Consider the following 144,179-nt stretch of genomic DNA (forward strand, 5'->3'; position numbering starts at 1 on the left):
GCAGATCAGGCAGAGGCAGCACTGGAGTTCAGACGCAGCTTGAATGTGTGTGTGGGGGAGCCTCGTGGTTACGACGCAGCAGCAGCGCCTCGATCAAAGTTGCCACACTGCAGAGATTCACTCACAAGCCCCTAGTTTATAAATAACACGCCAGTGAATGGCGTCTACGCCTTTTTACTACGCTCCGCTCCTCAACCTAGCCTGGGCACCTCCCCCCGAGGAGGAGTTGAGGGACAGACCGCGTTGCCAATAGGAAGGCGGCCCCCCAGGGCGCCGAGCGGCTCAGGGCCCGAAGGTAATTGCAGCCGCAGCGGCACTGAATGAAAGGAGCGGCGGGCGGGGAGGAGGGGGCGGATTGGAATGCCGCGGCACCAGGCTAGGTTGGAGCCTCCCTCGGCTGCTGCTGGGATGGTCCACGCACTGGCGCCGTCACGTGTTTCTCTCCTTGGAGTGAGACTGAGTCTCGGTGGCGGCTGGAGGGGGCTGGACTCATAAACACAGACACCGCCGCTTGTTTGGGTTTGGGGCGCTCCGAAACTCCGAGAAGCAGCCGGAGGAAGAGAAGTCAGCCAGGCAGCCCCAGACCCGCCTTCAGCCTGGGGCACGGGAGGGGGCTTTGCTGTTGGCCTCGGCGCCTTTCCCGACTGGAATGAGGAGGAGGAGGAGGAGGAAGAGAGGATGTTCCTTCCCCACTTGGGCTGCTTTCCCTCCTGCTGCTGTCTGGTTGTATTTTGTGTTGAAATGGCACTTTCTCTTCCTAACGAGATGGGACTGAATGGGGTCGCCAGCCTCCTCACGCATAAGCAGAAGCAGCAGCTTCGGCGCTGATTTTGGGGCTGGGCTGTGTTTTTGGCGGGGGGAGAAGAGGCGTGTGTTTTGGGGTGTAAGCCCCGGACTTTGCAAAACAAACCGCTACCCAGAGGATCTTTAATCTGCTCCAGAGATTGCGCTCGCTGAGGCGAAGTTGTGAAGGGGAGGGGTGTTTTCGAGCGAAACAAGGGGGACCCCTTCCTGCTCCTCTCTACAGAGGAATCCGACCCATACGACTGAAAGATGCGTTTCTTCTCCTCCCCGGCGGCGGCTGCTGGGAGAACTAGACTTTAATCTGGACTGACTGAGACTGGACTCTTTACGGATATATTGACCCTCCTGAGGGTGATTTGGGCATAAACAGCCATATAAACGCTGCTGTGGTGCTGGAAGCTGCCTCTGCCACTGAACAGCTGCTCTCACCCTGCCAGTATCCCCTCCCCCCTATCCCGTTTTGGAGAGGGGATTCCGAGTTAGTTTGCTTTTTTTATTATGATTGTTGTTGCATGAATTGTATTTTTAGAGGTGTTTTTTTTTCCCTGCCTTGCTTGGCAGTTTTGGGGGCCCGTGGGCTGATAGTTGCAGTAAAAACACCACCACCTCTCCTTCCACCATGGCTAGCCCCACGGATAATAATGAGGGCTTTTTCTCGGATGTCAGGAAGGTTGGTTACTTGCGCAAACCCAAGAGCATGCATAAACGCTTCTTCGTGCTGAGGGCAGCCAGCGAGTCAGGACCTGCCCGGCTGGAGTACTATGAGAATGAGAAGAAATGGAGACATAAGTCAGGAGCCCCCAAGCGTTCCATCCCACTGGAGAGCTGCTTCAACATCAACAAACGGGCAGACTCCAAGAACAAGCACCTGGTGGCCCTCTATACGAAGGATGAGCACTTTGCCATTGCAGCTGACAGCGAGCCTGAGCAGGAGAGCTGGTACCAAGCCTTGCTGCAGTTGCACAATCGGGCCAAGGGCCACCACCACCTCCATCACCGTCACCACCACCACCACAGCGATGTCTCCTTTGGGGGTGGCAGTGCAGGGCTGGGGGAGGCAGGTGACGATAGCTATGGTGAAGTGGTCCCTGGCCCGGCTTTCAAGGAGGTTTGGCAAGTGATCCTGAAACCTAAGGGTCTGGGCCAGACCAAGAACCTGATCGGCATCTACCGCCTGTGCCTGACCAACAAAACCATCAGCTTTGTGAAGCTGAACTCGGATGCAGCTGCTGTGGTACTGCAGCTGCTCAACATCCGCCGCTGTGGCCACTCAGAGAACTTCTTTTTCATAGAGGTTGGGCGTTCAGCTGTGACTGGGCCTGGTGAGTTCTGGATGCAGGTGGATGATTCAGTGGTGGCACAGAACATGCATGAGACTATCCTGGAAGCCATGCGGGCCATGAGTGAGGAATTCCGGCCCCGTAGCAAGAGCCAGTCCTCTTCCAACTGCTCCAATCCCATCTCTGTGCCCCTCCGTAGCAGACACCATGTCAACAACCCCCCACCCAGCCAGGTGGGGCTCAGTCGCAGGTCCAGGACTGAGAGCGTGACTGCTACCTCCCCTGCTGGGGGTGGTGGTGGTGGAACAGGAACCGGGGGCAAACCCAGCTCTTTCCGAGTCCGAGCCTCTAGTGATGGAGAAGGGACTATGTCCAGGCCTGCCTCTGTGGATGGCAGTCCAGTAAGTCCCAGTGCCAACCGGACCCACTCACATCGGCACCGTGGCAACTCCAGGCTTCACCCTCCTCTCAACCACAGTCGCTCCATCCCAATGCCTTCTTCACGCTGTTCCCCTTCAGCCACCAGCCCAGTCAGCCTGTCATCCAGCAGCACCAGCGGCCATGGCTCCACCTCAGACTGCCTCTTCCCACGCAGGTCGAGTGCTTCGGTATCAGGCTCCCCCAGCGATGGTGGTTTCATCTCCTCCGATGAATATGGCTCCAGCCCCTGTGATTTCCGTAGCTCTTTTCGCAGTGTGACTCCAGACTCTCTTGGTCACACCCCGCCAGCACGGGGGGATGAGGAGCTCAACAACTACATCTGTATGGGGGGCAAGGCTGCCTCATCCTGCAGCTTGGCAGCTCCCAATGGCCACTTCATCCCTCGCAGTTGCCACCCACAGTATCAGCAGTGCCGCTATCCTGGCACCCCATGCTGCCCCCGGAGTGGTGGAGAGGAGGTGACTGACCTGGAGAAGAGCTTCAGGAAGCGGACTCACTCTGCAGGCACCTCACCCACCATCTCCCACCAGAAGACACCCTCACAGTCTTCAGTGGCCTCCATTGAGGAGTACACAGAAATGCTGCCTTCCTACCCTTGTGGTGGCAACCGGCTGCTCTCCTACCGGCACTCTGCCTTTGTGCCCACTCACTCCTACCCTGAGGAGCATTTGGAGATGCACCACTTGGACGGCAGCCACCACCGGACCAACTCCACCCCACACACGGATGATGGCTACATGCCAATGTCACCTGGGGTGGCCCCTGTGCCCAGCACTGGTGGCACTCCCAAAGGTGGTGACTATATGCCCATGAGCCCCAAGAGTGTGTCAGCCCCACAGCAGATCATCAACCCTGGCAGAGGGGGTCGCCACGCCCAAGCCATGGTGGACTCCAATGGGTACATGATGATGTCCCCTAGTGGCAGCTGTTCGCCTGACGGTGGTCCCACCGGCTATGGAAAAATGTGGACTAATGGGGCTGCCCACCACCTAAAGCTTTCCGTAGAGAGCAGCGAAGGGAAGCTCCCCTGCAGCGGCGGTGACTACATCAACATGTCCCCAGCCAGCGGCTCCGCCACCAGCACCCCCCCGGACTGCTACTTCGCCAGCTCGGGGCCGCCGGGTCCAGAGGAGGCCTCGGCGCAGGGCCCGGCCGAGCCCCCCCACAAGCCCATCTACTCCTACTTCTCCCTGCCGCGCTCCTTCAAACACGTGCAGCGCAGGGCGGCCGAGGAGAGCGGCCCCCAGCTGCGCATCTCCCTCAGCTCCGGCCGCTTGCTCTACGCGGCGGAGGACTCGTCCTCTTCCACCAGCAGCGACAGCCTCGGGGGAGGCGGGGGCCAGGAGGGCGCCGGAGGTGGCTACCAGGCGCAGCCCCCGCCGCAGCAGCAGCAGCAGCAGCCTCCTACCCGTCAGGCGGCCGCGCAGAGCAGGAGCCGCCTGACCAGACCCACCCGCTTGTCTCTGGATGGCCCCAAGGCCAGCACCCTGCCGCGGGCGCGGGAGCAGCCCCCGCTGCTGCTGCCGCCGGAGCCCAAGAGTCCCGGCGAGTACGTGAACATTGAGTTCGGGGCCAGTGACAAGCCGGCGGCCGCGCGGCCCCGAGGGGACGAAGGCTCCGAGTACATGAACATGGAGCTGGGGCCGCCGCGGGCAGCCTGCCAAACCGGCTTCGCAGCCGTACGGGCGGCAGCTGCGGCCCGGCCAGGCCGAGGAGCTGCTGCCCTCAGCAGCCGGGACTATGTGACTATGGAACAGGGGGGCGGTGTCGGGGGGCCCTGCCCGGGCTGCGCCGATCCCCCGTCCCCCGCTCTCTTGCTCAAGTACGCCGACAGGCGGACGGGCCGCGCTGTCCCGGAGAACCCCACAGCTGCCCCTGCCTCCGCCCAGGCGCAGCCGCTGGCCGAGCTGCCCGCGGCGCCACCGCGCTCCTCCTCCCTGATGGGAGGCCCGGGGGTGAACAGCGCCTTCACCCGCGTCAGCCTCAGCCCCGGCCCCGGCCGCAATCAGAGCGCCAAAGTGATCCGCGCCGATCCGCAGGGGGGCCGCCGGCGGCACAGCTCCGAGACCTTCTCCTCCACCCCCAGCAACGCCCGCGGCACGGCGGGCAGCGGCGGCCTCAACGCGCCCTTGCTCTACGGGGCGGGGGGCTCCGAGGAGGTGAAACGCCACAGCTCGGCCTCCTTCGAGAACGTCTGGCTCCGGCCTGCCTCGGGGGAGTTGGGGGCGGCTGCCAGGAGGGAGCAGCAGCCCCTCGGCGCCGGGGGTGGCTTTGAGAACGGACTTAACTACATCGACCTGGACTTAGTGAAGGATTTTAATCAGCGTCGCCAACATCCCCACCACCCCCAGGAGGGCACCTCTGTGCTTGGGGGGAGGCAGCCTCCGCCCAAAGCCCCGAATCAGCCTTGTGGGAGTAGCCACTCTAGCGACGATTTGAGTGCATATGCTAGCATCAGCTTCCAGAGACGGGAGGACGTCTAATAGCTGGGCAAGAGCCAGAGAGAAGGTGAGTGCAGAGAGAGAGGGGAGGGGAAAAGGCGTTTAAACGAGTAGAAACGCCCACTTAAAACTGAGCCCGGAAGACCAGGAAAAATCAGGCACCTAGGTTTTGGAGGTTGTTCAGACCACTGAACTGTGTCCTAAAGGGATAGCTTAAGGTGCGGTCTGTACTGTTCTCTTGTTTTATTGGAACGTTGTTTTTCTCTTGTTTCTTTGCACGTTCACATCCTGCTCTCAAATAGAGCCCTTAAAGTGTGTGGAGTGCTTGTTGAGGCGTGGGAAGAAGATCCAGGTTCACTCACTGAGTTAATCTCTTGATAGCTGCAGTTGCAAATATTGCACAGTTAAGGGTCTGTGGTGGAAAAATAGACCTAAGCATGGTCCCTGCTTACCTGATAACAAAAATATATTGGATAAACTCTGGAACAGTGATTAATCCGTTGAAGCTTATTTCTTATAGAGGAGATTTCTGTAATTAGATTGGTGTGGTGATTTTTGTAAGCTAGACAGTATGTTCTTAGATCTGAAAATATTTTTTCCACGTGGGAAGTGTTTTGGAAAATAATGCAGCCACTTTAAGTCTTAACTCAGAAGTGTTTGAACGTTTTGGTTCATTTTGATTTTAAATATGCTGTTGCTTCCAGTAGCAAAATTAGCATTTGACACTGCCTCCTTGAGTCATGGATGCTTTTCAGACTTGACACACTGCAAGCTTGTCTAAGCAACTGGGACTGGGGTCTCATGTTTTGTGAACATTTATGGTGAGGTGGTTCACTCTGTGAAATCTGCTTGAATATTGTTGCTGAGACTAAAGTGCTTTTTAGTGGCACTTTTACCTCACTCCTTTAATCTTTAAGAATACATAGTTCAAAGGACCCAGTAAGTGGAGGGAGAGGGTGTGGGGGAGGGGATGTAAAACATGGGAGTGGGGATCAGATTCAGAAGCTCCTACATCCTAAGTTTAGTTGTGGCCAGTTATGACTCCTGTATCCATAGGCAAATGAATTAACCTTTCTAACTCATTTTGCCCATGTGTAAAATGTGGGTATCTACTTGACAGGGTTGCTGTGAGGATTAATTAGATAATGTTTGCAAAGTGCTTTAAAGGGACTCGATGATCGTGTGTAAAGAAAACAAAACACACCCCCCCCAAAAAAAACCCCAACAACTTGTGTTTTTAGACTGATATTGATACTAAATATAATTTAGCAAAGGACGATTTTATAAGTATCTGCAAACTGCAGAAGAAGCAAATAGTGTAGAATGGACTCTGTGATTATAAACTTAAAATGTTTAAAAATGAACAAGTTAAAAATGTATGCAAAATTTGTCAGCCTGTTGTGTTAAGGCAACATTACAAGATTTGCCTAGGACAAAGAATACAGTACTTTTGCAACCAATGTGATGGATCTGCCAAATAGAAACTGAATACAGAGTATACACTGAAGAAATACAAAGTGTTTTTTTTTTAATAAAACATTTTCTCCTCTAAGTATATATTCCTGTATAATATTGATATTTTATACCACTGAGTTTTGCTTCAAGGTCTCTGTTATGAATAGACAACTCCAATCTAATTGTTAACACCCTTCCTGATCTCTGCAGTTTTTCATGTATTTACAACATAATTGGATAAATTCATACTAATTTATTTGACTGTATCTGTGGTTACACACTTATTCAGTGTATATTTTTATTGCTACTTTACTTGGTGTAAGTACTAACACCACTTGGAGTGGATGTGATAGAAGATTTAACAATCGTATGTAGGATTTTCCTTTTACCTGAACTGGTGAGCCTAGCATCAAAGTGTGAATTGCAAATACCTGGAAGAAAAACCCTTTCCCATATTTGTTACTTTAACATTGTTCAAATAACTGATAATTGCAAATGTATTATTACGGTAGTCTTACTTTATCTCATCGGTATATGCTAGACTAGTCATGCCTTTGGGCAGGTCTTAAAATTTGGCCAGGGTATTGCCGCAGTGTCAAGAGGTGTGTGCCTTTTGCGTTCCCTGAAAAAATCTGCTCAACATTGGCTATGTTATAGGTTCCTGAAAAATCCGTTTACTACACACATAGTAGAGTTGTAGAGGCTGGCAGCTAAATGACTTCTCTGCAGATTCCATCTGCATGGCGCATACTCCTTTGCCACACAGATTCTGTGGGTTATCTGGTTGTGTATGCACCATTTCCACAGAGCCAAGGGAGCATGCTCCATCCTAGAACTAAGCTGGACTTCCCCTGAAATTCCTCCTTCTGGCTGCTAGGGCTGCACTGATCTGGCACTAGAAAGAATCGAAGGCAGGAAACTCTCCTGTGCTTTCAGTGCTCCCTTTGCTGGTGCCCCAGGCGCTGTGAAGGAGAAGGAGGAAGCAACCTGATGAGAATTCAGAGAGAGGATCAGATGGGTGAGAAGAGGTGTGGGGTCTAGACTGGAAGAGATATATCTGGGTGTGGCTCAGGGAGACGGAAAGGGGCAGGAATCAGGGCAGGGGATAGAAGTGAGTAGGAGCAGAGGAGGATAGAGACAAGCTTATGCAACCTTTATTTGGCTCCCTTGTTCATATGCGTTATGATTAAATCTTTAAGCCCAAAATTTGGTAAGGAGATATACATATGATCCCATTCTATAAAATATATTTATTTCATAGGACAGCTTTCGTCCCCAAAAGGTTTTAACTTCTTGGACAGATTTTATTTATCCCGACCAAAATATTTTGTTGTCCCAGGTTGTCAGATCAGGACTTTAAGCATTTTCCAGCTTCTCATTAGCAGATGAATAAACGTGTGCCACTTTGCCACAACTTCTCTCTCCCCAAGCCATCCATGTTATACACATTTAACTACATTGAAACATCTTCCATTGTGCATCTTCCTCAAAAATCAGTTATGCTCGCCCTAATAGATTTCTTCCAGAACAAATCACTTGTTTCCAAATCTATTCTGTTTCTCTGTCCTTCTTGCCCCCATCCATATTCTTGTCCCCATACCTCTTTGCTGCTGCTGTCCCAAGCCCTGCAGCTTTCCTAAGTTTACAGAGGGGCTCAAACTTCTAGCTGTTTCTCAATACCGGGGTCCTCTGCTTTTTGCTCCTCTCCCAGCCTGTTAAAGGATCAGCAGTTTAAATGCCACCCTGTTCCTTGAGTTCCTTTATAGTGGTTCCAGCTGCTCTAATCCTTCCTTCCTCAGAAAGAACGTCTAGTGCTCTGGCTACTCCCACCCCCCCTACCTTCTTTCTAGAGAAGGAGCCTGTAGCTCTGTGGTTGCACTTACTAGCAACTTTGGTGAGCTGACACAGTTTTTAAGACCTGTGCCAGACAACTGCATCTCCCTCCCCCCCACCCGACCCCCCCGTCTTTCCTCTTCTCTTCCTGGATTATGGGAAAAGAGAGTTCTTGCTCTCTCTCTGTGCTCTTGGCAAGGAACAGTAATCTACTTGTATATGTACCATTCTTAGTTTTTCTCTTTTCTGTGTCTTGCCTCTTCTGGAAGCTGTAAAGGCTAGTATAGTGAAACTGACAAGATTATTGTAAATTTCACTTGCTTCCTCCTGGGATTTCTCTGTGCAGAATTATCTGAGGCAACTTCTTCTTCCTGTGCTTCTGGTGTGGTATTGAGGAGCCTCTCACAGTTGGCAACAGTACGAAGATGAGCAATTGATAGTTGATGTTCTGAGTACTGAGTAACAAAGCATTTGAAGTATGAAGCCATCTTGAAATTCTTGTGTAATATATTAAGAAATTTTCAAATACCTCTTTTTTTCTCCAACTTGCAGTTAAAAATACTTTTATAGCTTTCTTCTAAGTTTAATTCATAATTTTAAAAAAGTTTGTGGACTTAAGGAGTTACTTTAAAAATGTAACACATTTATCTACATGCAATTAAAAAAACGGAAGCACTTCCAAAGACAAAAGGTTCAAAAGCCTCTGTACCTCTGGGGAAGCAGTAACTTGAACATCAGCAAGATACAAGTTATACATGGTACAGTATTATTATAGACTGAGTAGGGTGTTTCATACTGAATGTGCACATTGTTTCCCCCCCAACTAATCCATCTGCTAAAACCTAGCCTGTGTATCATCGTGTGCTTGCAGTTTGTTACATTATTAGTATATTCTGCACTCCTTAAATATTTTTTTCATTATTCAAACTGCAGACCTATTTGTTTAATGTAGTTACTGTAGATACATGTAACTGCTAGTTTGGACTTCTGACTTACATGGCAGTTTTAGGAAAATTGCTTTCAAATTTTTCTCCTTGGTTTATAGAGTCCTATAAATTGAGGCTATGTAATCAGAGACCAAGTAGGTAATAAAATAGCATCCCATGATGCACAAGTTTTATATTCAGTTAGTATTAAAATCATAGTTAGGATCATGTATAAATTAGAAAAACAAGAAATTCAAAGTTAAGGATGACACTCCTTTTTTTAGCTGATGATTCTAAAAAGAACATATGTATTCTGGATTGGTTTTAAACATTTAACAGCTGGAATGTAGAGCCCTAAAGAACGCATGAGACCAACACCTGTGGAGTTGGAATGTAATCTGACCAGACTCTTCAGTGTATTCTGTTACTTGTATAACTTAAGGGATGTAGCCTGGTGAACAGCTGAATTTGAAAATTTCAATTAGGAACATACAGTTTTATGATGGTTTTGCAAAAATTTGAATACAACAATGGAGGCTAATTGAATTTACATCTGATTATCTTTTTGATAAAGTTGCTGTGACTTTGTGTGTTTATGTGCATGCACATGTAAAGGAAAGGAATTATTTTTTTAGTTTTCAAAACGGATTAAGTTCGGTATTGATTGTAGAAACTATTTTTAAAAATGAAGTCTCAAGGGAACAGTCTTAAATTCAAATGCCTGTTTTTTCATGACATTCAGGTGAAATTTTTTTTTTCAAAACTAATTAGCTTTTGGACTTAGATTTTGTGTACCAAGTTTCATCCTAGAACAGATCTTTTGTATTTGAATTTGGAAATCAAGAAAAGTAGAGCTCAAAATAGGAAAACTGGCAGTCTGTAAGCTTTAGATGCCATGGATAATTTTGAAAAATGTTCACAGTAGAAATCATTACACTTTTGTAAATTCATTCATTTATATTTTTCTTTCCTCCTCCTTCATTTCTTAGGATAGCTTATTTTGGAAAACAGGCTCTCTTCCTTAGAGTTCGTGCTGTCTATTTATCACAGGATCCCATTCACATTGTTGTGCATCCTGTTGTCCTGAGTGAAGGGAGCAGGATTTTTCCACTTGCTCTTTTTTGTGCTGTACTCTTTGTCATTGCAGTTGAATGCTGTGATTATATAATACACAGAACCCTATTTGTTAACATTGGACTTTAAGTACAGAATAAGCATGAATGAATAACTCCTTAAGCAATAAGGATCTTGTTGTCATGTAAACATTCTCATAGTAAAAAGAGAATGATATTCACACTGATTTTTAAATTGCCTTTTTTCTTCCAGTTTTTCATTTTACCTTTTTTTTTCTTTACACTGTGCTACTACTGGGACTACTATAATAAACCTGCTAGATGAAAAATCTGCATACATGCTAATTTAATTATTCATATCCTGCATTTATAATTAAATCCCCTCTAAACTGTTTAATTTAAAGGGTAGTTCATACAAAGAAAAGCTCAAATTGCAAAATGATTGTGACTTACTATTAGAATAAATCTTCTCTTACATTTTATGGCAAGAGTTAAAATACAAATAACTCTGTCTACAATTCCAGGTTGTCAGAATGCTGAAAACTGGAACTTGGTCTCTGAAATATAGTCTGAAAGTGTACATCTTCAGTAAACTGTATAGCATTAATTCTGTTTTTACTTGTTCCATGTTTTGGTAAATGAAAGATTTGGATTATAAACAATTATAGCAGTTTGAATATTACAAAATAGTGGAGAAGAGGAGAGTCTTGTGTAACACCTCTTTTGATCTATTTAAATATGGTGGGAAATTGAACAAAAGCAGGTGTGAATAAAGGAGATTTAAATAATTCTGGCACTCTTAACTAAAAGATGACTTGATATGTATTCTCTCTGATTATGCTTGATATATCTATGTCACATTCTTTGAAGACTGTCATTAGAGATTTAAACAAGAGTAGTTGGAAAGTGCTATTTTCTTCACAATAATAGACTACGGGGTTGGGAGGATAGTGAAAAGTTTGTGTGTGTATATGGAACTGTTAATCATAATATGATATTTGACTAAAAAACTAATATTTTAGTATCTGAATTGTCATATTGATTAAATCTTCTTGCTAGTATACGTAATAGGTTTGCTGTTCAATAAATATTGTCAGCTACCTTTTAAAATTCTATTGTTGTATGCAGTGTAGTTGTAGCTGTGTCGGTTCCAGAGAGGCAAAGGGGTGAGATAATATCCCTCATTCAGAAATTAGGCACACAAACTCTGCACGCAAAAACTGATCTGCTTAATACAAGAATGGAAACACTTCTCATTTGCAGAAGTATTGTAGAAATGTCTCAGTCTTTGCAACCAAACTCCAAATATTTCTATTGGTTTCAGAAATCTATTCCTGGTGACTGTCTGCGCATATGTCAGAAGCTGGAAAGATACAATCTGTGAGCTCTTAAGATGGCATCTCCAATTTGATTTATGTCTTGTTTGTTTTTATCTAGATTTTTTTTTCAATTGCTGTGTGGGTGGATGTTTCTAAGTCATAGGAATTCTGAAATATGCAATCAGCATCACCAATGGTTTCTTTGAAACAGTGAATTTCAAGAAAAGAAGGGGAAAAAAGCTAGCTACTTCTTCAACCTCAGACATCCTCTTGGACTCCAGTGAGAAGCCTGATCACACATACTCAACAAGAGAGCTGCTCTGTTTAACTCAACTGCTTCTTGCAGCATGGGAGGTAAAAAAATGAACCAAAAAATGAGGTAGCAATTAGAAGTTCTAATAATCCTTTCTCCCAAAGCAAAGGGGAGGGGAATTGAGAGAGGCACCTGCATCATCAGAAATACTAATATTAATTTAGGATTTTTTTTTAAAGTCTGTTGACAGACTTACTATATATACTCGTTCATTAGCCCGTTCGTTTATAAGCCAACCCCCCAAGATGGTTAGGTAAATATAGCAAAACCTGTATGACCCTTTCATAAGCCGACCCTATATTTCAGGGGTTGATAAACTTGGCTCCTGGCCCATTAGGGTAAGGGCTTGGCTACACCCAAAACTCCAAAGCGCTGCTGCGGGAGCCCTTCCGCAGCAGCACTTTGAAGTGCGAGTGTGGTCGCGGTGCCAGCGCTGGGAGAGTGCTCTGCCAGCACTGCAGGTACTCCACCTCCCGATGGGGATTAGCTTGCAGCGTTGGGAGCCGTGCTCCCAGCGCTGAGGCACTGTTTACACTGGCGCTTTGCAGCGCTGTAACTTGCTGTGCTCAGGGGTGTGTTTTTTCACACCCTTGAGCGAGAAAGTTGCAGCGCTGTAAAGCGCCAGTGTAGCCAAGGCCTAAGCTGCTAGCGGGCATTGACATTTTGTTTACCTGGAGCATTCACAGGCATGGAGCCCCTTGGCTCCCAGTGTTCATGGCTTGCCTTTCCCAGCCAATGGGAGATGCGGGAAGTGGTGCTTCCCGCAACTTGCATTGGCTGGGAATGGCGAACTGCGGCCACAGAGAGCCAAGGGGCTCCATGCTTGCAGATACTTCAGTAAACAAAACGACAATGTATTAAATATTCAATTCAATGTTTCCATAAAGTTTAAAATCATCAAATTTTGGTGTAGATCTATCTGTTTGTCAGCCAACCCTCGCTCTTTGTTGTGTAATTTTTTTTTACCAAAAATATTCGGCTTTTGAAGGAGTATATACAGTATTTTGTTTCTAGCTCTGTAAGAGACATGTCCAGAAACAGCTTTGCAGATCAGCAGTTTTTGCATCTATGGCATGTGTTTTTGGAGAGTCTCCTTTTTTAGTCAATAATAAAAAGGAGTCCTGCATGCTATTGAGCATTTTTTTTTTTTTTAAAGATCCATAGTCTGTTTCAACGCAAACTTAACCTCCACAACCTTCTCTATTCAGGGAATGAAATAGTCCTCTGCTCTGTTTCTTGTTTTTGTTTTGTGTTTTGTTTTGTTTTGTTTTTTCCTTCTTCAGTAAAAAAGGTTCCTTATCTTTTGTTGTTCTGCTAGGGCTTGATCTGACTTGCTCTGAAGTCTCTTGGAGTCTTTCCATTGAAGTCAGTGGAAGTTGGATTGGGCCCTTAATGACAGTTGGTGTCACCTGAAAAAAGATTTTTGCATGCACTCTCCCTCTCTTCTGCCTCTGCCTCTTTAGAAATTAAATGTGATAGGGGAGTGTCTCAGTGGTTGTGGGTAAGTACTGGTAATACTTACCTAGGTTTTGTTTGTTTCAAAGGGGTACAATGAGTGACTCATCGGTAATAATTCTCAAGTCAAGCTCTCTCTAGAGAATATGAGAAAATGATATATTTTGTTCTGTGGTAGAATTGGGATGAATTGATCACTTTTTTTTTCCTTTTTAAATCAGCAAGTAGGTAACCTTGATTTAAATAATCGGTTTTGCATTTGTTTTTCAGTCATATTCCGTAAGGATAGTTGATTTCTCATTGGTTGGTAACCATTAAAACATATTGATTTGCAATTAAGCATTTACCTCTGCACCAATTTTGGTACTACTTGTTCACAAAGGGGATACACTGTATCTATATGCATCTAAGCAGTTATATAGCTTAAAAATATGTATTCATATTTGTGACTTACCTGTTCATTATGTTAGAAATGGTGAATGATGGATTTCTTACTACAATAACTTTTTACTTTCAATTTGTGTCATGCTGCATTTGGATGTAAATTTTAATTCTATTAAAAATGCACTAAAATAGCATTTTTAAATAACCTTATTTAACTAGTAAACAGTGTTAAATGTTCTGGATACAGTGTAGTTGTAGCTGTGTTAGTTCCAGGGTATTAGAGAGACAAGATGAGTGAGGGAATATCTTTTATTGGACCAACTTCTGTTGGTGAGAGACACAAGTTTTCTTAGCTACGGTGTGGATTTAATTTAAATCACTAGTCAGGAAGACTTTCTTTAATCATGGATTTCTACATAAAAGTGCATTCTTGTTGGTTGTTATAACCTTAATACATATTCTTCACAACTCAGAGATAAATGTAGGTTTCACTTTTAGAAGGTACATACTATACACTTTTAAAGTGATTTATTTTGAAAATTTCAGATTAGTTTTACAGCTATATCTGAAGATGAATGATTGTTTGTTTGGTTTATTTCATTTACCGCAGGTAATTGAAGCAGATAGTTTACCTTCCAATGATTTCATAAATATCTCCAATTCAACAGGTTAATCATTAATATTTGGAGGATTTTCTTGCCATGCTGTATTAGGAGAAGAACATCACCAGACAGACATTTAAATTGTTTTAGTTAAATAAAACAGCAATGTTATGTATTCTGGGTTTTTCTTCAACAGCAAACATATAACATTTTAACAAAACAAGATATGAATTTTTGAATTTAGTTAAACATTCAAGTTTTTTTTTAAATTAGGTTTGCTTTTGTTAAAATCGTTTTAAACTAAAATAGTTACATGAAATATTTTTTTAAAAAATTCAAAAATTAAATCGGCTATATCAGCCAGGTCAACATGAGAAACTTAAAATATTGGCTTCTGCAGCTAACTCATTCGTCTTCCCCTTCATTTTCCTGTTTGTTCATAATCTGGAAAAGAAAAAGAAGCTTTTCTAGGTCCCAAATGATTTTTCAGTTTTGAATGAATTAGTCCAAAGGAAGAAAATATTCTTTCCACATTGCCAGAAGAAGCTACTGCTGTTAAAAGTGAGATTATCACTACAACAGTCTCTGAATCCAGATGCTTAAGTGACTTCCACCGGTTCACTGTTGTTACTTTCTTTAAAACATCATCAGTAAACATATTTCTTGAATGGTTCTTATTCCCAAACTGGGTGTCTTTTACAGCCTATGCCATTTTAGGTTTTCCTTTCTACTGAGAGAATGGTATGGTAGATCTCAAATCAATGAAGGCTACGCTCAGAAAGACCTCAAGATGTCTGGAATATGCTGCTCAGACAGTTTCGCTTTTGTTTCTTCTGCCTGTCCCTCCCTTCTCACATTTTATCTCCAGACTTCTCCTTGTCCAGATCTATTCCTCCCCCAACAATCTTCTATTCTATTTTTTTGAAACTTTTCACTTTTAGAGAGAGGTAAAGGATTGACTCTGTGTACACAAATGTGCAGAAAGACAATACGGGTGAGGTCTGTTATTTCTCACCTCTATATATTATTTATTTAAAAACATTTTTGCTGTTAACAAGCATGTTATCTCTGGAGACACAAATCCACAGTTTGAGAACTGCAAAACTAATAATCTCTGATGGTATCTTCTAGACTGAGCACTGAGTACCATTGGATAGATAGAAAGATTCACCTAAATAATCTATACAGAAGCCCATGGAACCCTATAAATTTGGCTCCGTAATCCATGAACTATTGGAACTCATTTACAAAACTTTTCGTAAACATATGAATATATTGTCTCATACTGTAGAATTAGATTTTCTAATCCCTACTCCATGATGAGACATTATAGCTCAAAGATATATCTTAATTAAAACTATATTTAGATAGGTTTTTCCTCTCAAAGATTTTTTCTATGAAAAAAATCAGATTTAAATAAAATCAGATTTTTTTTACTTTATGTATTTATTTTATTTATTTATTTAAATCATTGAATTTTATCCTCCCTGTTGACAGAGAGTTCTTCTTTACATCTGGAGAAGGTACTTCCAGTGTCGCACCAAAATGCAAGGCAGAACAGATTGCTTAGCGTAAGTAGTTAGCACACGTTGCACAGCACCGTGCAGAGTGGCCTGATAGCATCTCAGCAGTCATAAGACAAAAAGAGGGAATTAGTAGGTTACAGGTAGTTGTAATAAGCCATCAATCCAGTGTCTCTGAATGGAAGCGGAAGCTCTGTGGCTCAGAAGCTATCTCTAACCATAAGAAGCTGGTCCAGTAAATGATACTACTACTCACCCACCTTGTCTCAAATGTACTGGATGAATTTATAAATGGTACATTTATCAAAACACACTTGTATTTAAAACTGATTCCTTAAACAAAGTAAGTATTGTCTGTTATTAATGAATGGAACTGATTATTTTTGGTTATCATATCCTTCAAGATTTTAGTACTAGTAGATCTCATCCTCACACTCCTTATTTTTATTCATAGCTTGGAAGCAGAAAACAAGCCTTCCTGCTCTTTTAGCTCTCCAGACAGTTTCTCAAATATTTGAATGAACCAGTAATTGAATTGAACTTGCTGAATAAAGTAAAAGAAAGAAAATACTGTCCGCACCTGCAGGAGAGAGAGTCTAAAGCTGGTTTAGGACTTTAAAAAACTCTGGATCCAGATGGATAGCCAGTGACTTCAATCAGTTTACTGATCTAACGTTGATAGCAAACACATACTTGTTGAATATGTTTTATTTAATGGCTGTAACAGATTATGATAAGTTTAGGCTTGAACATAGATTGTCAATTTCAAATTGATTTTTCAACATTTTTATTTTTAAAAAGAAAAATATGAATTTTATTTAAGGATGGATTTTTATCCACTTATTTTATAAAATTAAGGTTTTCTGTTTACATTTTAATTATTTTGTGTTTAAATATATTTTTTCTAACTACATTTTTATAATAGATTAAAATAATTCTGTGTTTAAAAAAAAAAAAAAAAGCCATGGCTTTACCACACAGAGCACAGCATGGGCTGTTATATATAAAATCAGATTAGATTATTATAATAGTTTCTTCTGGCCTTTATTTCACAGAATCATTGGTTGTTTTTTTTGTTTTTTTTGAGAGGTTCCCACGTTTCTTCACAAGCTATTGAACTTAGAGACATCCATGAAGCATTCAAGGGTGGATGGTGCCATCTCAGGAGTGTCATAAAGGACAAACATCCTAGTAGAAGAGGGGGGAGAACCAAAAAGCCTTCTCAGTAGGAAAGTTTGAGGCATTCCTGAAAAGATTTGAGTGTTTGATTCTGTTGGTTCAAGCTTCAGTTTATTCCACTCATGCCTCTTGTGCTGTATGTAGGTGTCTACAGACATTTAAATGATCTTCAGAGGCCAAGAATGAGGGCTGTGACCCCTCTGCACATGGAGTGTGTGTACTCTTTTGTTCATCTCTGATTCTACGTTCAGAATAATACAAATTACATCCAGAGCCATGGCCTCATTTTTGTCAGAGTGGGGATTCTTATGGCTAAAACAATATACAACAGACCAATCTTAGAGCTTTTTTTAGTTGCCTTTCCTTTAAAAGAGGCTACTCTATGGAGAAGAACCTTATCAATTCTATTTATTTAAATGGCTCGAACAAGAGCCTGCTGTAAGGGAAGCCCGTTGTCTCCGGCCTACTATCCTGGCAAAAGGAATCAAAACCTGCCGAATGAGAGAATAATCTTCAACTGATTTTAGTTCCTTTCATCCCTAGACAACAGGAAATAAGCCACAGGGAGCCCCCTTAGGTTTTAAGCAGGTGCCTGAAGGTCAGAAGGCGCATGTGCAGAGCTGCACAATCAGAGGAAGGCCAAGAAAAGTAATTCATGTGTAGGCACATGTGATGTCCAGTTAGGGGGTCCTGGAAATTACCTATTCAGGTATGCAGAAATACTTCAGCAACTCTTTTCATGCAACTCAGCCTGCTCCAAGATAAGCACAACACATCTGGGAAACCTAAACCATCCCCCTGAAATAGAGGCCATTCTCCCAGTCCATTTATGCCTTTCAATGTAGACTTTCACATTAGTATTTTACAGGCTGCAGTGTCCATAGAATATTACAGGTTTTTGGGGAGGAAAAAAAGAAAAGAAAAAAGAAAATGAAAACAAGGTTGGAATAATTTGGTACTGTCTTAATTCTCTCCTTCCCATGTATGTGTCTGTCTAGTCTTTAAAGTGTGGATTAATTGTTTGCTACTTCACCGCAACGTCCTTTGGACTGATAGGGTGACATTTTATGGAAAAATGAAGTCTTTTCTTATCTGAACCTTTTTCTCTGTTAGCTTCCACCAGTGCAGAGCACCCTATCTTAGGTTAGTTTAAACTGATTGTTTTGTTTTTAGTTTTGTAATTTAACTCTGAGGGTTTCCTTTAATACTGTGGTCAGAATTTATGGAAGTAGCTAACAGTGATTGGCCCAGCTGCTTCAGTAGTTGAATAGCATAGACGTGATCTTCAGCTTGTCATTAGAAAAAAACAAATCTTACAGTTTAGTGGGTTTTGTTTTTGTTTTCTTTGAGATGGGGTAGGGAGGGAGGGAAGTGGGTTCGCTGCCGGAACCTTGTCTCTACTAAGATTTTTTTGCACGAAGATGGCTAACAATGTAAAAATACACCCTCCTCCCCCCTTTTTTTTGTAGTGAAGACATAGCTACAGACTGTGAAATGGAACCATCTGGTAAAGGCACAATTCACTTTACTTTCAATCTCTGTATCTTGATTTTCATTTTGCTTAGGAACTGCTTTGTTGAAATGAGAATTTTATCTTCATCCTCTGATATATAAATAGAACTTTTTCTCTCTGCCTAGTTCACTTTTCCCCTACAAAGTCTGGGCGGAGTTGAATTCTTTCCCTTGTATTCCTGTATGCTCTATTACCTATTTTATCGAATGCTCCATTTATTGTTTCATGATGTGGATAATTAACAAAGCCAAGTTATAATTCTACAACTATTAATTAAACTAGGCTGGTGAATATCTGCTTTTCTTAGAAATAATAGGATGTGTGTGTATTTAATTGCTAGCATATGTATATATCAAAGCGATAATTTTTTTTAAATATAGGTAAGGGGACATTTTCCAACTTTTTAAAGCACATATTGTGGAAAAAAATGAGATTAAAAATCCCCTAGACTCCTAACAAATAGAGAGAAATTTTATCACTTCTGTTATTACAGTTCAAAAACAACCTCTAGTAGACCACCTTTAGTAGTCAAGTGTCTTAAGCAGTCTTGTTCCATAAGTGCAAAGTTATTTTGAGTAGGCTTATTTTCTTTTTAATAAATTTGTGGGTTTTTTCCTGACTTCACAACAATATTCAAACTTAGCAGAAAAGCAAATTGAAGAAGCCTATAAAAAAAACTACTTTGTTAGCAAGCAACTTGTTATAAACTTTAACGAGCAACATTTTAAAGTTTCTATTTATTCCAACCGTCATTATTTATGAAAAACAGTATTTTTAACTTTCATTGTTTAGGTTTGTAGATAAGTAATGAGCAATTAATAATTTATTAATTTTATATTAAATGAAAACTGAGGAGGAAGAAAGAGATGAAAATACATGCCAACCCTTCTGTCCTCCTTTTACAGCTGCTCCTCCTACCCCCATCCCCGATTTAATGAACAAAAGTTAAGAACACATCCTCTGTAATAATCAGCATATGCATTTCTAAGTTGTGACTTACACATGCAAATAATTAAATATTTAAGTCTTAAATGGGTTAATATTGGTGTTGGTGTTCTTAATATTTCATTTTGATTATAATTTGAAGCAGTTTAACAGTTCTGTTTTTTGTTTTTTGTTTTTTTTTTAAAAGCCACACAAACCCAAGAACCCCCAAACACCTTAAATATTTTTCATCATGCAACTTGATCACATAGCAAGTTGTTACAAGGGAAAAGCCTTTCAGAAGGTGTGCAGACAAGTAGCTAGGGCATGTTGTTTTTCAGGCCTTTGAACTAAGTTAGGAACGTGTTTCAAGATGGAAGAATGAATGGTTGTTTGCTGCCTTTAGCCTCAGGGCTTGAAAAACATGAGGCATGTTATTGTTCCTTCAAAGCCTGTTTTGCATAAGCAAGATTTTGGCTACAACTTTGTATTATCAAGAACACAACAGTAAAACATTGAACCACCCAGTGTCACTTAACTGGTTGGTGATGTTCAGAAATTACATGCACTTAAGGGCCCTGTAACCTAGGGTACAGCAATAAATGGATTTCAGTTGATCTGTTTATTAGGAAAAATCCTTCAGAACTAAGGTTTTGTCTATATGGATAAATTTCTCCAAATAGTTATATTGCTTTAGCTATACAGATATAACTCCCTGCAAAGACACTCTTATTCTGGAATAAAGGTTCTTTTCTCGGCTTGTCACTTCCAGAGGAGGATGAGATTTAAAAGGAAAAATATGAAACTTTGTCTTTTGTCCCTGTTTAGCTTGAGATGGCCATAGTATAAGGTGGGCTGAGTTGAAGGGGGCAGGCTAGGTATGGAGAAGTAGATTTGGGAATCATTGGCAGAGAGATGATAGTTGAATCCATGTGAACTAGATGCAGTCCTCTAGGGATAAGGTAAGAAAGTGAAAAGGTACAAGTCAAGGACCTAGCTCTATGGAAAGCAAGTGGCAAAAGGAGATGGGAATGAGAAAGTGCCACTATGAGAAATACCAAAAATGATTGGAAGGGAAAATAGAGGAACCAAGACTGGAAAGGACTGGGTAAACCAAGGGAAGATGGTGTACAGGAGGAGTGATCAGCTCTTATTGAAGGCTGCTTGGCAAACTGAAAGGTGAGAATAGAGAAGAGGCCCCATGACTTGCCCAGGCAAAGGTCCTTAGAAACCACTGTGAGAGCAGTTTGTCAGGAGTGGAAAGGACAGAAGCAAGGATAAAAGGAATCCAAGCAGAGAGTTAGCAGAGGAATTTTGGGCCTAGGAGCTTCTATTTTCAGTGGATGCAAATAGTATTAATGGTTTAGATTAAACATAACATTACATTCTACATTAAAAGTAGAAATAAATGGAGTACGTGGAGATAATATTTTAGGAAATGGAATAGTGAAAGGAATTAATGTGTAAAGAATAGTTAAAGAAGAAAACTGTACTGCAGTTATGCAATCAGAAATCCTGGTGGTCCTTAAATCTTAACCTTTCTGAGAAAATATTTCTTTGGAGAGAGCCATAAACAGTTTCCGCTCTGTGTAGGCCACTTAGGGCTATAAAAAAAAATTGCTCATCTTGGGCCAGATGTTGAACTTGCATGACTCATCATAGCCCAATTGAAGTCAGTGGAGCTAGGACAACTTTCACCACCCAGGATCTGTCCCTTTAAACTTACAGTTTTCCATCATTTGCTTTCAGGAAGCCATTACTAAAGCATTCTGTTTGAATTAATATTAAATCCCAGTTGAATTTAATTGCAACTATATCATTAATGTTACAAAATGATCTGATTCAGTGTTAAATTTATCTCATAGCCTTGGGTATTTTATATTTTTAGAAAACTGTTCTCTTGAAGATTGACAAGCTGTTTGCTTTGTTTTGATGCAAGTTTGTTTACTTCTATGCTTGCTACAGTAACATGTCAGGTTTTTATTCTCTAGTACTAGCAGATAGATCTTGTGATGCTAATTGCCTTTTACTGATTCAGGTCGTATCCTAGCATTTACATTTAGATTTAAAAAATCAAGAGCAAAACATGATTATTAGTAATATTGCTGTACACTTATTGTTTATCAGTAACTGTTAAAACACTAATTAAATAATAGCTTTTGTGCTGAACTCATAATTTTGCTTTGAATAGCTTTTCAATCAGAGATTTTTCTTTTTGGTGATTCATTGACTTTTCCCACCGCCCAAAAAAGCCTTTACAAGCTCATCAATAGTAGAGTTCATGCTCTGGAGTCTATTTCCAGGTCTATAAAAATCTTGTTTTAAATCTATGGATGGTAGAAACTTTTATCATTTAGCTTAATTTTGTGTGACTGACTGCTGTCTCTGATCCTGGTTCAGGAAAATATTTTAAGCATAGTTATCTCATTTCAGGATGGTATGTCATAGATTTTAAGGCCAGAAGGGATTATGATTTTCTGCATAACATAGGCTGTAGAACTTCACTGAGTAATTCCTCCATTTAAGCACATATTTAAGTGCTGTCCTGAATATGTTTTCCTGAGTCAGTATCTTACTGAACATTTAAGTACCACTTTTTAAAAGAAGGAATGTCTTGTACCATACTTTCTTTGAGATCAGATGGAACATTTTCTACAACTTACTATTACTTTCTTCTTCTGATCTGGGTACCTCTTCTTGCCAGCGCCAGAGACACCCCTGCATCAAGCTGACTGTTCCGTTTCCAGGAGAGTTTGCCTTTTTGCTAGAGGTAACCTTGTCTCACTAGGTTGCAGACAGATCGTTAGGGCCACAACTCAATCTTCTCTGTGTTTCCTCAGTCTGGAAGTACCTCTGAAGAGCTGAATTCCCTCATGCTCTCCCACCAGTAGTTCTTAACTCCTTGCTTTACTAAGGGCTTGTGTACACTAGGAAACTTTGCCACTTTAACTATACTACTGGTGTTAAAGCAGCAACTGCCAGCTGTCTCTCCTCCTCCTTCCCCCCGCCCTCCCCACAAGTGAGAGCACAGTTAGATTGGTACAAAGTGCTTATACCAGTATAGTTTAAGCCTTCTGTACACTAGGAAAGGTTTGCTGGTATAGTTATAGTGGCAAACCCTTGTAACGTACATGCAGCTTATACTGGCAAAAGAGTGCCTAGTGGCAAAATATCTAGTACAGACTTGATTTTATTCTGCTCTAGAAAGCAAAATAAGCTGCGCTGGTATAAGGCCTCTTTGTACTTTTATAACTGCATCCACACTAGTATGTATTTATTTTAAAGAAAGCCTACCTACCGTAGTTACACGGTAAACCCTTGCTGTAACACCCTTCATAATGACTAATCTTCAGCTATAATGAATCTGGTCCTCGGATCCCATCTCCAGCCCTGCTGCTGTGATTGGGCTCTTTCGCTAAAACTACCAAATGGCTTGAATCCCAATGGGTTTGTCATGGTATAAACCCCTACTCTGAACCTTAGCGTCCAAAAGATGGGGTACCAGCTTGAATTCCTCTAAGCTTAATTACCAGCTTAGAACTTGTAGCACTGCCACCAACCAGGAATTCCAGTGCCTGGTACACTCTGGTCCCCCCAAAACCTTGCCCGGGAACCCCCAAGACCCAGTCCCTCTGGATCTTAACACAAGGGAAGTAAACCCTTTCCCTCACCATTGTCTCTCCCAGGCTTCCCCTCCCTGGGTTACCCTGGAACATTACTGTGATTCAAACTCCTTGAATCTTAAAACAGAGAGGAAAATCCACCTTCCCCCCCTCCTTCTCTCGCCCCCTCCCAGACTCTCCCTGAGAGAGAAAGTAATCCTAACATAGAGAGAAAATTAACCTCTCTCTCCCCCTTCCCTCCTTTCTCCCCACCAATTCCCTGGTGAATCCAGACCCAGTCCCCTGGGGTCTCACCAGAATAAAAAAATAATCAGGTTTTTAAACAAGATAAGATTTTAATTAAAGAAAGAAAAAACAGTAAACATTATCTTTGTAAATTTAAGATGGAATATGTTACGGGGTCTTTCAGCTATAGACACTGGGAATACCCTCCCAGCTTAAGTATTCAAGTACAAATTAAAATCCTTCCAGCCAAATACACATTTGAACTCCTTCCAGCCAAATACACATTTGCAAATAAAGAAAACAACCATAAGCCTAACTCGCCTTATCTACCTAGTACTCACTATTCTGAACTTATAAGAGCCTATATCGGAGAGATTGGAGAGAAACCTGGTTGCACGTCTGATCCTTCTCAGAACCCAGAGAGAACAACCACCAAACACTAACAGCACACACACAAACTTCCCTCCCTCAAGATTTGAAAGTATCCTGTCCCCTGATTCGTCCTCTGGTCAGGTGACAGCCAGGCTCACTGATTTTGTTAACCCTTTATAGGCAAAAGAGATATGAAGTACTTCTGTTCTATTAACTCTTACTTAAATGTTTATGACAGGGTTAGTTATAGTGAGGGTGTACTTTACTGGTATAACTTTTCTTGTGGAGAGCAGAACTCACATTTGGGAGAATCCTTGAAGTCTGACATTTTGCCTGTAAAATCCTTTTCACAAACAAAACAGCACAAATCTAATGGACTAGACAGTGTCTTCTACATCTCCAAATATAGATACTGAAGAGGTGAGATCAAAAATAAGAGCACCCATATCTACCAGCCCCCACTGTTGAGTTAGACTTAGTGACCATGGAAAATCTCAAATCTGATTTTAGTTACTCAATCTCTGCTTCCCTCAGACTTGTTTCCTTCTGCTTGGCAAGATAGCGATAGATCAGATGTCAGTGGGTGATAGATAAACTTTGAACCTGTTTTTGTATTAAGATTACATTCTATGGAATATTGATCCTCATCTGGTGTAAATGCTCAAGGCAAATTGCACAAGTGGTATGTAAATGGAAGAACAAGGATTAAATTTTAGTGTAGAAGAAACTGGCCAAATTCCGGAAGTCACCTTTAAAAGACAGCTTCACTCTGCAAATGTTCAGGAACTCCAGTGGTGGCTTGAGTCAGTATAGGGGGAATCAAGATGCTCTGGGAACCACTAGGAATCTGTAGTTTGATTTAATTTTTTTCTGATTTCAGGTTCTTTTTCCATTGTATATGTTAAGAAAAGTTGTTTGCATTTTCTGTTAACTAATCCTTCTGCATAACTTCTTTTTTGTTGGAAAAAACAATATCGTTCCCCTGTTAAAGTTCAGACTGCTTTATTTTTTAACTAGCAATTTTCTTATCAACTGAAATGACACTAATGGCTCATCCAGACAATTAGTGTTTCTTCTGACCTGAGGAAGTGAAAGTAATAACTGAACTTTACCAATCATTTTAAAGGGATTTCATGGGTGTCTCCAGAGACTAGGAGAGGGACACAAAGATCTTGTGTCTTTTGGAGGAATCTTGCCTATAGGAGATTATGAAAACTAAATTTAAAATTAACTTGACTTACTAGTTTAGGTTATACACTTTGTCTTTATAGTGGGATAAAAGACGCTAAATTGAATCTACCAGGCCATGCTGCGGGATAGTTTTCTTCTACCTTAAGTGATTCTGGCAGTGTCAGATATTTTAGCACCTTCTAGTCAACGTAGGGGAGGTGTCTGTCAGTCTGTGTCTGTCTCTCTCTCTCTGGCAGGATTCCTCCAAGTTCATTCTGCCTCAGGAAGTGAAGGTCACGCAGCACACACTTCCTTTCATTTGCCATCTGACAGTTTATTATTAGTGATGGTATGGAAATCAGAAATAAGAAAAGCAGGACCAAAATGCTCCACATACTGCTTTAGCCTGCCACTACAAGCTTAGCCCATTTGTACTGCTTGGTGGAATCTCCCTTCGTTGGTGTCCAATTCAAAGTCCTTTAGAACTAGAAGAAACTTACAATACCACAAGAAAAGTTGGAGTCTTCAGTGTGCTCCTTCCTCCCCTTATTTTTTTCTGGAGTTCAGAAGGCTGTTGGAGCCTCCCCAGCTCAGGGAACTAAGCTCAGTTTTGAGTTCTGTTCTGCTACCAGCATACTTCTAAGCCAGCTTGCCACTTGCACCCCTCCATGCCTTCTGTTGCATGAGGAGATGACATTACTTATAGACCTGCATGTTGTGGGTGAAATTCTGTCCCCATTGAATTCAGTAACAAGACTCCCATTAACTTCAGGGGGGTAGGATTGCACCCAATGTGTCCTTAGCAAAACAGGCGGGAATAGATGACAATAATTGAGGTTTGTGTCACCCTACTTACTGCTCTTTTCAGAACTGCTGGAGAGTGACTGACTAAATTCTCGGAATTATCTTTTTTAATATATTTCTAGTCCATATATGAAAATCCTTGGCAATACTTATTGACTTCCTTTTCATAACTTACTTATATTCTCCTAAAGTGGTATACATGTCAGTACAGCAGGAATTGCAAGCAGTGTGCTGTTTTTAAATAAGAATGATAACAAAGTGTTTGATTTCATGATCCTAAAAGGAGTGAGAGTACAGGCAAGTCTCCTCTTATGCTGGAGTTACGTTCCGCTGTCAGCGCGTAAAGCAAAAATCCTGTATAGAAGACCCAGGAATTTATCGACCAGTCATCCAAACTTCAATAACTGGAAAGATAATTTATTCCAATTATTAAGCATCCAGAGGATAATAGAGTTATAAATAATAGCTGGCATAGGTTAATCAAGAACAAATCCTGCCAAACCAACTTAATTTCCTTCTTTGATAGAGTTACTGGCCTAGTGGATATGGAGAAGCTGTAGATGTGATTTTTGTTTTGACACAGTTCCATGTGACATTCTCATAAGCCAAGTAGGAAAGTGTAGTTTGGATGAAATTACTATAAAGTGGGTGCAAAACTGGTTGAAACAACTTTCTGTCAGGCTGGGAGAGCGTGTCTGATGGGATCCGTCAGTGGTCTGTCTTGGGTCTGGTACTGACATTTTCATTAGTTACTTGGATGATGGAGGGGAGAATGTGCTTATAAAATTTGCAGATAAGGACAAACTGGGTGCAGTTGCTTGTATTTAGAAGGACAGGAATAGAATTCAAACGACCTTGACAAATTGGAAGAATTGGTCTGAAACCAACAAAATGAAATTCAGTAAAGGTATGTGCAAAATACTTCACTTAGGAATGAAAAATTGAATGCACAACTACAAACTGGGGAATAACTGGCTAGGTGGTAGTACTGCTGAAAAGGAGCTGGGAGCTATAGTAAATGGTGAATTGAATGAGTCAACAACGTGCTACAGTTGCAGAAAAGGCTGGAGTACTGTGTCCAGTTCCAGGCACCCCACTTTAGGAAAAAGGTGAACAAATTTGAGAGAGCCCAAAGAAGAGCACCCAAAATGATAAGAGAACCTGAGCTGAGAGGAAAGATTAAAAGAATTGTGTGTGTTTAGTCTTGAGAAAAGAAGACTGCGGGTCGATCAGATAATAGTCCTCAAATATGTTACGGGATGTTGTAAATAAGTTTGTGATCAATTCTTCTCCATGTCCACTGAAGGTAAAGAGATTTTAAGTTAAATATTATGAAAGATTTTCTAACACTAGGCACAGTTAAGGACCCTAATTTACCAAGGGCGGTTATGGAATTCCTCTTGTTGAAGGTTTTTAAGAATAGCTTAGACACCTGTCACTGATGGTCTAGGGGTTTACTTGTCCCTGCCTCTTCACAGAGGGCTGGACTAAATAACCTCTCGAGGTTCCTTCCAGTCCTACATTTCTATGATTATATTTTCAGGAGAAGTGGGGATCACTAATTTGAAATAGCAAACTATTGTTCTATATTCAGAAATCTTGAAACATACCAATCATTAATTCCCAGATTCTGCTAGTTTTTTGTTTGCTGAATGTATAGTATCCTAATTTTATCTTAACCGTAAATCTAATTTGACTGGAAAATAACCTGGTCATGTGTCAGTGTTTTCAAACATGAGGCTTTGATTAAGTATGGGGCAAGTTTTGTAATGAAACTAAGGACTAATCTATGTACAAACTTGTACCACAATAATAAAAGATGTGAATTAAAACTAGTTTAGTTATTTTAGTACAAGTTTGTGTGTAAACCAAGCATCAAACCGAGGGTTGCATTTGACAGACCACAGGATTAAACAGATGTTTATGAAACTAAATCTTTGAAGGGACTCACAAACATTCTCTAAGATTACACCAATTGTAAACAGTTTAACTAGAGTTGGTTAATTTACTTTGTTGTTGTTTGCTTAGCATAGGTTTCAGGTGTAAATGACTGCACAAGGTGTGAGGCAGTGCAGAATTGGGCCTCTGGTTCACAGAGTATTTAGCCATTATCCGTCACTGTTTTGGTTGAGAAATGAATCCCATAAAGAAGTCTTTGAAGAATTTACTGTGACGGCTGCAACACCCAACTTTGATGTAAAGAGCATTAACCAAGGCATGTTTTTCATATCTCCAGCTCAATGTGGAAATATTTTGACAAACGTAAACCTGTTTAAAGTAAGTTGGTGCAATTCCACTGAGCTAAATTTTATCTTGTGTGTCTATTTTTAAAGGAGGTTATTTGGCTTTCTTGACTGTAAAGGGACTGGAAAAGCTTAGGCTGGAAGACCTCTTAATCTGAAAAATCTTCAGATACAAAATTTTCTTCAGCAAGTAGTTGGTGAACCAGATTTCATGTTTGAGGAGCTTGGATGAACAGTTCTCTATTATTGGTGCTTTACTGACAGGCCTACAGTATATGGAAAACACCTAATGCAAAATTCAAAGTTTGAATGCCTTGGTGGCTACCATAAATATAATCTTGATGGAGGTGAGGGAGGTTTAGGTTGATCCATTGTTTAGAACTGTAGAGTAGAAGTGTAGATTAGTAATTTACTCTTTACTGCGAAGTGCAAGAAGACCTCCTTTTCCTATTAAGCCAAAATTGAATGTTTAGCCTTTCAATTTTTTATTCATAATGGGAACTGTAAATAAATATTTTGGTTTGGGCCATTAGCTTGGAGGAAATGAACAAAAATGTATTATGTTTAGTTTATTTTTAAATTTCACTTGGGATTTTGGAATTAAATATCTCACCATAGAGAAGTTAGCCTCCCCTCCTCCCCCCAGCTGTTTTTCTCACACTATAATGTTCTTTTCCCTTCTTCATTTTTTTTTTTAAAGATGGAAGAGGAAAAACCACAAAAATCAGAAGACAGGACTTTTTTGGCTTCTAAAAAACAGAATGAAACATTTTAGTCTAAATAAGACCAATTTTTTTAATCATTTTGAAATGAGACCGTTTTATTTCAAAATGTCACTTATTTTTCATTTTGTTTGAATTTTATCATTTTTATGTGAAGCAAAAATTCTTGAAAATGTTTTTGGTTGAAAATTTTCGAAAGGAGATTTCCCCACAAAATTTTCTGTGAGAAAAATTTGTCTTCCAAACAGTTCTACTGCCATCTCAGCAGTTGGTTCTCTGGGTAGGGAGTAAGGTAGGGGTGTGTGTCTTGTGGCCACAATCTTGGCAGAACAGAGGTGGCTGTATCTCTGCAGCCAACAGTTGCATTGTTTACACTGGGTTCCTGTTTGGAAGGTTACATTCATAATCATGAAAGTTCAAAATTTAGTATTTTGAAAGGAAAGTTTTTCTGCAGAGGCTGATGGCACTTACCTGGGAAAGTGAGTGAATGATTTCTTCAGTCAATGTATTGTAATGGTATGTGTTCTCTTGAATTATAATTAGCAGCCTTAAGAACAAGAAAGTTCATTGTTTTGGAACATATACATTCTCTAATATTGTTGTAAAATGGTTTTGAATAATTATGTGGACATGGCTGTACATTCACCAAATAGAGATGAATAGCTCTTCCTCCCCAGCCGCCCATGCAGAGACTCATAGGAGATGATGATGAGCACTACATACTGTCGCATTGCTTCCTTATGCTCCCCTGTCTACTTGTCTTATACTTTAACATGTTAAAGCTTTTTTTTGGTTCTGTGTTTGTACAGGGCCTATCACTGTGAGGTACTAGTTGATGACTGGGATACCACAATACAAATAATGGTGACTATTACCTGTTACTTATCACAGTAATGTCTGCAGCATGCTGGACATTGTGAAGACACACCCCAAGTTGTCAGCATCTTAGAGTCAGATTGTTTAACATATTAAATAAATATTCTCTTACGATTTTGTCTGATGCAAATGTGCTGCCTTCTCAGTGCAAGCAGCTGGCAGAACCAAATTTGGACTGAAGGATAAGCCCCAACCTCCATAGGAAGCTCCAGCTTGTTATACCTCTTTGTGTTCTTTTCTGAGCCATAGAAAGGTGATCTGACTGATTTTACTCACAGTTCCTGTATACTTTAATCTGTCATGATCCCAGAAATGATCAACCAAACAGATTGGGAGGTTCTTCTTTCAGAGGCAGCACCAGGCAATATGCATTATAGAGCCAAAGGCCAGAAAATGCACAGCATGCTCTCTATAGGAGTGCATGAAGGAGAGCTATGTAAAACAAACAGTAGAAATGGTAAAAATGAGACTTCAAAGAGAAAACACCTTTTCTTTTCATATCCCAGCTTCTTCCCTAGAAAAGGGGCTGGGTAATATTCATTTGGGACCTAGTTAAAGAGCTCTCCCTCATGTACTGTTTAGGTAGAAGGAAGAGGGCATTGAAAGAGTGTAGGGCTGTAAGGAGTGGATAGGAGAGTAATTATAGGCTTTGCAAGCCCAAACCACCTTCATTGAAAAGGAAAGCGTTTTGCCCAGTATCTGTGTAGAAGGTAGAAAAGAAATAAGAGGAAAGAGAGAGGAAATCTCTCACACCTGATTCCTTTTCCTTTTATCCTTTTGACATAAGGAATACAGAGTTTTTTCCTCTTCATTTCATCCTCTCTGTGCACTGTTGCAAGTTGGTTGCTTAGCTCTGATAGCTTTGAAAAGTCTAAAACAGCAACTGTTGGGATTTGTGGTGGGGTGTTGTTTTTTTTCCCTTCAAATTCCACTAATTTAGGGACTGGAAATGACCTGTAAATTCAGTAAATGAGGTGCAGCATGCCCTCTCCCCCTCAGCTGGCTGGCTGGCAAAGGCACCCTTGGAACCATGGCTGTGCTTACTCCTGACCTACATGAACCCAAGGTGGAGAAGTGTTCCAGATATAACCCCTGCATTCCCCAGAGTCCTTATTTTTCCTACTCACAAGAACTAGCCCTATGTTTTATTACTTAATTACTAAGGTGCATGATGGTAGCATTTGAATTCCTCCATAAGACACACATCCATACTTTTCAAGCTGCACTACACCTGGCAACTTTGGTATTCTTATCAGAGAGCTCAGAAGGCTCCAGAAAGAACTTGTGGAAAATATGGAGAAACTTGCTCAACTTCAGTTTGTTGAGAACCTGATTTCCATATAAATAGACGTTTTATTCTCCAAAGAGTAAACACAGAACATTTTACAAGGACTTTCAATGCTTGAAGCACTTTAAAAACTTTTCTTTAAAAAGTGTGTGTAATCATGTAAAATTTGTAATTCTTTTGCAAAATATGCCAAACGTTCTTCTGTAATATGAAAATAATTACAATTTGAAATGTTAATCTTGTTTTTTCATCAACCTTTTCTAGCTGCCGTTAAATTTTCTACACTATCTGTGTCTTGCTACTCAGTACTACTTTCCTTATACCAGCAACTCTTGTTAGGTTCCTTGTGCATGAGTCACATGACAATTTTTACTAGAGTAAGCAATTAGGTTGTTCAGAGTCAAAGAGGGCGGGGCAGCTGCAGAAACTCAGAGCTCGTTGCAGGATCTATGCCACCGGGCACTTGAATTTTTAATCCTAGTTATGCCACTCATCCTAGTATGCTGAGGTTTGGTACTATTTCAGTACAGAAGCACCTTTCAGCGTGTTTGCCAGACATCCTCGTTATGTATTTATATTGCAACTGTTCAAGGATTTTAATATAAGAATTTTGTTTCAGGTTTCCTGAGATAACTTTTCAGGTATTTGTTTTTGTCTTATGACCAGAATTTACATATGTTTTTCAGTTACAAGCAACATCACTGTCTATATCGTAAGCAGCTATTACTGCAGCTAAGCAAACAAGATGTTTTGACCTTGCTGACAATTGTTGGGTGCGGCTGCTTTTGTTTAGCAATCTATATAGCACTGATCAATATGGCAAATCAATTTGAAAAGATTTAAAAAACATATTAGATAAATCTTCCTCCGTTTGCTAAACTGCCACTATCATTATTGTCTGTGTTAATAACTTAATACTGTACCTTAATATACCAAATGTTAGTCAGAAACAATTCATACTCATAATTAAAACAAGCACAATAGAATAAACATGAATCAAAATATGCCTAAACAAAACTAGTCAACTGCAGTTAATAAATGGGGGCATTTTGTTTTATGCTGCACTCTCAGACTCACTCTGGCTACCAAAGGAAGGGAATTTCAAAGGACATATCCCTGCCACTTGCATCAGAGTTCATACCCTAGAAGTAAGAGTAAGAATGCCTTTCATTCTCCAGCAAATCTCCACTCTTGCAATGGGGTATAAAGCAAATGTAAGATTACAAGTGAAAACACTTTTAATAAAGTATCTTTCAACTGCACATATGATAATCTTGACAAGTTTTCTTCTGCAAAATACTATGACTTTTAAACTAGTTTTTTTGGAATACATTTATGATTCAGAGAGACAAGGTGGGTGAGGAAATATCTTTTATTGGACCAGCTTCTGAGGTTAAAACAGACTAGCTTTTAATCTTACAAAGAGCTCTTCTTCAGATCTGGGAAAGGTACTCGCACCTAGATACAAGGTGGAATAAACTAGAGTTAATATGTTGCAAGAGATGATTCAAGGTGAAGTGGCAGTTAACACCTCTACAGTCTTACTGAGTGTAGATTGTTGTAATAAGCCATAAATTCCGTGTCTTTAATAAATCCATTCATTTATAAAGTCTAACAAAATTAGGAATTTAAGCTCCCAGGCTCATCTTTCGAAGGTGTTCTGAAGGTTTCCTTTTAGGCCAAAAATGAGAGGTCAGGTATGGAGTGATTGTTTTGTGTCACGTTTGCCCACAGGTAATAGGGCATTTTTGTCTTTTTTCTTGTGGCAGGTTCATTCAGAAGTGTAAACCTAATGAAAGGATTAGAGATATAGAGGAAATGTCAGCTATAATATTTGACATGCAGTCATTGCCTGTCATTAGATTTTAAGATGGTGTTATTTATGGACTTATATTTGAGCAGGATGGATTTCTTTTTAGTATAGGAAATAAGTTGGTATGCATGGTGGCCATGATAAATTTGATAGGCCTTGCTCCTGTTTATTGGCGTTGCTTTTTTTTCTCTCCCTATAATAGATAAAACAAATCTATGGTGTAAAACATATATTAATAATCAAATTTTATTTTTTGTAGTTCAGGTTTAGATCTAATAAAATATCACAACTGTATACTTTTTTTACTATATTTAGCAGGTTTTCTTTGTATATGTGCATTGGGGAATGTGGACAAAATCTATTTTAAAAACACTACACCTGTGTAAAGATATGTCTCCCAAGAGCTGAAATTAACAAGACATGCTAAAAGGTCATAAAGCTAATGAAGTGTCACTTAAGACTTTCAGTGTCCACAAGACCAAAGCTGAGAGCATATAGAGGAAGTAGTGGAATTTTAATGTTTTCTTCAAATGTTAATGAAGTTGGTTTTAAGGTTGCCTTATGTTTTCTGTGATCGAAGTAGACAGTACATCTGGAATTTGATAAGGTTGGAAATGATTCTTGTGATGAAAAGAATAACATTTGGAAACAGCTTTCCTAGCAGATCAACCATGTACATAATTAATTGTTAAAGATTTTGTTTAAAATGATTAAACAACCCCTTCTTGTTTTATTAGAAAAAGTATTAAAGTTTTAGTTAAGTGTGGATGTGTAATTTTGAAAAAAAAACCCAGAAAGAATTGTAGCACTTCATTAAATTGTTTGAGATAAAAGTTACCTTTAGCTACTTTTAAGAGACAAACAGTATATCCTTTGTTTCCAGTTACAAGGTCAGAAATAACTTTAAGAGGTTATATTGCAGTTCTCTCAAAGTGATATCTGTTGATCTGATCTAGATTGAGGTTCCTCCATGACCGTGATTGCAGGAAGCTTGAGCGGTCATTCTTTGAGATTGGGATGAAAGAACCACCTAATGACTTCCTGCTCCAAAGTGCTCTGCTTCCAAGCTGTCAGTGCATGACTATTCTTAGGAAGGTAACCACTTCATTACTCAACTTAAGCTTTTTGTACAAATTCTCTCAACCTAATTATCCTGTCCTAGGAGTCTCTTACTCCCCCCCGCCCGCCCCCCCCCCCCCCAGAGCGTGGAGTGTCCTTTCCTCCGTCTGGGAAATGCAGAACCAATTATCAGCTTCCTCAGAAAAGCACTGCTGCTAAACTGGAGGGAGAGGGGAGAACCAAGACAACAACTCCTGAGTGCAAATTGAAGAGAGAGCCCTAGGAGGACATTGTGTCGTGGTCAACTACTAGGGGATAAACATTTAATGTTTCCTGTATACCTCAGTACAGAGATCATGCAGGAGCTTCTTTTTAAAAAAATCCTACGATGTGATGAGAGACATGTGCAGGAAATCACAGCAATTTATTTAACAGAGCATGAGGCATCTTCTTTAGAGATGATAAACTTGCAGTTCAGAAGACTAACTTTACCTTTATACATGCTTCACTGAATAGTTCTGGTATGGACAGATGGGTATTAGATGTGGTATTATTATTCAGAACAAAGAAGGCCTGTGGGATTGGATACCCTGTTTATATTGGATCCATCAGCTAGAGCCATAGATTACAAAAATGGTGTACTGTAAGTACATGTGATTTCACTTGTGGCGTGTTGACTTGCAAGAGGATACTTTCATCCACAAGGCAGTACAAGAAAGTGTACAAGCTTTTGTACAGAAACAGGCAGTGTGTGTTCCCCTTTGCAAAACAGAGCAGAAAGGGTAACCAGTTCTGTGAGAATGAATGGAATAAGTCTGGGAGGCTACAGTAGAGGGAAAATTTACAGAATGGGTCTCACTAATCTTAAATCAAAGTGCATGACTCATCAGTGCTAGTCTGAAGAGGATGATTATCTCACAATATGTGTACATTGCAATAGGGAAATGTTATTGCAGCACCTGTAGACTACCTGAGCTGGCTTTAATCTAGTTAGCTCCTGTAACAATAACAGTAAAGCTCCTGGCAGCATGGGTGGTGGAATGGGTTAGTCACTTGGTATGTAGCCACGGTCCCAAGAGGGTAAGGCTAGCCTGTGCTGCCTGCTGGCTGTGGCTTCATTTCTGCTGTTACTCTAGCCAGATCAAAACTAACTCAACTAGGTGTACTTGTGCTGCGGTCACACTTCTGGATTGCAGCAGAGACATACACTCTCATCTCTTCAATAAAAGATGGCCGGCAACTAGGTAGATTTTAGTACTGGATATTGTCGAGAGTGGTGACTTCTGCAGAAGTGCAAATCCACAAACACAAGTTTTTCATCTTTAGCAAAAAAACAAAAAATCACCAGAAAATGAAAACTATGCAGGTCCCAATCCACCATCTAGTCCAAACTGGAGTACAGGGAAATGTTCTTTACTTCATTCTGTTCTTGGAGAAATGCAGCAGGTTCTTGTTGAGCACTTTTGTTATAATAGGCACCAGGATTTCTGCATAGGAAACTATGTGGTGCTCTAGCATCAACAGTGAGAGCAGTGCATTGTGGATACTGTCCCCCTGTGCTACTCACCACCTTTTGCAGCTAGGAGTTGTGGGAAGGTGGAGTGGATCACAGTGCAATTGTGGATGTGGATTCAGCATCTCATGGGGTTCCGACTGCATTATGTGGCATTTTTCAGCAGCCCTTGTTTACTGTGTATCTGCCATCTCTGTCTGAAAGGATAGATCCCACACTGCTCTTCTGTTGTGGTCACTGTTATGAACACATCAGAGATGGTCATAAGGCTAAGTTTTTGTCTCAGATATATTTAGTAAAAGTCACGGACAGGTCACGGGCAATAATGAAAAATTCACAGATGTCCTTGACCTTTCCTTGACTTTTGCTAAAAATACTCATGACAAAATGGCTAGCCTGGGCAACTGCGGGGAGGGGCGGCTGGGAGCACTGGGGTTATCACCCTCACCTCCCTGCAGTGGCTGGGAGCTCCGGAGTCCCTCTTGCTATCCGTGGCAGCTGGGAGCTCGGTGAATTCTCCCCCTCCCATTGCATGTGGTGCATGGGAGCGGCAGGGATTCTCCCCCCGCCCCAACCAGGTCCACCCCCCAGGTGGTTGGGAGCGGTGGATCCCCCCCTGCCACCTGTGCTGGCTGGGAGCTGTGGGGCTCCCCCACACAGCACCCTGCCTCCACAGGTGACAGGGGATCCTGCAGCTCCCAACCAGTGTTGACTGAAGTCATGGAGGCCTTTGAAAGTCACAGATTCCACGACCTTTGTGACTAAATCACAGCCTTAATCATGAGCTCCAAGTCTAAACAAGGATCAGAGTTGCACAACCTACTGTGTGCCACAGAAAGAAACAACACCAGATTACTTTTGCATTCATGGAGCAGCTGAACACGGTGGACTAGCTTGGGAAACGAGCATTGAGTGGTGGGATTGCATTGTTATGCAGGTCTGGGATGACGAGCAGTGGCTGCAGAACTTTCCAATGCAGAAAGCCTCCTTCCAGGAATTATGTGGAGTTCACCCCATACTGTGGTGCAAGGACACCAAAATGAGAGCTGCCCTCTCAGTGGAGAAGCGCATGGTGATCATTGTGCGGAAGCTGGTGACTCCAGACTGCTACTGGTTGATTGCGAATCAGTTTGGAGTCAGGAAGTCAACTGTTGGGGCTGCAGTAACGCAAATGCGTAGGACCATTAATTTCATTCTGCTACAAAAGAACTGAATCTTGGCAATGTGCGTGAAATAGTGAATGGTTTTGCAGCAATGGGATTCCCTAACCACAGCAGGGCAATAGATGGCACACACATTCCAATTTTGGGCCCGGATCATCTTGCAGCGGAGTTCATCAATAGAAAGGGGTACTTCTTTATGACATTGAAGGTGCTTGTGGATCACCATGGGCGTTTCACTGACATCAATGTGGGGTGGTCCAGGAATGTGCATGACGCACACGTCTTCAGGAACACTGGCCTGTACAGAAAGTTCCAAGCAGGAATTTTCTTTCCAGACCAGGAGATTCCAGTGGGGAATGCTGAAATACTCATAGTGATCGTGGGAGACCCAGCGTACCCCTTATTCCTATGACTCATAAAGCCTTACATGGGAAACCTGGACAGTAACAAGGAGTGCTTCAACAACAGGCCAAGCAGGTGTAAAATGACTGTAGAATGTGCCTTTGGCAGATTAAAAAGTACACTAGTGCTGCCTAAATGGTAGGTTAAATCTACATGAGAAAAATTAAGCCTGTTGCATGCTCCATAATAATTGTGAGGCTAATGGTGAAGTTTCCCCCAGCGTGGAGTGTGCAGGCAGATCGCCTAGCTGCTGAATTTGATCAGCCAGATACCAGGACTATTAGAGAGGTACAGTGGGGGTCTATTAGAATCAGGGAAACTTTGAGACAACATTTGGACAATGAGCACCAGTACTGTGTTTTTCTGTGTAGCACTCTGCCATGCTTTGTTAACTTGCCACCTTGCATGAAAATTGTGTTGATTCCTGGCTGGGATTTGTAGTCCGCAAATGATCAGACTGACACTATGAGCAGCAGTCACTGCCTATAGGAGACAGCTAAAGATTACTTATCTTTCAGAGAGTTTGTTTTTATTAAATAGCAATTAACAATACACACACACACGAGGGACTAAAACAATTGATTTGTTTCACCTAAAATAAACTTAAATTTAGATCCTAGAATTTAGACATGAAATTCTAATTAGCCTTTTCTGATTTATTAAATTATACCTTTTATAGGCAGCTATTGGAAAATATGCACTACAGGCAGAGTGACAGATTGGTTAGTAAAGTAATGCATTGTAACATGGGAAACCTGGGTTTAGAAACAAATGTTTCTAGAATTTCTGCTTGTAAGATTCCTGTGACTGGAGGTAAAGTATGTGGAAAACACACTTACTAAAGAAGAAAATAGGCATTGCCTTACACTGCCTTCTAAAAGCATCTGCAATTCAATTTTAGGGAAATCCCTCACTATGGCACTAGCAATGGTGATAATGCTAGTGTAGATTGCCCACAAGTGTTTATACTGCAGTGTTTTCTAAGCTTTTTCATAGTAGAACTAGAGACAGTGTGGTGTTTAGCAGTGACTCACTGGTAAATTTAATCTAGATAAAGCCCTCATGGCTGATTTTGGAAGTAGATGACTCCTGTAGCAGATCAGGAGACCATTTATTGAGTGAAAATTGGTTCACCTGCATAAAGCCTGAATAATTCAGCTTTATGTAAGTGGAAGGTTGGGAGATAAATTCTTTCCCAAATCTGGTCTCGGAAAAGGAGAGTACAGTGCAGTCCCCCAGTAGCTGCTACTCCAGCCTATGGGCTGGAGTAGCAGCTACAGTCCCTCTCTCCTGTTTGAGTAGCATATTAGTACAACTTGTTCTGTGTAAAAGACCTCTTGCACCGGGCCTGATTCATGGCTTCCCTCTTGTTGGTTTGTATGGAGCTGACATGGAGTCATCTTCTGTAGCATTGTGTAGTTGCTTTCCTTGTAATCTCCCATGTTCCTATACAAACATGTAACCATATTGGGATCGCCATCCACATGTGTGAAGTTCACTCTCTAGTAAGCAAAGAGATGGAAAAATAAATTTAAAATATAAATAATAAGCATGACATTTATTTTTCTTTGTATAACTATTTTGGTTTTATTTGACATTTTAGAGAATGAGGAGCAAACAGGCACATAAAGATGATGCCTGGAGTCTGCTGCTGAGAAAGCAAGTCTTAAAATCTGAAACTTTGCACCAGGTCACGTGAATTCAGTATACCTAAAACCCTTTCCAATGGTCTGTGTTACTGCAAAGCTTACGTAATACTCTTTTGCACAAGGAGGCCCATAAATTCTGTATAATGGATCTTCAGCCTGCTCCCAGCTCAGGAGGAAGAACTAGAACTGTTCAATACTTGAAGACCCAGTCCACTTCCTCTGTTGCAGGAAGCTTTTTCAGGCCCTCCTTGCTGCAGAGCAGAAATTGAACCCAAACTGAAATCTCTAAAAAGGGATTTTTAAAAATTCCTATTATTTGACTGTTGAATTCTAAGCTTTGCTGGGTTATTATTTTGCTTTGGGATATTGGAAGATAGGTTTCTGGAAACACTTAATAAAGAGGTAACTGACTATAGCAGCTCCCTTTACAGTATATCTGGGAAAGCCTTGCAGGCAGCTGCATCCCCACAGTTATAGGAAAGCCAGCAGAAGACATGTAGCTCCAAGCCAACTGGAAAAAGCTTAACAGGGTTACCATTCCCTGCTGCTGATGCAGACTACTATGTCCCACCAAGAACTAGACAAGGTTTGCTTAGCTGTATGGTATTTTAAATAAACTAATTAAAGAAGAGGGAATTATTCTAAGCTCATACAACCAAAGGTTGTCCAATAACTCATATTCCAGAAGATGGTTGAGACTGTCTTTGGTGCAGCAACATCACTGTACTCATCAGGGCCAAAACTAAGAAGATCCAGGAGTTCCTTTAGCAAACATTGTCAGTGCATAGAACTGTAGACTTTGATAGCCACCTGGCTTGCTGTGTTCAGTCTCTTTCTTATTGCCACTACTTCAGCATCAGAGTTGTCAGAACTCTGTGCATAATCTATTGTACTTTTCATAAGGATAATGTAATACTGTGGACAAACTTTGCTTTTATTTCCAAATTGAATACTGTGCTCCACAGATCACAAGTGATATCCCAAGCACCCATTATGAAATCTGTGGTGGGCACTATGAATTAGTAGAGCATTTAAAATCTGCATAGGCTGTTCAGAGGCTTTCAGAAACTCTTGATTGCTTCACTCTCTCCTGTCTATCAGCAATAGCCTGAACTGTCCCAAAGTTTATCCACATATGTGTAGGTAGACAAAGTCCTGTAGCCTACAAATCTAGGAGACTTGCTCCTCCTTTACATATTAGGGGTGAAATTTTGGGCTTACTGAAGTCAATGGTAGTCTTGCTGTTGACTTCACTGGGGCCATGATTTCATCCTAGAGCTTGTTCTTTAAGTGTAATGGTAACTAAATGGACAGAAAGATCCTTTGTTTCAGATGAAGAAACGTGTAAACCTTGGTCATCTTCTGTTCATACTTTTTACCACAATTATACAAACTAGATGTGGAAACCTTTTCAGTCTCTGCTCCAAGCTGTCAGATAGATCAGATGCTAGTTTGGTGTATATGGTTATTCCTCCCTGGCTGCAGTAGATGTTCTGCTATAATGTACTGAAGTCATTGTTGTTCGTTTCAAAGTTAGCTGCTGTCATAGAAATACTTTATTTATAGAAGGTACCTCAAACTCGCTGCGTCTTCAGGGACTGGATGACACCGTCCTTGTCACTGAGCAGCATATGTCTGCTTCTCAAATTGGGAGCAGTGAAACATCCAGTTGTAAAGGATGTATGAATCTTTACTAGGGGAGAGAGAATTTTCAAACAAATGCAGAAAAAGTGCCTATTTTCATTCCATTGTTTCTTATTACTAATAAACATGCATGCCATTTTATTTTCAGAAGATGTTTTTTGCCGCATAAAATTATAGGTCCAGTATTGTTGTCATTACTCAGGCAGAACTCCTGTTTACATCAGTAGAAATCTTTCCTGACTTAACTCACGATTGGGCTCTCTTAAGTATATTCATACATACTTACACATTTGTCTTGATTTTTCTTGATGCTGAGTTTGGCTTCTACCTTTAGTTTCACATAAACAGCCAGTGAAATGTAGATGTATTGGTTTTCATTGAAGGACTGAGGGAAACTTCAGCAACTCTTGTAGCTCTGCTGAAATGGATACGTATAACTGTATGGTGCAGTGTAGTATAGCAGTATTGTGTTGCACTATGATAACTTTAAAAGATTTTCCTCAACATATGCATATTGATTACTGATCTTTTTATAACTGTGAAAGAAAACTTTCTACATAGTTACTTGGTTTTGACTTCTTAAAAGCAATTTAAATGACTGATACTGGATAATGAGTAGTTGATTTATTTCTGAAGTTGATTGTTATGCTGCAGAGTTCATATGTAACAGCAGTTTTTAGTCTTGGGCTTGCTGAAGTCAGTGGTAGTCTTGCTGTTAACACTTGGTTAATAAAATTTTTATTGGACAGTGTTTAAATCTGGTACATTTTCTGAAATTCTGTTGATTTCTTTCTTTTTAGCGATTAATTCTTTGTTTTTAGTGTGTATATATGTACTGAATAAAATCTGAACCAGCTGTATTTGTACTCTTACAGAAGCTTGTTGACGTCTTCTGTCTCTAATGTTACTCCTATCCATCTGGAATGTCTTTTTGAAAACAAGTTACCCATGCAGACTTTGTTTATTAAACCTATGTTGAATTTTTTTCTTAAATGGCTATAACTATTTGTGAAATGTAAGTAGGATGTCATAACAATTGTTAACTATGATCTTTTTTATTGACACTTAAACATTCCTTGTATCTTCTTGTGTATTTACAGTAGCCAGTGCAGTTGGGGCCCTAATCCTGATTTACACATCTGTGCTGTTGTAATAGAAGTAATGGAGTGTTAATAACTATTTTAAAACTTACTTATGAAGAGTGTGAAATCAACATAAAATGAAAGTTTAATTGAAATGTGTAAATTATATAAAACTTGAATGGTAATTATTTTTATTTAATGAAGTTCTACTGTGTGGTGTCACGTTTACAAGCAGTCTTCCTTAAAAAGTATTTCTAATATTTATCTAGAAAATTGAGACATTTGTATCAAATTTTCATCAGATAAGAACAGTGTTAATTTGATGCATTACTTCTTAACATTAAATCATTGTTTATTCTTTGCAGTATGGTAAACTCTGTCTATGCAGATGTTCCAGTATTTTTGTAGTATCTAAAACCTATTAAAATAATGCTCTCATGTTTTAGTGTCACATGGTACTCTTTTATATACTTGCTTTTTCTTTTTCGAGTGCTTGCTCATGTCCATTCCAATGTATGTGTGTGCTTTCCCCAAGTACTGCCACCGGAAAGTTTTTTTTTCCCCTCATTGGTATTCATCGGGTTGACTGGTGCACTCTGGAGTCGCGCTCTCCTAGCGCCAGTATAGAAGGTCTTGCTGATCCTCAACCCCCTCAGTTCCTTCTTACCGCCCATGTTGTTCTTGCTCCTGCAAGTACTCCTCAGTAGACTTTCTCTGCTCTTGTTGCATATAGCTTATTGTGTTTAGCAGCAAGTTTCAGTTACTAGCTGCTTAATTAGTTTACAAGCCTGCTAAATGGTTTAACACATCCTGTTCCAGCACTGGGGCATGCCTGAGTCTCTGGGTTTTATTCCTTGTGAAACTTGTCGCAAGCCTATGCCTGTGAGTGACCCCCATTCCAGCTGCCTTAAATGTCTAGAGGAAGCTCCTGTGTGGAAGCAGTGCAAGATCTGTAGGGAATTGAAGCCCCACATTTAAGGACAGAGATGCTAGACTTCGCTGTAGCCTCCTGGAGGCAGTGCTCCATCCTCCATTGGAACTGGGCCACCCGGACTTAGCATGGAATACTTTGGCCTTCATAAGGAGTCCCTGGCCTTGCTTTGAGACCCCTGGTGCTGTTCCCTGACTCCAGCACCGAGTTGAGACACTTCATCTTCATCTAAGGAACCCTGGCACCGTCAATCAGACCCAGTGCCAAAGAAAGATATGCTGGTGAGAGACACTGTTCACTATCTCTGGTGCCTAGGAGGAAACAAATTAAGACCAAGAGAAACTGATCACCAACACTGAGATTGGCAGGACAAGTGGATACTGCCAGGATGCGACCTAGTTCAGGCCACCCTGTGTTGCTTACAACCTATGCTGTGCCATTGAGTCTGGCGCTGACAGACTCTGTGCCGCGAGAGAGGCTCTGGAACCCCACAAACCTACTGGTGTTGTCGACAATGGAGGCCTTTGCCGCATTGAGGGACAACTAGTGCTACCGGTGCAGACATCCCAGGCCGTATGGGAACTGTCAAGGATGGCACCGACAGGAAGGACCTCTGCAGGCTCGAGGTCGCAGATAGTTTGAAAAGGGAAACTGGCCATGATGGCACAGTCCTGGTGCCCTCCCTCCCGGTGCTGGTTGGCACTGCTCCACCTTGGTTTCCAGACGGATCCTCTGAGGCAGAGTCTTGTGTCTCAAGGAGGAGCCAGTCTAGGCACTATCCCGCTCTAGGCCCGAGACATGGTGTGCCACCGGTGGCGTGGCTACCCAAGCAGTGGCAGTTCCGCATTCAGAGGCCTTTCTGGAACCCATGGGCATTTCCAGCCCAACCAGGGTCCCACTCCAGGACGTCATATTCGGTAGCTTCAGATCCTAGACTGCCTCCGCCACCAGAACATGACCCAGGCCCCAGTACTGAGGCTGATGCCATGTACCAGGAGACTGCACCACAGGATCTGTCCAGTGCCTAAGGCGAAGAACAGGGCCCAGTGCTGGTCCAAGCATCCTCCTCCTCTTCCCCAAATGGGGTAGTGGCAGAAACTGATATTGCGCCCCCACCAGAGGATTATAAGGCACATTAAGAGTTTCTAAGGAGGATAGCTCAGAACCTGGGGATCCAGGTGGAGGAAATTATAGAGTCCTTCCACTCTGCTGTGAACATCTTAGTGGCAAAAGGCCCTGTGAGAGTGGCGTTGCCTCTGAATGACCCCATCAGTGCATTGTGTTAGACCCCAGCATCCCCGCAGCAAAAAAGACAGAAAATATTTTGTCCCGGCAAAGGTATTTGTGTTCCTGTACGTGCACCCAGCCAATGGACGAGAAAGGCAAGGTCAACAGAGACTGACACCCCAGGCCAAGGATCTTTTTGGGAGAAAGGTCTATTTGACAGGGGTTCTCCAGCTCAGGATCACCAATTAGTAGGTGCTCCTGAGCAGGTACAATTTCAAGACCTGGGACTCAATACAAAAGCTTAAGGACTTGCTACCTCAGGAGTCAAGATGAGAGTTCATGGCTGCTATAGAGGAAGGCAGAGCCATAGCAAAGGTGTCCGTGCAGGCAGCCCTAGATGTAGTAGACTTGGTGTCTCTTTCCATGGCCTTGGTGGTCACTACATGCAAGAGTTCATGGCTCCACCTCCTCGGGCTAGCTGCACTGACTTTGCATGACTTCCCCTTTGAGGTTACATCGCTCTTTTCTGAGCAGACTCCAAATTATGCAGTTTGAAGGACTCAAAGGCCACACTTAAGTCCTTGGGCCTTTTTACTCCAGCCCCAGTGAGGAAGCACCGTAGGCCACAGCAGGCAGCTCACTTGTTCCCCCTGCCTGCTTGACAGGACTATAGCAGGAGAAGGAGCAGGAGCTAGCGGAGGAGACCTCAGCCACAGTCTTCATCTGTACCTTTTGAAACATTCAGTGGGGTTAAAGCAGGTGCTTTGATGGGACATTAGGGACGATATGCCAGGACAGTTCATGGATCCAGATTCCCTGGTTTTTGTGGACTGGTTATTCCACTTCTATCAGGTGTGGTCCTGTAGTACCTTGGACTGATGGGTGCTACACACAATAGCATTGGGATACACTCTTCAGTTTTGTTGTACTATCTCCTTCCCACCCTCCCTTCCCGTCCCTCTTTAGGGATCCTTTTCACAAACAGCTTCTAGCCCTAGAGGTGCAGTTGCTCCTAAGAATAGGAGCAGTGGAGGAGGTTGTGCCAGAGCTAAAGTGCTGGGTGTTCTACTCTTGCTATTTCCTAATCCTAAAAGCCAGCAATAGTCTCAGACTGATTGTGGACCTGCGAAACCTCAACAAATTCACAAAGAAGCTGAAGTTCTACACGGTCTCTTTGGCCTCCATCATTGCCTCCCTGGATGCCGGGGTCTGGTACATCGTTCTTGACATAAAGGATGTTTATTTCTACATTGCCATGTTTTGGGGACTCAGAAGGTTTATTATGTTTGTTGTGAACCATGTGCACTACCAATTTATGGTGCTAGCATTTGGTGCTCAATGGTCCCTTGGGTGTTTGCAAAGTGAATAGCGGTTGTTGCAGCCTTTCTGAGGAAGGTAAGGGGTTCAGATTTATCTGTACCTAAATGACTGGCTGGTCAGAGATCAGGTAGAGGCAGATGTGAGACTAATACAGTCAACCTTCCAGGACTTGGGTCTGCTCATAAATGTGAAGAAATACACAGTCTCCCAAGTCCAAAGGATGTAATTCATTGGGGCATTTCTGCAGGCCGTGGCTTCTCTCCCAGAAGCATACGTCCAAACAAAGAGGCTTACAGAAAGCCTCAAGAATTACCCTGTCACTACAGCAAGGAATTGTTTACAACTCATGGACCCCATCGCATCTTGTACCTATGTTGTTCAGTACATGATACTCCTCAGCTCAGACCCCTCCAGGAATGGCTGGATCGGTATACTTGCCAAGCTGACATTAGCTAGACTCAGTCAATGCGGTTCCCCCAAGGGTGATCCCTTCCCTCAAATGATGGACCGTATAGCAGTGTGTGCAGGAGTCCCTTTCTTGAGACCCAAACCATCATCACACAGATGCATCCACAATGGGATGGGAGAGTTCACTTGGAGTCCCTGAGAACTGTGGGCCTCTGGTCTCTGGAAGAGCTCTGGTTACACATCAATATCAGAGAGCTCAGGGCAGTTTGCCTGGCCTGTTGGGTGTTCTATCCCCATATAGCGGGCAGATGCATGTCAGTCCTCACAGGCAACTCAACAGCCAAGTTTTATATTAACAGACAGGGTAGAGCACATCCTCTCACCTGTGCCAGGAGGCACTTCGCTTATGGGAATTTTGTGTAGCCCACTCGACTCTCCTCGAGGAGTCCTATCTTCCGGGTTGTCAGAACGAGTTGGCAGATCACCTCAGCAGGGTCTTCTCCAACCACCCTGAGTGGTCCATTTACCCCGAGGCCCTACAAGTCCTTTCTAGAAGAGGGGAACACCTCAAGTACATCTGTTTGCAACAGAGCACAACAGGAAGTGCCTCCAATTCTGCTCCTTCCTGGGCCACAGTACAGGATCTCTAACAGATGCCTTCCTCTTGCCTTGGGCAGGTCATCTGTTCTATGCATTTCCACCCATTCCTCTCATACACAAGGGTTTGCTGAGTATCGGATGGGACAGAGCACAAGTCATCTTGATAGCCCCAGTGTGGCCATGACAGCACTGGTTTACTACGCTCATGAACCTGTCGGTGGGTACACCAGTTTGGCTACATCAGGTTCCTGATCTGATATCTCAGGACCATAGCTGCCTGCATCAAGTGAACCTCAAGTCCCTTCATTTCACAGCCTGGAAGCTCCATGGCTGAACCCATTGGAGCTAGCATGGTCCAGACTGGTTTGAGAAGTTCTTTGAAGGAACAGAAAGCTGTCCAGTAAAGCGACGTACCTGGCAAAATGGAAAAGGTTCTCGATCTGGTCAGTGCAGAAAGGTGTCTTGCCCACACTTTTGTCAGTACCATTCATTTTGGACTACTTGCTACATCTGAAGCAGCAAGGGCTATCAGTGGCATCAATTAGAGTCCGCCTGGCTGCAATTTCAGTGTTCCACCCATAGGTGAATGGCCGATTTGTCATTTTTCTCAAGGGGTTGGACAGACTGTATCCCAGGTATGAAAACCAGTCCCATCCTGGGACCTCAACCTGGTGTTGTCAAGACGCCTGGGTCCCCCATTTGAGCCCTTGGTAATATGTTCTCTACTTATTCTTGTCCCGGAAGGTGGTCTTCCTGGGGGCCGTTATTTTGGCCAGAAGGATCTCGGAGATCAGGGCCCTTGCTTCAGAACCTCTATACGCGGTATTCTTCAAGGACAAGGGCTAGCTGCATCCTCATCCAGCCTTCCTTCCACAGGTAGTTTCACAATTCCATATTCCTTCTGGTCTTCTATCCAAAACCACATGCCAATAACCAGGAGCAGAGATGTCGCTCACTAGATGTCAGATGTGCTCATAGACTTTTTAAGTTCAGACGGGAACATTATGATCTTCTAGTCTGACCTCCTGCTCAAAGCAGGCCACAGAATCTCACCCACCCACACCTGTAACAAGTCCTTGACGTATGTCTGAGCTACTGAAGTCCTCAACTTCTCGTTTAAAGACTTACAGGTGCAGAGAATCCTCCAGCAAGTGACCTGTGCCCCATGCTGCAGAGGAAGGCGTAAAAACCCCAGGGCCTCTGCCAATCTGCCCTGGAGGAAAATTCCTTCCCGACCCCAAATATGGCGATCAGCTAAACCCTTATCATGTGGACAAGACTCATGAGCCAGACACCCAGGAAAGAATTCTCACATCCCACCTTATCTAGTGTCCCATCACAGGTCATTAGGCATATTTACTGCTCATAGTCAAAGATCAATTAATTCCCAAAATTAGGCTATCCCTTCATACCATCCCTTCCATAAACATCAAGCTTAGTCTTGAAGCCGGATAAGTCTTTTGCCTCCACTGCTCCCCTTGGAAGGCTATTCCAGAACTTCACTCCTCTGATGGTTAGAAACCTTCATCTCAACTCATTGAGAATTTGAAAGTAGAAGGAAGCTTGGGTGAAAGTGATCACAAAATCATAGAGTTTGCAGTTCTAAGGAAGGGTAGAAGGGAGTACAGCAAAATAGAGACAATGGATTTCAGGAAGGCTGATTTCGGTAAGCTCAGAGAGCTGATAGGTAAGGTCCCATGGGAATCAAGACTGAGGGGAAAAACAACTGAGGAGAGTTGGCAGTTTTTCAAAGGGACACTATTAAGGGCCCAAAAGCAAGCTATTCCGATGGGTAGGAAAGATAGAAAATGTGGCAAAAGACCACCTTGGCTTAACCACGAGATCTTGCATGATCTACAAAATAAAAAGGAGTCATATAAAAAATGGAAACTAGGTCAGATTACAAAGGATGAATATAGGCAAATAACACAGGAGTGCAGGGGCAAGATTAGAAAGGCAAAGGCACAAAATGAGCTCAAACTAGCTATGGGAATAAAGGGAAACAAGAAGACTTTTTATCAATACATTAGAAGCAAGAGGAAGATCAAGGACAGGGTAGGTCCACTGCTCAGTGAGGAGGGGGAAACAGTAACAGGAAACTTGGAAATTGCAGAGATGCTTAATGGCTTCTTTGTTTTGGTCTTCACTGAAAAGTCTGAAGGAATGTCTAACATAGTGAATGGTTATGGGAAGGGGATAGGTTTAGAAGATAAAATAAAAAAAGAGCAAGTTAAAAATCACTTAGAAAAGTTAGCTACCTTCAAGTCACCAGGGCCTGATGAAATGCATCCTAGAATACTCAAGGAGTTAATAGAGGAAGTATCTGAGCCTCTAGCTATTATCTTTGGAAAGTCATGGGAGAGGGGAGAGATTCCAGAAGACTGGAAAAGGGCAAATATAGTGCCCATCTATAAAAAGGGAAATAAAAACAACCCAGGGAACTGCAGACCAGTTAGTTTAACTTCTGTGCAGGGAAGATAATGGAGCAAGTAATTAAAGAAATCATCTGCAAACACTTGGAAGGTGGTAAGGTGATAGGGAATAGTCAGCATGGATTTGTAAAGAACAAATCGTGTCAAACCAATCTGATAGCTTTCTTTGATAGGATAACGCGCCTTGTGGATAAGGGAGAAGCGGTGGATGTGGTATACCTAGAATTTAATAAGGCATTTGATACGGTCTTGCATGATATCCTTATCGATAAACTAGGCAAATACAATTTAGATGGGGCTACTATAAGGTGAGTGCATAACTGGCTGGATAACCGTACTCTGAGAGTAGTTATTAATGGCTCCCAATCCTGCTGGAAAGGTATAACAAGTGGGGTTCCGCAGGGGTCTGTTTTGGGACCGGCTCTGTTCAATATCTTCATCAACGACGTAGATGTTGGCATAGAAAGTACGCTTATTAAGTTTGCAGACGATACCAAACTGGGAGGGATTGCAACTGCTTTGGAGGACAGGGTCAAAATTCAAAATGATCTGGACAAATTGGAGAAATGGTCTGAGGTAAAAAGGATGAAGTTCAATAAAGATAAATGTAAAGTGCTCCACTTAGGAAGGAACAATCAGTTTCACACATACAGAATGGGAAGAGACTGTCTAGGAAGGAGTATGGCAGAAAGAGATCTAGGGGTCATAGTAGACCACAAGCTAAATATGAGTCAACAGTGTGATACTGTTGCAAAAAAAGCAGACGTGATTCTGGGATGCATTAAGAGGTGTGTTGTAAACAAGACACGAGAAGTCATTCTTCCGCTCTACTCTGTGCTGGTTAGGCCTCAACTGGAGTATTGTGTCCAGTTCTGGGCACCGCATTTCAAGAAAGATGTGGAGAAATTGGAGAGGGTCCAGAGAAGAGCAACAAGAATGATTAAAGGTCTTGAGAACATGACCTATGAAGGAAGGCTGAAAGAATTGGGTTTATTTAGTTTGGAAAAGAGAAGACTGAGAGGGGACATGATAGCAATTTTCAGGTATCTAAAAGGGTGTCATCAGGAGAAGGGAGAAAACTTGTTCACCTTCGCCTCCAGTGATAGAAGAAGCAGCAATGGGCTTAAACTGCAGCAAGGGAGATTTAGGTTAGACATTAGGAAAAAGTTCCTAAGGCCATGTCTACATCTAAAATTTTGCAGCGCTGGTAGTTACAGCTGTATTAGTACAGCTGTATAGGGCCAGCGCTGCAGAGTGGCCACACTTACAGCAACCAGCGCTGCAAGTGGTGTTAGATGTGGCCACACTGCAGCGCTGTTGGGCGGCTTCAAGGGGGGGTTCGGGGAACGGGAGAGCAAACCGGGAAAGGAGACCAGCTTCGCCGCGGTTTGCTCTCGCGTTCCCCGAACCCCCCTGCAAACCGCAGGGAAGGAGACCAGCTTGCTCGGGGTTCCGTGAACGAGAGAGCAAACCGGGAAAGGAGACCCGCTTCGCCGCGGTTTGCTCTCGCGTTCCCGAACCCCCTGCAAACCGCAGGGAAGGAGACCTGCTTGCTCGGGGAACGGGAGAGCAAACCGCGGCGAAGCGGGTCTCCTTTTCCGGTTTGCTCTCGCGTTCCCGGAGCCACCCAGCAAACCGCAGGGAAGGAGACCTGCTTGCTCGGGGCTCCGGGAACTAGAGAGCAAACCGGGAAAGGAGACCCGCTTCGCCGCGGTTTGCTCTCGCGTTCCCGGAGCCACCCAGCAAACCGCAGGGAAGGAGACCTGCTTGCTCGGGGTTCCGGGAACGAGAGAGCAAACCGCGGCGAAGCTGGTCTCCTTTCCCGGTTTGCTCTCTCGTTCCCCGAACCGCCGAGCAAGCGGTTCTCCTTCCCTGCGGTTTGCAGGGTGGCTCCGGGAACGAGAGAGCAAACCGCGGCAAAGCTGGTCTCCTTTCCCGGTTTGCTCTCTCGTTCCCCGAACCGCCGAGCAAGCGGTTCTCCTTACCTGCTTGCTCGGGGTTCCGGGAACGAGAGAGCAAACCGGGAAAGGAGACCAGCTTGATTACCAGAGGCTTCCTCCTTCCACGGAGGTCAAGAAAAGCGCTGGTAAGTGTTTACATTGGATTACCAGCGCTGGATCACCAGCGCTGGATCCTCTACACCCGAGACAAAACGGGAGTACGGCCAGCGCTGCAAACAGGGAGTTGCAGCGCTGGTGATGCCCTGCAGATGTGTACACCTTCAAAGTTGCAGCGCTGTAACTCCCTCACCAGCGCTGCAACTTTCTGATGTAGACAAGCCCTAACTGTCATGGTAGTTAAACACTGGAATAAATTGTCTAGGGAGGTTGTGGAATCTCCATCTCTAGAGATATTTAAGAGTAGGTTAGATAAATGTCTGTCAGGGATGGTCTAGACAGTATTTGGTCCTGCCATGAGGGCAGGGGACTGGACTCAATGACCTCTCGAGGTCCCTTCCAGTCCTGGAGTCTATGAATCTATAATTTCAAGTCTAAACTTCCTGATGGCCAGTTTATATCCATTTGTTCTTGTGTCCACAGTGGTACTGAACGTAAATAATTCCTCTTCCTCCCTGGTATTTATTCCTCTGATATATTTATAGAGAGCCTTCATATCTCCCCTCAGCCTTCTTTTGATTAGGCTAAACAAGCCAAGCTCTTTGAGTCTCCTTTCATAAGACAGGTTTTCCATTTCTCAGATCATCCTAGTAGCCCTTCTCAAACTGGCATGTACAGAATTCGAGACAGAGTCCTGTATATATAGTGTATACACTTTCGTGGGTGAATGCTCCCTTGGTGAGATGCATATTACGGATCCAGACTGACACAACTACCCTTCTAACAGTTTGAATTCATCCTTCTTAAACATGGAGACCAGAACTGCACACCCAGATGAGATCTCACCAGTGCCTTGTAGAACGGTACTAATGCCTCCTGATCTCTACTGGAAATACCTTGCCTGATGCATCCCAAGACCACATTAGCTTTTTTCACAGCCATATCACATTGGTGTCTCATAGACATCCTGTGATCAACCAATACTCCGAGGTCCTTCTCCTCCTCTGTTACTTCCAACTGATGTGTCCCCAGTTTATAACAGAAATTATTATTAATCCCTAAATGCATGACCTTGCACTTTTCACTATTAAATTTCATCCTATTACTATTACTCCAGTTTACAAGGTCATCCAGATCTTCCTGTAGGATATCCTGGTCCCTCTCTGTATTGGCAACACCTCCCAGCTTCGTGTCATCGGCAAACTTTATTAGCACATTCCCACTTTTTGTGCCAAGGTCAGTAGTAAAAAGATTGGTCCCCAAACCAATCCCTGAGGAACTCCTCTAGTAACTTCCTTCCAGCCTGACAGTTCACCTTCCAGTATGACCCGTTTTAATCTCCCCTTTAACAAGTTCTTTATCCACCTTTCAATTTTCATATTGATTCCCCATCTTTTTTTCCAATTCCCCCTGTGGAACTGTATCAAATGCCTTACTGAAATTGAAGTAAATTAGATCCACTGTTTTTCTTTTGTCTAAAAAATCTGTTACCTTCCCAAAGGAGGAGATCAGGCTGGTTTAGCATGATCTACCTTTTGTAAAACGATGTTGTATTTTGTCCCAATTACCACTGACCTTATAGACTTATAGACTTTAGGGTCAGAAAGGACCAATATGATCATCTAGTCTGACCTCCTGCACAAGGCAGGCCACAGAACCCTACCCATCCACTTCTATAACAAACCCTTAACCTATGTCTGAGTTATTGAAGTCTTCAAATTGTGGTTTGAAGACCTCAGGCTGCAGAGAATCCGCCAGCAAGTGACCCATGCCCCACGCTGCAGAGGAAGGCGAAAAACCTCCAGGGCTTCTGCCAATCTGCCCCAGAGGAAAATTCCTTCCCAACCCCAAATATGGCGATCAGCTAAACCCTGAGCATGTGGGCAAGACTCACCAGCCAGCACTCAGGTAAGAATTCTCTGCAGTAACTCAGATCCCATCCCATCCAACATCCCATCACAGACCACTGGGCATACTTATCTGCTGATAATCAAAGATCAATTGCCAAAATTAAGCTATCCCATCATACCATCCCTTCCATAAACTTATCAAGCTTAGTCTTAAAGCCAGATATGTCTTTTGCCCCCACTACTCCTCTTGGAAGGCTGTTCCAGAACTTCTCTCCTCTAATGGTTAGAAACCTTCGTCTAATTTCAAGTCTAAACTTCCCAGTGTCCAGTTTATACCCATTTGTTCTTGTGTCTACATTGGTACTAAGCTTAAATAATTCCTCTTCCTCCCTAATATTAATCCCTCTGATATATTTATAAAGAGCAAGCATATCCCTCCTCAGCCTTCTTTTGGTTAGGCTAAACAAGCCAAGCTCTTTGAGTCTCCTTTCATAAGGCAGGTTTTCCATTCCACGGATCATCCTAGTAGCCTGTCTCTGAACCTGTTCCAGTTTGAATTCATCCTTCTTAAACATGGGAGACCAGAACTTCACACAGTATTCCAGATGAGGTCTCACCAGTGCCTTACATAACGGTACTAACACCTCCTTATCTTTGCTGGAAATACCTCGCCTGATGCATCCTAAAATTGCATTTGCTTTTTTAACGGCCATATCACATTGGCGGCTCATAGTCATCCTGTGATCAACCAGTACTCCAAGGTCCTTCTCCTTCTCTGTTGCTTCCAACTGATGTGTCCCCAATGTATATCTAAAATTCTTATTATTAATCCCTAAGTGCATGACCTTGCACTTTTCACTATTAAATTTCATCCTATTACTATTACTCCAGTTTACACGGTCATCCAGATCTTCCTGTACGATATCCCGGTCCTTCTCTGTGTTAGCAATATCTCCCAGCTTTGTGTCATCCGCAAACTTTATTAGCACATTCCCGTTTTTTGTGCCAAGGTCAGTAATAAAAAGGTTAAATAAGATTTGGTCCCAAAACCGTTCCTTGAGGAACTCCACTAGTAACCTCCTTCCAGCCTGACAGTTCACCCTTCAGTACAACCCGTTGGAGTCTCCCCTTTAACCAGTTCCTTATCCACCTTTCAATTTTCATATTGATCCCCATCTTTTCCAATTTAACTAATAATTCCCCATGTGGAACCATGTCAAGTTGTAGAACTGATAAATGAAATTGTTTTTAATTGTTCACTTTATTAATGTAACTTCTGTTCACCATTCACTACACTTGTTTACACTGTAACTTCTGTTCCATATTGTAATTCAAACCCCATTTTAAAACACTCACTCCATTTTGTAAAAGCTTCCTCCAGCCTTCATTTTTGCAAACCCTGCTGTAATCTTATTAGTTTAGTTTAGATGTGTGAATGAGGTATGTATGAATGATGGAATCAACCTCCAGCCCCAGCCTGTCCTGATGAGATAAAGTTCAAATACCAACGGCTGAAGACCTAAACAACAGCCCTAAATAAAGTAAGAAGCATCCACCCTAAAAAGAAAAGGACAACAGAAGGAAGATCAAAGCCAGGTTCAAGGCTGAAAGTCATGCCTGCAATTGATGGGTGATCAGTCTAAACCCAGAGGCAGCGTGACACAGCAAGACCTATAGACTTTGAATCCAAACTAAAAGCCTATAAAAAAGAAGGGTGAGATGAGAGACTCTGGGTAACATGCTGCTGCCAACGTGGAAGAACATCGGTGCCTGCCCAACAGAGATCCAGCTCGGCCTTGTGCCTGGCTTTCCTGGCCAGTTAGCCGCCACAAGCTACGAACCCAAGCTGCAAAATCAAGCCATGAACTTAAGCTATCTTCAGGACTGGTAACTATGCAGCAGCTGCAGAACACCTGATGAGTGAGTGTGTGTATAGGTATTAGGTATAATGTGAGTGTGTGTGTGTAGGTATTAGGTATAGTGTGTGTGTGTGTGTGTATAAGAATTAAGATATTAGTTATTAGTCATAAATCAAATTGTTATAATAAAGGTGGCATCTTTGTCTTGTCCCCTTTAAGAAGATCCTGCTGGTTTTTACTGGTCTAATATAATTGGTATAACAAAATGCCTTACTGAAATTGAGGTAAATTAGATCTACTGCGTTTCCTTTGTCTAAATAATTTGTCACCTTCTCAAGGAAGGAGATCAGGTTGGTTTGGCACGATTTACCTTTAGTAAAACCATGTTGTAACTTGTCCCAATTACCCTTGACCTCAATGTCCTTAACTACTTTCTCCTTCAAAATATTTTCCAAGACCTTACATACTACAGATGTCAAACTAACAGGCCTATAGTTATTCGGATCACTTTTTTTCCCTTTCCCTTTCCCTTTCCCAACCCCTGAGTTTACAGATTCATTAAAAATTTTTGCTAATGGGCTTGCAATTTCATGTGCCAGTTCCTTTAATATTCTTGGATGAAGATTATCTGGGCTCTCTGATTTAGTCCCATTAAGCTGTTTGAGTTTGGCTTCTACCTCAGATGTGGTAATATCGACCTCCATATCCTCATTCCAATTTGTCATTCTACCATTGTCCCTAAGCTCCTCATTAAAGACTGAGGCAAAGTATTTGTTTAGATATTGAACCATGCCTAAATTATCCTTAACCTCCACTCCAGTCTCAATGTTTAGCGGTTCGATTTCTCCTTTCTTTGTTTTCTTCTTACTTATATGTCTATAGAATCTTTTTACTATTGGTTTTAATTCCCTTTGCAAGGTCCAACTCTGCATAGCTTTGGCCTTTCTCACTTTATCCCTACATGTTCTGACCTCAATAAGGTAGCTTTCATTGCTGATCTTCCCATCTTCCACTCCTTGTAGGCTTTCTGCTTTTTCGTAATCACTTCTCTGAAATGCCTGTGCATCCATCCTGGTCTGCAACTCCTGCCTATGAGATTTTCCCTTTGTTGGGATGCAGGCTTCTGATAATTTCTGCAACCTTGACTTGAAGTAAATCCAGGCCTCCTCCTCCTTTTAGATCCACAAGTTCTTCAGTCCAATCCACTTCACTAACTAATTTCCTTAATATTTTAAAGTTAGCCCTTTTGGAATAAAAAACCCTAGTCGCATATCTATTTTTGTTTATCCTTCCATTTAGTTTGAACTGAATTAGCTCATGCTCTGGCTTTCTACGTAGAAAGGACTAAATCGTTTTGGAAAACTACCAAACTGTAGCAATTGTGGTTAGGATGAAAGGTTCTCCACTCAACCCAGAGACTCTCATTATGGATCACCTCCTGTATCTGCACTTTCTACAACTTAGTGAAGGTCCCTGCTCTGGCCCTGACAGCATATTCCACCTGTCCGGGCACAGGCATCTTCAGCTGAATTCGTGGCTCAGGTCTCTATCCAGGACATCTGTAAAGCAGCAGTGTGGTCTTCAGTCCACGCTTTTTCATCTCACTATGCCACAATTCAGCAGGCGATAGATGATGCTGGGTTTGGCAGAGCGGTGCTACAGTCATCTTGTCAGTGAACTCCGAACCCTCTGCCTACACCTGCTTGGGAGTCACCTAAGAAAAAATGGTTACTAACCTTCCGTAACTGTTGTTCTTTGAGATACATTGCTCATGTCCATTCCAAAACCCACCCTCCTACCCTTCGGAGTTAGTAGTTAAGAAGAAACTGAGAGGGTGGCAGGTCAGCAGGACCCTTTATATTGGTGCTATGAGAGTGCAACTCCAGGGGGCACCAGAGCTGACCTGATGATTACCACCGAGAGAGAAGCTTTCCGGTGACTGTGCTTGGGGCAGCGCACCTACGTTGGAATGGACATGAGCAGCACATCTCGAACAACAACAGGTACCGAAGATTAGTAACCATTTCTGTGGTATTCCTGTTACTGTAAATGTTTTGCCAAACAAAAACTTGTAATTTTCTCTCTCCTGTAGTGATAGAAAATAGTTCTGATTGGTTACGTGCACTACATTGGAAACAAATTGTTCTGTGTTCTTAGTTTTCCATTCATTTAATAATCTCTTGCATGTCTTTGAAAGACATGTATCTGGCTTAATTGGTATCTGTTTATGCAATCTTCATTCAATGACAGTGCGTACCAAATTATATAGTAGTACAGGAGGTGCAGATGTTTCAGATGCCATTAACAAACTCCTAAAAGTAGGGAGGATAGGGGTGTGTGTGTGTGTGTGTGTTTTTTAACTTGTAATTTTGGGCTTAGTACTTGTGATTCATATTAATATTTTTCCCCCTACAAAAAGGTAGGAACAAAACAAAAACCAAACCCAGAAAGAAAGAAATATTATAGTCACTCTTGTAATGCCTTGTTTTTAAGTAACTGCTTTGTATTCTCCATCAAAATACATTTCAGGCATAAAATATAGCTTTCTTCTCATGATTATTTTTTTTTTATTATTTTTTTTGGTAATATGCTGCAAGAACCAATAATTTAAATAGTTTCAAGAGTAGTCTGAATCTCTATAATCCTTGTACAGTGTAGTTTAGGTATTGGGATTTTTTTTAATTGAGCCTCCATTATTTGTCAAATTCAGGCACAGTGGTTTTGTTTTCTTAGTCATCGTTTAACATTATGTAGAATATGGTACCTGTACCTGTGTTGCAGAGCCATTGATGACAACCAAGTCAAAATCTGATTGAATGATACCTAATCTGTTGTTTAATAACTCTTTGTGATTTCTGTTTCCAGTAATGTTCAAGTTTGTCTGTACTGGAGCTGCTTTTTGACATTGGGCACAGATGAGGGACAGTATGGCCCTCTTGGTTATACTGAAAAGATAAGACAGTATTTCATTGTGTGCTTTTTACTTACCAGATGGTGTATAAAGCCTAGTAGTTTGGACTGATATATGTCAGTGCTTATGTCTAAATGTTCATAAATGTACATAATCTTCTTGGATATATTACAAAGCTCTCTTTTTTTTTTTTTAAGTATTCAAGTTAAAAGAGAACATAAGGAATCTTTCAAAATCTCAGAAAAACTTGCATGTGCTGCAGGTACTGTAGCTTATAGCAGCTTTTATGTTTTGTAGCTATTAAAGAAATCTGTGCTGTTCTTGCTGTTAAGTATTAAATGTCTCAAATTCTAAAGTATAATTAAAAATTTTTACAGTAATCCATTTCAATATTTCTGGTTTTCACCACCCATCACACCAGTTTAAAAATGAAGTAGTTGTATTATGCAATGCTGTATGTTATGGAGTTGGTAGTGTAGTGAATCAGTTTCCCAAGTTGGCAAGAGGCCAGATCAGCAGAACTTGAGGAGGTTCTGGCTTGGCCTCTTCAGTGTAACTTTATCCAAGGAACAGATAAATTCTTTTCAAAGTCAAAGCAAGTAATGAGTTCTCTCCTGATACACACGTTATACCAAGTTATAAATGGCTTATATGATGTTTATGGCTTCCTTATTAGATGTAAAAGGTGTGAGTGGTACAAGAGGAGAAGGACTAACATAGTTGTTTTAAAGAAAATAAGTTTCACTAAGTCACTTGCACTAATTTTTATTTTACCTAGCATGTTAAGCTTTGTTATACATATGAGTATATTTTATTCAGTGGAGGATCATTGGATAGAGTTCTGAAGCAAACGTGCCCAGCCTGTTAACTGCATTCCCACCACGTTCTTTGCAAGGGAGGAGACTTCTATAAACAGTGTTGGAATTGAGCATGTGTAAAATTTTGAGAGATGGTATCATTAACTGCTAACAATATTAGATTTGTTTTTATAATAAATGCTTTCATAGTAGTTTTATTGACCTCAGATGATTCTTGGATATTTGTCATATATTTTTGTTTTTACTGACATTGAGTACAGTCCTGCATAACAGCTTTCTGTGAGGAAAATAGAACTAGAATTTATTTTAAACATACTTTTTCTTGAAAGAATAAAAAAGTAGTTTATTTCCTAAGTGGCCTTCCATCTTCTCACAACTTCTCTCCTTCCATGTAGCAAAAATACATCTTAAAATTATTCGCTAATCCTAAAAGGCACCACAGGCACCGATTATAAAAGACATTTGAAAAGGACTGTTTGATGGTAAATGTTTCGATAAATTGTGCCTTAGTGCTTTTTAACATTGTGCAACAAGTACTCTTATAAATAGAACAAATCGCTTTGCTCCCAGGTAATGTTTAAAATGAAATGACTAAAATTCTGGTTACTTCCCCTCTCCCCTCCCCCCCAATTAAGCTTTTGTATAAGCTTCGGTTTGCTACAAACTTAAAATAAATGAAAAATACCCAATAATCATTTGGGATCAAGAAAAGTGTGCTAAGAAAGTATTTTATTACAAATGTAATGCTAACACTACTATCATTAGCACCATTTCTCCTGTAACAAAATAGCATAATTGTGATTTTTGTGATTGTATACACTCATGCATTTTAGTGTGCAATGGGAGCAGAGTTAGCCCAGCACTTGGTTCTTTTGAAAAATCCACCCTAAAATCTCTATAGATACCCCTAGATTTACATCCTATGTAGTTGATATTGCTCACAATATCAATTTATTACCAATATTTCAGTGGCTGAAACAATGCTTTCTAGGATTTCTTTTCCCACAAGTTTAGTATTATCATGTTCATCACCAAACTCTTACAACATATTAGCTATAAAATATGGGTATAATTGTTTCTAAAATCGTATACATGTCTTGGGATATAAAAGGTTGTTTCAGGTTCCAATCTTGACTTTTCTATGTGGGGCTCTGCAGAAAAAAGAGAGGAGAATGTTTGTTTATTTTTGGCTTAAAAAAAGTATAACTGTATCATTTACAAAAAGAATAAACTGTAGTTTTCAATTTGAATTCTCTGTCTTTATCATATTAGATCAAATATTTTAACAAATTCACATATTTTAAGGACAAGTGTCAGCCTAAGCTTTGGGAGTTTGACTTTTTTAGTTAAATGTAATAGTTTCTATCCAATTGCAAATAAATGTGTGTATATCAAACATCCCTATAGTTAGTTCTGACATGAATATGTCTTGGCTTTGTGCCACTTGAAGGAAATAATAAAATGCACCTCTACCCTGATATAACGCTGTCCTCGGGAGCCAAAAAATCTTACCGCATTATAGGTGAAACTGCGTTATATCGAACTCGCTTTGATCCGCCAGAGCGCACAGCCCTGCCCCTCCAGAGCGCTGCTTTACCACGGTATATCCGAATTCGTGTTATATCGGGTCGCGTTATTTTGGGGTAGAGGTGTAACTCTGGGATTTAGGCTAACCGGTATCAGCAGAATAGGAATGTGGGATGTTCTTTGTGATTCCAAAAATGAACAAAACCCAGGTTACTTCCTAGATAGGAGAATATGTGGGACAGTCCAATGACATGAATGATTTTCTTTTTTAAGATTATGGTTTTTATATTTTCTGCAGACAATGATAATATATTTGGTATATCTTAAGGATAAAGCAGTAATTAATGTTGAGAGGTCATAAGCATAAGTTTAAGTTTAGCTTAAGTTATCATAAACTGTGCAGTGTTTTAAAACTAGTGTCATTATTTAGCTCTCATTCAGGCACAGTGTATTTTGATCTGCATAGGGAATATTTTAAAGAGTGGATGCCTTAGAAATGTAAACAGTTGGAAAGGGAAGTGCAGCTGTTTTCTATTACTTTTTAATCTTGTGCCCTTCTGTGACCTCTAATGTATCAGGGTACTTGTTTACTTATTATAGTGTGTGAATTATAATTTTATAAATATACTGTTTATTTAGAAAGCCAAAATACAGCCATGAAGAGAAAAAAATTAAGATGTGCTTTCAAGGATTTCAGTTTTTGAAATCAGAGCAACAAGCCAATGTGAGACTGAATGAGAAAATGGAAGTGGAAGGGTTTTGTATGTTATAGAGTTAATTAACTTCCATCCTCATACCTTTATTTTGGAGCTCCCTTTGACAGATTTTTACTTGCCAGGTGAAATTTAGTGTCTACCTCATGTTGAAGTTTTATTAGAAAGCTTGATCCAGAAGAATCCAGCCATTTTCAGGGATATGGTCGATAGGAAAATGGGTAGTTCTAACTATATGTAATTTTTTTGTCCAAACTATATTTTGAACATTTCTAGTGTCTTAAAGATTTTTGAGTAGGACCTTGAAATTTTGGCAGGAAGATTTCTCTCATACTTTTAGTACTGCTTTACACTGTCCCAGTGAATATCTGCCTAAATGTGTTAGAGGTCTAAACCACTGAAAATGGTCATTTGGGCATATGCAGTAGAATTTGTTATCGTCTTGGTCATTTTCTGAAAATTCTAACTCTTTATCACCATGGAGTTATCTGTAGATCTTAAAATTTTTTCCTCATCATGGTATTTGATACTAATCATGTTTTTCCAAGGAACAACCACACTCTTACTAACTGGTAAAATAGTGATAGTATTGTGTAAATATTAAACTAGGAACAATTTTCCCAAAAAGTCAGCTAATATGCTAGAACACTTAACAGTTTTCAAACCTGAATGTATAGAGTATGGTTTGGTAACCCTAATAAGTTAAAATGACAAGATTATTCATATTTTTGAGAAATCTGTTTTAATAAGAAATTAACCTGGGGATCTTTGTTTCTGAAAGTAGTGTGGTTACTTAACTGAGCTAAAGAATAACCTGTCTTGTTTGTTGGTAGTAATAGCGCTGACCCACTCTTTTAAGCAACTGCAGCTTACTTTGACCCCCATAATTAGTTCATCTGAGGGTACTTAGATACTTCTGCAATATGTTAATTTTAGTTCGTTATATGAAGGTTTGTAATGAAAGTGCTGATTCTATCTTAACAGCAGTACAGTATTGTTATGTGAGGCCACTTGGAGCCATTGTGTCCCTGGCCCCCGTACGTGAGCGTACAGGTGGAGGAGAGGTGCAAGGTACTTTCTGCCATCCTCCTTCACGTTCCTCCTTTCCCGCCATAAGGACTTGGGGGGACATTCATAGTGCCTGCACTCAGGGGAACACGGACTGCCCGCTACATGCATCTGTGGAGTGCAAACCAATGAAAAATATTCAATACGTTGGGGGAAAAAACATTTTAAAAAAAAATCTCAGGAAGTAGCCAGTTCATTTGACACTGTTGGTTTTGAATAAATAGGTCACGTACGGCTAATTTGGTGGCCTTAAAAAACATACATTTTGGAAGTTAAAAGTACTATTTAAACAATATGTATTGCCTTTAGGAGAGGAGTACATTTCCTGTCATTGACCATGGGATAACTGGTAAACTTGACTTTTGGTGTTGAGAGCAAGTGTAGGATTTTTGCTGGGATGACACAAGTAGTCTCTGATTTTTTTGTGTGACAATTCTTATTATGTAGCCTACAGATAGTGCCCAGTAGTGAGTGCATTTTTTTGAAGATATAACACAGTTTGAAATTCAATTCATTTTAAAATGCCTTTTTAATATGATATTTTTCTTTGTGTAATAGGCCCTCTGTTTGAGTTACAGAACCGTTGGTGATGGCTGTTTTTTCTATTCCGTCTTTGGTGAACCCAAATCTCCTTATTATTCCCTTTCCTAAAGTCGTAAATATTTGTTCTTGCCACTTTTCTGTCACAAGGAAATAATAGCTCTAGGGTAATAATAAAGAAAAGGGGACCTAATGTAATAAAATGTCAGATACTTAAGGGATATGACTTGCGTTAAAATTTCATTGAGTGTAAAACTCAGCCTTGGCCTTGTAACTAGCTGCCTAATAAATAGGATTGAGAGACATGCTGATTTGCAGGTGTCTTATTAATGTTGTTCACATTGTTTAAAAACTTTTTTAACTGGTCGTTGCCACTCCTGACCTGATTTAAAACTGCACCATTTGTGTGTTTTGTTGCAGGTGCTGGTATCTGTCCCATGGTTCCCCCTCACTTCCACTACTTCTCCAATCTCAAACATACAATGAACTATTTGTTCCTTGCGTTCTTTTGTAGTATATTACAGATTCATAGATTTTTTTTTTTAATTTTTTTTAAAGTCTGGAATGGGCCATTGTGAACATCTAGTCTGACCTTCAGCGTAACACAGGCCATAGAACGTTACCCAGTATTTAATTTAATATGCTCTTTGTAGAGAAGTAACACAGTAGTAATAGTAGCAGCATAGTACTATACTAAGAAAACACTTTCATCATTTATATGAAAACTGTGCAAGATTTACTGAGTTCAGCAGTGTGTGTGTATCTTCTCTCCCCCTTGTCTACCATGCACCTCCTGCTCTGCTTAAACTCTTTTTTTTTTTTTTTTTTTAAGAAAATGCTGGCGTACTGCAGTTCTGCTGTGGTGCCAACAGCCATCCTTGCCTGTTGACTAATACATTGTCAGCTGCCAGTTGGGTAATCCATTTCACAAACACTGGGGGGGAGGGGGGGGGAGTGATGTTCTGAAAATAACTCTCCAGTAGATTAGCCAACAGGAATTTTGAGTCTTCAAATATATTACAAATGTTAATACTGTGTTAAATTGTAGGTAAAAAATAAATCTGAAACAGAAGTTTATGATCGTTAGATAATATGTGGGTTTCTTGACGCACAAGGTAACAAGATTTTATAACAGTTTGACTTGAGAAAAGTTTCCTTAAATATTAGAATCAGATAATAGTGTTTATCCTCCTCCTCATATTTCCCCACCCACTGTTTGCACATACATAGCTGTTACAGAACTGAAGAGTATTTTGGCTTGTTAAAATCTAACTGTGCCTTGTCCTGGGCATGAAGGAAACCATGCCCCAAAGAGTGTATAATTGAAATGCAGACACACACAAGACTGATAGATTCAGAGAATGGTGCTAAAGTAGGATATATCCAGACTAAAAAAAATGTTCTTTGTTTTGTTGTGTTTAAAATGTTTTAAAATACTAATAAAGACAGGGTAAGTTGTATTTTAATGTGTTACTTGGTTGAGATGGTCCCTTAGCTATAGTCTTACAACCAGTTATAACACATTAATTCAGCTTGCCTTGTTGACGCTAGGGTCCTTTAATCATAGTTTATGTACTCATAGAGGAATTTTAAGATGAGTTTGCATTCATAGGTCTTTCAGAAAAAGTGAGTCTAAAAGAAGAATTTGTTGTATGCCTGACACCTAAGGGTAGAGAGGATGCCCCAGGCATATGTTGCATCATAAAAGGAAGGCACAGAGAAAGAAACATGGAGATGAGTGAGCATCTCTTAGGTAGAGTAAAGCATGGATGTGATAAGCAAGAACAGAAAAACAAGTGTGAGGAAAGTTTGTGAAGAGCCTTGAAAATGAAAATGAGAAACCTGAATTTAATGTAGCTGGTGAGAGGAAGTCATTGGAGAAATTTGTAGGGGAATCTTAGCACAAAGTAATGAAAATCATTCTCACTTTTGTGTTCTTAGTGCTGCAATGAGCTAGATGGGATTTGGGGATGCCTGGAGACGAATGGTCCTGTGTGGAAGGTCTTGGAGAGGGAGTGCCACCTCCACCCGCTGACTCATTGCAGCAGACCACCCAACCTGTCTGGGTTGGGGAGAGGGGCACAACCAAAAGTTGGAAAGCAAAGGAGGAATGAGTGTAGAGTTGGCAATCACAAAATCCTAAATTCTAATCCCAGTCTTGCCAATGACGTGTTGTGTAGTTCTGGGCAGGTCACTGCACATTTCTGCCACAGTTTCACCTTAAGTAGCCTAGTGATAATGCCTGGGTACTTCATGGGATTGTAATTTGGATTAATTAGCTAATGACTGCACAGTGTATTGACGTTGTAAAATGCAACATAGGTGCAATTTCCATTTAGATATATTGTGTGAAATTATGGTCTCATTGACTTCAGTAGAGCCAGGATTTCACTTACAGAACAATGCACATCCATGGTTGATAGGGAAACCAAGAATTACCAGCAAAACTGCAGAAATGAGTTGGTAGTCTCTTGCTGTATTTCTGAGAGCAGACATGCAGTATTGCAGTCCTGTATGTTACTAGAACAAAATGAAACTAATTGTTACAATAAGGCTTAAGAAATCCTTTTCTCTCACAAGATGAGATTCCATGCTCATCCCTGGTATAAATATCTAGATTGTTCTAGAGCACAAGCTGTTGTCTTGGAGGGAGTGAAGAAGTGCATTTTTTTCCTGTGAATAATTTGTAACGGCCCCATTTAGAAACCAATCTGCAACTTCATTGACTTACTCTATGGCAACCTATGGCACGTGTGCCGAAGGTGACACATGAGCTGATTTTCAGTGGCACTCACACTGCTTGGGGGGGGGGGGGCTCTGCATTTTAATTTTTAATTTAAATGAAGCTTCTTAAACACTTTAAAAACCTTATTTACTTTACATACAACAGTAGTTTAGTTATATATTATAGATTTATAGAAAGAAACCTTCTAAAAATGTTAAAATGTATTACTGGCACACACAATCTTAAATTAGAGTGAATAAATGAAGGCTTGGCACACCACTTCTGAAAGGTTGCCGACCTCCTGCTCTATGGACTAGAATCCTGCTCCTACTGAAGTTAATGAAAGTTCAGACATTAATTTCAGTGTGGCCAGCATTGGCCCTCTGTATTAGATGTATACAGTTTGTTGATGCAGCTCTTTTTGCCAAATGTTTGTTAGTGTGTATGTTAAAATGTAGCGTGTTCCCCTGTAACCCTTTGTGCACTACTATAGATGAAACCCCATTAGTCTGGACCTTTTTTTTTTTTTTAAATGTGATTTCAGAGGCTTGGCTCAGTCAGTCTGGGGTCTTGCTATTTTTCGGACTGTACTTTAGCTTTCTCATCATTGTGAGAGTATGATTTGCAGGTCCCTACTGCTCTCCTGTTGCACCTAGGTAGAATTCTTAAGTCAAAAGGAATTTAAAAGAAATTAAATAATCTGTGGCTGCTCTGAAATCTTGACTTGGTGTTGGTGTCTGCTGCTACAAAACTACATCTTCTGTGATGAGTAGTAACATGTAAGTTCGTAAGTGTGAATCTGAGTTGCAGATCCTGTTATTTAGTTGGGGGGAAAAACTAATACGCTACTTTCGTGGATTTTTTTTTGTAATCTCAATTCCATAAATCTCCCTCCTTATAAAGAATAAGTACATAGTGATAACTGTAAATGGAATTTATTTTTTTAATACTGGTGTGAGTTACTAGTAGTTTTATCCTATTATTTTGTGTCACTGCTTTGGGAAACTGTTGATATTCTTATGCTAGTCAAGCAAATATTTAAAAATATAAACATTGCAGAAAGGTTTTGTTTCTGCTACAATGTTTATTTTGAGTAATTTTGAATTAATCTATATATCAAGGATAATGGCTAATGTAAATGAATTGCTTTCTAGAGAGGCTTAGGTATGGCATCAATGATATCTATTTAATCATTGGGGGATTGTATACAGAGTCACTTGGTACATAACAAGCCAGGGTATATGTCTGCACTGCATTATCTTACCATGCACTGACTTGCTGTAGTATGTCAATGTGCACTATGGAACTTCTAGTGTAATTGGTATAGAATCAAATAAGAAAATGGGTTGCTTATATTCAGGACTTAGTCATCTGTAACACTTGCTACTGATGTGCTTATAAATCTTTACAAGTAGGGCAATAAATTAACGGTCCATTTTGGTCAATTTCACGGTCATAGGATTTTAAAAATCGTAAATTTATGATTTCAGCTGTTTAAATCTGAAACTTCAGTGTTGTAATTGTAGGGGTCATGACCCAAAAAAGGAGTTGTGGGGGCGGGTCGCAAGGTTATTATAAGGGAGTTGCTTTCTTCTGCACTGCTGCTGGTGGTGGTGCTGCCTTCAGAGTAGGGCAGCTGGAAAGCAGTGGCTGCTGGTTGAGAAGGCAGTGCAGAAGTAAGTGTGGCAATACTGTAACCGCTTAAAATAACCTTGTGATCCCCCTGAAACTCCCTTTTGGGTCAAGACCCTCTATTTGAGAAACGCAGGTCTGCCCCGTGAAATCTGTATAGTATAGAGTAAAAGCACACAAAAGACCAGTTTTCACGGTCCATTACGCGTTTTTCATGGCCGTGAATTTGGTAGGGCCCTACTTATAAGCATGCCTGTAACATGGCGATAACCTCTACTAATCCATTTATTAAGCCTCTATAAACTATTAATATATGCTTAATGTTAAGTGTGACCAAAAAGATCAGTGTCTTACATAATTGGCTACTACAACATGATATTGGTTATTTACTTACATATTTAGTGAAGTTATTTTAAGCCATTTCCATTTTGTGTATCAAATGGCTTTAACTTACCATAAGTTAAAAATAATTACAGAATCCTTTAATTACTGAATTAAAATATCTTATTCTCAAAATCCAGTTTGAGTATCAACTTCAGTTATTTTAGGTACAATTATGCAAACAAAATATTATTCTCACATCATTAGATTTGTTAAAATTATAAAAGGTTATTAATGTAGCTGTTCAACAATTTTTTCACTTAAAATCTTAGAGGCATTAAAACTAAGTATTAGTTCAGTGAACGTACGTCCATTTATTATGTTAGTGCCTTTACATTATAGCAAGGGCCCTACCAAATTCATGGCTATGAAAAACTCGTCACAGTCCATGAAATCTGGTCTCCTCCCATGAAATCTTTAATGGACTTTTACCCGATACTATGCAGATTTTACAGGGGAGACCAATGTTTCTCAAATTGGGGATCCTGATCCAAAAGGGAGTTGCAGGGAAGTTGCAAGGTTATCTGTGCTCCCTTCAGAGCTGAGTGGCCAGAGAGATGCGACTGTTGGCGAAGCATCCAGCTCTGAAGGTAGCAGCCGACTAGCAGCAGAGCAGAAGTAAGGATAGCAGTACTGCAACCCTCCCTAGCGTATTCTTGCGACCACCCCCGCCTCCCATTTCTCACCACCACCTGCACAACTTTTTGGGTCAGGACCCCTACCATTGCAGCACCATGGAATTTCAGATTTAAATAAGTGAAATCATGGAATTTACTATTTTTTAAAATCCTGTAACCATGAAATTGACCAAAATGGACCATGAATTTGGTAGGGCCCTAATTATAGCAGTATTTCAGGCTTTTATATTTTCACTGAATGAAATTGTAAAGAAACAGAAACAGAGGGCTGTTTTTTATTTAATCTATCTTTCATAATTAGTCATAATTTTATTCACAGCTGCATCCAAATCAGTACCCCGGATCAGGCTAGATGCTTCTTTCTGTGTCCACCTAGTATAACGGTTCTCAAACTGTGGATCGGGATCCCAAAGAGGGTCACAACCCCATTTTAATGGGGTCACCAGTGCTGGCGTTAGACTTTCTGGGGCCTAGGGCTGAAGACTGACCCCCCACCTCCTGGGACTGAAGCCTGAGGGCTTCACCCTGGGGTGGTGACGCTCAGGCTTTGCCCCCCGGCTTGGGGTCATGTAGTAATTTTTGTTGTCAGAAGCAAGTCGTGGTGCAGTGAAATTTGAGAACTGACCTAATGGAAACTCTGTGTGAAGCGTTCCCCCTGGGGTGCCACCTGGAACTGGAGTGCCTCTGAGCCCCCTGACCCACCAGCTTGGGCTTCCTCTCACACTGTACTGCTGTGACAAGCTACAAAGCCCTCCAGCCTACACTTTCATCAGCATACATACAGGTAGGGACACACACAGCTGCTGTTACACGCAGGCTGTCTAACCACCAGCTTCCTAGTCTGGGACCCCAGAACAGTACCATCTTGCCCTGGTCAAATCTGGCCAGTACATGAGTTTAATACCTGGTCCACCTCTCCCTCATGTGAAGAAAACAATGCACACTTGTGGTAACCAAGCAGAGATTTACCGCAAGCACTCCAGTCAAAGCTCACTGGTATAGATTAAAACAAAAACAAGTTTATTAACCACAAAAGATAGATTTTAAGTGATTATAAATGATATCAAACTGATCAAAGCAGATTACCTAATAAATTAAATAAAAAATGCAAACTAAGCTTAATATACTAAATAGATTGAATATGAATAGTGGTCGGTAGGTACCACCCTATACCGAAAACCTACCGACCGCTATGCCTACCTTCATGCCTCCAGCTTCCATCCTGGGCACACCACATGATCCATTGTCTACAACCAAGCATTGAGGTACAACCACATCTGCTCTAACCCCTCAGGCCCAGACTTCAAAGAGAAACTGCTGAGCTTCAGTTCCTCTGCAAATTTGACACCATCAGCTCAGGATTAAACAAAGACTGTGAGTGGCTTGCCAACTACAAAATCAGTTTCTCCTCCCTTGGTTTTCACACCTCAACTGCTAGAACAGGGCCTCATCCTCCCAGATTGAACTAACCTTGTTATCTCTAGGTTGCTTCTTGCTTGCATATATATACCTGCCCCTGGAAATTTCCACTACATGCATATGATGAAGTGGATATTCACCCATGAAAGCTCATGCTCCAAAATGTCTGTTAGTCTATAAGGTGCCACAGGATTCTTTGCTGCTTTTAGAGAATGAAGCGGTTATTTATTTTTTTCTCTTTTGTCCTCAAGTGTCAATTTATGCCTTTGTCTTATTTATTGCATACCATCCAAAGCCTGCACTGAATATGGACTTATTAATGGCCATACAAACTTTTCCGTGGTACTCATCACTGTAATATCTGAACCTCACAAATATTAATGAATTTATAGTCAAACTCCCCTGTGAGATAGACTGTTGTACTCCTGTTACACTCAAGAAACCGAGGCATAGGGAAATAAAAGCTGAAACTTGCAAAAGTTTCTGCTAATTAGAAGTACTGTAGTGACTGTCCTAACTTGAGACATCCAGAGCCTCATTTTTTTTCAGAACACTTAGCATTTTTATAATATTTCATATGTTCAGAGCACTGTTCAGACATTGACTGAGTAAACTTCACTACCACCTTGGAAGGTAGGTGTGAAGTAGTATAATATCTATTTTACAGATGAGGGAACCTGAGACAGAAGGGATAAGTGATGTGTAAGACCAACAAGAAATCAGTAAAAGACCCAAGATTAGATTTAAGGATCACCTGACTTTGAATACTGTGCTTATACCTCCAGACCACATTACCTTATTATCAAAATTTCCATAACTTCCATGGGCTTAGTGCAGTTATGAGTGCCCAGCCCTTCTGAGAATCAGGTCCCAGGTGTCAAATGGAGAATACACAAATGATCACCTGTGAAAAATCAGTTAATATATTCTTTCATGTGCATAATTGTACCTTCTTATTGTACAAATTGTGCAAAATGTATGTGGATCTTGATGATTGAGTACATGAGAATTACTAACACTAAGCACTGCTAGGTCTTCAGGGAAGGGCAAACTGAGTGCAGATTACTGGAAGCATATGTCAGGAATGCATCAAGAATATTCGTATCAAAAACAATTTTATGGGTTTAAGTGGCATAGATTTATTTTAAGTGCTCCAAATACATCATTTGCATGTGGTCTGTGTTTTCTTGACATCAAGATGATCTTTTAATCAATCAGCTAAACTCGCCTCTTTAATGGAGTCACTCTTAGGAGGACTCTGGTTTATGGTCAAATGACTGCTTTATTTTCTTTTATAGGCTAGTCTGAGCTAGTATCTCATCTCTCTGTTGCAGTTTTTTCAAGGAGGACTTCTCACTCTCTCCTTTTAATTCTATATTTACTTGAATTACATTTTTTCTGCTGGGCAGAACCACTTGCTGTAAGGCACAGTGAGCTCTTTTAACAGAAATGTAATGTGTTGTACTAGATATACAGCATAATGTGGTAATTGGCTGAATGGATGTTTTGTCTACTTGTGTCTCAATTTCTTCCCCCCCCCCCCCATTTTTTGGCAACTTTGTTTTTTCTGGTTGGTTTTAATCTATTTTGTGCAATTTTTTTTCCTGCTTTCCTGGATGTCTGTTCATTCTTTTGTTCTGTCTCCTAGTTGCTCCTTCATTATCATTGTTGATCCTTAGTGTCCTCTTGTTGGACACTAGAGAAAGTGTTCCTTCTACAGTCAGTAAAGCACTTGTTCCTTCAGCACTTCAAGTAGTGCTGTATAGGCTAACCACTTCATTTGGACAGGCAAAACACCAGTAGGACCAGGAAGAATGGTGCTGTGGTCCAGTGGCTAGGTTACCCACTCCAGAGATTGCTGTATTTTTCCTTTCACAGAGCAAAGAGAAACCCGTGGCTGGCCCATGCCCGCTGATTCAGGCTTGGTTGGTGGGACTATTTCACTGCTGTGTAGACTTCAAGGCTCAGACTGGAGCCTGGGACCCTCTTACCCAGCAGGGTCCTAGAGGCAGCCTGATCCCAGAAGTCTGAACAGCAATGAAACAGCATCGCAGCCTGAGCCCCGCTAGCCCAGATCAGCTGGCAGTAGGCCAGCTGACATTTTTTTGTTTTGTTTTGTTTTGGTTTTGCCTTATAGACATACCCAGTCTCTCTCCACCACAGTCAGGTTCTGCACTCCTCATACATGTTCATCAATAGAAATGGCCACAGCTAAGCAGAATTTTGCAGGCTTAGTTTTATGGTGAACATGCATGAACCGTTATACATACAAAAATCCAGAGTGGTCACCACAAGGCTTCTGTAGATGTGGCTGTAGGCACATAGTTCTTCAAGGTGCTGTTAGGAAAACATTTCTGTCTCACTGTAATGCCTACCAATTCACTTACTTGGACAAATAAGACTTGGTAGGTGTAACTACACTTTGTGTTTTTAAAATTCCTCCTAAGTTGTCTAGCATTCATTTTATGTTAGGAAACAATAATATTACTTAATAAAAGTTATCTTTGATATCTGTGAATTTTGCCTCTCCCTTACACTGGCCCTGGAGATGCTTCATACTAATAAAACTGGTGCTGAGACATCAGTTTTATATATAGGTCCCACTCTTCTTGTTTAAACCAGTGAAGAGAATGCCTTCACTTTGTAAACAGCGTATGAATTGTTAGCAGAGTTGTAAAAAGATGGCACAAGTGACCACTGAAAATTAAGCTCTGTGATAGTCATATTGAATGCTAGAAAACCTTTTATCTTTGCTATGGCGGTCATACCAGTATACGGGAAACCTCAATGCATCTTTGTAAGTTCAGTCAGTGTTAATTGTGTGTTCAAACTAGCTACAATTTTGAGTTTGTGTTAATATATCAAGGTTACCTACTTTTTCCCCCGGAAAGATAGCAGTTCCAATTGTTGGTAGTATTGGTGGGATTGTTCAGCTCCTAACTACGTTAAAAGAAATGAAGCAATATTCTTTTGTAAGAAATTCCTTTTGAGAAATGAATTGCATCATGAAGACCATGCAAGGTAATGTCTTCCAATTATTGGTAATTTTGCACTTTCAACTGTAAATGGCACTTATTTTGACAGACCACTTAAAACTTAACTGCAGTATTTTAACAATCAAATTGTGTAGTTTTAAATAAGATTTTTTTTAAGAAAAGACTTGACATCCTTGTGTTTTTTTCATTAAAAAAATCAGGATGCAAAATATGTTCAGTTGGTAGTGTATTTAAAAAAAATGTAGTACACTTTTTTCTGTTCTCTATGTTTGGAGATGTATAATAGGGTCAGATTTATAGTAGTTCCCAAAATAAATATTTTTATAATGCATTTAAGATTTGTAAAAACCTTTCGCATAAAAATAAATGATGGGATTTTTCAGAAAGCTCAGCATTTGGCTAACTGCTCTCATTGACATTAATAGCAATTTTACCAATTTTTACCAATGCTACCATTTTTATTGGGGACATTGCTAAGTGCTTTTTAAAATCCCACCCAATGTGTCATAATTAAAAAAAAAAGGTAAAGGCAACTGGGATGAGGAGTAGTTTACATTGAGTAAGATGATGAAAATAAACACTGATCCAACTTTTGCTCTTCAAAGTTAACATTCAACATTCAGTTTAAAAGGAAGAGAGTAAAAAGGGATTGTTACTAGCAGGTTTACTACTTTGGATTCTCTGGATTGTGGGCCCAGTCCTGGAAGGCACTCAGCATCCTTAACTTCTATCAACTTGAGAGTAGATATCTTGATCTTCTGTGGGAACTGAGGATGCCCAGCATCTCTCATGTCCCTCAGTTTCAGCAAACAGTGCAACTTCTGCAATAACCAGTTACTGCTTTGGCTGTCTTGATCAATTTCTGTGAGAGTTTTAGAGCAGCAGCAAACACTTTATGCAATGAATATTGAAACTATTAACATGATGATACACATTTGGTATCAGATATTTGTACTCTGTGCTGCAAGTTGTGATTTTTGGGGAAGGAAAAAGAGGATGAGTACCATCGCTATTCTTATGTAAGGAACACCAGAGGTGGTCTAAGTTGCCGGGAGTATTAGAGCAGCATTATAAAAGGTTTCAAGGTGAGCTGGATGAACCAAATCTAGTCGAAGTCTGAATTCTCTTGCTTTATGGGAGCCTTTATTACCATTTTTTTTCCCCCAGGAAGAAAAGACTATTCCCTTCATTTTGGTTGGAATGGTGCTTTAGTTGAACGCTCAGCCTGGATTATTATTAAAAAAGTCTGTAGAGAGGGCAAAGGGATCCAAAACACATTGTGTTTTTATTAAACGGGGGCAAAAAGCCAACAAGAACGTCACTAAAAATGTAACATTTTTCCACAGGGATACACTCTCTCCTGTGGTTCCCATTTTATAAGAAAAAGAAACCTACGGTCTGCAGGCTGCAACTCACTTTCCTGTTACTCAACCCATTGGTGGACAATAATTTCTTTTTCAGAATTAGAAAGGTAAAAATGATAAACTAGAAATGCAGTTTTTGAGCTGTCAGCTGTGTTCAATCTTCTGTCTGTTGAACTTCCATAATAAAGTAAGAAGAGGTTCCCTGCAGCATCTCTTTCCATTTGCAACCTGATTAATTGCATTTTTTAAAAACATCTTTCTACAACAGCCCAGAAAACTGACTTGTTTTCTGCTCCTTATAGATGAAGCATACACACATGACCTGTAGTTGTCATTCCCTCCTATATTGATGTTTGCTGGCTGCCCCCCCCCCGCCATCCCCCCTCCCCCCCACTTTCCTATTGCTAGCCTGGCCTAGCCCTCTCTTGCTGACTGAACTGATTGGTTTGGATTTTGTGCTGATTATTTCACTGAGTAGACAGGCACTAAGGCTTAGTTGAAACTGGTTAATTCTTAAGTGTTCCTTTTGCATAAGTGCTAGAGCCATGTTGCTCCCATGCTATTAGAGACAAGGTTGGTGATGTAACACCTTTTATTGGGCCAGTTTGTGTTGGTAAAAGAGAAGCATATGAGCTACACAGAGCTGCTCTTTAGGTATGGGAAAGCCCATAGCTAAATACAAAGTCGAACAGATTGTTTAGAATAAGTAGTTCACAGGTTCTATAAGACTATTCAAGGTGAAGTGACTTGTTAACACCGCAACAGAAAAGGACAAAAAAGGAGGAGTTAGTGGGTTGCAAACAGTTGTAATAAGCAATAAAGTCACTGCCTTTATTAAGGGCATATCTGCACGTACAGCGCTGCAGCTCCATTGATGCAGCACATCTGGTGAAGATGCTCTATGTCGATGGGAGAGAGTTCTCCCATCAGCATAATAAAACCACCTCCGCCAGTGGCAGAAGCTATATCAGCAGGAAAAGCTTGTCCGCACCAGTGCTTTTGTTGGTGTAATTTTATGTTGCTCAAGGGGGGGGTGGTTTATTTACATCCCTGAGTGACATAAATTCTGCTGACCTAAGCTGTAAAACCAGGGGTTCTCAAACTGGGGGTTGGGACCCCTCAGGGGGTCGCAAGGTTATTACATGGGAGGTCACGACCTGTCAACCTCCACCCCAAATCCCGCTTTGCCTCCAGCATCTATAGTGGTGTTTAAATATATTAAAAAAAAAAATTAATTTATAAGGGGGTGGGGTCGCACTCAGAGGCTTGCTGTGTGAGAGGGGTCACTAGTACAATAGTTTGAGAGCCACTGGTATAGACATAGCTTAGACCAGGATTTTTATTGTCTAGCAAAGTTATGAATGTAAGTTCCCAGGCTTGTCTCTTGAAGATGTTGTTTTGTAAATTCCCTTTGAGGATAAGGGCTTAGAAGTCAGGTAATGGAGTGATTGTTTTGTGAACAGTGTTTGTGGTGCCCCTCTGCCATGTACATTGGTCAGACCAGACAGTCTCTATGCAAAAGAATAAATGGGCACAGATCATATGTCAAGAATCATAACATTCAAAAACCAGTGGGAGAACACTTCAGCCTCCCTGGTCACTCAGTTACAGACCTCAAAGTCTCAATTCTGCAACAAAGACTTTAAAACCAGACTCCCAACGAGAAACTGCAGAATTGGAATTAATTTTGCAAACTGGACCCATTAAATTAGGCTTGCATAAACACTTGGAGTGGATGGGTCATTGCACAAAGTAAGAACTGTTTCCCCATGCTAATTTTTCCCCTACTGTTACTCTCACCTTCTTGCCAACTCTTTGAAATGGGCTGTCCTGATTATCACTACAAAAGGTTTTTTTTCTTCTGCTGATAATAGCCCACCTTAATTGATTAGTCTTGTTAGAGTTGGTATGGCAACACCCATTTTTTTCATGTTCTCTGTGTGTATATATATCTTCCTACTGTATTTTCCACTGCATGCATCCGATGAAATGAGTTTTTGCCCACAAAAGCTTATGCCCAAATAAATTTTAGTCTCTAAAGTGCCACAAGTACTCCTCGTTCTTTTTGCTGATACAGACTAACACGGCTACCACTCTGAAACTTGAAAAATAACAAGTCCTGAGATGCACCCTCCCCAGGGGTCTCACCCTGACTGTAAAGCTGAAGTTAATCAGCATTTATTCTTGGCAGTCCCTCCTGCCCTCTCTCCTGCATGTTCTGCTTACATGGCAATGGTTGGCATCCTGCTTCAGAGCAACTCCCCTTCTTAGGTAATGTCTGTCTCCTTATGCCATACACTCAGAGGTTGTACAAGACGATATGCGGCCCTAGCTGAAACTTCAATGTACGCCCTCCTCCCCACTCCTATAAGCCTAGGGTGGCAGATTTAGTGCTGCCACCCCTCTGACATGATGGGAGGTGGCGGAGTGACATTGTGACCTGGTACGTGAGATGCAGTGCCACTCATGGAGGGTGACTGGGCTAAATCTGCCACCATAAACAACTGCATAGTTTGCTTTCAGCTAGAGCAGCCACTGTACGTGCTCAACTGCAAGGCTCCCGTCCCCTCCCCAGTCAGTCTTGCCTCACCTGTATAGGAAAAAGGATTGTTCCAGGGGGTGAGCCAGTAGATGAGACTTTCAAAGTTGATAGCCCCACACTAATGTCTTGATTGATAGTCAGTGATCCTTCAGTGGAATGTCAAGCCCCTTTTCATGGGCAGGATGGCTATCTGTAATGTACCTTAGTAGGCTTGACTTGCACAGGTTTGCAGTGTTGTCCTAGCTGTGTTGATCCTAGGTATTGGAGTGATAAAGTGAGTGAGGTGGTCCATTTATTGGATCAACTTCTGTTGGTGATAGAGACAAACTTTTGAGCTATGCAGAGCTCTTTTTCAGGTCTTGTCTTTTTCACCAACAGAAGTTGATCCAAAAAAAAATGTTGCCTTTCCCACCTTGTTTTTCTTGAGCAAGTTGAGACGTGATCAGCACATAATACAAAATGGAGATCATAGTGTAAAAAAAAAAAAGTTCACAATTCGATACAGATGAAGTCCACTGTATCACAATGCCCACTGCCCCATTTATCTTCCCTTTCATGTAGCCATCTGCTACTCCATTTCACACCTCATCCTTTGCCTTCTCTTCTACATCTTGCACTCCTTAAATTTCATCCTCCTCCCCCCTCACAACCCTTTTCGTCTCGTCTTCTACACCATTTCCCTTCCCCTGAAAGGCTAAAACGATAGCTTTCATTTTGTTTAAGACTATTCTCTGCAGCTTTCTTCACTAGGAAGAAAGGTCTGTTCTTAACTTGAGTTAGCAAACTTGAGGTAAAAATCTTAGTGATTACAAGATGGTTTGTAGCTCTCACTTAGACTATGGCCTTACTTTGACCATGTAACTCAAGTTAAGTACACAGCTTTTTTGAACTTCTGAAGACAAGGTCTGCCAGGCAACGTCTACTTGAAAACTGCTCAGCAGAATACCTTCTGATTTGTTAGTGTAGAAGGTAGAGATTAGGCTTCCAGCATATAGGGTAGAGAGAGTCCTGCATTTCCCACTGGCAGAATGAAGAAACTGCATATGAGATGAAATGGGGGAATTTAGCTGAAAGAGTGAAATAGGAGGAGGGGGAAGAACACTATATGAAGTAAGGAAGAGTTGTCCGTCGTCGTCATCACCACTCCCATAACTGCATTGGTCATTGAGGCACCATCACTGATGAGCAATCTACCAGTTGTCTCCACCCATGACGATTGTGTGTGAGTGCTTGAGTCTCTGTGAAATCCATTCTTGTCCACTCTTTTTTATGTTGCCAATCTCTCTCTTCTTCTCTTCCTCTGTCCCTTGGAGGGTGATCTTGTTACATGGCTGTATTACTTCAGTTTGCGCTTTTTCACAGTCGTCAGGAGGTCTTCATATGACCCGCGCATTGGGTGAAGATGTTGTGGACCTTTTTATTAGTAACATAGTCGAAGTAGGAGAGGCCCAGGATTTTACGGAAGCATCTCATCTCTTCTACCTGTATTTTCCATTCAAGTTCTGTTGTAAGGATCCATGTCTCTCACTCATACAGAAAAATGGAGATGACCAGTGCATGCAGCAGTTTGTTTGGATTCCAGGGAGATGATGATGTTCCTCCAATTGGCTTTAGCTTTGCTGCTGCTGTTTGCACAGTTCTTGCCAGTATTTCTACCTTTGATCCTTCATCAATGATGTTTGCCCCCAAATACTTGAACTGTTTCACTTTCTCCAGCTTTCGTCTATTGACAGTGATATGTGAGCTGATCCTGTCACATTTGTTTGTCATTAGCTTGGTTTTCTCTGTACTCATTTCCATGCCGTATTTTGTGGAGGTTTCATTCAATTGTTTCACGAGGTTGGCAAGTTCATCTTCCAGGCCATCAGCATACCAAAGATTTGAGATTGTTCACCCCCACCCCCCCCCAATGCCGACTCTGCATATGTGATCTTCCAGGGCATCAGTCATTATGCAGTCCAAGTAGATGTTGAACAGTGTGGGCGAAAGAAGGCAGCCTTGCCAGGCTCCAACAGTGGTGCGAAACCACTATTCAATTGACGAGAACTGCACTGCTAGCCTTGGCGTACAGTTGTTTAATGGAAAGAATAAGATTATGAGCAACGTTATACTTCTTCCCAGAGAGCTTCATGCTGTACTCCGTCATACGCCTTCTTGAAGTCAACAAAGACATGGTAGATGTCCTGCTGGTGTTGTAAGTACTTCTCACATAGAACACGAAGGTTGAAAATCTGTTCTGTGGTACTTCTTCCAGTATGAAAGCCAGCCTCTTCGGTAGCGATGATATTCTCCGCTTGTGGCTTCAATCTGTTCAGTGTGACTTTCAACATCACTTTGGTGGGATGGCTAATTAAGTTTATGGTCCGGTAATTTTGACACAATTACATGTTGCCTTTCTTTGGCAGAGTGATGATTAGTGACTCTGTCCACGTGGAGGGCCACTCACTGGTCTGCCAGATCTTGTTGCAGATCTTCGTGAGTACATTTATTACTATTTCTTCTCCGTTCAGCTGGGATGTTGTCAATAGCTGTAGCCTTTCCATTTTTGAATGATTTCTCAGCTGTCTCCACTTCTTCGTGCAGTATTGGAAAGTCATCCTCCTGTGTTGAATCTGGGCTTTTAGGACACTAGGATCTCCATTTGTCTGGTGGTTGTATAGATCAGAGCAGTAGTTTGTCCACCTATTGGTGATGTCCCTTTCTTCTGTAAGACTGTGTTCCCTTCTTTATCTTGAATTGCATTAGCTTTGGTCCATCTTTCCTTCATCAGATCTTTTACAACCTGGAAGGCTCATTTGCTATTTTTATTATTGATATTCTCTTCAATTTTAGAGCATTGTTTTTCAATCCATTTCTCCTTGGTCACCTTCATTCCTTTCTTGATCTTTCTGCTAATCACTCTGTATTTATCAGCTCCCTCACTGCTGTTCTTGTCTCTCTTAAGTTCTCTTCTAATGTCACACATGTGTAGTATTTCATTTGTGACCTATGGTTTTGTTGTCTTCGGTGTTTCCCAAGGATGTCTATTGCTGCCTCATTCGTTACAGTGTTGAAATTGTTGGTTATTGTTTCTACATCTTCTTTTTGAGCAAGCAGTGGGGCAAATTTTCCACCAATCATTGCTTGGAATGACTCTGCAATGTTTTGGTCTGAGTCTTTCTAAGTCAATCTTCGTTCTGGTGAACGGTTTTCCTTAGCCACAGCCAAAAGTTTAGCATCACAAGGTTGTGATCACTTCCAATATCAGCACTGGAGAAAGCTCCTTGTTTTAGCTCTGTTAATCCCAGAACGAAATAGGTTTTGCACTATGATGTAGTCCATCTGACTGTGATGTAGGCCATCAGGTGCATGCCATGTTGATCATCTGGATGCTTTATGTGCTTCTAATGTGTTTGCAAGAACCAGATTGTTATAGCTGGCAAACTCCAAAAGTCTCTCAATCCTCTCTCATTCGTTACCGCATTACAGAACGGGCCACAATAATCTTGCCAATCTGCCTGTGCGTCAGTACCCACTTTAGCATTCCAATCTCCCTCTACAATCAGGATATATTGCTTGTGTACCTTATCGATGATGTCTTGGAGCTGATTGTAAAATCTTCAATTTGCTCATCATTATAGTCTGTTGTGGGGGTGTAGACTTGTACCACTGTGATATTAAACGGTACTGCCTTTAGACAGAGGGAAATAAGACTGCTGGATGTTGGGTGGCATGCTAATATTGAATTCTTGACATCTTTATACACAAGAAATCCTACATCATTGACATGTTTGTCCTCTTCATTGTAATAGAGTACATAGCCTTATTCCATTAGCGCCTCTCCAAATTCTTCCATCTGACCTCAGAGATTAGTAGGAGGTGCCAAGTGTATTGTTCCATTTTGTACGTGAGTTCTTTCACCTCCCATTTATCTCAATGTCCTTGCATTCCGTGTGGCTATAGTGATATCATCTGTTTCACGGATCCTTCTTGTTGGGGTTACACCAGTAGTATACTTGTTGCATCCGTCCTGGTTGGAGACGGATGGTGTGGTCATTATTAACCCAGGCTGCAACCAATCCGGTATGGACATTGTTGACTTGCTCATCATACAGTGTGTCTTGGGTAAATTTCTAACCTGGCGGAACCCATCCCTGTCCAGGCAGCCCCCTTTTAGTTGCCTCTTATCACATGCATGGAGGAGCAGTGAGCCTATTCTGTCTCTGGACCCACAAGGGGAGGTAGGAAGAATAAAAAGAGGAAAAGCAAGGGATGGGGAAGAAATTTAAAAAAAATTAAATTCCTTCTCCCCCATAATTAGTCCTGCCTTGTCTGTAAAATTCTGGAGAGAGATTCTTCCCACCAAATGAAAAGAGTCTTGAAGCTGGGAAGAGCTTGATTTCCGCATATCTGTTGTAGGGATGGGGAGAGGACAAAGAAAAATGTGGGGTTTGGAATAAAGTAAACCTCTTCACACAATTCCCAGTTTGAAACGCTATCTGTATTGAATAGAGGTCTTGAGTGTTTTGCTTTTCCAAACCTCCAAGGTAGCTGCCTGACCAAGAGCTTAGCGGTTGCAGAGCAGACTGTCCATGTTCAGCAGAGATGCATCTGTCCAGGTCTTGCGGAGCAGGATTCTGAATTAGGGGTAGCGAAAAACTGTGACAGCAGTCTGAAAAATCCAGGCTGTATATTAGACAGGCACTGTTTTGCTTAGATTAACCTCATCCAAAGTGTGTGTGGGTTTTTTCCTGCCTACAATACAGGAAGGTAGAATGGTAGCCCGGTTTATTGTTACGGTAATCAGTATTCTAGCACCACCCCATAATTGACAGTTTTTCAGTCTGTCCAGGAATCTTGTCATGTATGGTGACCCGTTTCTCCCCCCAAAACAAACAAACAGACAAAACAGTTGTTAAACTGATACAGTAAGGGTGTGTTTTTTTGTTTTTTAAATTTCCTTGTTGCTACCTTTGTGAAGGAGGGGAGAGACATTCCTACCTTAATCACCTTCTAGCTGTTGCCCCCCATTTCTGTCTGTGCTCTTCTAGTTGTTCCCCCATTTCTATCTGTGCTTTTTTTATTGTGTTGACGTTCAGTTGAAATTACAATGTAATGTCACAGTATATCAAGTAGATCCAGTATTATTGGAGATGCATTTTGCCCTATTTGCCTGGCATGTTAAGCAGCAGTAAACTAGTTGCATCTATTTGCTGAACTGAGAACAGTTTCAGCTGAATCAAATTATTGTGAAGAAAAGTACATACTTGCATTTCTTCTTTTAAACAGGATAATCATGTAGTTTGCATGGGACTGTTTTACGTATTCCTTATACAGCACCAAACACAATGTTGGCACCCAATAAATCAGAATAAGAAATTTAAATGGAAGACTGGAATGTTTCTTTTGCTTTAACACAGCCCTATTTTTCATTTTCATAGCTTGGAGATATTTTAGTCTTGTGTGTTTTCAATGAGAATTGCTTGGGGAGGAAAGAATGAGGAGGATAAATTGAATACTTTTTAAGCACACTTCCCTTGTATGCATGAGGTGTCAGTTGACTTCAGGAAAAAAAATTCTTTTTGTCTAGACTATTTTCTGTTTTAGAATAGTTAAAGACTTAAATGCCCCTCCCCCCCCCCCTTTTTATTTACCCCTAAAGGGAAATAAGTAAACTTCAGAAAGTCTTCAGTTGCTTTCTCCAGGAGATGTAAATCATATGTTTCTAATATGAAATCTTAAAATAGACTTTAATAGTATTGGGAACTACAGTTGAGCTGTCTTGTATCCAGTCTGGCCTAAAAATCCAGTGAAAAGAAAGTTCTGCCAACTGGATCATACATTAGTGTTAACTGTATCTTTTAAGAGATGATGAGCAGAGATCACTTGTCAAACATACCATGTAGTAACTTTTAAAGATGCTTGTTGTTTCAGTACATTTTTCTTGCATTACCAACTTCTTCCATAAAGTTAACCACAAACCATATTATTGGGGACTCAGCTACAGCCTGTGGTGAGTAGGAAATAGATTAAACACAGGTTTTCCCTTTTGTTAAGCTGCCAGCAATGATGTCAGTAATGTTAATGATCCTTACCTCAGCTCGCTCCAGTCCTAGCACCATCTATTAGAACATTTGTCTTTTGTGTGCTGTTTTGTATGTTGTTAAGGAAACACTGGTGCTTCTTGATAAGAAACAGTAGGACACCCAGATGATGACTTAAATCTATATCAGGCGCTTTCCCCATTGAAACAATTTAAATAATGTTTTCACCTTAGTACACTGGGGAGAGGACAAATAAAATGCTCTTACTGTTTTGACAGAAAAACTTAAACATTTTGAGTCCTTTTTAATTTAGTAAAATTTTGGAAAATATGAAATGTATTTTTAAATGTACTACCAATGGATTGCAAACTAAAATTTGTTATGTTCTGTTTAGGCTATTTTGAGTCTGTAAATCAGATGCTGAACATGTGCTACTGGAATCATAGTATATTATCCCTGCTGTTTCACTGTTGTAGAAAATTTCAAGTAAAATATGTGGCATAAACTCTGGACAGCAAGTTCAGTACCTAAAATTAGAACATGATGCAAAAACACCATAATAAAAGAATAATTTCTGCATTTGCCATCGAATAATTTTAAAGGAGACACCACAACTTCTGCCATTGAAAAGCATACTACTCGTCATGTAACGTTTGTCAGTGTGAGTCCAGGTTGCACAGTCTAACACATGCAAATTAGTGAAGCAGATTTATCTTTGTCAGGATAGGCAATATAATTGGGCATTACTTAATTAACGGTTTAATTCAGGAACCTTGTATAAAATATATATGTATAAAATGATATACAGTTCCATATTTAATTGTGCCGTGTATATCCGAGTCATAACTTTAAAGAAAAATTCCCTCTCCTTTTTGGTTTTCTGCATTTGCACCTGAAGTATTGTGTTAAATCTCAGTATGGTGCATTAGTGAGATCATATATTCCTAATGCTCTGGTACTCACTTAACTTGAGGTTTATTCAGAAATCTATTTTTGCAGTTTAATTTACTGGACAAAACAATGAAGTCAAAATTTAATTTTGGTCCCAAATGGCCAAAATTGAGAGAGGACTGGATTTTTATTTGACAAAGGTGAAAACTAGGGAATAATAAACAGCCTGTTCAAGAAGAGGTAGTATATAGCTGTTAAGTTTTTGTATTTCAGCATTGAGTATGAGTATGAAATCCTGGACTAGAGTAATTTAATGTACAAATAAAACCTCTTAATGTTTAGCCTGCTGGGATAATCTGTAGATCATTTTGTAATAAACTGTCTCTAACTATATTCTATTTTGATTGTATTTTCATCTTTCACAGATGAGGATCCACTGTTACGGATATTTTCTGAGGAAAACTCCAAAATTTTATTTCAAATTGCTGGGTAACAATTTGGGTCAATAATTTGGCCATCTTAATATCAGTTCGGCCCCCAGACTGTACTTGCCTTTTGGAGACTCTTTCTCCATGACTCTTGCTTCTGCAGCCGAGGCTCTGAAGTGGCAGGTTTCATACAGAAAGCTAGATTGGAAAGCCAAAGGCTCAAGGAAAGGTCTGTGTCATAAACAGATAGCTAAGGGTTAATGTCTCTTTCACCTGGAGCACCTGACCAGAGGACCAATCAGGAAACCGGATTTTTTCAACTTTGGGTGGAGGGAATTGTGTGTCTGAGGTCTTTGTTTTCTGGCTGCCTGCTTTCTCTGAGCTTTGGAGAAGTAGTTCTGTTTTCTAATCTTCTGTTTCTAAGTGTAAGGACAAAGAGATCAGATAATAAGTTATATGGTTTCTTTTCTTTGGTATTTGCATGAATATAAGTGCTGGAGTGCTTTGATTTGTATTCTTTTTGAATAAGGCTGTTTATTCAATATTCTTTTAAGAAATTGCCCTGTATTGTGTCATCTTAATACAGAGAGACCATTTGTATTTTTTCTTTCTTTTTATATAAAGCTTTCTTTTAAGACCTGTTGGAGTTTTTCTTTACTTCAGGGAAATTTGAGTCTGTACTCACCAGGGAATTGGTGGGAGGAAGAAATCAGGGGAGATCTGTGTGTGTTGAAGTGGCTAGCCTGATTTTGCATTCCCTCTGGGTGAAGAGGAAAGTACTTTTTGTTCCAGGACTGGGAACAGAGAGGGGGAGTCACTCTGTTGGGATTCACAGAGCTTGTGTCTGTGTATCTCTCCAGGAGCACTTGGAGGGGGGAAGGGAAAAAGGATTATTTCCCTTTGTTGTGAGACTCAAGGGGTTTGGGTCTTGGGGTCCCCAGGGAAGGTTTTTCGGGGGGACCAGAGTGCCCCAAAACACTCTAATTTTTTGGGTGGTGGCAGCAAGTACCAGGTCCAAGCTGGTGACTAAGCTTGGAGGTTTTCATGCTAACCCCCATATTTTGGACGCTAAGGTCCAAATCTGGGACTAAGGTTATGATAGTCTGCATCTCATATTTTAGACAGCCCTCACTCAAGTGTCCTATGGGGCAATTTAGCTTTCTCTGTGCACAGAATGCAGTTTCTCCCTCACATTCCAATCTGGGCAGGGTCACCTTCTAGCAAAAAAGCTGCAAACAGGACTGATAAAGCTGACTCCAGTGACAGGTGGTCTCTCTCACTATCTTCTTGTGAGTCATAATGCCAGAGACCTTGAAATGAGCCTCAGCTTAGACAATAAACACAACTTCTTTGAGGGTCCTAATCACCTGAAATATTTCTAGAGTAATCCCTGAGCCCAATGTCACTTCACCCTTTCAATCAGGAGCACAGAGCCAAACGCCACAGGGGAAGGAAATATTATTTTATTAATAAAAATTCTTCCTCCTCGAAGGAGGAAGAGTCACTGTCTGAATCAGGATGAGAGGATCAAAAAGAACAACCTCCTCACCCCCCCCGAACGCCCCCCCCACCAACATAATAAAACAAAACACAGAAGAGAGAGCATTTTGATACTGTGGCCAAGGTCTGTGGCTCTTCGATAAATATTTATACCCCCTCTCATGCTCTGTGGGGAGATATCATAAGAAACTAATAGGATTTTCTAACCATCCGTAAGACTGGGAAAAAGAGGTTAATGTCCTTTGCTGTGTCACCATCGTCCTCCATCTGGGCTATTGTACCTAGCTTCTGCTGCACGTCACTCTGCCATTCCAACCAGGCTGTAACGCTCAGCTGCCATTATGGATCATCTTTAAGGCTCTGTGTCTGTCATGGAAGTCAAGGATTCCATGACCTCTGTGACTTCTGGTGTGGCTGGCTCTGGGGCTGCCAGAGCAGATCAGGCAGTCCCGGGCCAGTGACCTGGCCGCGGTTGGGACAGTTTGGGTGTTTGAGGGAGTTGAGGGCTGGGAGTTGGGGTGCGGGAGGAGACCCTCTCTGGAAGTGGCTGGCATATCCCTGCAGCTCTAAGGTGGAGGGGCGAGAGGGCTCTGCGTGCTGCTCCTGCCTGAAGACACCACCCTGCAGCTCCTATTGGCTGCAGTACCTGGCCAATGGGAGCTGGAGCTCGTGGCGGGGCAGCACACGGAGCCTTCCTGGGCTTCCTTCCCCTTAAGAGTTGCAGGGACATGCTGGCCACTTCCAGGGAGCTGCGCGGCGCCTGGTAGGGAGCCTGACGGGCCGCCCCCTGTCACCTCCACCCAACACCAGCAGGGGTCCCAGGCGGTGCACCACCTCCTGTGCACCCTCTTTCCCCCCCCCCCACCAGCGGGGATCTCAGGCAACCACCCTGCAACTCCCTGGTCTAAGTTTTAGTTAGGGGTGTATAACACAAGTCATGGACAGGTCATTGGCTGTGAATCTTTGTTTACTGCCCATGACCTGTCCATGACTTTTACTAGAAATACCCGTGATTAAAACATAGCCTTAATCATCATACCCCACCACCTTCTACATCAGATTCCCCCCGAAGCTGCATGTGGAAGGATGAGAGTGGCCCACGATGCAGAACAACAAATGTCAAGAGGCCTCTTGTCCCACCACTTACTACTTTATAGTCCTCTTGCCTTCATTTTAAATACCGTTGTTTGCGTGTAGCAGTCAAAGTCCAACCTGGTGACACTACAGAAGATGGACAAGGCTATCTTTCCTGGTGGCTAAAGACTCAGCATTTCCAGCTGAAGGTTATTTTGACCAGAAAGAGTGGGCTCCTCACTCAGGAGGACTTACGTGGAATTGTCTGACAATCTGTAATCCCCATATGCCTTGCGTGAGCTGTGCTAACGTTGGGTAGTACTGCATGTGTAGTGCCTCTCAAAACTAAAGATTTCACAGCCTAAGAGCTTCTCTCTGGAAAATGTCTTTTGACAACCACTTTCTCTGTGCTCACACTAGGTATGCCATATATCTCTCTCACTCTGAATACTGGGATACAACTCTGTTTCTTGTAAGCATGAGAGTCTTTGGTCATTGAGAGTGAATTCCTATAAAATTGGCTTCCTCCTTTCTTGTTATATCAGTATAAAATGTTATGGAAGGCAAGAAACAAGGTGGTCATGGAGTCACCAGAAAAGTTAGTTTATAATCCAGGCACCTGCCAAACACAGTGCAAAAGAGTACAGATCATATGGCAAGTTGAAGTAGCCCCTGAAGTACAACAGGAGAAAATACCATTTTGCATTGGTGGTTGGAACAAGTTTGGGGTGAAAGGAGTTAAAGTGATGATGGATATTTTCAGAGCAATCTTCATGACTTCCTGCCAGCTGTGTCTTGAGTAGACCTCTCCACCCCCAAATAACCCCCCTCCTCCCCCGATTGGTGCCAGGCTCTTTAAATTTGGGAACTAATAGGTATTCGCCATTGGTCAAAATTAAGTTCCTAAACATTATCCAGAGCAGGGGGATTCTGAGCTATGGAAGAATCAAATGCATGGTTTTGTCTTAAACCAACTATGGAAATGGCAGGACATGAAGGCAATCCTCCATCATTTATTACAGATTGGAGTAATACAACCCATTCCCTGGCAGAGGAAACTCAGGGGCAGTTCCTCATCCTACTATATTTCTAAACGGGGAGAATTAGGGATAGAGGACTGGGCTCTGCCTGAACATCCGAATAAGTGTCTACAGGAGCCTATGATCAGATGTTCTCAAGTCTACTTGACAACTATCTACAGAGACCTTTTCTGTCTTCCATAGATCTGAAGGAGGCTTGTGTTCATATTCTCATTGTATGATCTTACAGATAATAATCCTACTTGGCACATGGATGCCATCTTTTTCCACTCTGATCATTAGTGTTTGGTCTGGCAAAGTGCTTCAGGATCTCTTCCAGGATCATGGTAGTTATAATAATGAATAAAGAAACAGGAAATGATCTCATATCACTTCCTGGACAGTTCTGTTAATCAGGGCTCTGTGTTTAGAGAAATCAGATACAGAATGATAGTTTCTGAAGCATCTTAGGATATAATAGGTACTGTAAGGTACAAAGTCTTGTCTTGTAGGAATGTTAAACAAAAATGGAGGCACCCATGACAAAAAAACAAATTGTGCCTTAACAAAAGTCCAGTCCCTATTGAAGCCTATTGGGAATACTGATTTCGTGCACAGATAAGCTTCCCTGACAAGAACTCATGTGAGAGAAATCCATTAATTCCTGTTTATCCTGTCAGTATTTCACCCTGTCCTGTCCATTGGCTGAGGTGAAGGTCCCATGGTTTTGTTTGTTCCCTCAACAGAGGAACACTGGAAATCCTATTTAAAAAAGAAAAATCAACCTAGCATAGTATCGCCTGATGCCACTGACTCAGAGAACTATCACAAGGGCCAGTCCTCCATCCAGGGCCAGAGAGGCTTATCCTAACTGTCTTGTGTTTTGAAAGAGGTGACAAAAACAAAAATTGACACAGGTTATTAACAGTAATAGCCCCTAGAAAGAAGTCTACAAAATTAACTTAAGTCCATGGGCTAAATGTGATGTTGGAGTCGGTTAGAGGTAGCCTGGAGTTCATCCAGGAGGACCTTTTAAATGGGACAAATAAATGTCCAAGTTAAAAGGTCTGTTCACTACATTGTGTTGTTATGTTAAGTAAAAGGAGGTTTTCTGCCCATCCCAATGTTAAGAGGCTTTCTATGAAGGCTACTCAGATTTCACCCTACAAGGTTGTAGAGCACAATTTTCAATTCTGGTTCTTATGGTGCTAACTTGATTCAACTCCTGTGAGAAGTGTTTTTATATTCCCTGTCTATCAAAGTAGTCTTCTCAATAGCTACTACCTCTCCCAGGTGTGTCTCTGATTTTGTAAAAAGCAACGAAGAGTCCTGTGGCACCTTACAGACTAACAGATGTATTGGAGCATAAGCTTTCGTGGGTGAATACCCACGTTGTCAGACGACATGCGTCAGACACCCACAAAAGCTTATGCTCCAATACGTCTGTTAGTCTGTAAGGTATCACAGGTCTCTTTGTTGCTTTTACGGATTTAGACTAACACAGCTACCCCTCTAATCTCTAATGTTGGGAGCTCTTTCTGATGAGACCCAGTATTGTCCATTTAATTCAGACAAGGGCGTCCTCACAAGATGAGAATCATTCCCACAATAAATTCAGTTATTTTGTCACAGAAGTCAAGAAATACTGTAAAGTTTTTAAGTCTTAGTGGTGAAGCACTTCATAAGTTCTCATTTATGTACACACACACAGACTCCACAGATCTAAGGCCCTATTTATGCTATATAGTTACGGCGATAGTACAGTGACCTTGAGGAAGCAGGTCTGCTTTCATTATGGATGTTATCTTTGTTTTTGTTGTGTGTGGAATCAGTCAGACCATGCACTACAGTTGTGTAGTTATAGTATGGGTTATCAGCTGTCCTTGCTCCAAACTATTTTACAAGGAAACTGAAGTTGCTTATATAACTTCACAGTAGTGTGTCAGGAGAATTTTCAGGAAATCTATACAAGAGTATCGTATCCTGTTGTAACCTTGCAGATGTAGAAGGTGTGGTAATAGATCTGAAACTGACCCATGTTGTTGTTACTACTACTACTACTAATATCCTTTTCATGGTGCTTTTCTAAGGAACTACTGAGAGCCAGCTTACATGTATTGAAAGCGTGCTGCAGTTACTGCTCCATATATTTTTGACCAGTCATCCTGAGTCACAGAAATTCCTAGATACACAACCTTCCCCAGCGTTCACCCTGTTTCACTTTCCCAAAGGTTTTGGTAGCTTATGCACCTAGTCTTCCATAATTACTATTTTCTTCAGAACTGCTGAAGTTTCTGAATGGTTTCACTAGGTAATATTTCCCTGTCTCCAGTAAATGCTTTTTCTCTTGTGTACAGAAGACTGGAGAGTAACACCCAGAGATTGCACCAGGTTTATTTACAAAGAATCTTGATGGTACTGGTTGTGTTGACGGAAGCAAGAGAGGATTTTTATAAGTAATGCATGACAGATTTGGGAGTTGAGGTAGATTACAGAAACATTAGATAATAGATATTATATATTGCTTTGACGCTGAAAATTGTTTTTATTTATTGAAAATATCTCAAAACAACAAGCTTGACATAAGTAGAAAAACTGTACATTTCCCTCCGTGTTTCTTCCACTGTGCAGGTTGGAGCATGTGACTATACTACTGAGTACAGTTTGTTCTTGCACTAAATTCATTCAGCTATGCTGGATTAGAGCCAGATATGAAATGAAAAGCAAATCATGCACATTTCACTACTTCTCAGTTTAAATTGGTCAATTTCTTTCTTTGTCACTCCTCCTTTAATAAAGTGTGGCATTACTGTCTTTTTATAGGTCCAACATAGTTGAAAGCCGTGAAGCTATGTTAAGCTGTATATATATATTCTAGTAGGAACATTCCAGTAGATTGCAATATGAGTTCAGGAGAAAGTTGAAAGTAAATGAGAGATCTGTGAGAGAATTCTCCAGGGAGTTTTCACAGCATACCGCACATCATTTGCAAGGATAGATTTTCCTTTCACTTGGAGGACCACGCAGAGTAAGTTCTGTTTCTTGGGAAATGAGAGAGTACAGGACAGGAGGCCTTTTCAGTTTTGACTTGTGTCCCTATCGGAAGTCTTTATTTGCAGGGGGGAAATATATTGTTACTCTATCTTTTTAGGACATAGTATATGTTATGAAAAAATACACATTTAATAAAATCTGAATCTTAGCTTATAAATTCTATTTAGGCCAGAAGTAAAACAGAAAGTAGTGGTGTCATGGAGTATTTTTCACTGGTGGGTGGGTCACTTTGTCAAAGTCCTAGTTTTAATGATGTCATAACTTCCCTACTGAGAGTAGACTCAGAAGCAGAATTATGGCTGCAACATCCTGTGAGGATTGCCTGTACGATGCATTAGTCCGCATCAGTGGGATGTAAATTCTAGTCTAGTAGTCCTGATGCTCTAGGGAACTTCTAGTGCATGCCACTAGGGTCAACATGGGCCAGTTGATGCATGACATGCTGGATTATACTAGAATTTATACCCTGCTAGTACAGACTAACACACCGCGTGGATGAGGCATCGATATTCTGTCATTGATATGAACTACATTTTTAAAAAGATGTCAGTGGATATCACCAATATGTCCTGACTTCTGGCTCCCTGGGAATATTCAAAATTTGCATTTTTATAGCTTTTTATAACTTACTAATGGTCAGTGGTGGGCATGTTGAGTGATGCATGGCACCTTCTCATACAAGAAATTGTGCAGATGGGTAGGCTGGAAAGTGGGGTCAGAAATGTAACCAAAAACTTCCTTGCAGAGAGTACAAAACACCCCAGAAGTATAATGGTCTGGACTTTTTTCTTTGATATAGAAACTGGTGTCAAGGAATCTAATCAGTATAAACACTTTTAATTGTTTTCTTTTTTCCACATGTGACTCTCTCAAAGACATTTAAAATATATTTCTGGTTTTCAGCATCTTTGATACTTCAGTAATTATTACATGTTTTAGTACTGTTTATATATGTTACTCTTTTCTAAGGTGCTAAAGACTGAAGTTTGAATGGCACATGTCATTTTTGTTGTTCAAAGCAGTAATTATAAGCAGTGTGTTTACTAGCCTAAGATGGTTACTTTTTTCTCTTTCAATTTCAGAATGATGACCTATACAACCTCAGCAAATCCTTCTTTTAACTCATGGGTATCCAGACTATAAATGTTACATGAATCACAACTAGGACCTCACATCCTCCTCCTCGTCCATAGATGGGTACGATGCATCAGTTCAGTTTGTTTACTTTACTTTACTTTACACAAACCTCAGGAGTTAGTTGACTGAACTGCACATTCTATGTTGTGCCAAGCAAAAGCACTGTGACACCTGGACAATGAGTCTCTATTACTTCATCCTCTACCATAAGGACTTAGCTGGACACAATGAACTGATGTGCCCACCACTATGTCATGGTGAGAATGGATATTGTACTAGCACATTTACATGATACATTACATTTCATTTGCTGCTGAAAACCTGTATGACAAATCATCCTTGTAAATTATTACATACAAAACTGTTAATGTTGGTTGAAGAGTATTAAATATTTAACATAGGTTTTGATTTATACATGTACTTTTTTTAATTAAAATGTAACTTTTCCTACAGCACATCTTTTTTTGATGTGGAACTGAGGTATACTATATTCTGTTGTAAACAGAGTGGGGAACCTGCTTAAAACAAGGCTAATAAGAATAGAATAGGGTACTATTCTTGTTTTAAGATTGTAATTCAGAAATAATATAATATGAATCATTGGCCCCTGGGCCTTGATTGTACAGTCATATTTACTGATACTATCAGTTGTAAGATAACCCTGATGTTGAGCTAAATTCTTTCCAAAAGAAAAAAATAATAATTTTATACTCCTCTTGTAAAATAGGCTGTATTAACTCAAATGAAGATAAACTTACTGTAGATGGTATTTACAAGTATCAACTTGAACTCATCTGTTGCACAGAAACTTACAAAAAGTAGAAAAAAGAAATCAAAGTCTTCCATTGTATATATTGTTAGGAGAAAAAAGGAAAAAAAAAGAACCATGGGTGAAGTCTTCAAATCAAAACTTCCTGGAATGAAAAATGTGGGTGTTTGTAAATTCTGGAAATCTTTCTATACATAATAAACTAGATACTGTTTTATCTGCTTATTTTTTTCCTGGTAAATTGTCTCAATTGTCTACCCATGCACTCAGACATTCTACTGACATTTTCTTTTTGTGCTACCATGAATGGTGGCAGGTTACCATAGACCTTGCTACTTCTGAGTTCAAATTTCAAGCATAGTTAGGTAATACACTGTATTAATAGGGAGCACACGTCTCTGTGTTACTTCACTCATACTCTTTTCATGTTTCCAGGAAATTATCACTCCTCCTCATTCCACAGAAGTCAATGAAAAAATTCACACAGGCTTCATTGGAAGCAGTGTGTGGACTTCCATGTTTAGTTTAAAAAAAGTGGCCTAGACAATTTTTTGGAGTTCACTGTGTGCTAAAGAGGCAGTGGGGCAGTGCTGCTTCTGTGGCACTATTCTGTGCCCTTCTCTGATTCAGAGAATTTCCATGAATAGCACCTGCAGGGCTTCACTATTTTGATGTGGGGTGGAGCAACAGAGGTCAGGCTCTGCTTCTGGATTCCCATGTGAAAAGATGGTCAAGCAATAATATAACTTGAAGCTGTAGTGGTTCATCCTATGTCCTTTCTGCTGCTTATGTTTAGCAGCTCTAGGCCACTGTCAGTTCAGGAGCTGCATTCCCAAGGAGAGACAGGCCATTGGAACAGTACCTATCTCTGCAGTATGGCCCTTGAGCTGCAGGGGATGGGTTTCTTTTCTCATCCTCCTTCAAGATAGGCAGAGTTAGAGTGTGCTGCCTTTGAAATTCTTGCCTTTGCCCACAAAAAGCCTCTCTCCAAAGAAGTTGATGCCAGAAAAAGGCTCGAACCCTTTTCTTTGCCCCTCTCCTATAGAAAACACCAATCTAGTCCCTTGGATTTGGTCCATTTATTCTTGAAGGGCATTGACATGGTTTTTACTGAAGAAACATTAATGGCTACACCATAAAGCACATAAATGTCAGACCAACACTTGTAAACCTATGTTACCTTTCTTCATTTGCGTTGCACCTTGGAATCCTTCAGCTTTTCTTTACAAATTTAAATTGCAATTAAAACTTGCATGTGTTTTAAAGTAAATATCTGGCACACAACTTTGTCTGTTTTAACAAATTATTATAATATGAGTGTTCACTGCATTTCATTCCGTTGCTGAATATTGGCCAGTGCTGCTGTTAAATTAACCTTGATGCCTGAGTATTTCGTGGCCAAAGCACTCTGCATTGTTTCAGATAATTTGCATGTTCTAGCAATTATTCAAATAAATAGGTTGTAGCTACCGTAAGCTACAATTAATTGTTTTTTTTAAAATGAAGTATTGAATACCCTTTCTATTACATATCTGTGAACAAAACTTGTGTAAGGGTATTGACTTTTTATTCAATTTAATTTAAAAATCAGCGTTTGCCATCATATTGGGTGGAAGGGAATGTGTTGAGTGAAAGCACTCTTCCATTCCTGTTGCAGTTAACACTGTTATACATAGTGCTAACTTTAATTTACTCTAACTCTTTTTATGTTGGTGCTTGTTTTTTCTTAGTAAAAATAAAAATGCCTATTTCAGCAAATATTTATTGAAAAATCTCATGAAGCAAAATGCATTCATAACAAACTTAAATCTCGTAATATTTTTTCTCCTTGTTTTTACACTTTTCCACAACTTACTTAAAAAAAAAACAACATTCGGACATCATGAAGGAAACCCTATTATATTAAAGCTTGTAAACCTTTTCAAGAAATATAGTATTATCTGGTTGGATTATGCATTTTCTTGTTCTGTTCATTTCTTAAGTTACTAAACTGTACAGTTGGGATCAGTTTTACATCGTTTATTTTCCCTGACTGGTTTTGGCTTAGTTTTGCCTTCAATCCTTTTCAAAGGAAAGCTGCTTGTATCTAAAGTTTTGTCTGACTGGGACAATAACAATTTAGAAGTCTGTTCAGGGCCGTCCGGGGGGGGTGGGCAGGTGGGGCAATTTGCCCCAGGCCCTGCTGGGCCCCCCACAAGAATATAATATTCTATAATATTGCAAATTTTTTTTATTGAAGTGGCCCCTGAAATTGCTTTGCCCCAGGCCCCCTGAATCCTCTGGGCAGCCCTGAGTCCATTCATATGTGGCTTTAGCAATAGTTTCATATCACCATTAGAGAATGAATGGAACAGAAGCTGGAGAAAGATTGAACCAGTCTCCTGTGGTATTAGCAGCATTTATACCTTATGTTCTGAGGATTGCTGTAGTCAAGCTCAATTTGCTGCTGAGCTGGCACATGTACCACCGAACTGTAAACAAATCCTGATCCTTTTAGTCTTTGACACTAACCTGGTTTGCTAGAATTTTAAATGTCAGATGTCTCAAATAATGTTTGTGTCTCAAATATTAAACATTTTCCAATAAAGGCACACTCAGGAACAGGAAGGAAGTTATGTCCATGTTATGGGCAACTTCTAATGCTGTCTTCTGTCTATTATGTATTTAAATAATAGACTATTGGAGAATCTTGCTTTCAGCTCAATTTTGTCAGAAGAGACAGTTCAGTCTTTCTCCTAATTGACATCCTTTAGAATACAATAGAATATCAATTGAAATGTATTAAATATTTTTGATCTTTTTCTACATTTTCAAATATATTTATTTCTATTACAACACAGAATACAAAGTGCACAGTAGTCATTTTATATTTTTATTACAAATATTTGCATTATAAAAATAATAAACAAAAGAAACAGTATTTTTCAGTTCACCTCATACAAATACTGTAGTGCAATCTCTTTATTGTGAAAGTGTAATTTACAAATGCAGATTATTTTTTGTTACATAACTGAACTCAAAAACAAAACCATGTAAAACTTTAGACCCAACAATTCCACTCAGTCCTAATTTTTGTTCAGCCAATCGCTCCGACAAACAAGTTTTGTTTACATTTACAGGAGATAATGCTGACTGCTGCTTATTTACAAGTGTCACCTGAAAGTGAGAACAGGTGTTCGCATGGCACTTTCGTAGCCTATATTGCAAGGTATTTATGTGCCAGATATGCTAAACTTTCACATGCCCCTTTCATGCTTTGGCCACCATTCCAGAAGACATGCTTCCATGTTGATAATGTTTTGGTTTTTTTTTAAATGCGTTAATTAAATTGTGACTGAACTCCTTGGGGGATGATTGTATGTCTCCTGTTCTGTTTTACCCACATTTTGCCATATATTTCATGTTATAGTAGTCTCGGCTGATGACTCTGCACATGTTCATTTTAAGAACACTTTCACTGCAGATATGACAAAAAGAAAAGAAGATACCAATGTGAGATTTCTAAGGATAGGTGCATCACTCGACCCAAAGTTTAAGAATCTGAAGTGCCTTCCAAAATCTGAGAGGGATGAGGTATGGAGCATGCTTTCAGAAGTCTTAAAAGAGCAACACTCCAATACAGAAACTACAGAACCTGAACCACCAAAAAAGAAAATCAACCTTCTGCTGGTGGCATCTGACTCAGTTGATGAAAATGAACATGTGTTGGTCTGCTTTGCTTTGGATTGTTATCGAGCAGAACCCATCATCAGTATATATGTATGTATTCGGGAGTGGTAGTTGAAGCATGAAGGGACATATGAATCTTTAGCGCATCTGACACGTAAAATCTTGCAATGTTGTCTACAACAGTGCCTTGCAAATGCCAGTTCTCACTTTCAGGTGACATTGTAAACAAGATGGGGGCAGCATTATATCCTGCAAATTGTAACCAAACTTGTTTCTCTGAGCAATTAGCTGAACAAGAAGTAGGATTGAGTGGACTTGTAGGTTCTAAAGTTTTATATTGTTTTATTTTTGAATGCAGTTATTTTTTATACATAATTCTACTTTTTTGAGTTCAACTTTCATTATAAAGAGATTGCACTACAGTACTTGTATTAGGTGAATTGAAATATACTATTTTGTTTTTACAGGACAAATATTTGTAATAAAATATAAATATAATGTGAGCATAGTGCACTTGGTATTCTGTGTTGTAATTGAAATCAATATATTTGAAAATGTAGAAAACATCCTAAAATATTTAAATAAATGGTATTCTATTATTGTTAAACGGTGCGATTAATTGTGCAATTAATTTTTTTTAATCACTTGACCGCCCTAGTTTGCTTTTGAAATGTTTAGCTTTTTCAGTGGACTAATTTCAAATCAAGAAAACCTAATTAAAATACTTACATTTAGTTTTAGGCATTAATAATTTACTATAAAGTGTCACTAGTGTTTTAACCACTTCCTACAGAGGAATGATATTGAAGCCAGTGATTTTATGTAATGTAGCAAGGGACATAATGTTCTCTAACACTACAACTTGTGCAGGATAGCCTCAATCTTGTCTCCTTAGGTATAGCCTGGTGGAGCTCCTTTAGCTGTCAAGCTTTTTGATTCCTGAAGTCAGTAGTAGTAAGGTAAAGCACAGATCAAGTCCCCTGCTGCACTCACCTGTTGAGTATAAATGCTGTCCAAATGTTTCAGTTGGTTCCTTTTTGATTATAGTCATCAAAGGAGGTTCCTGCAAGATCTAGTGCTACAACAGGCTGTTGTTCCAGCTGTCTTTCACATCCCAGAAATACTCATCAGGTATCCTTTCTTGGTTCCTTCCAGTCCTGCTTTTCAGCCCAGGTATGTTTCAGTAGTTCTAAATCTGAGCCCTCTGCTTTTGGTGCATCTCTGTGAGATTTTAGTGCTTGCCTATTTTTGGGATTGAAACTCATTTCTGTATTGTGTTTATAGTTTGCTTGTGTGGAAGAAAATAGTCTTCACTCTCAGGTTGGTTGCAACCAGTCAGAGACAGTTTATTTTCCTGACACTTGCAAGGAGAGAGTACACACGGGCAAGGGTTCCCCCCATCCCAGGCAGGTCTCCGTTAGATAAACAATTAGGGCAAGCATTTATACCTTTTTGATACAGACAATAATGATCAACAACCATATCTTGTTTATATATATTCCTTCCTGATATCTCACTTTTTCTCATTAATTTCTGCCACAGTCTACATTCCATTCTTATCTAACACAAGGACAAAAACCAGTATCTCTTACAGTTTTTTGTTCCACTCACTTTCCACTTGCCCAGGCCCTGCCTGAAATCTCACGTTATTAGAGCTTGTGTTAGCCTGACTCCTACTTTATTCCTAAAAGTTAAGATATCTGCATTCAAATTCCTTTTATTCTTTTCTCTGCTTCCACACTTGACATGTTTGCATATGAGGCAGTTTTGTGGACTAAGAAAATGGAAGCAAGTAATATAGAGACTCTCACGCTATTGGGTAATAGATTATTTTGATCTTGGCTGCTCATGAATGCACTTTAGGAACAATCTGTAGCTAGAAATGTGCCTGGCAGGAGGAACACAGTTGCAGACAATTGGTTTATAAAACCAATCCTTATAGGAAGTTTCTGGATCAGAACATGAGAGACCAGATTTTCCTACAGTGTGAGACTCTGTTCCCATCTCACTTTTAAGCAGAAAGCTATCAAAAGGAGGTTGTGGTAGTAAGGGCTGCCTTCTCCATCCACTGATGAAGGAGACTTCTGTATGCCTTTCTACTATCCCTTCTAGTAGCAAAGGCCTTAGCAAAGCCTAGGATTGAAAGATGTTCAATAATCATAACTGCCCTGTACTGGTCCAGAAAGGTATGATTCTCAACTGAGTTTTGTTGAGCAAAGTTGATGCAATCAGGCTGAAAATCTAACCTCAGCTCATCACTTGGAAACCACAGCTTCTTGGATGGGGTCTCTGAGCAGGTGCCTCTTGTCCCCTTGCCATTTTATAAGCCATCTGGCAGATAGCTGTACAATTTCATGTTGCTTCCTCTCTTTATACTTTCTTCCAGCTTGTTAGAAAGATCTATGTTTTTGACATTGGGGTCCACCCCCATTGGTCAAGCATTCTCCATTGTCTGTGTGCTCTCTGAGAAATCTCCATTGTATACATTTCCTGGGATAGTGGATTCTCTTTAATGGACCATCAGCACATATGGCTACTCCACTGTTTGTACTTGAAAAGCTAGTTGTGGGTGTTCCCAACCTCACAATATATTTTAGTAACACACAAGTAGCAAAACTTCATAACGTCACATACAATGATAGCTCGTGCAATCCAACAGTATATTAATGTTCAACAGATCAGACCTTTAAAAATGATACCTCACAAGGCATAGTTTTTACAAAAAATAATTATATGGAAGTGATGAATATGGGACTCCCAGGGTGTTGCTCTGTGGTATGGAGTGCCACAATGTGTTCCTTTTGTCAATTCATAGCAAAATGTGCAATTCCAGTCTGAGTCTTGACAATTTAAACTCCATGTTGATTTAACAGGCTGGTCTGAGTTTTAATTTAAATAGCTCTTCCAATTTTATATTTGCTTCATCAAGTCCAAAAATGTGTGTGCAAAGATAAATACAGCCACATTCTCAGCATATCAAAAGTATGAGAGCCCCAAAGTGGTCTCCTTACATACTAATACACTGTATTCAGAAAGAAAAATGTCACAGCTAGTTACTTCCTAAACATGGACCTGATCAGTTCTTACTGACATCAGTGACAAAACTCTCCCTTTGGTTTCAGTGGGAGCAGGATCAGACTCTTCAAGCTGCATAAGAATACCAATCCAATAAATGTAACCAACCAGGTGTGTGTGTGTGTGTGTTTTTAGAGAGATTGAAGTAACCTAGCTTAACTTCGTCTTTAAAAAAAAAAAAATTTGCTTCATGGTTCTGACTAGGAAATATATAAATGAGCCTGTCCCATTCTCAACTCTGTTTGAATTGATGATGTCTGTTGTAAAAATGGTTCTTGAAGCACACAAGCCATGAGACTGTTCCATGACCTATGGGTAATGCTGCTTGGGAATTCCCATAATACTACACAAACATAAAGAGCCTGCTGCCTGAAGATGCCTCTTACACCAGGGCTACACCAGCATCTGTCATCTCTGATGTTATATTAAGAACTCTGAGATTGAAAGCAAAAAGCTTTATGCCCTCTTGAGATTAGACAGGTGAAACCAGTCGTATAAAAGAAACTACAATAGAACCTCAGAGTTACGAACATCTTGGGAATGCAGGTTATTAGTAACTCTGAAATGTACACAACTCGGAACAAAATACTATAGTTCTTTCAAAAATGTACAAATTAACATTGACTTAATACAGCTTTGAAACTTTGCTATTCAGAAAAAAATGCTGCTTTTAACCATCTTAATTCAAATGAAATAAGCACAGAAACAGTTTCTTTACCTTGTCAAATCCAAATGAAATGTGTGGTTTACCCGTCAGTTCGTAACTCTGGTGTTGGTAACGATGAGGTTCTACTGTACATTATTTGTAGGCAGCTAAAGGGTGTTGCATCCAAATTGAAGGAAGGGAAGCTAACCAGTATCATGACCTGCAGAAAATGATGCATTTTCAACTGGTCTCTTGCACAATGCTTCTACAGATTTTTTTAAATCTAGTTTTATTTATATAGAATTGGTTTGTAACTGATGTATGGGAAGAGTTGACTTTTGCCAGGTGAAAAACTTAAAAGTAGTAAACATTAAAAACTACAAATATTTGCTATATTGCCTTCACTATTTTTGCAGATACTTATCTTTGAACAGGAAGTCTTTTCCTTACACTCCAGCTTCTGCTTGAATGTGAAATGAGTGAAAACTATAGTTTTGTGACATCACAATCTATTGCCATATACTAATATCATTAATTCTGTGTTCTGATGTCACTGTAGGTGTGTAAAGACAGGTAAGAAAACAGTGATGAAAGATGAATTTATATAGTTCCTCATGTGATATACTAAAGCTGAGTGTGAAAGTTCCTCTTTTGGGGCCTTCCTAACATCAGTGTTTCATTCAGGAATCAGTGATTCTACTTCCATATTCTTTTCAGGACCTTCTTTTCAAAATAATAAATTATTTACACTTTGGACTCAATATCAATACATTTCTAAATGATTTACAGTTAATGTTATATAACTGAAATAACATCAAAGGTCAAATACTGGGAATATCTAACTCCCCCAGCTTTACCTTGTGGTTGTGGCATTCCCTTCAGTAAGTTTCCTAATCAAAACTGCTCTCCTCTTTGTCCACTTGTCATTTTGTTTTGAATAGTAAAACTGAAGGAAAAAGGCACAATATTTATAAGCTAATATTAATATATTGTACCATTTTAGTGTATGTGACTGAATTTTGGCCATTTCAGTTTAATGTTTTGAGTTTTTATTCTTAGAATTTTGGGAAAGAAGTGGATGGAGACTGCCAACAAAATATGCCTTATTCTTTATTTTGAAATCAGTACACATAGTACAGTACAGTACAACACACTGTCCCGCATGCCCTAACTCCTGGAGTTCCGTGGTCGGGTTAGGATTTCAGGTTTCATTTTAAAAAAGCCCCAAAACCAAAGGCAAGTTTCTTGCTCTCGTGGTTGTGGGAAACACCTTGAAAACAGGACCAGAATATGACACAGTGATGCCTGCCTGAGTCTGCAAACAGCATGAAGCAATGATTTTGAGAGGTATGAGTTGCCCCATCCATCTTAAATGGGTTGTTCTCAGGGAGGTCCTGCTACTATCGCCTCAGCATAGGATGCTTGGGTGGGGGCTGCTTTCCAGCTCTTCTGGGCTGGTGTCAAGCAGAGACCCCAACACAGCAGAGTCTTTTTGGCTTAGGTGGGTGGTGGCTGAATCCAACCTACTGTATGTAGGACAGACCCTAACCCGCTTGAAGGAAGGAGAAGGCCTAGCTTTCCCAAAGAAGAGTGGTGATGGGTGCCCTCTGTGAGTGAGCAGAGCCACCTAAGGGTGAGGGCTTGTGCTCCCAAGGCACAGGGGCAAGGCTATGGGCAGCTCCAGGTGTGGTGTGAATAGAGCCCTAGATCATCTTAATCCCGTCATGAACCAGTATTTTCAAGTCATCATGTTTGTGCATGTACAGCAGTGTTTGTGTTAATTATTAAACCCTTTGAACATGTGTCTCAGTGAATATATCATGGGGTTAGCAGGGGAGATTATATCAAATGTATTTAAAATGGATTGCAGATTTTCAGCATTTCTAGCTTGGTTTTTTGCTTAGTATTGAATATTAAACTCCTTAAAATCAAGACTGTCCTGGCAGTGATCATATTAGCAACTTATTTCTTTGCCATCACAGTTTCTTATACTTGGGCACTCACTGGTATATGTGGTGTGTATACGTGGAAGCTCACTCCACCGCAAAGCAGCTAGGATTTTCTTCTTTCCCTTTTTGAATTCCGATGTTAGGCTGACTGTTCTCCATAACGCAGAGCTGTAGAGAATGAAAATTTCTTCTCAAACTGTGGGGCTTCAGGTGTATTAGATTTTCAATAACAAATCTACTTTCCTTTTAGGCCAGCCCGAAGACTCTGTGCTGAGTTTGTGTTCCTTCCAGCTCCCTCGGAGTGGGTGGATCAGTGCAGCCCAGCCCAGCCTGCCATTTACTACATCATCTTCTGGCTTTCCTCAGCTGCACAACAGAACAGTCTAACTCAGCCTGCCTGTGCCAGTAGACCTCCTGCATTCATTCCAGCTCCCTCCGAGTGTTTGAGTGTCCTCCAGCCTGCCGTTTTGCTCTCCTTCCGCTGGCTTCTCTCAGTAATTCAGCATAGTGGTCTATCCCCTAACGCCAGCCTTTCTGCCACCCAGATAGAGGGATCCAGGTCAGGAACAGGTAAGCTAGAATTTTATTTCTCCTCAGTTCCCGTGCGTGTGTTAGAGGAGCCTAGCGTAGACTGCTGCCTTGTTGAGCTCATCAGCGGTTCTTCCAAGAGTAATGCAGAATGTTCTGGTAGGTCAGACCACCAGCCTGAGTCCTTGTAGACAAACCAAATGGCTGTAATCTGTGGTAAAAGATCAGTATTAGGGAGAAAAATGCCTCAGATGTGACATAGACTCTGTTCCCATACCTCTTATAGCTACCTGCATGCAGAGCATTTTACATTAGAGTACTAAACTGGGACTTGAGACCTCTGCCTTCCGCTCCTGGCTCAACCATAAATGTCTTTGTGATCTTGGTCTATTCATTGAATCTCTCTGCCTCATTCTTTACAGTGAAAAGACAATAATACTTTTCCGACCCCATTGGGTGGTCTGTGAGGATACATTAATTAAGGTGTGTGAGGGGATCAGATACAGCAGTGACAAGTGCTGTAGAAAAACCTATAAACAAAAAGCTAAGTTTCTTTAACAACAGTGCTTTTGTCCAGCTGTTCTAGTCTCCTATGATTTGTGCCCCTTTAATGTGGTCTTGTCCTGGGCCAGCACCCTCAGTTACCTGAAGGTTCAATCCTCTGCCCTTGAGGTTATTAATCCAAGAATGTTGGTATCACCCTTCTCCTCACCTCGTTTGTTCCTTCATAGCAGAAGTGAGACTGCCAGGGAATTGTAGCACTTCAATCTGGTTCTGCAAGCTGTCTCTAAAGCTCCTTTTAAAAAATCCTTGTAAGGATTACAAGTTCCTGCTTAAGTTCCATTGTGCTGATCTTTACTACACTAAGTCCAGAGATTTTAAGCAAGTGCTTAAGGCAACCCAATTCTGAATAGGTATAGATTTAAGCACATGCTTAAGTGCTTTTCTGAATGACAGCTTCTGGTTGCTGCTTTTTCTTCTTTTTAGGAATAACCTGAGCTAGGGGAATAAGTGAGCTGTGTGCTCTGTCAACTAAAGAGCTTCAAACTTTCAATCTTCAAAACCTCCTTGAAAAGATGGCACTGTTCTTAGTCTTCATATTTTGACTTTGTATGCAGCCAAAATAAAAGCGAGTTCCACTTAAACTAATATAGCACCCTCCCCTCTTTACAAACCCACTTCTTCTGTGAACTTTGTTAGACACCTTACCAGTGATCATTCCACATCTCCCCTTCCTAGAACTGTTTTATCCTGTGTTTTGTCTTGTATGTTATGATCCCATTCTGTGAAGCACTGAGCACCTCAAAACTCTCTCATTGACTTTAACAAGAATGGAACATGTTTGGGGCTTTGTAGCATCAGGACCTTTGCAACAAAAGCTGCGTGACTGAAGGCAAAGGGATTTTCCCTGAGACATCAGTGAGAGCTGAACTGAGCCCTTTGTTGTAAATTCTGTGGCATACGGACACACTCTGGTTTCTGTTTTGTTAAACACCTTGCTAGCTTATAGTGCCATGTAATTGTTTCTTAATAAACCCCCCATCAATCTGTAAAATAGTCACAAATCCTTGTAAAGTAAATAACCTCACAATAACAGCTGTGGTGTTAATCCATTGTCTTAAGTGTTATTTAAGCAAGATGTTTCTCACATTTGACATTGATATAAGCTGATGCTGAATAGACTAAATCTTTGAAGACGCGCCATGATCAGCATGTTTCAGCATTCATTGTTTGGCTTTTTAGCCACTTAATAAGTTTCTTCCTGTTCATGTGGATAATCATTTAAAAAATCTTATTGTCAATGAAGAATCTCTGGTTACTCACATTGTAATAATTAGTTGATTAGGTGGACTTTACTGTATTCACATCTGATTTTGGGTAGACATTGCTAAGGAGGTCTTGTCAAGAAGGTTACAGTTATTACAGCCCCATCTGGAGTGATTGATTAGGGTGCTGAAATGCTCTATTAGGAAAATGCAGTGACTATATAGCTGATTTTTTTTTCTAAATCCATGATCAGTTCCTAAATATGGGAGTTAAACTATGCATAACTTTAATAAAATAATGCTGCTTTAAAAAAAAAGTGTTTCAATGGCTGTGCTATAATAAGAAGGATACAAGAATTGAGACTCAATCAAAACATTAAATTAAAAGCCTCTAATCTGTCCTTTATCATTTTGGGTAGCTGTTGAAAGACTTACATTATTTCCTCACAGCTCTTTCTCAAAGCCAAAATTTACCCAAGCAGTGGCCTTAATGCAGTAGATAAACTACACCCTTTGGTTTCTTTCCCATTATATCTAAGGAGAAAGTTTCTGTCTTTCCTTTATCTATACAACTGAATATAACTTCATAATGTAACTCTTACTATACCTATCTGATAGATATGATGGGAATAAACAGCTTCCACAGCTACATTATATCTCCTAAGTCAAATCGCTCTGTTCATCTTTATTATACTGGCAAATGCTCAAAAACAAAATTGTTGGAAACATTTAAGGCCATGGTTTGAGAAATAGATCTGAACGTCCATTAATACTTCAATCTTCCACAGAGAAAAGAAAGGTCAGGAGAGTTAAAAATATGGACTCTGATTTTGGTGCAGCAAAATTCAGTATTTCCATATGATCAGAATTTCAATAATTTATTCTTACACCTCTGCCACCACCAAAGCAATCTGGACAACGTACAACAGAAAGAAACCAAATACAGTAGCATCTGTCACATCTTCTTAAAATACTAATGAGTGGGTCTAATTTTAAAAAAGGAATTAAAGGGAGAGGCCGTGGATACATTTTGAAAATACTTTTAACAGCAGAAACATAAAGCTTTACGATGGTTAGTCTTTTTTTAAATGGGGATGTTCAACATGAGGCTGACTACTTCAGATGCAATGATGAGAGCCTTAAATGATGGGTTGTGTGCAAATCTGGAAACACAGTGGGCTAAAGGAGCAGGAGCTAGAAGTCTAATGGCCCTTAAGGTTGTAAATAAAATAGTCATAACTGAAATCAGTGTGCCATTTTAGAGTCAGAGACACCGTGGGAGAGGTAATATCTTTTATTGGACCAACATCTGTTGGTGAGAGAGACAAGCTTTTGAGCTTACACAGAGCTCTTCTTCAGGTATGGGAAACATACTCAGACTACATCTACATTACAGCACTTACAGTGATGCAGCTGCAGCGCTTGTGGTAAAGATGCTCTAAGTTGATGGGAGGGAGCTCTCCTGTAGGCTTAATAACTCCTGCCTCTGTGAGAGGCGGTAACTGTCGATGGGGAAGCTCTCCCACCGACATAGCACTGCCAACACTGGTGCACAGGTCAGTATAATTTACGTTGCTCAAGGGTGTGCATATGTCACACTCCTGAGCAACGTAAGTTATATTGAAGTAACCTGTAGTGCAGTGGTTCTCAACCAGGGCTACGTGTACCACTGGGGGTACACAGAATTCTTCTAGGGTGTACGTCAACTCATCTAGATATTTGCCTAGTTTTAAAATAAGCAAAAAAAAAGTGCTAGTGAAGTCAGTAAAAACTAAAATTTCATGCAGACAGTAACTTGTTTATACTGCTCCATATACTATACGCTAAAATGTAAGTGCAATATTTATATTCCAGTTGATTTTTTTTATAATTGTGTTTAAAAAAAGAGAAAATACACCATTTTTCAGTAATAGGTACTGTGACACTTTTGTATTATTATGTCTGATTTTGTAAGTGAGGTGTAACTTGGGGATATATAAGACAAATCAGACTCCTGAACAGGATACAGTAGTCTGGAAAGGTTGAGAGCTACTGCAGTAGTGAGACAAGGTCTTGGAGTGTCACAGCTTAAATACAAAATGGAAAAAATCGTTTAGCGTAAGTAGTTAACACACATTAAAGCTGACATGGCCCATTAGCACCCCTCCAATCATGGAGAGGAAAGGAATTGGGGAAAGCAACTGGAGAGGGTTATTAGTTGGATATAGATTGTTGTAATAAACCATAAATCCAGTGTGTCTGTTCAGTCTGTGATTATAGTATCTAGCAAAGTTATGAATTTAAGCTGCCAGGCTCATCTTTTGAAAGCGTTGTGCAGGTTTCCTTTGAGGGTCAGGACTGGTAGGTCAGATATAGAATGACCACTTCAGGAAAAGTGTTCACCCACAGGTGATATGGGGTGTTTATCTTTTCTCATTTTCCTAGTTGAGTTTATATGAGAGAATAGTGATTGTCTGGTTTCACCCACATAGTTGCTAGTGGAGCTTTTAGTGTGCTGGATGAGGTACACCACATGTTGTCATATGCATGTGTAGGACCAATGGATCTTGAAAGGTGTGGTACGAGAAGAGTAGTGTGTGTTGGTCATTGTAGCAGTGGAGATATTTCCGCAGGTTTTGCATCTGTTGTTTTGCCAGGGTCTGGTGCCACTTTGAGTTGGTGGGTCCTGGTCTATAGAGAATTTGCTTCTGATTATGAGATGGAAGAGGTTGGGGGCTGTTTTGAAGGCCAGAAGAAGGGTTTGAGAAAAGATTTTAGAGTTCAGGCAGTTGAAAAATGGTAGGCAGATGTAATGATGACTCAACCCATTAAGTAACTGAACTGATGACTGAACAAGCTGCAAATAATGGAGCAACTCTTCATGGTTTGGACATGCATTGTTCTGAGGTGGTCAGACGCTGTGCCTATACAATCTAGACAACCTTTAGGGTCAGAACTTGTGCCCATTCTAGTAAATGACAACATTCCTATTGCTTTCAAGGAACAGAATCAGATCCTAATGAAGCCAGCCATGAATCTGATACAAGATTGCATGACTTTTCAAATATAATTATACTTTTTGTAAATGTTCTCAATGATTTCTTCATTTCTGCAACGTTTCTGCTGCAAAAGCCCAAAATGACTCTGCATCTGCACAGATAATCCTACCTTTGTAATTGAAATGATGTGTCCTTAATTTAAAACAACACAAACAAAAGGATTTCCAGCTGCATGCTTTCATTTGCATTGAAACTGAACTTTATCAAGGCCTATGTACTTTGGGGAAAGTTCTGGATTGGGAGTAAGATTAGAGAGGAATTCTGGCAACTCAATTCTTACTCTCAGATCCAGTTAACATAATTACAGTTTTGCTGCTGGCCAGTAGCACTGCTCTTGATATCATCAAAGCATTCTTGTAAAACATTTTGAATTGCTCCCAGTGACCATTTCTGTGGTCAGTATATAGCACTCTTAATGCACATAGTGAACCATGCCTTGTACAAAGAGCTATGAAGGTTTTACATAGAAATACCATTATAGATCCACGTGAACTACCAAGGTACCAAACAGCTTTGTTGCGAACAGCATACAATTTGAAATTTTGGCATCTTAGCACCTATTGTGCAAATATCTTTCAAATAATTTTTGGACTCTGTGTTCTATAGCTTTGCTGCTGTAATCTATCACATCAAATAATACATTTCGAGGGGGTTGTGCCAAAAGCATTAGCGAATCAATGCCCAGTGAACAGTCAATTGACTTTGATCAGTTGCATTGCTAAGATGACGGAGAAAAAAGCTAGAAAGAAAGCTGTAGCAATACAGTCTGCCTACAGACATGACAAGCTATAACTTCTAGGAAATAAATTGATTTGTTTCTGGGACACATCTGCTCAGTTTTCTAGTACAGTGCAATTTATATAAAGAAATTGACCTTTTTGAAAGACAAGATTAAGCCAATCATGATGTAGTTTAACCACTCATAAATACATACCTATTACTTTTATTTCATTTGTTTCTGGTAGCACTCAAAATGTACTGGGTGTTTTCAAGAGCTTTAAAAAGGAAAAATTAACAGTCAAAGAGAGATATGGTAGGAGGAAAAGGTAAAAACAAATAAGTAAGTAGGGCCAAGTCTTGATGATGATATGTTTGTATAATTCAATGGGGGTGTGAGTGTAATACATGCACTGGAATACCAAAACCTACTTGGTCTGCTGGAATGCGTTCCTTGTTCAAATCCTTCCTGAAGGACTCTGTCTGCTGGGTGATATCTCAGGAACATTAGCATATATGCCTGTTAGATATTTCCATACTAGTGAACTGTGTGACATGGGACTGTTTGCATGGGGAAATTTATGGTTTTGCTTTATAGCACAGTAGTAAGTAATATGCTGTGTACAGTGTTACTGAACATGTTGGAGATGTACAAGAGGTGGGGGCAAAGTGTCAGAGAAAGCAGTCAATAGGGATTGTTGTGGGTGTGGCTGCCCTTTAGCGCCCCTTGCTGATCTAATGTGGTGTTCCAGGCACATGCTTGCTCTGTGTCCCTTCTCTCAGGGCCCCTTAAGAACACTAATAGTTTCAAGTCCAAAAAGGTTTCAGCCAAAATTCCCCCACTGCAATTCTACCATTAAATCCCAAAATAAACTTGCAATAAAGGCTCTCCCTTTGCACTCGTGGGTTTCACAACCATCCTCTTTGGGGATTATTGTGACTAGGATTTCCACTTTCTTAGGAGAGTTCTTTCTCTTTCTCTCTCAGCACCTCCAAGCAGCTGAGCTCTGAAGACCTTTTATAAGGCCCGGGTGCTGATTGTTCAATTAACTACCTAGATGGCCTCCTTAAATTAGTTCATCAAGGGTAGTTTGGGCCTAGACACCCTTAAATGGGTCAGCAACCCTGTGACAGGGATGATTGGAGGTTAAAGTATGTTAACCAGTTTCACCCAGAACAGCTTTGGTGCAGTGAAACTATTTATATGAAGATTAGGATCTCTGTTAAATCAATGTAAATTTGGAATAAACTGCTGAAATTGATTTATTCTGGATTTACGCCAGATCAAGTGAGATCAGAATCTGCCTCCCTCCCCATAGAAAGCTGCCAAGTAGATAATCCCTTGGCACTGGTGTTTGAAATGAAGACAAATGTGCAGATAAATCTGCCTACCTGTTAGTATCACATTTGAAGTATTTCTAGGAAAAATCCTTAATACTGTATTTCAAATACATTTACAACACAAAAGACTTGCACAGAAATTCTAAATTAATAAATCAAGTGTTTACATTTAACTGTAGGCATTTATTTTTAATTTTTATCACATATTCATAATACCAAGCGTAACAAAAAGGATTATAATGAAGTTTTAAACAGATGTGCATCAGGTTTCAGTAGCCTTGTAACAGAACATTCTGATTAGGGTGACCAGATAGGAAGTGTGTCAAATCAGGACACTTCTTTTTTTTTCATGGGATAGAAGGGGGAGGGATAGTTGTGTATATAAGATTAAAAAAAATTAAAAACGGAATGTGCACATAGGCCTACCTTGTACTGTAGGGCTTCTTGAAAGAGTCCGAGCCTTGCAGTGCAAGGCTGAAGGAGCATGAGCGCCATGCAACTGAGACTTGAGCTCCTTCAGCCCCTTGAAAAATCAGGACAAATGATGTCCCAACAGTTCTTTGATCAGGACAGGGGACAAAGCCTCTAAGATCAGGACAATCCTGATTTTATCGGGACATCTGGCCATCCTAATTCTGATAGAGCTCTGCATGTGGGATCTAACTTTTTTAAATGTTGCCCTTCCTCTAATTCTCATCCAGCGTGTGCCTATGCATCTTTTGCTCTTTAGCAACCAGTATTTGGATTGGAAGGGAATAAATGTAGCTATTTTATACTCATACTTCTCGATGCATGCTGAAAAAATGAAAACATAACATTACTTCCCTTTCTCTTCCCATTTGAGCATTGCCACTATCTACCGATTTCAGAGTAGCAGCCATGTTAGTCTGTATCCGCAAAAAGAACAGGAGTCTTGTGGCACATTAGAGACTAACAAATTTATTTCAGCATGAGCTTTCGTGAGCTACAGCTCACTTCTTCGGATGCATAGAATGGAACACACAGACAGGAGCTATTTATACATACAGAGAACATGAAAAGGTGGAAGTATGCATACCAACAGGAAGAGTCTAATCAGTTGAGATTTTTCCAAAATGTTCATGTTCTCTGTATGTATAAATAGCTCCTGTCTGTGTTCCATTCTGTGCATCCGAAGAAGTGAGCTGTAGCTCACGAAAGCTCATGCTGAAATAAATTTGTTAGTCTCTAAGGTGCCACAAGTACTCCTGTTCTTTTTACTATCTACCGAGTATCACTTCATGAGCACGTTAACACAAACAGAAACCATTTAGGGGTTTTTTCAAGTTGTGAATTACTGTAGGATACAGAGTACCTTGGTTATTCATTTCCCACTTTCAGAAGTGAGTGGCCTGATTTTCAAAGGTGCTGAGCAGTGCAGTTCCCATTGTCTTCACTGGGACCTGTAGTTGGCCAGCATCTCTGTAAATCAGCCTAACTTTAGGTACTCAGGTTTGAAATTGGTGATTTATGTGCATTCCTGGTCTTGTGAGATACTTAACACACTTCTGGGTGCTCAGTAAATAACTAAAATAATAACAACACTGTCTACATACTCAACCAACCTCTGAAAAATAGTGCTGTTTGAATGAAGTATGGTGAATCATTTTGTAACTTATTGTTGTTTATAGATTGCATAGTATAATGCTGCCTTTTTTTCTTTTAAAAGATGGTGCTGATAATCAGATGGTTTCCCTCCATCCAGGAGGTACAAATTATTGCTTGGTAAGAACTGGCACCTTTAAGTTATCTAGAGATCTTTTTAAAAATGATTTGTATATAGTCTGGACTGAGCCAGTAACTTTATGAAATGGTGGAGATCTGAATGTTAATTGTCCTTGAGAGTTATGATCATTTAAGCTTCTATTCCCTAGTGCTGATCACTTCTAGGCCAATTATTATTCTTTGTGCCTTGTATAATATTTCCTATTGTAACTGTTGCATTCTTTCTAGGTTCTACTTGTTTCTCCTTTAGGATCTGTAGCAGATTGGCAGTCCAGTTTTGAAACTCTGGCACAGCAAGTCCTTCAGTGCCTAACTTTGTGTTCCTCTGGGTGACGTATCAGCTTTGGCTTTTCCCTCAGTGACACATTCTGTCCTTCATCAAAATAATTTGGAATGTACTAGGATTAAATAAATGGTATGTATTGAAATACCAACCTGCCATGCTAACCACACTTAAGTTTGCCAAACCAAACATGATCACTGGAAATTTTCCTCAGCCTTGACGTCTGTCTCTGATAGGATAGGGCTGGCTCCAGGGAGAAGAGGCTGCTCAGGAAGACACAGACTCAGAGACCCCATTCCTGGAGCTACAGAAAGCAGACTTTGTTTTGCAAATTCAAACTTTGGGTCAATGTTATGGGCTACAGCTGAATTTCCACATCTCTGGGTTTGCTAATCCCTGTTACTCACCAATGATTTATCATAGTCCCACCATTTCTAGACTATTTTTAAAGGATTATCTCAAGATAATTGTTGTAATTTTATAAAATATTTTTTCCTCATTGCTATTTATAGTAACTCCTTAGAGACTTCAGATCGAAATCTATTTCCTGGCAGAAGATTCTCCCTCCATTGTACATGCTAGTTTTGTAGCATATATAGTGAGATTTGAGCTCCTTTTGGCATTGTGTTGTATATGGGTTTTATTTTTAAGAAACATTAAAGCATTTAAAGTATTAGAAAGAAAACCCACATACACAGAATATTACATGAAGAGGCTGTTAGGGGGAGGAGGAAAGATGGTAGGTAAGCTAATTTGGGGTCTATCAATCTTGAGAGTGAGCCTTCCCAAACTTTAACAGCAGTTAAAGAACTATGGGTCCCCTCTACCCATCTGTGAATGGACCATTGCCTGTGCCCATGAGAGGAGGTCACTGCTCTGCTGTGGCACTTGCCCCACTTCCCCAGGACCTAACCCAAACCTCTCGGTAGCTAACTACTGGGTTTCTGACTTCAGGAATTTGCAGGGGTTGCGACAGGAGAGCAGGCTGGACTCCTTCACATCCTCCCCCTCTCGAACCTGTAGAGGTAGGGTGACCATATTTTCCCAAAGGGAAAACAGGATACTGCCGGGGGCCAGCCCGAGCCCCCCTGCAGCCTGCCCATGTGCAGGACCGGCCTGAGGCTCCCTGTCTCCTGCCCACCCATGTGGGACTGTCCCAAGGCCCCCTTCTATCTCCTGCATGCAGGACTGGCCCAAGACCTCTGTCTCCCACCTGTCCAGGGCTGACCCAGCCCCAGCTGCTCACAGGGCTGGCATTGCTGCTCGTCTCTGCTCCACCCCCCTCTCCCGCATGTTCTTCTGTGCCCATCTACGGGTCGCACTCCACTTCTTTTTTTTTATTTTTTTAGCAAAACTGCATTTGTCCTATTTGTTCTTTCCAATGCAGCAAACGGGACAAATGCCCAGTTTTACCAAAAAAGTCAGGACGGCCAGGGCTTAAAGGGACTGTCCTAGCCAAAATGGGACACCTGGTCCCCCTACATAGAGGAAACCAGTGCACATTAATACAATCAATTTCTTCATTGGGTGGCACCCCCTTTTAGATAGTGGATCTGAGAGAAGTGGTGATTGGTTGACACTGTTCACAGTGGCTTCCTGGTGGGACCAGAGGAGTCACTGAGCGGGCAGTGGAATAGATGCAAGGGGCAGAATCCACAGGATAAGGAACTTAAATTCCCAGGGTGATATTCTGGCCTTGCTGAAATCAATAAGAGTTTTGTCATTTACTTCAGTGGGGCTAGGATTTCACCTTCAATGTTGGGACAAGAGGAATCATATCTCCCTCCCCATTCCCTAATGAAGTTGGAACTGAGTCTTCTCTCCCCTACGTGAATGACTCCTGTGGAGACTAGGCCCTAATAGGGAAATAGCCTAACTTTGTTAGAGATTTTATCATTTTCTTTCACTCAGAGAAGCCTTTTCCCCCTTTCTTTCACCTAAACTCTTTCATCCAGGATCTCCCAAATCCATACTCCATTCTCCTTAAGAATGCACCCAGGGTTTCATTTTATCCTTTCTCAGAATCTATCCTGCAGCTCTGTTTTTCCGAGCACACGTGCTGCCTTTTTTTCCCCTTTCTTGCTATCGTTCCTGTCACACTTTAACAAACTTTGAATATTCTTTCAATAGCTCTGTTCTCACTAGTCTGTATGTTGCCATTTTTGAGCTTGTCCTGCAATATCTGTAGGGCATAAAAACATGGGAAATGCCCTATATCCCTCAGTTATATTTAAAGTAGTAAGAGCTCTGTTACAGAGTTCAGTTGTAAATTACAGCTGACCTAGTGCTTTCTCTGTTCAATATTTGCTTAGTTAAGTTTTGCTGATCTTAATTTACTTACATTTGGTTTTGATGCCAATTACTCCTTTCTGTTTGCTATTCCTAGAAAAGTGGTTTTTATGTTGCCCTTGCTCTTAAAGGAGATGAGGTTCACAGCAGCAAATCTTGAGATTGTAGCCTGTAGAACTTGTGAAGCAATCAAGGGAAAGTAGAGTACACTGCTTTATATTATCATACATATATAGATTGCTAATGCCAATGTTGAATATAGAGATACAGATTATGATTGACTATTTCAGTGGTGGCTGATGTCAGTGGTAGCTATGAAGGGAAATTACATCTTTTAAAAACAATCTGTTAATGCAAGTTATGCAGACTTTATGAAATCAGGTTTCATAAATTCGACATTAGGTATGTGTGACAAGGCAGAGTTAAAAAACTATATGGAGTTGATAATATAATGGGAAATCACTTCTAATACCTAAATAATAACCTCTCCCCAAACTAGTCAAAAGCACCCACTCCTTGCCAGGACTAACATCTTAAATCAAACTTGGAATTCATAGTCCAAGCCGTTTTTGAGTTATGACATGCTAAAGATCACATCTTTTTAAAAACTTTGATATCTCCCAAACACTTTGTTTCAAACTTTCCAGATAAATTCTGCCTTGGCGTAAGCGCTTGCCTGTGAAATTTCAGATGGCTTGGTTTCACGCTGATGAAGTTAAGGCAGAGTATGTCTAAATCAGCCTGCAAGTGGAAGGATTCTTTCAACCTGAACTATGGAGAGACTATTGTCTCTCAATAATAAAGTAATAGAAGTGCTTTGAAGTTGTTCCAGCCTCTTCATGGTGCTGTGAAATCTGATACTTCAGCTTTTAAGCAGTCTGTGAAAGCACAAACTGTAGTACTTGTGGAATTCATTTAGTGACTTCCAAGCTCAAGTCTGGCCTGGAATGGGAAGAAAGAGTTTAAGGGGAGGTGGGGCCCAGGAGGAGGCTTCAATAAAATGTGGTGGGCAGTTGTCAATTCTGGCCTATTTTCAGATTTGTGGCTTCATGCTTTCTAGCGATAAACTGTGACTTTTCCCAAAGGATTGAAGGATTTTTTTTCTCCCACTGAAACTTTTAGAATCATATGGCTGTGAAGTTAAGTGAAATACGGAACAGCCAGAAAACATGCTTTGTTATAGCACTTAAATGTTAAATCTTTTGGTTTGTTGCAAGACCTTGTCTCCACTTAGTGCAGTGCAGTGCATTTGTCATCTTCAAAAAACAAAACAACCTCTCTGCTCCCTTCTTCCCTCCCCGCCCAAGTTACCATACTGTGTAACAGTCTAGCAGTGTTTCCCTGAAACCCCTCATCCAGTCAGCAGATGTTGGTTTTTCATGGAAAGGAGTAAATGGGTTATGCTGGCGCTGAGGCGCTCAGTTGTTCCTCAACAGTATATGAGGGAGGTGGAAGTGATAGAGATGGAGGTTTTGGGGAATATGCTGGACCGGAAAGAGATGAAGGATCTCTTTATCTGTTATCCTTCACAATCGGACAGTTTTGTTTTATTTTACAGTAGGCTAGAAAAGGCACCTGATTGTACATTGCATCTTAGTTTTTCTTTGGACTTTGTTTTCACTGCACAGTTAACTTCAAGTTATAACTTGAGAATTGTCTGTAACTTGAGTCATGGCCACACACAAACCCCTTTAAATTCAAGTTGTGAGTGTGCTTTTAACTTGAGTTGGCTAGCTCACCAGGGGGCACAGGCTACAGCTCCAGTTAGCACAGCTCCTCAGCTGCTAGCACAACCACTCTGTGCATCTCTAATGTTGTTCTATAGTGTGGCTGCTTTACACTGAGCTCAGCTAACTCAAGAAGAATTAAGTCAGGTATGGATAACTGAAGTTAACAAAGCACCAAAGACCAGAAGACTAACTGTGATTCAGAGTCACCGTTTCACCATTCCTCCTCTGCTTGCCCCTTGCTTTGGGGAAAGAGTGAGTTGTTCCACCCTTTTTTGTGGAACAATTTATTTTCCCTTCTGTGTGCCCATGCAACTACTCTGACCAGTGTGTACGGAGGGTGGAGCTAGGGCTACTGCCATTCCTCCTTTGCCCTCTTGACTCCACCCAGCCCACTTGCTTACAGTGGGGAGTTTTGTCTGCATAGTAGCCCTTCCTCTGCCCAGTAAAGCCAGAGTCACAATCTGAGCTGAGGAAAGAGAAAGCGTGTGTGGGGAACATCACGCCCTGCACCGCAGAGTAAGGGTTGTGACCATCTAGCATATATGGAATGTCCAGATTGGAGTTTTAAAAACAGTGCAGCATAAAATTTCAAAACTGCATGCATAGAGTTGTGTGCACACAATCTGCACATATTTGTGTCCCTAATTAGCATTCACCAGTACCCTGACAACACCCAGAGTAGTGGTAACTGTATGCAATCAGATTTAGTGGTTGGTGAAGTCACCCCTATATATAGTTTGTATATCAGATTAAGTTTCTATTGTGTTTTGGGATCCTTTGGTTTGAAAGACACTATGTAAATGCAGGAGCTGATTATTTTAAGGATAAATATAAGAATATATATACACACTTGGCTGGGAGATGGATATGATAGTGTAACGGGCAAAATTTGGCCCACGGGTATAATTTTCAGGTTTGTGTCTGATGCCAAATCTAATAGAAGGAAAACAACAACTGAAAAGCCCAGCCAATTCTGTTTAGGAATGACACTAAGAAGCAGACAACTTGGATCAGTGGATAGTCTGCATTGATGCATCCAAAACAACTGCTTTTGTTCCAAATTGAGCTGATGCATTCTATAAAATATTCGAGGAATGTTGTGCCGTTTGTGGTGCAGTACTATAGATATCATTGTAATGAAACTAAACACTCAAATCCATGTTAAAATAACATTACCGTTGAAACAAAATCAACAAAAGCGAGGCAAATTCCAAGGGAAAACTGCTGCTGCCCTGCAAGTCTACTGAAGTTTGAAATGAAATGATCTCCATTTAACGCTCAGAGCCATCACTCCAAAGACCTTTTGCTTATGCCAGTTCAGTGGCTCAGAGAAATAGTTTTTAAACTGCTTAGCATCAAGAGGTCAGAATTACAGACAGTAGTTTAAGAAGTTAGAACCAACTGTGTGATTTCAATGAAAGTGAGCCAAGAAGGCTCCTTTATGTCAAGGATTAGTATTTTTTCACTTGACCTTGTTTTCTAAGGCCATGTCTACATCTAAAATTTTGCAGCGCTGGTTGTTACAGCTGTATTAGTACAGCTGTATAGGGCCAGCGCTGCAGAGTGGCCACACTTACAGCAACCAGCGCTGCAAGTGGTGTTAGATGTGGCCACACTGCAGCGCTGTTGGGCGGCTTCAAGGGGGGTTCCGGGAACGCGAGAGCAAACCGGGAAAGGAAACCAGCTTCGCCGCGGTTTGCTCTCGCGTTCCCGGAGCCACCCAGCAAACCGCAGGGAAGGAGACCTGCTTGCTCGGGGTTCCGGGAACGAGAGAGCAAACCGGGAAAGGAGACCAGCTTCGCCGCGGTTTGCTCTCGCGTTCCCAGAGCCACCCAGCAAACCGCAGGGAAGGAGACCTGCTTGCTCGGGGTTCCGGGAACGAGAGAGCAAACCGGGAAAGGAGACCAGCTTGATTACCAGAGGCTTCCTCCTTCCACGGAGGTCAAGAAAAGCGCTGGTAAGTGTCTACATTGGATTACCAGCGCTGGATCCTCTACACCCGAGACAAAACGGGAGTACGGCCAGTGCTGCAAACAGGGAGTTGCAGCGCTGGTGATGCCCTGCAGATGTGTACACCTTCAAAGTTGCAGCGCTGTAACTCCCTCACCAGCGCTGCAACTTTCTGATGTAGACAAGCCCTAAGTCAAACATAGGCGCACCTATATGTACTGTTATTAAATTGTGTTTGTGTGTGCAATTCTTACACATACTGTAGGTATTTTTGGTGACATCATATTGAACAGCTAAGGTTGCATTCATATTTTCAATTAAAGTGGGATTTCATTCTTGTAGTTAAGCAGGAAAGCAGCTGTTGAGCATAACCAAAATTACACTGCCTGCTCTCAGGGTAAAGGTTCATAAGGTTCAAATTTATTCAGTGGCCTGGGAATTCAAAGAGGCTAAAAGTAACTTTCTAAAAAATATTTTAGAACAGATAACACTTTCTTTCAGAAGATTTTACTGCTTGAAACTTTAGGTAGATATAGATCAAAATACATTGGATACTTTGAAAACATTGTAAACCAACACATTTATTAGCATTAGGTATCATTAGTGTTTCTGTTTACATCACAATAGCTGAGGGATTTAACAAATCCCTATCAAATATCATTATCAATACTCTGGCATTTTATAATTTTGGATGTTAGCTCTTTTGAAAGAGATGAGAAGGTTTCTAGCAAGTAGAGCACAAAGTGGTCAGCAGTAATAGAATATTTAGGTTAATTACCTTAACCAGTCTCTTCTATTCTTAGTGCTTAGGGTTTTGTAAATGTAATATTTTTGTCCTGTATTTTGTGTAAATGTTATAATACAATTAGAGACTTGTGCACTGAGATGACAGAAATATATAAGTGCCATGTAAGTATTTATAAATAGAAATGAACAGCCTCCTTTGCATGGGAGTATCTATAGTTTGCCTGGCTAGTGATTTTGGTGCTTCTGAAAGGGGTTGAATTCTGAAATCTTCTGTTAACCTGGAGAACAGGTAGAGCACAAGCAGCAATGCCAGTCTTGCCATGTCCTCTGCTTTGATCTATAGGGACTGATTCTCAGCAACCTTTAAAATGGGGAGAAACTGAGTGAAAAATACACACATCCTCTTTTTTCTTTAGAACTATCGTTTGGATTTGTATCCTCCCTCACCCCCAAGGGGCAAAAACAAACAAACAACAAAAAACTAAGTCCTTTTTTTCTTCCCTTTTGCAGCCTGCCTAGTTGTGATCATCTGCTGGGAAGTAGGAACAGCAGCATCTGCCTCTGGAGAACAGGCAGCTGCTGTGGGAAACTATATCAATATGTCTTCAGAAAATCAGGGATGGATTGGGAGGGAAGAGGCCCTGTGCTTCCGTTCCAAGGTATCTGCTAAGCAGGGAAAGGGTGGGGAGGGAAAGGGAAGCACTGGGATTGCCTAATATAAATGGAAGGCTATGCTGTCAGAAACCATGGACTGGATAACAGGGTGCAGAAGCAAGTGGGATGAGGAAAGGGGGGATGGCAACCAGTAGCCAGTGAAGCTGCTTTGCCACAGATCTCCCTCCTGCTACCCGTGCAGAGACGGTAGGACTTGTTGGGGCTACCTCTGTTCTCCTGGCAGTGCTGTCACAACACAGGAACTGCAACCATCATTGCCCACAGTTCCTCTCTGACTTGCTTTTGGGACAAGAATGAGGGAGGGGAACAACATTTTTGTGGAGGCAAAATTCCCCCAGTGCAGGATTCTGAAATCTCCACCCCTTCTGCATTTGTAACTGCACTAGGTCCGCTGGGTCAAGGCCCTTTGTGGCAATGGAAAAGGGGGAAGGATTTGTCCCTTACCATGAACTTTATTGTTTTTGAAAAATGAGGGTTAAAAATATTACAGGAGGCTCTTAAGCCCCACAACATCCTGAGAGAGGTAAGTAGTGGTATCCCCATTTTAGAAATGAGAAAACGCAGGCACACAGGACAAGAGACTTGCACACAGCCACACTGGAAGTCTGTGGTAGAGCTCAGAGTTCAGGTCTACCTGCTACAGTCTTGTGCCTTGACCATAAGACCACCCACGGTTTGACAGATCACCCAGCGGATGACCCCAGTACTCCAGTACCCTACCTCATCAAAAGGGGTCATTGCTGAGGATTCTCTCAGCTCATGTATTGAGAAGATAGACAAATGGTGTTAAAACGATCCCTTTAAAATTTCCATATACCCTATATTTTACTGTAACTCAACTCAGAAAATCCATTAATTTCTGCCTCTCTCCTTTAATCTCCAAATCCATGAACACTAACAGGCTCTCCTATCTCTTTAAGGTGATAGTTTATAGTAGTAATAATTAAGATAGTTAAGGGAAAAGAAACAGCTTATTTGTGGTGCGTTTATTGCCACCAAGAAATGCAAGACAAATAGTAAAATATTTCTCTCTGGAGAACACAATTTTGTGTTTTAACGGATAGGCTTTGTCAGAGCTAAAAGGGAGTCTTATAATACATTTTTTGAGAGAAGACTTCCAATGTTAATGAGCAGCTGAATCTGTCTCAGGGAAACAGTTTGTTGCTAAAAATAGATCCCAGCGTAACTGTAACTAAATTCAGATTGCAGAAACCAAGCTAGTCAGACTCCTGATTTCTAATGCAGGAGGAAATGAAGCTATTACAAACAGCTCTGATTAATACATATTTTCAAAATGTGCGAGCTCAGTTTTGAAATTAATCCACTTGTGAACTTCTATCAAATACGCTTACAACATTATCTGGCTATTTTCTTCAGATTTCGAAAAGCCAATCAGAAACCAGTTAATAGTTATGAGGCTAAAAGGAAACACACCGCACACAATCTATTTATAGAATACTAAGCAAAACAGTGTGATAAAGGGCAAATGTAAACTTTCAGTGAGACTTCTCCCTTGCAGTCCCAGTCATGTGGTCTTTACATACAAACCATACAATGAACCATGGAAATTAATTTGCTTGAGAACAACGTTATTCTGATTAGAAGAAAACATTACGGTGTTTGTTTACTGTTTAAAATGTGTTCTCTTGTAGGCCCTCTGTGTTTAAGGGATCATAATGGCTTACAGGGCCTAGAGATATGGGGCTATATTTTGCAATGGGTGTCTGCAGGTCTGCAAGCACGGATGCATGATGGAACCTTCCATTTTCAGATGGAAAACTTGCAACATTGGCAGATTTTTTTTTTTTTTAAATGCTCAGTTATGGGTCTCCGTGCAGATGGAGTCTCAGCAGGTCGGTGCGAAAGGACACGTGCAGAGCTCTGCAGAACTACTTTTGTCTCATTCAACTGATGCTATTGTTGCCATTTTTTAAAAACCCAGGTGGTAGGCTGGGGCGTCAGCCAGCTGGAATGAAGGATCCAGTCCAGAACGAGAATGGCAGGTCATAGGAGGTTCTGCTATCTGTTTTGCAGGTGAAGTTGAACTCCTGGCCATGCTGAGTCTGACTCAGGAACCCCTTCTTACTGCCCCCATAAAGAAAGTGCCAGTACCAAAGTCTAGCAGCATAGGTTGGGCAAGCTCTGGATAGAAGAGATAAGAGAGTAGCACATCCCTGGGATCAGTTGTCATTCTCAGGGCCAAAAAGTCAACACATAGGGCAACCTAAAATCGTACATACCACCTATAGTAACTAAGAACTGTTACCACTTGGTGTCAGATAGGAGACAAACTATCTGAGGTACTGACTGTTATGAGCTGTTGTCCCACATTTCTAACAACTAAATAGGCCTTGCAGCTCTCTCTGGAACAGAAAGAATAGTGCTATAAAATCTGATACAATTAATTTGGGTGAGCAGCAAACAATAAGGACAGTGACTTTGAAAGAGTGATGCTACACAGCATAGGATAAGTAGCCAGCAGTGCACTAGTAGAAGAGAAAAACCATGTATTTAGCAATGCAGCCACAGAATTTGATGTCCTTGCACTGTGCATATGTTGCATATGGACTTCCCGGAGCCTCCATAACATACATCCATTTACAGAGCAAAGAGTGGTAGCAGTGAGAACCAGGCTCACCTTGCATAGGAATCATGTCATACATATGGCGCTGATAACCAGAAAAATGGGACAGCAGATCTGTGAGTCAGATGGGCACAAGGTATGAACAGATTGTTATTCATAGCCAGGCTGAACAAAAAAACAGCTCAAATAAATGCACAAGAATTAGGCAATGCATTGGAGGCAACAGGACAGTTAGCTAGGTGTGGCATTTGTCACAGGTAATAAGGATGTCTGTAATCACATAGTAGTAGGTCAGAGGGAATTGCACCTGTGGTACTGCTATTCTTGCTTATAGTGCATCTTAAAGAGACATAATAAAGTGTATTAATTAATGTACAGCATCCACTATAAAGAAACTGAACAAAATACCCAGCAAATGCCAAAAAACTACCAAACCTGTATGCTTGTCATGTACTTATATTTAAGATCTATCAATAAAAGGTACAATACTTATATGGTCCTCATAACCATAGTTTCTGAGTGCCTCACAATCTCTAAGCACCATATGACACCCCTGTGATGTAGCTGTAACTTTAGCGCCCTCGTGGCCAAGATGGAGTCTGCTCTGCAGGAAGCTCTAGCCAAGAGAGAGCGCACACAGGAATGCAGCAGGAGAAATCCCTTCCACCCCAGGGGCACCTGTTCCAACCCCCCCCGAGTTAACACACCCACCCACCCACCGATAGGAAAAGTACAATGGATATAACAAAGGGAGATATTTATTTACAGAGGGATGAGAGGAGAAAAACAACAAGGGGAATATAGGGGCAGCAGTAGAACAGGGCTGCATTCAAACCAGGCCCCACGGGCCCAGTGGTAGCACAGTCTGGAGGGGCAGGCACTGAGTAATGTGTCTGCACACAGAGTTCAGGAGTCCTGAGTAAAGTTCCAGTTTAGTGGTGAGTCTTGGGTGCTCCTGGTCATCTTCAACGCCAGTGAACTTTCCCCAGCAAACCCCTCCGATGCTGCCTTCTGCCACTCTCTGCAAAGCCACACAGAGTGACCACCTCCCCACTTAACTAGCTACAACCTCCCTCCTTGTTCCCAATGCAGAGTCACAAGCCCCAGTACTCACAGCCCCACGCAGCTCTGGGCAGCTGTGATACTGGGTCCAGCTCTGGCCTGTCCTTCTCGGGTGATTCCTCCCTGGTCCAGTGCTCCTCCTGGATCCTGTCCTGGGCTGTCCCCGATTGGCCCTGTCCTCCTCAAGCCTCGGGCAGGTTCTCCCTGCTTCCTTCTCCTGGGCCTGCTGACTGCCTCTCCCTCTCCCTGGAGATCCAGCTGCCCCCTGGAGTTTCCCTCCTTTTTTCTTACTCTCCCCCTACCCCCTGGGAAAAAGATTTAAAGGGGCCATGCTCTCTAAACCCCAAAGGGGTTACATAGGGAAGTGCTGTTATCCCCATTTTGCAGATAAGGGATTATGGTATGGAGAGGCTAAGGCCTGGTTTTTTAAAGGTATTTAGGCATTACTCCACTCTGCATTGCAAGGCCTAAGTCCCGTTGCCTTTCAATGAGACTTTGGCTCCTAAGTCACTTCGATCTTGCAGTGTTAAACGGAGCAATGCATAAATAAGCTTTACTAGTGCGAGCCCAAGTGAGTTGTCCAGGGTCCTATAGGAAGCCTGTTCAGGAGCACAAAATGGAATCTGGCTCTCCTAAATGCCAGGCTAGCACCCTAACCATTGGAGCATCCATCCTCATGACTTGCGTGTCATCTGCTTACAGTGACATTGCAAGCCAGGGCCCCAGTTATCATGGTTCTTTTTCATCCTTCTTTCCCTGACCATTAGAACATAAGAACAGCCGTACTGGGTCATACCAAAGGTCCATCCAGCCCAGTATCCTGTCTACCGACAGTGGCCAATGCCAGGTGCCCCAGAGGGTGTGAACCTAACAGGTAATAATCAAGTGATCTCTCTCCTGCCATCCATCTCCACCCTCTGACAAACAGAGGCTAGGGACACCATTCCTTACCCATCCTAGCAAATATTCATTAATGGACTTAATTTCCATGCATTTATCTGTTTCTTAGAGACTGGCTCCATGGGGTCCCTCACAAACTGGAGACGGTTACTGTGAGTTTGTCTTTAGGATAGCTTATGTACATACTCCACGAACTGAGTATTTGAGCTTGTCCAGAATCTGGGATGAGCCTATGTTGTGAAAACTGAAATGCTCAAAATAGCACATGCATATGAATGGACAAAGGGTGCTAAAATTAAATTAACCCAGGGCTTCTCAAACTGGGGGTTGGGACACCTCAGGGGATCACTAGGTTAATAGTGGGGGTCGTGAGCTGTCAGCCTCTACCTCAACCCCCACTTTGCCTCCAGCATTTCTAAAAGTGTTAAATATATTAAAAAGTGTTTTCAATTTATGAGGGGGAGGGTCACACTCAGAGGTTTGGTATGTGAAAGGGGCCACCAGTATAAAAGTTTGAGAACCACTGAATTAACCCCTCTGAAGCTCAGGGAATGCAGGGCAGTGGAGTCTCCCTTGGTAGGGTTGAGAAGGAGGTAGGTGGTGTAGAATATTGCTCTTCTTATGTGATCCCCCCACCCAGTGGCTAATTTTAAATAAAGCTACCCTCCCCTGACATGAATCTCCCTATGGCACTGAAATTAAATATAAACTATAATTTGGCATTTGAGAAGTGAAAGGAATGGTAGCCCTAATGGAAAAGCTAACAGCTTGGCTCTTCTGCAAGCCTCAAACTGCTGAATGAGCTTTAGGGTAGGAAAGGCTGTGCTTCCCAAACCGCCTGGCCTGCCCCCTATCTGATCCCCACCCACTTCCTGGCCCTCGACTGCCCGGACCCCTATCCACCCCCCCTCTGAGTCCTGACAGACCCCCGGAATACCCACAATCCAACCCCCTTATTCCCTGTCCCCTGACCACCCCCCCAACATCTGCTCCCTCCCTGTCCCCTGACTTGCCCCTTATCCAACCCCCCCGACCCTGGCCCCTTACACTCAGCTCCCCCCCTCACCCAGAGCCTCAGCGCACAGCATTCAGGAGTGTCCCGTTACAGCGTTGCAGCGTGGCTCCGGCGGAGCCTGAGCTCCTCCCTGCTCAGAGCCGCATGGTAAGGGGGCAGGGCTGTGAGCTCCAGGTCGAGTGGAGGGAGCTCAGGCCCTGCCGGAGCCAGGCTGCAGCTGTTCAGGGATGCTCTGGCAGAGGGGTGGAGGCGGGGTCGGGGAGGGATCCTCTGCCGTTCTCGTGGGGGCCCCTGTGGAGCCTAGGGCCTGGGGCAAATTGCCCCACTCCCCCCCCCCCCGCGGCCCTGTTCAGTGGGACCTTGTTACCTCAAAAGCAAAGGATTTTATGATGACCTAGCTAGAGGGCTGAATTAAGAAGAGCAAGCACCTTGAGGCGTGGAAGTGAGGGTGGGGAGGGAAACACAATGGGAACAACTGACAGATGGATAAGAGCTAATTGTCAGAGTTAGCCAGAAGGACATAACCTGCAGTATGTGGAACCCATTTACACATTGTCACTAGAAATATGCTAGTCACTATCCCAACATGATTGTGATATATAATGTGGTTAAACAAAGATGAAAAACAGCCCTAAGCATTAGGAGTCAATCAAAATCAATAGTATTCACTGGAGTACATTGCCACTCCCGTAGCAATGGTCTGGCCATAGTATTGATTCTGAAAAGATTCTGCAATTGCTGCTGCACTAGGTGAGTATAGCCTAGCTAATGAGGAGAAGAGCATATTTTCCCATATTTCCTCGCCTGAGGCTAACTCAGAAAAACATCTCCATCCTTTCACCTAACTTCATAACAAGGTTTTTAGGCCAAGAGAGCTTCCCAGCTGCTTTGCAGAAACTCTTTCATAGTGCTAAATTGCAGATACGTAATCTCAGATTCCAAAGCAGACACTTCTTGGCATCCTCTGGCAGCAGCAAACTATCATTTAAACTGAATATATCAGTTTGTTGCACCCGATTTAACAACTTACCTATGATGGACCAAAAAGGAGAAAAACTGTATAAAGCTCCAACCAAAGTGAACCCGTTCATTCCTTGAAAAGCATGAACAATTGTAAACATACATTTGAAAAGCATTATTCTCTATCATCTGGGCAGAATTCCTGCTCCTGGGTTTTAGTTTCTTAGCATGACACTGGTGGATCTCCATTAGCTCTTAAGGTCGTATGGGAAGCTGTGGTAGTAGGATAGGGCTCAGGCCAAGCTCCATTGCATGCCAGCGGCTGCTGAATTTAGATGCTGCTTTCTGAATGTTCCTGTCATTTATTCTTAATGTGATCAGCAGAGGAGTTCTTTGCAGGAGACTACATCTGACCAGGTATTACTCCACTTCTTTCTCAGATCCTTACAAAGTCTTATCAGGTATCTTTTGAGTAACTGTCTCTAATGTTCTAGTAGGTCAGGACAGTCAGCTGAAAAGCTAAGGTCTTTGTCTTAGGTGCCCTTTTGAACCGTCCTGATACTTTGGAAATTTTTCTACCTAGTTCTAAGTTTTGTAGCTCAGGCCCATTTCATGTTTGATCCTCTCAGAAGCTTTAGAGTTGCTAATTATCTTACATTTACTTGAATTAATTACCAAAATCATTTCTTGGCTAACAGTGATCTCTCCAGGAGGGAGAATGGTGCCATTTGGGGGGGAGCAGCTACAGGAGTTGCATCCCTGGCATCTCAGACAAATTGCTAAATAAGAACTCCTTCCTCCCTCTCAGGGAGATTGTTTTTAATGTCTGTATAAGGTGTGTGGGAAACTGTAAGCAGCAGGGTATTTAGTCACCAGACTTATATTGTGGATGATGATGCTACAAACTGTAACTTTAAATGTTGCAATACATTTGACTGCAGAAGCCTCTGTTGCTATGCACTGGCAACACCTGTTCACTTCTTCTGGAATAGTGGGTTCTCAGCTGCTCCAAATATCAACCCAGACATCCAAAATTAGTGGGCACCCCTTGCGTATTTGGCACTTAGTCTTCCTCTGCTATAATTCTCTTCATTCCCTACAGTGCCACTTACAAACTAAAAAAAATTCGGACTCTGCAAACTCATTCTAGGTTGAGGTAAGTTAAACAGGGAGAAAATATCAAGGGTTTCATGTCTAACTCTGCTGTCTCTGATCTATATTTTGCAGCTAGGAAGCTGGGTAGCAAAGATCAACCAACATGATGCATATGTTTGTATTCCCATATGTCAGTCTCTCAGGCAATTTCACAGATTAGCTAATGGGAACTAGGCTTTTCAATACAGCTTCTTCAGGGGTCTTATGGAGAGATGTGAATGTACTCCAGAACCTTGGTGAGTGATAGAGGAAGCTCTCAAAGACAAATTTCCACTGCTGTTACTCAGACACACGACCTATATAGAAAGTCAGGAGTCACTCTCAGGTTAAAGAGATCAGCACTGGCTTCCACCCAGGATGTGAATTGTTTAAGAGCTCCGCTATACTTGTGTTTTTATTTATTTTCAAACACAAGGTGGCAATGCAGCAAAGTTACAGAAACAGCCTGGACAATGGCCATATCCTATCCCTGGTAACCCAAGTTTTATGGGCTCTGGGTAGACTTGAAGGAGGAAAGCACAGAATAAAGCAAAGCCAGGGAGCAGTTTTGGAAATGTTCCACAGAATATGGCAATTACACTGGAGTAGAGTAGCCTTTACATCCCCACTGCACATGGGGAACCAGAGAATCCATGCAGTGGTGGACCTTCTGCACCTTCCTAGTCACTCTGACCCAGTTTCCCTGCATGTTGCCTCATAAAAAGCTTGCATGAAGGTCCAGTTCCATGCTTCACAGGGTGTGCTAATTCCCTGGTTAAACCATGCACGGCCAAATTCTGCCTACCTCTCATCTTGGACAACAAAACCTGCTCTGCTGCTATCTGGCTCCTCATAGCCACAGAGATAAGGACAGGAATTGCCTGTGCATGTGTCACAATGATGGGAAACAACAAAGGTAAAAAGCAAAGCACAGTTTGCCCCATAGTGTTTGTTGCCAAACAGACCCCTGTGCATATTCATCCTCCTCTTCACTCACACAGACAGAGTCAATGTGAGAGTATCCTCTTACTAGTGCATAGCTGAATTAATCTTGATTCGCACTAGAGCTGGTCAAAAAATGGGGATTTTCTCCATGGAAATTTTTTTTCTAAAATGAAAATAATTTTGTTTTTATAGAAATATTCTATGGAAAACTTAAAATTTCCAGTGAAATTACACCCCATAATAATTAGATTCTGAAAGTCCTCCCTTATGGAAATTTTCATTCAGGTGCCTCTTGTTCTCATTCTCCTCTGTAGGTTGGACTCCCGCAACTGTATTCCATTTCCCATGATGCACTACAGCCATAGGATTGCCATGATGCACTGCCTCTCCTCTTAAAGAGTAAAGACTGTGGATGTTGTGCAAGTGAAGAGGAGAGTGGTCACATTTGCAGCAAGTTGGAAACCGTTTTCTAGCTCCATCTCCCAGAGAGGTACCACATTTTTCAGGACACTGTGTCCTGAATAAGGGAGGTCGCATTTTGACCCCAGTAGCACTGGCTGACATTGGCACCCACTGTCTGGTGCATGTGGCTGGTTATCTCACCACTGAGACTGCATGATCTTAGTTTTAGTTCCCCCTACTTACACAGTTCCGAATATTTCACAAGGTCTCAGCTCCTTTGCTCCTGGCTATTGTGGCATCAATGATTTTTTTTTCTGTTATGGTCATTTGTGCATGAAGTCATCTCAAAATTCTCTCCCAAATAATTTGATGTAAACTATACTCACTACATTAGATATCTCTCCCCCTGCCCCCACGGAAAAAAAATTCTCAATCTACCTAGTTCCCTTATTAACAACCTAGAGTGAGGGTTAGTGTAAGAGTATCTCTTAAAAGCTGTTCAACTGGAACACAAATGGGTACAAATGTGCCTCACCACAGTGTACTTCTCAGTCTGAGACTCACACCTCGATAGCATGGAACACACTGATCTGATCCATTCCTGACACCTTCAAATATAAACCTGCTAGAACAGATAGTTCTGCACAAAGTCATCCCACACTCCCACTAAGTGCTAACAAATAGAATTGTGCTTGAAAGAGCACACAGTAAAGCAGCAGTGTGTTCCATTATCTTGTAAATGATCTAGGGGACAAATGACACACCAACCCAATTGAGGGCTATGCAGATTATGGAGGCTTTTCAACAGAGAGAACATACAGCTTACAGCATGGGGCATGTGGGGGAAGTAAACATCATCGTAAATATATATCCCAACTTCCTTCTCCTTGTGAAGATTTCTGCTGACTTACCTAAGAATCCAAGAGAGGAGTTCTGAGAATTTCTTAGCCCTTTGGTCCTGATTCTTGTACACATGAGGTAGGAATGGAGTAGCCCAGTGAGCACATAAGGGGGTATTTTCTCCTCTTAACTCCTGATGGGTCAATCCATTCCAACTCTGAAGCACCATACTTCAGATTGCAGTATTTTTAATATAGGTGTTTAGATGCACAATTTACAGTAAAGATGCAAAAGAGACCGCACTTAATAGGCAGCCATCTGTCCCAAGAGACTGCTTCAAAGTATTCCCAGCCATGTGGGCCAGATTGTCTGGTGTGGTCAGCTGCTTTGTGTTGCCATCCTGGCATAAACTAGCCCTGCTGCTGTCATAACACACACGCAGAGGGTCACTTTAGCACTCTGGGGGCTAGTAGGGGGAGGCTGAATGGCTGGAAGAGGGAGGAGGGCATGACTAGGATGCCACTCTACCACTCTGATCCTCAGCTGTGCTCTTGGCCCTACGGGGCATTTTCAGCCAGTATAAATTAGAGCAGCCTTTCCTCGGGGACACCTGCCTGGCACAGACATAACACCAGGACTGGAAGAGTATCAGATTTTATTGTGTTTTTGTTTTTACTGTTGGGAATATGTGATCTTAGTTTTGGTTTCCTCTACTTAGTCATTTCAGAACCTTGTCCTCCCCTCCACCCCCCGCTTGCTCTTCAGCAGGATTAGATCCTTTAGCTTCATAGCACAGATCTCTGCCATTTGAGCTAACAAAGTAACTGATAGCAGTAGAAGGTTCTCACGCGTCACGTGGACCAGCCACTAAAGGGAGATGAGGCATGTGTTTTGCCAGTGGGTGTCACAGCCATTAAATACAGCAGAGGAATGTTGGAACTCAACAATCCTGGCTTCCAGAGTCTTAGAGGAGCATTCTCTCATGATCACAGATTCTTCTGCCCCAAGCACTACCCCTCTCCCCACCAGGGATGGTGGAACAATTTGTACAAGTGGGGGTGCTGAGAGTCGTTAAACCAAGCTATAAACCCTGCATATAATGGAAACCACTTCAAGCCAGGAGGTATGGCTGCACCCCTAGTTCCAGCACTTAGGATCCCCACTCCTCCTTTCCCTGGCACTTTCAGCCTGTACTTGTGTCAATCTCTCCCCCATTCTTTGTTTCAGTCTTCCATCTTGCCACCCCTCAAGCCTGGCTCTGTGCCCCTCTGCATTTCAGTGTTGTTATTTCCTCCTCTGCCTGGGAACCAGAAGTGAGAGTATTGAGAGCACAGGAGAGGCTGTCTCCTTGTTGTCAGTTTCTGTGCTCTGTGCTACACTGGCTCCCTAGCAACCAGGAGGAGCAATCAAAGGGAAAGTCCTGTTCAGCTCATGCAGCCCCAGGTTGCAGCATGCTCACTCATACTCTCAGGATGGCACATAGGAGCTATGAAGAGGTGAAGCATGATCAGTGCAGATGGACTCTTCAAAGAAGTAAGCCGCCAAACTAACAAGTCTCTACTAAGCACGTGTAAATTGGGATTTTTCGGAGGGGGCTTATAACATGGCCAAATTTGGGTGAATTTTCAAAGTGCTAGTTAAAGGCATTTCTCTGACCTCAGGGCAATGCTCCTGCCAAATTCAAAGTTCTGGCTCCAAACAACAAAGGCATTAGAGGTTCTCAATGAAACAGCTTTTTTTTTTAACACGGACAGAACAAAGTCCTATTTCCGAACGTCATTCTGAGAAATGGCGTACTTGTTTTTGCTGAAATTTTTCAAAAATACTCAGCTTGAGGCATGGGAGATTTCAGCCCAAATTGTTCAAGGTTATCAAATTATAAGAAACTGAAAACAGGTTCTTATCATGGGGAATGTTGGTTAATATTAACTAGTCATTGCTATCTTATCCATTTTTATAAATCACATCCATAGAATAAGACTGTTTGGTGCGGTATAAAAGTTCTGGGATGGATATAATATAAGCGGAAAAGCACAGATGAGTTTTGCAGGTTCACCCAAATATATTCTTTATATAGCACATTACAGAAAATTCTTTTAGAAAGTGTTAAACCATTTTTATTGGAGTTATTTTTCAGACCCTTTGCCAGTAAACCAAATGCCTTAGTTATTATAATCACAATAATACAAGATTTTCAGGGAGCCATAAAATTGGTCCCAAGTAACTAACTGTTGTCTTGACATCTTTCTGGGCTAAAAGCTGGGAATCTCCTCCATCCAGTGGTATATGGTTTCTCTTCCTAACCCATGATATAGTAGATTTTCAAGTATATATGTAGACACATACAAGTTGCTATTGTCCCAGGACTGAATCATGTCTACCCTGGGCCGCGGACATTTATGGGATTGTGGAGAAAATTCTATATTTGTGTGTAGAAGGGTGAAAATTTCCATTGGCAATTTGATTTTAATAAATGGTGGTTGTTTGGAGTGGCACAGTGAGTTGCACTGTTACACTAAGTCTAAGGAAACAGGAACAGATTTATTATACAGAAATCTCCTTCTTTAGGATGTTCTAATGGGTTTTACATCTGATGTCCTTTCAGTTTACTTGCCTAACTAGACAGAAATTTTGAAAGAATATTAATTTGTAAAGTTGCTGATGGCTCAGAGAAGTATGGAGGATGTAGTATCATCCATTCTATGCATTTCTTTTTCTTCAGCCATTACTATGAGGAATTTTGTTTGTTCCAAGAGGTCATCTGCTGCTTCTCCTTATTCCTCATCTGAAATGAATGATTTCAAAATCCAGAGATGTAAGATGAATTTTCCCAGCCAGTTTCCAATCTGAAAGGCTCCAAAATAGAGCAGCAATAAATGGTTCCATCTAAACTCCATTCCACAGGTACATGTGATTTGGATGCAGCATACCGAATATAGCTATATTGCTTTATTCAGGTATGTGCCACCTTTGGGTTTTCCTTCACTTTTGTACATTTCAGAATAAGATACAAACAAGCCTTACCATAATATGCATGGATATACACAGGTGGATAAGAAACAAGTTGTTTGTGATAGTTATGTATGATGGATATATATTAACGTAATAAAAATACAGTCACTTCTCTTTCAGCTCTTTCACAAGCTGGTCTGTATACTAGTGTTGGGACCTAATCCTTAACACAATTACTGCCACAGGACAGTAAAATGGTCCATGCAGCTAATCTGCATAAATATGTTCTCATATTATTGGTACCTCATCCTCATCTCCCCAACCCTTGCTTGTTTGTTTTCATGCATCAGTGGCATGTTGTCCTTATCTTAGGTTGTTTAGCATTTTAAGGCAATAATTTTTTTACTACATGTTTTTACTATGCCTAGGACTAGTGGGCTGTAACCCTAAATTTTGGCTTGTGTGCTTCTGTAATGTAAACAATAATAAGCATAGTGAGTTACATGCAGTCCCAATGGAATTGATGCAGTTCTGCCTGCCAATAACTACATTTGTGCATTCAACTGTTGGGAAAGTTGTTCCGTTAATTGGTGACCAAGGAGGGACAGTCCATACAATGTATTTAAAACAACTTATCACAAGTACTGTAAACCACACCAATAAGTGATGCATTTCTTTGCAATACAGCCACTGCACTTTAAGCACTGCTCTGTTTGTTCTACATTTGGGGATATGTAAATGTAATTAATTCCATTTGAGTTATCCTAATGTGAGTTTATTGAGGAGTCCAACGTCAGAAATCCTCAGAGAATAAGAAAAACAGGTGCTTTCCTGGAACACTGCAAATTATGTTGGAATTTCTTTCTTCCTTCCCTTTGGGATTAATATGCTAATACTGTGATACCATAGTGATGGCAACATTTATAACAAGAAATTATACTAATACAGCAAAAGTACAACATTTTTGCAGGATTATTAGAGAATAACTGGTTGTGTATGAAATGGACTCCGATGTTGAACATTGCTTTCTATCACAGGCAGCTACAGTTATTTATGATAGCAATATAGCTGCTGTTCTCATACATGAAACAAAAAGAACATCAACTTTCTTTGGAATCTCCTTAGTAAATAACAGAGGAAAGTTTTGGAGTTTCAGAAGTTCAGTCCCTAAGGATAAAAAAAAACAATAACCCAAAGCTATAAATCAGACCGTACTAATATGAGTGCTTCTTATTAGCATCATAGTTTTCAAATAAACAATGTGTCTAATAAGCAGTTACTCTGGGATATAAACTGCAAATGGAACCTGTTGGTAGGTAACATAACACTAAAATCTGTCAATAAAACAAATATTGTTTTGCTTCAACAGCTCTGATTGTTTTGGTGGGGAGGGATAGTTCAGTGGTTTGCACACTGGCCTATTAAACCCAGGGTTGTGAGTTCAATCCTTGAGGGGGGCCACTTAGGGATCTGGAGCAAAAAATCAGTACTTCATCCTGCTAGTGAAGGCACAGGCTGGGCTCAATGACCCTTCAATGTCCCTTCCAGTTCTATGAGATAGGTATCTCTCTCTATATATTTTTTTACTCATAGAGAACAGAGCTTTCTAGGCAGCTTTATGGGCTAATGTGTTACAGCACTTCTATTTAAATGACTGCATCATGTTATAAAGTCTTTAACCTTTGCAGTTATTTTAATGTTATAACAAAAATAAGCAAGAGATCATTATTTAGTTAATTTCAAAGTAATCTACTATGAGCATTTGGATCAAATAATAATAAAAAAGCATAGCAAAATGTATCTTCTGTATAGTCTTGTAAACTTGAGGAAGTGTGCTGGAAGTGATCTTTTAAAAGTTTTTTCACAAAATAGAGACCAACAAATAAAAATTCAGAATGCTTGTACTTCCTCTGGGATTTCTAAGGAAATGGAAGCTACATTTTAATTTTGTTTTTGCTTAACATTTTAAAATATAAAAAACAAGAAACCCATTGCAGCAGCATGAAATGTAAAACAATAATTTCTTGGAAATATATTAAAATATTGGATCATTTTCCAGTAATGTTTATTATTTCAAAGTTGTTTGTGTACACAATTTATCTGTCGTTGGAAGACTCTGTATACTCTCTTGGATTCTATTAACACAGTTATTTTCCAGAAATCACATTTTCTGTCAATCTCTGTGTAAACAAGGATACTAGGTATTCCTTTCAATCCCAAGGTGATTCTTGTTCTATTTTCGTTTATTTATAGCTTTGAAGAAAAGGGATAATTTTTAAATGCAAATCTTAAGCCATTCTTATCTTTGTTCCATTTGGGACTGACATCATTTTGTGAAAATGCAAAGAACGTACAGTAAGGCATAGAGTGGGTAGACGATATTTGAGGAGAGATGATTAATGGCGTTTAAAAGAAGGAAAACAATTATGTAATAAATACAACCTGTGATATTCAAAGTGAAGAAAGCATCACAGATGCAGACTGTGAACAGGCCCCAAAAGCAAGAATATTGGTCTCTTAAAGATAGATGCTGTAAGCAAACAGAAGATACATAGGATATCTCCTTTCATAAAGTCTGTATTTTATAAATCATTACATGGAGAATTTAAAGGTCTAAATGTTTATAAACTCAAAAGAACATCTGTACTCCTGTATAGTACAAATAGTACAACAGTATTAATTTACATGAAGTGGGAAAGATGTGTGGGCTAATGGGTCAGTTTGTTTTTTACTTTTGCAAACTACGTGATTTCTGTCTCTCTTTGGTTTTGTTTTGTTCCATTTAGCTGTTCTCAGCTACGTAATTGTTCTTTTAGCCTGTAAATATTATGGTCAATCTCCAGCAAAGTTTAGATGAGGCCAGTCTAATGTAAACAAATGTCTCCATGCCAAATAATGAGAGTAAGCATAGCCATCCCTTGTGATATTTCTTTCCCCCTTTTCCCAAATGTCCCTTGATTGTAAGAGCATTGCAAAGCCTGTCACAGTAGCACACAATTCTGAGCTCAGTTTGACTGTCTATCTGGTATTTAGTCTTGGTGTTTGATGCAGGAAACATTCAGTAAAATGCAATGTGGAAATGGGAATAAGATAGTTTCGGGGGCGTGTCCTGCCACATGCATCCACACAGTTGAGAAGCACCATCTGTAAGATGGACATGGGTGTAATGTAGTTTTCTTCTGGTATAGATTCATAGATTCATAGACTCCAGGACTGGAAGGGGCCTCGAGAGGTCATCGAGTCCAGTCCCCTGCCCTCATGGCAGGACCAAATATTGTCTAGACCATCCCTAATAGACATTTATCTAACCTACTCTTAAATATCTCCAGAGATGGAGATTCCACAACTTCCCTAGGTAATCTATTCCAGTGTTTAACTACCCTGACAGTTAGGAACTTTTTCCTAATGTCCAACCTAAATCTCCCTTGCTGCAGTTTAAGCCCATTGCTTCTTGTTCTATCATTGGAGGCTAAGGTGAACAAGTTTTCTCCCTCCTCCTGATGACACCCTTTTAGATACCTGAAAACTGCTATCATGTCCCCTCTCAGTCTTCTCTTTTCCAAACTAAACAAACCCAATTCCTTCAGCCTTCCTTCATAGGTCATGTTCTCAAGACCTTTAATCATTCTTGTTGCTCTTCTCTGGACCCTCTCCAATTTCTCCACATCTTTCTCGAAATGCGGTGCCCAGAACTGGACACAATACTCCAGCTGAGGCCTGACCAGCGCAGAGTAAAGCGGAAGAATGACTTCTCGTGTCTTGTTTACAGCACACCTGTTAATGCATCCCAGAATCACGTTTGCTTTTTTTGCAATAGTATCACACTGTTGACTCATATTAAGCTTGTGGTCTACTATGATCCCTAGATCTCTTTCTGCCATACTCCTTCCTAGACAGTCTCTTCCCATTCTGTATGTGTGAAACTGATTGTTCCTTCCTAAGTGGAGCACTTTGCATTTATCTTTATTGAACTTCATCCTGTTTACCTCAGACCATTTCTCCAATTTGTCCAGATCATTTTGAATTTTGACCCTGTCCTCCAGAGCAGTTGCAATCCCTCCCAGTTTGGTATCGTCCGCAAACTTAATAAGCGTACTTTCTATGCCAACATCTAAATCGTTGATGAAGATATTGAACAGAACTGGTCCCAAAACAGACCCCTGCGGAACCCCACTTGTTATATCTTTCCAGCAGGATTGGGAGCCATTAACAACTAATCTCTGAGTACGGTTATCCAGCCAGTTACGCACCCACCTTATAGTAGCCCCATCTAAATTGTACTTTCCTAGTTTATCTATGAGAATATCATGCGAGACTGTATCAAATGCCTTACTAAAGTCTAGGTATATCACATCCACCGCTTCTCCCTTATCCACAAGGCTCATTATCCTATCAAAGAACGCTATCAGATTAGTTTGACACGATTTGTTCTTTACAAATCCATACTGACTATTCCCTATCACCTTACCACCTTCCAAGTGTTTGCAGATGATTTCTTTAATTACTTGCTCCATTATCTTCCCCGGCACAGAAGTTAAACTAACTGGTCTGTAGTTTCCTGGGTTGTTTTTATTTCCTTTTTTATAGATGGGCACTATATTTGCCCCCTTCCAGTCTTCTGGAATCTCCCCCGTCTCCCATGATTTCCCAAAGATAATAGCTAGAGGCTCAGATATCTCCTCTATTAACTCCTTGAGTATTCTAGGATGCATTTCATCAGGCCCTGGTGACTTGCAGGCATCTAACTTTTCTAAGTGATTTTTTACTTGCTCTTTTTTTATTTTATCTTCTAAACCTACCCTCTTCCCGTAAGCATTCACTATATTAGACATTCCTTCAGACTTCTCAGTGAAGACCGAAACAAAGAAGTCATTAAGCATCTCTGCAATTTCCAAGTCTCCCGTTACTGTTTCCCCCTCCTTACTGAGCAGTGGGCCTACCCTGTCCTTGGTCTTCCTCTTGCTTCTAATGTATTGATAAAAAGTCTTCTTGTTTCCCCCTATTCCCATAGCTAGTTTGAGTTCATTTTGTGCCTTTGCCTTTCTAATCTTGCCTCTGCATTCCTGTGTTATTTGCCTATATTCATCCTTTGTAATCTGACCTAGTTTCCATTTTTTATATGACGCCTTTTTATTTTGTAGGTCACGCAAGATCTCGTGGTTAAGCCAAGGTGGTCTTTTGCCACATTTTTTATCTTTCCTAACCATCGGAATAGCTTGCTTTTGGGCCCTTAATAGCGTCCCTTTGAAAAACTGCCAACTCTCCTCAGTTGTTTTTCCCCTCAGTCTTGATTCCCATGGGACCTTACCTATCAGCTCTCTGAGCTTACCAAAATCCGCCTTCCTGAAATCCATTTTCTCTATTCTGCTGTACTCCCTTCTACCCTTCCTTAGAATTGCAAATTCTATGATTTCATGATCACTTTCACCCAAGCTTCCTTCTACTTTCAAATTCTCAACAAGTTCCTCCCTATTTGTTAAAATCAAGTCTAGAACAGCTTCCCCCCTAGTAGCTTTTTCAACTCTCTGAAATAAAAAGTTGTCTGCAATGCAGTCCAGGAACTTATTGGATAGTCTGTGCCCCGCGGTGTTATTTTCCCAACATATATCTGGATAGTTGAAGTCCCCCATCACCACCAAATCCTGGGCTTTGGATGATTTTGTTAGTTGTTTGAAAAAAGCCTCATCCACCTCTTCCACCTGATTAGATGGCCTGTAGTAGACTCCCAGCACGACATCACCCGTGTTTTTTACCCCTTTTAGCCTAACCCAGAGACTCTCAACACTTCCGTCTCCTATGTCCATCTCCACCTCAGTCCAAGTGTGTACATTTTTAATATATGAGGCAACACCACCTCCCTTTTTCCACTGTCTATCCTTCCTGAGCAAACTATACCCATCCACACCAACATTCCAGTCGTATGTATTATCCCACCAAGTATGTCAGGGTGTTCGGGTTCCCCTTTCTCTACTATTGCCTAGTAACCTCCCACTCTGTCCCCAGTGCCTGAATCTCCTTGCTCATCCTGTTGACCTGGTAGCCTTTCTTCATTAGGTCCTTAGTGCTTGAGTCCCCTGCTTCTCCCTCCAACTGTGGCAACTCAGCTCCAGTACCAGGTCTCTCCCTCTTCCTCTGTCCCATTTCCCATGCCTGTCCCCTGCCCCCACTCCGGTCGGTTCTTATCAACATCCGTATCTGTTTGTTAGCTGTAGGACACTGATGGTCACTGTTTGGTACAAGATATTCACTACGAATATGGAATCTTCACATCCTTATTAGTCCCTAAGGAGCTAAGGGTGAGAGGAGCCTGACATTTTCCATTACCAAGGGGAGAGAAAGGAGTCAGGCTGTTCTCTCCTCCCCCCTCCCTCAAGAAATGTATGTATTTGTGAATGCAGAATACTTTCCCTGCCATGGAACCCAAAACAATATTCATTCACTGACTCTGTCTCTGGAGAATTTTTTCCCTGCGCTTAAGAGGTGAGGGTTGTGGTAATTTGCAGCTGGATGAGTTGCAGCATGCTTGGCTAAAAACTATTTTAAATAGCAGGTAAAAATATAGCCCATTTATAGGCACATCTCAGCTTTGGGGGCATATTCAAATAGTTTCCACCAGCACAGCCCCTCCATGTTTACATTCAGAGTTACTGTAGAATTGATCATAATGGCCATTGGGGGGAGAATCTAGATGCAGTATATTAACAATAGATGAGTTATTCTGTATTTCTTGTGTAGGAAGCCAGGCTACAATTTCAAACGTTCCTGCTTTCTCTTACGGGTGCTTTTACACTTCTTTTCTTTTTTCTTTTTCTTTTTAATATAAAAATCCTTTAGTCACTACCTTGTTAAATCCGCTCTGTTGCCTGTTTATTTATTGGTAAATGCTTTCAGATTAATTTTTCCTTCTTGTAAAACAGTCTTTCTAAAAGCTGGGCAAGAGCTAAGGAAAATCCACTAGACTGGATCTCTCCTGTTGCGGCCTATGGTAGAATGTGGTACAGAAACAATTTCTCCTCTAACCCATAGATTTGATGGGACAAATACATCCATTAGGTAAATGTGATGAACTTCTTTCAGTTCAGTGGAGATGCTTTCACTAGGACTGAATATAGCCTGTGTCTTTAACTTAACTCGACTCTCAGTTCCTGCTTCCCAACTCTGGATCTGAGTGGTGTCCTTAGTTTACAGGATTCTTAATGGAACTGTGTGCTGTTTCCACACAAAGCACTTTACCAAAAGAGGTATTGCAGGCCCTGACTATATGTAGTTTACCTTCACAATATAAATTCCACACAATATATGAAACAATAGCAAATGTGTACATTAATGCTTCTCTTTTTACTTTGATTTACTAGGAAATCTATGCACTCAACCAGTTCTTTAAACTAAACTATAGGAATAGCAAAGTGGGACAGATTTTAACGAAATGCTTGGAGAAATCAATTCTTTGGGCACTGTTTTGAAAATGTAGCACCTACTGTCTTGTCTCATGTTTTGAATGCTCTTGTCTTTATGCAGGTCAGTTTAGTTAGATCTGAGACTCAGAGTTTGTCACAAGCAGCAGGCAATTTTCATGAAGAATTTTGCTGCCATTTGGTAAATCTCCTTAGTCCAAAATGTGTAAGGCTTCAAACTGCAGCTTTATTTTAGCACCGCCTTTCCTGGTTAGGAAGTGTCAGAACATTGACCTGTTAATTGAACTTCTCCTGGGAAATCACTGGGTAAATGTCATTCATATGATGTTTTTGCATGTTAATTTCACAACTGGATGATTAGATGCAGTAGTCTCTTTTAAAAAAATCTTTCCGGTGGACAGAAGTGTAGTAGAGATGTTCAGTGTATACATTTTCATCAGATGCTCCTTCAACTATGGGCTCTTTGATCTCTTTGTCATCTTGATGAGGCTCAGCTTCCGCGGAAGTATAGTCTCCACAGAAATGCTATACAGATGAGTCCCTCCCAGGTATTCTGCCTTGGTGGCACACAGGTAAGCAGAATGCATCTTGGAGTTACGAGGTGTCATAAACAGATAGTTAAGGGTTAATGTCTCTTTTACCTGTAAAGGGTTAACAAACAGGGACCCAAACACCTGACCAGAGGACCAATCAGGAAACAAGATACTTTCAAATCTAGGTGGAGGGAAGCCTTTGTTTGTGGGTTTTGGGTTTGTGCGTTGTTCTGTCTGGGTCCTGGATGGGACTAGAGGTGCAACCAGGTTTCTGCCAATCTCCCTGCTACAGTCTCTTATCTATTCAGAATAGTGAGTAAGTAAAAAGGCGGTTATAGTCTTTTAACTTGTTTTTCTTTATTTGCAGATGTGTACTTGCTGGAAGAAGCTTAAACTGTGTTTCTGCTGGAGAAAGCTTCTTTCTATCGTCTATAAGCTATAAAAACCCTGTATATTTACCATCTGGATTACAGAGACAATTTTTATGTTTTTCCTTCTTTATTAAAGTTTTCCTCTTTTTTTTTTTAAATCTAATTGATTTTTTGGTTATCTTTTGTAAGACTCCAGGGAAGGGAGTCTGCATTCACCAGGGAATTGGTGGGAGAAAGGAAAGGGAGGAGGGAAGAAAAATCTGCTCTCTGTGTTTATCTCTGTATCTCTCTCCGGGGAAGAAGGGAGGGGGAAGGTAACATTCCTCTCGGGTGGTGATTCAAGGAGTTGAATCACGGTGGTCTCCTAGTGTACCCAGGGCGGGAAAGAGCTGGGAGGAAGAAAGGAGGGGGGAGGGAAATGGTTTATTCCCCTTTGTTGTGAGACTCAAGGAATCTGGGTCTTGGGGGTCCCCAGGGAAGGGTTTGGGGGGACCAGAGGGTATCAGGCCCTGGAATTCCTGATTGGTGGCAGCGCTACAGAATCTAAGCTGGTAATTAAGCTTAGAGAACTTTAGGCTAGTACCCATATCCTGGATGCTAAGGTCCAGAGTTGGGAATTATACTGTGACACGAGGTTGCACACTGAGAATTTGCATCTTACCCCTTCATCTTGGTGGTGGTCATGTATTCTCTCGCTGCATCAGCTTTTGCGGAAAGGGTGAGGCCATGGCTCTATCTCTTTGGTATGTCTAGCACTGATAGCAGTGCCAACACTCCCTAATCTTTGCACGCAGGACTGGGATCATGACTGCCCCAATGTGTGTGTTCAAACGGGTGTCCTTTGTGCCTCCTTTCCCTATTTGTTCATCATTGCCAGGCCCTAAATATCCTGTTTTTAATCTCATTAACATGTAGCCCTGTATGTTCTTAGCCAAGTACCATCTTTGACCTTGATCAGCAGTAATCTGGCTGCAAAGCAAAATTTGACATAGAAAACTCAGTCCGTGATGCATTCTCTGAAGAATAAGATCCTCTTCCTTCTATCAACTAGAGTCCACCTCAAGTACAGAACATTTGCTCAAAACCCCTTCATATTGACTCTCCATGTCTTCTGTTTTCCATTATCTGTCAATTGCTAAATATCATAAAAGGCAGAGTTAATTATTAGAGCAAGCAAAAGCATTTTATCAGGATAACCAGTAGTTTCAGAAACTTCATCTGTTCACTCTGCTTTGTCACCTATTAAAAAAAAGTGTCCATATTTCATTGCTATCTAACAAACAAACTTCTGCCCTAGATCCATTTCCTCTTGGGCAGTTTGCCAGAAATAACAAATTCAGCTTTAACTCTTCGCTTAAGAAGTTTCACTTTACTGAGTAGAGTTCAAGTGCAGTCTATTACCCTAAACTAAGTGATAAAAAGGCCTTTGATGTTAGCTTCTTGAGTGACTTATATAGGCCAGTGCTTCCTGTAGGGAAAATAAGACACCATCTAAAGGAAACGTTTGATTTATCAGGTAACTCCCTCCCCAAGTTCAAAATTATAGTGCAAATGCTTGATTGCCTTGTGGAAGAATTATACATACTCATAAATAAAGGGCCTGATCCTGATCCCATTCAAATTAAGGGGAGTTTTGCCATTGACTTCCATAGAACTATAACCAGGCCCAAAATAACGAGAAAGCAGAGGATATGGTAATGTGGATACTCTGAATTCATTGCTAGTCATCTTCTAAACGTAATTCCAAATATAGAGATTGAAAATCTGTCTCCTCTCCCTCTGGTCAGTGGAACAACTGCTTCTGATTGTACAGTATCAGTAGTTCTTACTAAGCTGGAGCTAAAATGCTATTATATGTGTGTCTTAGTTATGCGTATGTGATAGGTTATTTGTTTATTACTTATTTATTACATGCATTTGTAAGATGCCCATTGCCATGTTATCTAGAGTTATTTTTCTCCTGCAAGTTTGACAAGGCAAGATTTCATTATAGCCCCAGCCAGCTCCTACTGGTCAGTGAGAGCCTCCCCCGCCCACCCCCGATACCAGTGGGAGCAGGTTCAGGCCAAATCAAACACTAATTACAGAATTAAGACATATATCTCCTTCTGCATCTTAATTCTGAGCACTTTTATTTTTATGCAACCTTATTATAAGGCAGTTAATATGTCAACATGTGTAAAGCCTGCATTAGAGGCTGTCTCTAGTACAAACACACAAACCTGTGTATGTGTAGAGTCCCTTCTGTATGTCTGCACTACCACGGTAAGTCAACTTACATTATGCAACTCCAGCTACATGGATAACGTAGCTGGAGTTGACGTACTTAGGTCAAGTTACTGCGAGGTCTACACCGCAGGGGGTTGACTGGAGAAACTCTCCTGTTGATTTACCTTACTCTTCTTGTCAGGGGCAGAGTACAGGGGTCTACTGGAGAATGATCTGCTGTCAGTTTGGTGGGTCTTCACTAGACCTGCTGAACTGACCGCCTGTGGATCGATCTCAGAGTGTCAGTCCCGGCTGTAGTGTAGACATAGCCACATATGAGAGTAGCTCATGGGCTGTGATCATAGCCTGCTCGCTTCTAGTCCTCCCCCTCCCTCCTGTTCAGAACTGACTGAACCTATAGATGAGGGGATTTGTGAAGGGGCCTGGTTCTAGTAAGGGCTAATGCCACCAAAATGAAGTGATTCCCTATATGTTGCTGGCTGTGGGTTTGAATCCTGATATGGCATATTAACAATTCAAAAAAAAAAATTAGGCTGGTTGGAAGAACTTTGACAGACCAGTTTTTTGTGGGAAAACGCAGCTCCATTGCAATTGAAATGCTTTATGAAATCAAATCAATTTCTCAAAAATTTCATTTCAGAGGGAAAATGGGAACAAGTATTCAGACAATATCTATTTTGACATTTTTGGAACTAAATGTTTCCATTTTTCCTTTCAAATAACTTTTCCCTTCAAATCTTTATTTTGTATTATATTTATATAATATAAAGTGTAAAAAAAAATAAAGTCAAAATCAGAATGGAATGTTTCGATTGAGCCAGAACTATTTTTAAAATTTTCTCATGTAAAATTTTGAAGTCTTCAGGTTTCATCCCGAATTGAAATGCAAACAGGTTTCAAAATCCTTCATATAATAGGATTCCATTCTGCACACACCTCCGGAAATGTATCTTCCATACTAGTGGAGGAGGTTGGACAGTATTTGGTTAACTTAAATTAAGAAAGTCAAGGCCTAAGTTAAGTGGACAACGTCAGAACCAGGACTGGAGTTCTGCTGTATCTGGTTCTATGGACAGTGCTCAGGCTACATTAGATCTTGCCTCTCCTGAGAATAAGGAATATTTGTTACTTTTCAAGAAAGCATGCCTGGCTGAGTGTCAAAGTCCAGATCTGAATCAGCCAGCATTGTCTCACGCTGAGCAGGAATAGAATGATTAATTGCACGATGCTGCCACCGCAGCAGTGTACCTTACTTCGCCAGTAGTCTTCCCACTGGCTTCAATGGGACTTCCCAGGAAGTAAGGTACTACTCAATTGGAGTAAGGGGGTCAGAATCCAGTACTAAACGAATTGATTATATAATAAATTAACTGTATCTTTCCCTAAGGAGGAGAAAAAACACACCTTTTCCTGCCTATCCAAAAAATCAATCACTGGTTGGATTGTGCCATCTTGGATTTATGCCAGAATGTTCAACATTGGCCTGGGTGGATAGGGTTTTTGTCATGAAGAGGATGGGCCACTCAGGGCAATTTAGATCAGACAGTTATTGCAGCCAAGTTCCATGAGGACTCTTTGGAGGCTGCAAGTGGGTTCTGGGGCAGGGACGTAGCTGACAGGCTGGCTGCTTGACGAGGATTTCCAGCAGCACTCGGAGCCCCCAGGCATTCAGCTATGTGCTTCTGACTTGGTTGTGTCAGTGTCACAACTAAACCAACAGGCACAAATGAAGCCATTGGCTAGAGCTTTCTTTCTTTCACTGCTGCTGAAGCTGCTCTGCTTAAATCCTTCCATGATGCATTCTGGCACTGTTCTTGAAACGTGTACATCAGGGGCGGGCAAACTTTTTGGCCGCATCGAGTTTCAGAAATTGTATGAAGGCCCGGTTAGGGGAGGGGGTTGTGGTCCGGCCCCAACCTCCTATCTGCCCCCCCTGGACTCCTACCTCATCCAAGTTTCCTGACTGCACCCCTGGAATCCCTGCCCCATCTACCACCCCCCCATTCCCTGTCCCTTGACCACCACCAAATCCCCGCACCTCACTGCCCCCTGCTGCCCCACCCAACCCCTCATCTCATTCCTGACAGCCCCCCGGGACTCCCGCCCCCTCCAAACAGCCCTTATACCTGTCCCCTGACTGCCCCCCACCAGCCCATCCAGCCCCTCCTCTCATTCCTGACTGCCACCCAGGGACCCCTGCCCCCATTCAACTCCTCTGTTCACCCCCTCTGACTGCCCTGACCCTATCCACACCCTCACCCCTGACCACTCCCCCAAACTCCCCTGCCCTCTATCCAACCCCCCCGCTCCCTGCCCCCTTACTGCACTGCCTGGAGCACTGGTGGCTGTCAGCGCTACAGCTGCATCGCCCAGTTGGAGCCAGCCATGCCATCCCCACCGTGCAGCACAGAGCACCGAGTCAGGGCGGGCTCTGCACCTCGCAGCCCCACTGCCCAGAGCATTGCACTCACAGCTCAGTGAGCTGAGGGTGTGGGGGGGGAGGGAAGGATAGCGGGGAAGGAGCCGGGGGCCAGCCTCCCAGGGCAGGATCTCACGGGGAAGGCAGGAGGGTCCATGGGTCATAGTTTGCCCACCTCTGGTGTACATGGTTGAACATGATGTACACTTGATTTCTGGTTTGAGTAGCAGCCGTGTTAGTCTGTATCAGCAAAAAGAACAAGGAGTACTTGTGGCACCTTAGAGACTAACAAATTTATTTGAGCATAAGCTTTCGTGGGCTACAGCCCACTTCATCGGATGCATAAAATGGAACATACAGTAAGAAAATATTTATACAAACAGAGAACATGAAAAGGTGGAAATACCCGTACCAACTGTAAGAGGCTAATTAATTAAGAGAAGCTATTATCAGCAGGAGAGAGAAACTTTTGAAGTGATAATCAAGTTGGCCCATTTCGGACAGTTGACACGAAGGTGTGAGGATACTTTAACATGGGGAAATAGATTCAATTAGTGTAATGACCGAGCTATTCCCAATCTCTGTTCAAACCTAAGTTAATGGTATCTAGTTTGCATATTAATTCAAGTTCAGCAGCTTCTTGTTGAAGTCTGTTTTTGAAGCTTTTCTGTTGCAAAATTGCCACCTTAATGTCTGTCACTGAGCGATTAGAGAGGTTGAAGTGTTCTACTGGTTTTGAATGTTATGATTCCTGATGTCAGATTTGCGTCCATTTATTCTTTTGCATAGAGACTGTCTGGTTTGGCCAATGGACGTGGCAGAGGGGCATTGCTGGCACATGATGGCATATATCACATTGGTAGATGTGCAGGTAAACGAGCCCCTGATGGTGTGGCTGATGTGATTAGGTCCTATGATGGTGTCCCTTCAATAGATATGTGGACAGAGTTGGCATCAGGCTTTGTTGCAAGGATAGGCTCCTGGGTTAGTGTTTTTGTTATCTGGTGAGTGTTTGCTTCAGGTTGGGGGCTGTCTGTAAGTGAGGACAGGTCTGTCTCCCAAGATCTGTGAGAGGGAGGGATCATCTTTCAGGGTAGGTTGTAAATCTTTGATGATGCGCTGGAGAGGTTTTAGTTGGGGGCTGAAGGTGACAGCTAGTGGCATTCTGTTGATTTCTTTGTTGGGCCTGTCCTGGAGTAGGTGACTTCTGGGTATTCTTCTGGTTCTGTCAATCTGTTTTTTCACTTCAGCAGGTGGGTATTGTAGTTTTTGTATTGTATGTAAGAATGCTTGATAGAGATCTTGT

The 144,179-nt window shown here is 41.2% G+C and overlaps 1 protein-coding gene across 1 annotated transcript; it reads left to right on the forward strand.

Annotated features, from left to right (window-relative positions):
• Positions 1-389: 389 nt before the first annotated feature.
• On the forward strand, positions 390-91,633 carry IRS1 (insulin receptor substrate 1). The gene is made up of 2 exons (XM_030576267.1): positions 390-5,033; positions 90,143-91,633. The coding sequence occupies exon 1, from the start codon at positions 1,424-1,426 to the stop codon at positions 5,006-5,008; it is 3,585 nt and encodes a 1,194-aa protein (XP_030432127.1). The 5' UTR covers positions 390-1,423; the 3' UTR covers positions 5,009-5,033; positions 90,143-91,633.
• The last annotated feature ends 52,546 nt before the right edge of the window (positions 91,634-144,179 follow it).

The sequence above is a fragment of the Gopherus evgoodei genome, chromosome 9, assembly GCF_007399415.2.
Source record: "Gopherus evgoodei ecotype Sinaloan lineage chromosome 9, rGopEvg1_v1.p, whole genome shotgun sequence".
Classification (NCBI taxonomy): domain Eukaryota; kingdom Metazoa; phylum Chordata; order Testudines; family Testudinidae; genus Gopherus; species Gopherus evgoodei.

Bases quoted from the DNA above. Each gene is read 5' to 3' on its own strand.
- IRS1 (XM_030576267.1), top strand. From the start codon at position 1,424: ATGGCTAGCCCCACGGATAATAATGAGGGCTTTTTCTCGGATGTCAGG.